Source organism: Symphalangus syndactylus, chromosome 8 (genome assembly GCF_028878055.3).
Source record: "Symphalangus syndactylus isolate Jambi chromosome 8, NHGRI_mSymSyn1-v2.1_pri, whole genome shotgun sequence".
NCBI lineage: Eukaryota > Metazoa > Chordata > Mammalia > Primates > Hylobatidae > Symphalangus > Symphalangus syndactylus.
The window spans coordinates 63,760,338-63,904,516 of NC_072430.2; the positions used below are offsets into that span (position 1 = coordinate 63,760,338).

At 38.9% G+C, this 144,179-nt stretch overlaps 1 long non-coding RNA gene across 1 annotated transcript; it reads right to left on the reverse strand.

Moving 5' to 3' along the window:
- Positions 1-12,721: 12,721 nt before the first annotated feature.
- Positions 12,722-65,536, reverse strand: LOC129487886 (uncharacterized). Its single transcript, XR_008659507.2, has 4 exons — positions 65,330-65,536; positions 44,404-44,558; positions 13,586-13,656; positions 12,722-12,798 (listed from the first exon to the last, which is right to left on the reverse strand). It is a non-coding gene; the product is annotated as an uncharacterized lncRNA (long non-coding RNA).
- Between the last annotated feature and the right edge of the window lie 78,643 nt (positions 65,537-144,179).

Here is a 144,179-nt window from a genome sequence, read left to right on the forward strand (position 1 = left end):
AGGAATACTTTTCCATTTTCCTTTACATTGGACATATTTGCAATTTGAGAACAAGAACCAGTGTTGGTTTTCAGACAGAATCCATTTAATTAATCATACTATTTGAACAGCTGGGGAGGCCATATATTTATGTAAGAGCTTAACATTCTTTCGAAAAATTGTCAAGTATGAATTAAAATAATATTATTTCACTTTTTAATGATATGCTATTTATCTTTAGATTTTATTCACACCTAACTTTATAAATCAATAGTTCCAGTCTTTGAGACACATTATTACCTATGCTTTAAAAGCGCTATCATATGCAGTGCGGTAAAAAAGGACTAAGGTTCTATTTACCATATGGACTCATTTGCAAAGTGTGAGATATTCCCATTTTTGTTTCTAAATTTGGCAAGCAATGGATAGAAAAGAGAAGAAATTGCTTGATAAAATCATGTTTTCCACTTACTCGTCACCAGCAGTGAGATGAATTTTTCTTATTCAAAAAGATTAAGTTCGTCTCATTCAATACAGCAGTAAAAGCTCTACACAGACAAATGTAGGTAGAAGACACAGTAAAATGGAATTATTGTATTAAATTGCCCAAGAACACAGTTTTAAAGAAAAATACTCATGAAAGCACAACAGATGATAGTGAAAATAAGTGAGAAAATTGTATAAAACTTGTTTTAATACTGGATTCTAGCTTCTGTTTCCAGAATAAAGGCCAACTTGAAAGAGAAACTTTGGATTCAGCCAGAGCTAATCCAACAGGAAACTCCTGGGATTTGGGCAATTATTTAAATGGGAGTCACTTACGGGCACCATCAACAGCTGTCCTTTGGGCCAGCCAGCGTGGTTGGGCCTTAGAACTGTGGAGTGACTCCAAGCACTTACAATGGGGAAGAGGCACCATATGAATAAGTTTGGGACGATAAAGGGAAGGATGGGTAACTGGAACACGGCACGGTAACATTTACTTTTCTGATTTATATTCTTGCAGAACACACTGCCTATGCTCAGCAATTTGCATAGCTAATGCCATATGACTTTGACAGTTATGATTCCAGTGCAGACAGGATACATGGTCTCCCTTACGGTGATAACACATGAAGCTTGCCACTGCAGACTGGTGCTCAGAGAAACCCAAAGGCCTTTTATGCATCAACTCAGCCTTGAAATTCATATGAGCCATCAACCAAGGTCCACACACCACACACCTTTCCTATGTACCTCCCCCACCATCTTTGCTTTAGGGGGCCATCTCTGCTTCTTCTCCAGTTCTTTAATTTAAATAAATTCCAGCTGTACAGGAAGAAGATGGAAATGTGTTATTATGTTCTCCGTTCTGTTTTGCAACCTCATAGATGTGGCCCTGTCTCTGATTTCTGTCTGAAACTGCTGAGGACTAGACAAGACAAACATAGAAAGCTAATCTTTACCCTCTAGAAATTTAACAATCCAAGAGAAGAGATGCAGATGCACCTGAAAGTATGGACTTAAGAATAAAAACATCAACCTGATACACAAAAGTTTTGGGTACAGGTCAAGTGAACCTTACGTTATACATTCATTCATTCACTCATGCATTCATTCATTCTACAGATATTTACTGGACACTTAATACCAGGCAAGTTCTTCAGTACTGCAGATACATAAATGATCAAAACCCAACCCTATCTCTGACCTCATGGACCTCTCTAAGTAGTGGAGTAGAAAGCCAATCAAATAAAAGATAAATAAATGTAAAATTGAGACAGTGGTGTGAAGAACATGGTACTATGACAGCTGATCATAACCGAAGTGACACCATCAGGAAAAACACTTGTTTTCCTGAGAAGGCAGGAATGGAGCAGGAGTAGTCCATGAGGCCATCAGGGAACGGTTTTCCATCAAGGAGGAGGAAGCATGTGAGGCACTGGAAAAAAGGCCAGTGTGCCAGGAAAAGAAAGCATGGGGGATCTGATGGGAAATGAGGATAGACAGGGAGAGGGGCTCAGACCCTGCACAATTTGCAGTCCTCCCTAATGAGTTTCGTTTTGAGTAGAAAGCAGTAGCAGCACATATTTTGAGGTAATTACACAAAAGGGTCATGTCCAGTTTGGAGAGAGAAGAGATAGACCCACAGTCTAGAATCCAGTATGGTTGAGTATAATAAGGGCACACCCACCCTCTCTGTGTACGTTAATTGCTGAGGACAGCAATATTAAGAGATGGCTTCTTGAATAGGAGCCAAACCACCACTTGGTTAAAACAGGGAAGTTTTGACTAGCTCTACTAATAAATAATGAACCTAATATCCTTTGCCTGGCCTCCACTCTTCCACATAAATTCAATATGTTAATGCATCTGTAACAAATTAAGTGTCTCTTAAAAGTCCCTTAAAAGTCTCCAAATCTTTGAAAATTTAGAGTGCCTATGGAAAACAAATAAGCAAAATCCTTGACCTTTTCTCTATTCATAAGTAAGATCAATGGAATATGCCAAGAACCCAGAAACCTCTCTATTCCCAGAAATTTTTTAAAGGAATTTGCTTGTATGAATCCAAAGCAAAATTGGAGGTCTCTTTCAAACTAGCTTGTTTGGTTAGCTTTTTTGATAATGAAGTCAAGAGAATACTAATATATACCAGTCATAATGCAGAATAACCCAATCTCCAAACTCACACTGATATTTGACATATGTAGCCTAGACAACTCTTGGAATCTAAGAGTAGCAATTTAAGTTGTTTATTCTTACATAATGGGAACAGAGGGAGGAAAAGAATTTCTATTTCCCATTAGTCGGCGTCACATGTCCCTTCTGTTTTGCAGTGAGCATTTTCTATAACAACCCACTAAGCTGATCTGTAGCAACCAATAAAATACCTGAGATCATGTATGAAAACCAAATGGAATCTGAGAATAGAGAGATAACAAGGAGATAATCTTTTGACTGGACATGCTAAGTAACAGATTTTATTTTATTTTGAAAAAGAAAGAAGGAAAGAATCATGAGGGAAATGCTATTAAAAAACTACCCCAAGGAGTCAGCAATTTCTGAGTTTTTCAATTAAGTTGCCAATTTTAAGGCTATTACACTGCTCCCTGAATCAGAAGGATTAACAATTTTCCTCTTAGCAATTAGAAAGGTAGAATTTTACCATGGAAGCACATGGGGAAAGACTGTACAAGAAGTTAGAATTAACTAAATCTCCACTGAGGACCACCCAAGAGGAGCTAAATGAAGGGTTACTTTCAAGTGGGGTTGGGATCAAAGATTGAGGGAGATTAGAACCAATGGGAGGTTAAAGGAAAACATCTGGTCTTTTGCAGTAATCACCAATAGAAAGGTGGATCTTCCTCGGGGAAAGAGCAGCCCATCTGACCGCAGACCCTCCAACGTGCCATACAGTGCTGACTCCATAGAGAAGACACCTCTGACATTCTGCAGAAAATGCAAAAACATTCTGAAAAATTGATAAGGAAGTTACTTCATCAGGCAGAATGCAGATGTACAATTCAGCATTGAGATTCAAAGACCTTTTTTTTCCTGTTTGGGCAACATGGTCATGCTACCCATTGAGTGTAACCCCTTGATAGTCTTGACTTGATGAAATCCATTGCTGTGGATGGCGGAGGAGGAGCACACTGCTCTCTTTGGACAGAAGCTTACAGCTGAAGCTTTCAGAAAAGGAGGCAATGCATGTTAATATCATTTTTATTTAGCCTTAAAGCTTTGGCTTATATCATAAATTCCTACGTCTGCTTAGGCAAAAGATGTTAAAGTCCTGGGAAGAAAGTGGAAATATTTAGGAGAAGTAAGACAGAGGGGGAAGTTCCAATATTTTCCTAATAAAATATTCTTTGTTTTAGAACGTTCTTGCTTTTTGTAGTTTGCATCTTTTAAGAGGAGCTTTCAATTATTTCTATACAAAGTCTAATTCTATATTATTTCCTATTCTTCAGATTATCCTGGACGATTAATCACCTGGAAGAATGACAAAACAGCCCCAGAATGGCATCTTCACACGTGCCAGTTTTATCTGTTATCTCGTCACATCACATTTCCTTAGGAATCCAAGGAGGAATTTTTTAAAGGATTAGAGCAAGTGTGTTTGCTTGACTCCTCTATCTAACAGGAAGGCAACTGGGACGGAGCTCCTGTGCACTTTGCCCCGGGTCACGGTGGGCAGCTGGCTGTTTCCTCAGTCAGGCCACACGTGAAAAGAGGTTACTGCTTTCTGAGCACCATTTTTCCACACAACACTTTCTTCGGCAATGAGCTTCTAAGAGGAGAGTCACAGATGAAGGGCCTGGAATGGAGCTTTGATTAGACCATCTCACTTTTGTAATGAGTACACTGAGGACCAAAAGAGTCACAAATGGCAAAACTAGAGCCACTTCCTCCTGGTTTTCATCTAGAGGCCTGATTACAGCCCAGGACTTACCTCATTTCACCCATATCTCATCATCACTATTTCTTTCTTTCCTTTTTTTTTTTTTTTTTTTTTTTTGAGATGCAATCTCGCTCTGTCTCCCAGGCTGGAGTGCAGTGGCACGAACTCAGCTCACTGCAACCTCTGCCTCCCAGGTTCACGCCATTCTCCTGCCTCAGCCTCCCGAGGAGCTGGGACTACAGGCGCCCGCCACCACGCCCGACTAATTTTTTGTATTTTTAGTGGAGATGGGGGTTTCACTGTGTTAGCCAGGATGGTCTCGATCTCCTGACCTCGTGATCCACCCACCTTGGCCTCCCAAAGTGCTGGGATTACAGGCGTGAGCCACCGCGCCCAGCCTCATCATCACTATTTCAGTGGGCCTCCATTTTTCTTCCTCTCTATCTCAAACACCTGAAAGCTAGGCTAACAAGAACCAGGGAACCTTTGTCCCAGAGGATTCAGCATCAGACTAAGAGGTGGGCACAAAGAGGAAAAGTAACTTAGAGCCTGGGGTCACTGGCTTTTACCTTTTCCCCCAATCATAAGTGGGCTTTCCTATTAACCCAGCTAAACATTTCCCCCTTCTACTTTTCTCATTGTCTTCTTGGATCTCAGGTGTAGAATGCTGAGAATTATATTACTCAGTTTTGACTCAATATTATCATCTGGCTCTGCCAAGCCTGCTCTCTTTTTTAAAATTTTATTTGATTATTTTCTCTCTTCATCTTTCATCCTCACTCCCACTACCCTCCCTCCCATAGGCTGCCCCTTTAATTGTTACTATATGTCCTCGAATATCCATGTGTGCTTGAAGTATTTAGTGTGTTGTTTTGTGCAGTACCTGTTTCTAATTTACATAAGTAATATTGCACTAAGCTCTCCTTCTGTTACTTTTTCCCTCAATACTCTTAGTAAGATCTAGCCATGCTTCTTTATGTGAATCCAGTTTATTACTTTAAGCTACTGCCTCTGATTATGTAGTAGAATGCATCACAACATTTTTCTTATCTATCACTTCCAGTGATGGACATCTAGCCATCACCAGTCCCAGCTACCAGAAGTCACGCTGCACTGAACATTTTCATATATAAATTCATTAGTCAATGGAAGAATTTCTCTTGGGTCTAATTCTGGGAGTTAGACTACTGGGTCATGGGGAAGACCCAGGAATACTTATTTTACTACATATTCACATACTTATTTTTCAATACATATTCACATTTTGTTCTCTAGAATGTCTGAACTAGCCCCTCCTGCCCATCTTGCAGTCCAGGAGAATTCTCACATCCTCATTAGTACTTGGTATTATGTGACTTTTTAATTGTTGTCAAGCAGGGTTCCCTCCTCTTTAATTGACTTGGCAATTAAAATTATTATTCTTATGTTCTGTTTTTTTATTTTGTGAAGTTATATGCAATGACCAAATGCAGGAAAATCTCATTTGCAGTTTGAATAGGTACTGAGGAATAATTCAATGTTCTGATTAGTAGAAAGTTATCTGTATGGCATACCCAGGTTATCATTTTCGAAGAAGCAGAAAACAAACCAGATTTAATTATAAAAACTCCCATGACCATAGTTTATGAGAATTCAGAAATCACTTCTGTATTAAGTGTGACCAACAAACAAACAAGAAAACCGGCACTCATTGAATTTTCCCTGTGGATATACCAGTTAAGAAATCACTTTGCTTTATAACATGGGACTATTTTGGATAATGTAGCCAATATATTTATTATTTCCATGCTCTTTCCTTGAAATTGCTCTCCCCACAAAGCCCCTGCCGAAGGAGTGGTCCTAGGTTCATGTTAGGACCACATGATTCTGCCCTCTGGCCACAGCTTGCAGGATGAGGGAAGTTCATTGATCTAACATTGAACTCATCTATAACCTGAGATGGACCAATAACAGACTTAGTGACTTTGAATTAAATAAAATGAAGTCACTTGGTCATGATAAACACCTGAGCTGTCAGGTCATGGAAAGCCTGGCCTAGGGGCAGCCCAGGGCAAGACAGAGCTGAAGTCATGAGAAGACAGAAACTAAGAAGCTGCAGAGGATCTTAGCCTGCAGAGTGGAGACAAGAGCAAATGTGCAGAGAGAAGCAGAGATTACAACCACTCCAACAGCTGTAAGTACTTCAGTCAGCGAAGCAGGAGCCCTACTGGGAAGAATCCTTACCAAAATCCTTCGTCTAATTTCACTCCCATTTTACAGGAAATAAACCTGATGAGACATTCTATCCCAAAGACAAGCCTCATCTACCCCAGGCAAGAGGACGGATTTTCAGGCCTGTTTTCTCTAGTTCCCCAGAGGGTTCTTCAACAAAGCGCCATCCACCATTGTGAATGGAAAATAGAACACCTGAGCCTTCACCACTCCATACCTGTTAGAAGTAAACTTTGATAAATTATCTTCAAGGAGATGGGTAAGGAACTGGAGGGATAAAAGATAGATGTGGCATTTATCAGGGAATCAACTCATGCATCCAATACACAAATATATCCCCAAACTGTTGGAATGTCAAAGCTAGAAGCTACTTAAATATAATAACTCAGATTATGATTTCACATTTTTAAACATCCACCAAGTGTTCTCCTTTGAGTATGCTGAAGATACTCTAAAAATTGTTCGTTAATAGAACAAATTGACTTGATAGAAGTCATCTTGTGAGAGATGTGGGAGGAAACTATAAAAGAAGAAGCTATGATTGTGAGAAATCACTTTCTCAGAAGCCAGGAAGCAACTTCTGGGACAGAGTCTCAGAGAAAACCCACCCTGGCAATGCTCAGACCACAGGTGAACCAGTAACTCTCCATTTGCCATCATGAGTTAGATGCTACCAGACCATTGGCCCTGTAGCAATCTCTTATCTCGTCACATCACATTTCCTGAGGAATCCAAGGAGGAATTTTTTAAACGATTAGAGCAAGTGAACATCCACGTTTTTCTTTACCCCCAAACTCCTTTTCAGGTAGCAGAGTGTAGTGGTTAAGGGAATGGGCGGGCAGTGGGACTGTGAATGTTTCCGTTCTAGCTCTATCTTCCCAGCTATGTGATTTTTAGCAAATTACTTAGCCTCTGTATACTCCAGCGTACTCACGTATAAAATAAAGATAATAACAGTGCTTCCCTTAAACAGTTTCTGAGGGTATTGCCTTTTGAATAGTGTCTGGGAAATAAGTGTTTAATTGTCAGCTATTATTATAATTATTATTTTCGGAACAGCAATAAGATTCTCTTTCAGAGAATCACCATCTCTCCCAGTCTCAGTCCAATTGACTGAGGTGAATCTGACCTCCTGCCTTGGCTCCTCAGACATTGCCAAAGTAGTTTCTGTGAGAGTCAAAGTTAGGAGTTTCTATTTGAACTACTGGGAAAGAGCCACTTTTATTTTCTCTGGGGTTTGCTGAGCTAATGACTGTAAGCCTGGAGACACTTGGCAAATTGAGAGAAACTGCCTGAGGATACTGTCAACTCAGAAAAAAAAAATCAGTCGAACAATGGCAAGACACCAAATCATTATGACATTATTCAAGCTCCTGGATCTAGCTGTGCCTGAAGCCAGTACCCTTGGAATTTCTAGTTGTGTATGCCAAAACATTATCTTCTTTGCTTAACTAATATAAATTGAAGTCATACTACTTATAATTGAATAAGTCCCAAGGATTACAGTAAATTATGGCCAAGAAATATTTAGGAACTACATAATTTATTTATTTAATTCATCGAAAACTTGTGAGTACCCACTTTGCTAGACACTGTAATGGATACCGTGATACAGCTTTGAACAAAATAATATCTGCATTCTAGTTGGGGAAGACAGACAATAAATAAATAAAAATTATTAAATGGAATGACATGAAGTTATCATTTTTGGAAGTCAAATACAGTTGAATACTGGCAATTTCACATGATTCAGCCTAAGACCTATAGGCCATTCATACAACAGTTGCTCTTTACCATAAGAGTTTAGATGCCCTGAAGGGGAAACACTTTTCTGGCTTCTAAGCAAAAATCACCACAAGGGGCTGCTGATTTAATATCTTCACCCCAGAGGTCATCACCGCTCTTGCCAATCATTTCTTCTGTCATTAATTCATCCTGATTAATATTGCAAGTTCTGTTCCATCATGGCAAAGGGATACAACCACCACCTTAGAAATCATTTTCTTATTAGGTCCCTCATACCTATAAAAGCTCATTGCTTACCGATATTGTTGCTGTATTTTCTTTCACATGTTTTTAGTAACAATCTGGCTCCCCACCTCCTTTTCCTAACCTTCATGCCTTACTTGATCCCAAGAGTTCCCCTTTATAAGTGATATCACCTGGTACTTTCCTTGCCTGCTGCTGGTCTGAGTTTCTGATTCCTGCTTGGTTGCTCATTCCATGCCTCTCTAACCTAGAACATCTGGCAGGCCCCCATCTGTAGTTTAGGGGAAGGTTACATCTTGGCTGGCTAGAGGGAATTCAGCAGGCCTGAATCTGGTAGAATGACTATTCATATTGGGAGCGACAGTAACATGGGGTGGAGCAGGGAGCCAAGGTGGTAGCTGGGGGAAGTGGACTCTGAGACACAGGGTAGCATGCAAGAGATTATTAAGGAGTACTATTGAGAGTAAACAAATGCAGAAGAGAAGAGGAGGGAAGGAAGCAAGATTGAGTAGAAGGAGAAGTTGAGCTGCAATGCAGTCCCAATGGAAGCCTTAGAACCCTACAGGGAGTTCTGAAGACGAATTAATGCTTAAGATTTGTCCTGAATTGTGGTAAGAGAAATGAGGCCTTTATATTCCTGCATCAATCATCAGGTAGGGGTCATTCTGGGAAGAGATACGACAATAGTTTAAGAGGACTCACAACTGAGGGTGCCTGCTTAAGACACTCTCAGCATCCAGGATGATAAGTCCTTTACTCCTGAAGGGAGACCTGAGCAGTACGGCACGGCATCCACCACAGTGGGTATGCAAGAGAAAGGAGTTCCAACAGCCACCAAGGTACAGAGTAAGGCCAGAAGCAATTAGCAAAAGCCAGAGCATGGTACAGCATGGGACCTGCTTCACTTCTTTGTTAATATATTATGAAAAATATTCATGTTATTTAGAGTGTGTTTTATCACCTTAATTTTTTTTTTTTTAATTATAGTTTAGGGTTTTAGGGTACATGTGCACAATGTGCAGGTTTGTTACATATGTATCCATGTGCCATGTTGATTTCCTGCACCCATTAACTCGTCATTTAGCATTAGGTGTATCTCCTAATGCTGTCCCTCCCCCCTCCCCCCACCCCACAACAGTCCCCGGAGCGTGATGTTCCCCTTCCTGTGTCCATGAGTTCTCATTGTTCAATTCCCACCTATGAGTGAGAACATGCGGTGTTTGGTTTTTTGTCCTTGCGATAGTTTACTGAGAATGATGTTTTCCAGTTTCATCCATGTCCCTACAAAGGACACGAACTCATCATTTTTTATGGCTGCATAGTATTCCACGGTGTATATGTGCCACATTTTCTTAATCCAGTCTATCGTTGTTGGACATTTGGGTTGGTTCCAACTCTTTGCTATTGTGAATAGTGCCGCAATAAACATACGTGTGCATGTGTCTTTATAGCAGCATGATTTATAGTCCTTTGGGTATATACCCAGTAATGGGATGGCTGGGTCAAATGGTATTTCTAGTTCTAGATCCCTGAGGAATCGCCACACTGACTTCCACAATGGTTGAACTAGTTTACAGTCCCACCAACAGTGTAAAAGTGTTCCTATTTCTCCACATCCTCTCCAGCACCTGTTGTTTCCTGATTTTTTAATGATGGCCATTCTAACTGGTGTGAAAACTGGAAGCATTCCCTCTGAAAACTGGCACAAGACAGGGATGCCCTCTCTCACCGCTCCTATTCAACATAGTGCTGGAAGTTCTGGCCAGAGCAATCAGGCAGGAGAAGGAAATAAAGGGTATTCAATTAGGAAAAGAGGAAGTCAAATTGTCCCTGTTTGCAGATGACATGATTGTATATCTAGAAAACCCCATTGTCTCAGCCCAAAATCTCCTTAAGCTGATTAGCAACTTCAGCAAAGTCTCAGGATACAAAATTAATGTACAAAAATCACAAGCATTCTTGTACACCAATAACAGACAAACAGAGAGCCAAATCATGAGTGAACTCCCATTCACAATTGCTTCAAAGAGAATAAAATACCTAGGAATCCAACTTACAAGGGATGTGAAGGACCTCTTCAAGGAGAACTACAAACCACTGCTCAATGAAATAAAAGAGGATACAAACAAATGGAAGAACATTCCATGCTCATGGGTTGGAAGAATCAATATCGTGAAAATGGCCATACTGCCCAAGGTAATTTATAGATTCAATGCCATCCCCATCAAGCTACCAATGACTTTCTTCACAGAATTGGAAAAAACTACTTTCAAGTTCATATGGAACCAAAAAAGAGCCCGCATCGCCAAGTCAATCCTAAGCCAAAAGAACAAAGCTGGAGGCATCACGCTACCTGACTTTAAACTATACTACAAGGCTACAGTAACCAAAACAGCATGGTACTGGTACCACAACAGAGACATAGATCAATGGAACAGAACAGAGCCCTCAGAAATGATGCCGCATAGCTACAACTATCTGATCTTTGACAAACCTGACAAAAACAAGAAATGGGGAAAGGATTCCCTATTTAATAAATGGTGCTGGGAAAACTGGCTAGCCATATGTAGAAAGCTGCAACTGGATCCCTTCCTTACACCTTATACAAAAATTAATTCAAGATGGATTAAAGACTTATATGTTAGACCTAAAACCATTAAAATCCTACAAGAAAACCTAGGCAATACCATTCAGGACATAGGCGTGGGCAAGGACTTCATGTCTAAAACACCAAAAGCAATGGCAACAAAAGCCAAAATCGACAAATGGGATCTCATTAAACTAAAGAGCTTCTGCACAGCAAAAGAAACTATCATCAGAGTGAACAGGCAACCTACACAATGGGAGAAAATTTTTGCAACCTACTCATCTGACAAAGGGCTAATATCCAGAATCTACAATGAACCCAAACAAATTTACAAGAAAAAAACAAACAACCCCATCAAAAAGTGGGCAGAGGACATGAACAGACACTTCTCAAAAGAAGACATTTATGCAACCAAAAAACACATGAAGAAATGCTCCTCATCACTGGCCATCAGAGAAATGCAAATCAAAACCACAGTGAGATACTATTATCACCTTAATTTTAATTGTAGTCTTTTCCTACTTATTGTCAAGCCCTTTGGCCCCTAAGTGCTGTCCTTAAAAGTCAATCGAATGCTTATTAAAAGCATGAGTAAACAAATGAAGACTCAGTGATTAAAGGGAGCAAAACAAGACAACAGTTCATGTTCTCTACAGGACTGCTTACGTTTAAGGAATAAATCTGATCATTTTATTCCCAACATTTACATTAAGAGAAACCTAAAGACTCCACCAAAAAGCTGTTAGAACTGATAATGTTAGTAAAGTTGCAGCATTCAAAACCAATGTACAAAAATCAGTACCATTTCTATATGCTGAGTGAACAATCTAAAAAGAAACCAATAAAATAAAATAATTTCAAGTTTTAATCTCTCAACAAATGTTGGCTGAGAAATCCGTACTCAATTTTGTAGAGATACAAACACAAATGAGAAATGGTCCTTAGTGTCAAGAAACTTGCCTTCTGGTTGTAAGTCAGACAAACAAGTAATTCCTATGCAAAGCAGATTGTGTCACTACCATTGGAATCATCCAAAGTGCCCCAAGAGTTGGGAGGCTTGAGTCTTTCTTAGACCTGGGTTGGGGCAGAAGGCTTTGGGGAGGTGGTACATTTTAACTAGTCTCCAAAGGATGAGTTGGCTCGAATAAAGTTAATAAACATGTTCAAAACTGAGGGAATGACGCTGAACAAAGGAAGTGCAAGCTGTGCGAATTGTCTGGATGATGGAGTAAATTTGCAGAATGGCAGGAGGTAACACCAAAATACAGGTTTTGGGTCAGCTTCTGAAAAAGTCCTAGCAAGTCTTAGCAGTCCAGACACCTGAGCCCTAAGGGAAAAACACTTTAGTATTCTTTACTGCAATTCTTAATTTTATCTTATTTTCTCCAGAAGTGGGCGTATACCAGGCCACTAATTCATTTGTGGATATCAGTGTTTTTTATTTGATTCTGACATTTTCAAAAGATAGGAGATTATTCATGAGCACATGTGAAAATCATCTCAGCAATTGTATTGGTTGATAAGACCAAGGTGATTCTGAAACGTCCTAAACCCACCAAAAGGCTTAAAGATTACCTATGTACTTGTGAGAGGTCCTTAATTTTGTTTCTTTTTGTGTTGACAGGGGAGAGGTCATGTTCTGAATACCCACCTGAGAAAAGGAAAATATTCAGAAAAGTTTGTTGGACAGCTAATAATTAAACTTCTACTACTCTTTAAAAGTGTCAAACCAATTGACAGTAGGGAAAGTGATGAAATAAAGGTGAAAGGGAAACATATTTCACCTCTAAGGTTGATCAGGACTAAATTAACCATGTGTTACTTCTCTAAGATCGTTCTATTTTGAGATAATTTTAAAAGACAATGGGTCTAATTATAAACAGTGACAGAAATAATTTGAGATTTTGGATAAACTTAGGAAAATAATAATAAACAATATATTTACTCCCATATTTCCATTGCTATCAGTTTTGTCCTTCAGAAGGAAAGCCAACCATGGCCAAACCCTATTTCTGAGGATGAAAAATTGTACTTTTGTTTTTACCATAGCCTTAGTTTTCAGCTAGATCCATGCCTAAGTTATCTGCCAGCGTTTTTGTGATAGTATTGAGGCTCACATTGAGCTGGACCTGTTGAATTAGAGCAGGATAGCCCCACGTTTCTTTTGAAGAAATCCATGATTAATGTGTTCTTGCATCTCCCTCAGCAGGTTACACATTGGAAAGGTCTTTCCAGAAGGCTCTCTTAAAAAAAAAATTCACAGCATCAGCCAGATGCATGAATGTCTTCTCGCTACAGGAAAACCATCCAGGCTGGAGATTTGCCAAAGGGCATACTTTGGCTTCCTGCCAGTATTTTGTAGTGGGGAAACATTATGTTGAGGGACTTCCTTTGCTCTAGTGAAAGCTTACTAAAGGTCAGAAAATTATCCATTTTACCCACACACGGTGTCTGACATTCACAGATTTATTGCAGTTCAGGAATTCATGACATGTCCTTTGAGTTTACCCTGGATGACAAAGAGAGTAGAAATATGATAATGAAATCATTATACATAAACATTAGTCTTTTCCACACATTTTCCTTACACTGCCCCCTCCACCAAAAAGCGTAAGTAATGGCTTGATTTGCTACATTCTATAATGCTTTAAATAACTTTAAAAAATGTTTTCCCAACAGAAACATAATAGCATTTGGTACATAATAACTAAACCTGATGTACTGGAACATAAATATAATCCTTCTTTAAATTTTTTAATTAGATCATTACATTTACAGTTGCATTTTTAAACTATACTTTTTAAACAAAACATTTGATGTTAAAGAGGAAATATCACAAGGACAGATGGGTTGTTTCTATCCCTTTATACTCCACTCTATTTTCTTTTTTATATTAAATACTAACATTAAGGAAAATTCGTGTCTTTTTGTTGTTCTTTGTGAAATAAATACAAAAAATCATGTGCGCAAACTGCTAAACTTTAACAAAGCAATGCATAGAGTTTTATTCTTTTTACAAATTAAAATTTATTTCAAGTCTTTTTCATTCAGTGCCAGGCCTAAGACCACCAACCTAGAAATAATCTCTAGATTTTAATAGCCCCCATTAATATCTATGAAAGCACAGTAAATGCATAATTTTCACATCAGGATATGGAACCACAAGAAGTGAATTATTTATATGGACTACATAAAAGTAATCTAGCAATACCAACACTTGCCAAACAAAAGTATCCTTTATAATTTTCATTCATTCAACAAAGATTCAGTGAACTCCCACCAAATGCTTTGCACCAAGGCAGAAGTTTTCAGGGATTTGAGATGTATAACATGAAACTCCTGTCCTAGGGAAACTAGGCTTTTTGTGTGCTGAGAGGGGAGTTTAGCAGACACAGAAGTATGTGTGCACACGCTTACACCTACACAAGATACCCAGTCATATTATGTGATTACAGATGCAATAGCAGTCATAGTAGACAAAGGGCATAGTGGCTCAGAAAGAATTGTGCTCACTACTATTTTTTAACTGTCTAATAAGTTGTCATGGAAATGGTGGGGCATTATTCCAAAGGATAAACCAATGGCCAAGGAGTCCACTCCTCACAGATGTATATATCTAATTGAAAGGAATTCTGTTGATGCTCTGTTACCCTGGATAAGTATTTTTATACCTTAACATCCCTCTTCCCTCTTTCTCTTCTCCCACTCCACACCCATCAGCTGCTTGTGCTTGTAGTGCCTGTTGCTATGATTCCTACATGTTCTGCCAGAAATCCTAAGCAAAAGTGAACCTTAATCTTTGAGCACCAGAGAAAACAATGTTACATTAATGACCTATCCTTATACACAAATGAGAATTGGGAAGGGGGCATATATATGAATGCATGGACCTCCTGAAGAACTTTCACGAAGAGTTTTAAGCCATCTCCTTATCATCTTTTATGGAACCAAACCAGCCTCCTCCTGAATTTTTAATCTCTGTGAATGGATGACTAAGCTAGATGGCAACTAAGTGTTCATACTTTGTAGTTAAGTTTTCTAAATGTTTTTGAATCTGCAAATTTATCCTCTCTTTTTTCTTAACATTATAGTTTTAATCATTAGACTCAGCACTAGAAGAAGGATCATTAAGAAACTTAATGTATGTACACTTAAAGGTAAGGAAATTAAAATCAGATATAAACTGCAGGATGTTCACAACAGAGGAATTGCTTTTGTTTCTAACCCTCCTGGGTCCAGCCTCCAGCCATGAGGTATCATGACATCATCATGTGATGGTGGTCCATGATCTGAGACGGGTGGAACACAGAAGACATTAAGGTGTTAACAATGCATCCTGGCCAACATGGTGAAACCCCATCTCTACTAAAAACACAAAAATTAGCTAGGCATGGTGGTGCACACCTGTAATCCCAGCTACTCAGGAGACTGAGGCAGGAGAATCACTTGAGCCAGGGAGGCGGAGGCTGAAGTGAACTGAGATCGTGCCACTGCACTCCAGCCTAGGTGACAGAGCAAGACTCCATCTCAAAAATAAAATAAAATAAAAATAAAAAGTAAAAGTTACAGTGTCACAAAGGTTCTCCAGAAGGTAGAAAACTTTCTGTTTTTCTTTAAAGCCTTTTTCTGCTTTGTTTTCTTCAGAACTTGACTACATATAAGATATTTCACACACGTTATGCCTTATTTGGAGAAGTCAAGCCATGCATCTTTTTTTTTTTTTTTTTTTTTAACAAACTGCCTGCTCTCTGCACCAACAACATGGATGCTGTTTTCACATATCAAGCCAAAAAAGAAATCAATTTACAGCCTGCTATTCAAATTAGGCCATCTGTGAATTCCTCACTGTACAGGGAGTTTTTATGGCCAGCTATTCTTAAAAGTTCACAGGTGTTCAAGACATATGTGTTAATTTTACAAATTGAAATTTTATTTATTAAGAAATTCCACGCACTCAGAAAGAGATGTGACTTGAATAGGCTAGCTTTGTTGAAAATGAGCAATCCAAATCTTTGGGAGATACAAGGACCAACTTTCCAGGCCAAGATGCCCCTTTAAGTAATGAAACAGTAGGATTTATTTTACTACTGAGCGGTTAGGGATAGCCAAAATCTTATTCTGGGCCACAAGTCTATGACCTATTAAAAAGCTGAGAGACTTTGTACGTTTCTGAGGTTAAATGAAGGGGCCTATGGTTCAAAAAAACAGATAGCCACGAAGCCCAGAGGCAAGGCCTGAGCGGTTGGGAACAGGCTGCAGGAATCCAGTTCTTCCCAACTTTGCTCATCTCTGTTGCTATTTTATTTAGTGAAGTTATCCGTAGTGACTAACCCAGAATCAACAGATCTTATGCAAGTGAATTCCTATCTGGGCTAACAGGAGCCAGGGAGGTGGTACAAAAGAACTCTGAAATCCTAGAGAAAAGGTCTATGGAAACATCAGGGATCTTTAATTCACTTTTCTCTTCCTCTAAGAACCTGCTTTTGTATTTCCCTTTCTCTCCTTTTCTGATTCCCCTTCATCAGTCATTCTTTTCTGTAGTCAATTGGGTTACCACCCAAACCCACAGTGACACCTGCTGGCCAATTTGCAATGGCGAGCCTGAGTCCTGCAAGGCCTTGCTTGGCCCACAGTAAGCAAGAGTCCATTGAGGCAAACATTAAATACTACAAAATTCTCTTAGAAACTTAAGACAGTGAGAAAAAAATTAAGTGAGCACTGCCAGGGAAGATCAGGAATGGAGAATTTTGCAGAGAAACCTGCCTGAACCATTACAAATGTAAAATGTATGTATTATAGGTGTTTTTACCTCATAAAAATTAGCCAAAAATATATCCGGTGCTATGAGCCAATTGTGAAGACTTAAGAAAATAGTTATGGTAATCACTCATGGAATTTCACTTTTTACGTTGGTTTTCAGCAACTACACTTATAGTCCAAAAGATTTTATATTAGCATTAACTTAATAAAGTCCCAAAAAGAAATGCAGGAGAATATGTTACACAAACATTTATTTCCTTTAAAAATATTGATTAGACCTCCAACACAAAGGGTTAAAAATTTAGGTTTAAGACACTTTTTTCCGTTATTTCCCAAGGACTTCCAATTCTTGGTCAAGTTTCTTCACTGAAGAATATTCATACTTTGTTAATCCTAAGTATTTATACATTGGTTATTTTGGCTGGGTACATTTTTGAGGACGTTTGCTTTGTTTCAAGCAAATCCGTTCCTGACTTGAAAGTACAAATTCCAGCAAAAACAAAGACAACAGAAATATTTTTTAACATTAGTACATTTTCTTAAAATATTTACACTTTTCATTTGAAGGTTAAATCCTAGGACTAATTCTCCATACACATGTTCATATTTGAAACAGGAGGTTGTCCCCAAGGACTTGTAGCAACAAATGTGTATTGGACAAAAATGTTGGCCTTCTTCATCCTTACTCTGTGTTCTAAAAGCCAAAACTTCATTTTAGTATGACCTTAGAAGAATAGTGATACTTTTAGAATTTCCTGGTATTTGGTGGAAGGAATGTTTTTATTTGACTGCAGATGTCACTTGGTTTACAGGAAGGATTTGGTAACGCGTTCATGCCAGTACTGCACTTACCCCAGATTTCTTGCTATGTAGGAAGAACACATGTCAAAGCTCACTGTTTGTTAAATGGAAAAGATTCAGTACACCAGAAGCTTCTATTATAAACATTGTGACTTTGTGCAATTTACAAAATGTTCTATCTCCATTAAACAATAAACCCTTGACCCCAGAGCTCAGTTTTGGGATTCTGCGATTTGAGAAGGTAGACATAATGGATGGCAATAATAAATGAAAAGTTCAAGAGGTTAAGAAAAACTGTTTAATTATTTCTGTAGAGCGTGGGCTGCAGAAAGCTTGCATGTCTGCCTTCTTCCTCATAGAAACACTGCATGGAAGGGATCCACCAGGGCAGCCCAGGCAGGGCATAAAAGCTGTGTTTATGAACAAATGATTTCTAGATACCCTTCCATCTCTGAACCTTTGCAGTTCCTGCCAGGGAAGATCCAGTGCCAGTCCCAGCGCTCAGCATCTGTTTTCCAAAGAGTTTGGATTTGTTAGCATGAGAAATTCATTGCTCATAGTTGCTCCCCAGCTGTGGCACTAGTGAGTGTAGCCTCTTTGCCTTATTTATTTGTAGAAAACCATGTCCTGTCCTCTCTTGGAGGTTCTCTTATATAACTAGTCCTGGACACAGGCCGCTGTGCTTTTAATCCCAGGCCCATTAAGCTGCCTCGTTAGCGAAAGAACTCCACATTTGAATTTCACAAGGTTGGGATGTCCACATGAGGGCAGAACTTGGCGATTCCCAAGGCACCAAGCTCTAAACCAGATGTCTAAGAAATAAGGGAAGTCTATCAACTTGGGCCTTAATTGGAGAGATAATCTAGGGACAGGTCTCAGTGGAGCTTTGGAGGCCAGGTGAAAAGCCTTCCCAGAAGGAAATGACCGGAGCAGAGCTGCTAGGAATTCCTCACAGGGTCCACACTGCATTCAGAGCAGGGGCCAGCAGAGAATGCTTTGTAGGTCTAAACGCTGGATCTTAAGGATAGCAGACAAGCATTCCTGTTGTTGCCAGATGAATGTGAATTCTTTAGAGCTTCCTATCTCTCCACCTATCCCAAAAAATTTACAATAAATTGCTATCTGTCTTATTCCATCTAGACTTGCAGAAACCAGATAGGGGCAGCCGCTTAGATGAACCTTGGCTTCTGAACTGTGGAAGAAAAGCATTGTGATAGCTGTGACATGGGAAAGAAAAAGAATTGGCTTTGCTTTAATTTAGACACTGAGGATTTTTTCATTAAAATCTGGGGAAAAAACCATAGAAATCAAAACTTTAATGAAAGAATTATAGCATTTATTCAGTGTCTTAATACGGAAAACACTGTGACCAGCATTCCCCACAAAAGAGGGGAAACTGCCTTTTTTCCCAATGTCTGGATTACATGACAGGAGGTGGGCAGAACAATGAATAAGAACCAGAGCTTTGAGTGAGAAAGTTCTGGATTCCACTATTACCTAGGTGGGTAATGTTGGGGAAGTTAGTTACATTCTCTAAACCCCAGTTTTCTCATCTGTAAAATAGGGATAATAATACTTCTGACCTCAGATTGTTGTAAGGATTAAATGACACAGTGCAGCTAAGAAGACACAGAACCTAGGATCTGGCACTCTTCAGTCATTGCTGGCAGTGTCTTTTACAATTAAGCCATCAACTGTGACTAGAAAGGCCTCGAATTTAAAGCCAATCTTGACAAGACTCTGTGTGACCTAGAACAAATTTTTCCCATTCCTTTGGTTCACTGGGATGAATAATAGAGTGGATGAAATGTTCCTTGTTTCCAATCTGTATGAGATTAAAGTAATCATTTCGATGGGAAAAGGCTATGCCCTAGAAACAGGTGCCTTTATTCTATTCTTATTCTGCACTATACAGACAACCTCCTGACAAAAGAAAAATTGCAAACTCCATGGCCTCAGCATTAATTGAGACATATGGGAGAGGGGGCACGTGAGTAGACACACTGGGTACAGGCCATCTGGTCCCCAAGCAGAGAAAGCCCGGTTGAACCAAACTCAGAAGTAGGCTTGAGCAGAGTTTCTCAACTGCCATGCTCCTCCCATACTGCACACTGGTATGCCTCAGATGGAGTGAGCCACAGCAGGAAGAAGAGAGGGCTGCCCAGGTGCAAAGCCAATGAGGCATGGACCTCAGGCACAAAACTTAAGAGGGCACCAAAAAACTCAGTAATCAAATAATATTTCAATACCGTACTTCAAAGGAAAATTTAATGTATAAAACCCCAGGATGAGCAAAATATAATTTTAAATAAAGACAAGATTGTAGGGTTCAGAAGCACATCAGAAGACATGGGCTGGAACTAACTTAGGGCTGTTGTTGCAACAGAAAAGATCTAAGTCTGACTGAGCTAAATGGGGTGCTAGAAGTCCTCAATGGAAAAGCCCATAAATGTCCAAGGCCTGTTTCTGAAGGCCTTGCCCCCAGAAAGCCTTGTTCCCATCATTGCTTTGTAGTAGACACATGGAAAGCTCCCCACTCTGTCTGGGAGATAATCTGAGAAGTATGCTCTGTACTTCTCTGCGTTCATTCAAAGAGAATTTTTACTTCCGGGTTCAAAGAAAAAAATTGCTTATCAAAGAGCTCAAGAGATTTCTTGAACCCAGATCTAGTATTTACCATGCAATATTTTGATGCATGAGAGTTAAATGATTCCAAAATACACAGATTAAATTTCCCTAGAATATACACGGTTTTGGAAAATGAAAGGAAAATGGGACTTTGAGCAAAATACATTTTGGGCTCTGCTGAACCCCAAATATTAAAAAAATGAATATAAAGTTTGCCAAACCCCAAGTGCTTCTGGGCTCACATATTCTGGCTCTCTCCTTGAGAACACCTTTCTACCATCGTTTTCCCCAGGCAGCTCTACTCACAACAGGAAGTCTGTAACTCAATTTCCCTTTTGTAAATAAAGGCATCTTTAAATGGTATAGACCTGACATCCACACCAGAAGGCAAGAAAAATATGGCAAATACAGTTCTTTGGGATGTTGTCATCCACACCAGAAGGCAAGAAAAATATGGCAAATACAGTTCTTTGGGATCTTGTCATCCACACAGGATCATTATACAGTTAGGCAGTAGGATGGCAGGTGCTAACCTTGGGGGGATTCTGATTAAACAAACAGCACCGATTTTCATGTAATGTTACACTCCAGCACAAGGCCTTGGGAAAAGAGCAATGGCATCACCAGGATTCTGAGTTCTTACTGAAATCTAAATATACAGATGAACTAGTGAGCATTAGTCTATCCAAATTTAAATATATGCACAAAATGCTCTTTTGCATAGGGGTATAGTCCATCTCTGGAGTTGCAATGCTGTGGCTGGGGGACCAAAGCAAATGAACTAAGTTTTGATGAAGACCATAAAGTTACGTTTGGGAAAAATGTCTCGTTACATATACGTGACCATGTTTTCCTAATTCTCCTAGAGCAGGATTTGGAACAGGTATACAACAGACAGAAATTTTGTTTCCGAGTCAGAGAACGCAAGGCAGCCAACAAGAGCTGAAGACTCGCAGTGTTCTCAGGTTTACAAATGGGTTAGCAGGGCACAGTTGAGGTGTTTCCGTTTGTGGGTTTGTTTGCTTCACTCATTGGCGTGAGAAGCCAGGCACATTTCTTCAACTTTGGAAGCCACGAAGGAGTCCTATTCATTGGGGCTTGTGAATCAACAAAGAGGAATGGCGTTTAATATTTATATATGTCTCATGTAGCCATTAAAAATCTTTTATGAGGGTGAAGCCATTATTAAAGCAAGATGGGTTCTGGGTCATGGACCCTTTCATGGCATTCCCATAGTGCTAATGAGACAAATAATATCTCCTCACAGTACAATGGCTGCCTCTAGCACTGAATTCAGTGTGCCTACTGTAGTTAAAAATCCTAAAGGAAAAAAATTTACCATAAGAATTACCCTACCCTAAGAACTTTTTCCTTTTTATTGCCTGAACAAACAACGCAGTTTCTCACTCAATTAAAACTAGGTTGGGGTGTGTGTGTGTGTGTGTGTGTGTGTTAGAGGGGCTGAGTAGAGACTATAGACTAAAGATGGCCAAATACATGGATATTAATAACACACATGAATGAATGTCTGTTATCCACTGGACCACATGTAGTGTATCCCCAGGAGATATTTGCCTTCTTATATTTACAGATGACATTATGTTGCACCCCGATCTAAGTCACCCACTACTTCTAGGACAGCTGAAGAGAAGACAGAAGAAGGAAAGAACAACAATGACAAAAGCATGGAAAGCTAACAAAAGAGGATAAACATAGTGCATAAGAGAAATATGTGAATGAACACTGATGCTTTAAATTTTATATAGCAACTTGTTTGGGAAGATCTGCCTTACTTATGAGTGATATCTTACACTTGCCAAAAATACAAGTTTTACTATACCCCCTTGCCAAACCATATTCTACCGAGAGAAGCAACCACACAAATGAAGAGTAAGATATACATGTAAATGCTCTCAAACACACTTCTTCCCCTTTACCACAAAGAAGATAGAATTCTACATTCAGCTGCCATCAGAACATGGCATTCCCTACCAAGAGTAATTTAATGGCAACCAGCATGCTATGCGAATGAAACACAAATGTCTAGTGGTTTCCAGACCATATATTCAGCACAAAACTTCATTATAGTTTATTTATATATCACACATAACAACTTTTTAGTTCTGTATTCATTAAAATGAATTAATAGTAAAGGACTATATAATAAGGACTTCTGAGTTCTGATATTAGTGGTATCTGATTTTTTTATGGACATTGGTAACAAGGAAGAAAACAATTTCCAGTGGTTTTTCAACTACAGACATTCAGTTTTTCAACTACAGACATGTAGTCAAGGCATTCAGAAGACATTTTTATGATTAGGAAATGGTAGCGGGAGGGTAACAATTACATTGGATATCCTCTAGTTAACTTATCTTGGTTTCTGTAATACTATTATCCATAGTGTCACAATATTCAACAAAAGTTCATCAGGCTTCACTGATGTTGTCAAGGCGCATTTGGCCATAAGGGGCAGAGACAGTTCATTCAAGGTGCCCCAAGATAAGAGACATGAGTAAACCAAAATTGGAAGCAAAAGCAGTCAGGAACTGAGGTGGCTTTTGTGTGAGTCTGTGCATCAACTTGTATGCATGTGTGTGTGTATGTATGTATGTCTGTCTGTCTTTCTCCCTTTCTCTCACGAACTGCATGGAGCACTACTCACACCTTCTCAGTGCATCACTGCTTTGTTCTCCCCGTTCCCTTGATCTTCATCCTCATAATTTCAGCCTGTCATTGCTGTCCTAGTCCCAAGTCTACTTTGTGGCCTTTCAAATCAGTTTCCAAAGCTAACCTGCCCAGTCTCTGAATTTCCCCAATTCTACATTTCAACAGGAGAGCTAAGAGACAGAGAGAGAGTGTGTGTGTGTGTCTCATCTTTCCCACCCAGACACCACTGCTGGTGGCCATCAGGAAGCCTAGGCTATCCTAGAATCACACGTGTCCCATCAATCTACCCAGGTCTCACCAGGCCATGGAGAGACTGATTTCGTAGGGGTTGTGAGGGGAGAGAACCAAGCCAGCTCACAACACAGCATGAAAATGGCTAAACATTATACCAGTAAGCCACTCCCATCAGTGAGGACACAGGAGCAGACACAGGACATGTGGCAGCAGCTGTGCTTCCACCAATGGGGGACTCCGTTTTCACTTCAATCTGGAAACAATTCAGAGGTAAAATTCTTCTCTTCTATATATATTTTTTTATTACAAGAAAAAAAAATCTCGCACTATGAGAGTGCACAGAAAAAAAAGACAGAAGGCACTCCCTGCTAACAGTAGCTACAGGAAGCATTTTTCAGACTGAATAGATAAAGCAAGGTATCGTTGGAAATAAAATTAGTTAAAACTAAATAGCAACAATGACAACAAAACCATACCTCAAATAAACTTGGAGCAAATGCTGTCAGGGCCCTAATATGTGGAAAGGACCATGCCAGAATAGTTCATGAAAGAATAAGTTCACTCAGAAGAGAAGCAAAAGCCACTAAAGGACCTAAAAGAAGAAATTGAATTTCAAGAAGATGCTGCTGTTAGGATCTGTCACCATTTTCAGTACCAGTTTTAGTGGATTTTATTAGCTACTCTGGGGTTTTCAACAACCCTTAGTGAGAAGGGATTTAGAAAAGAAAGTCCAAACCCAGCTGTGTGCTTGCTGATCATTTGTTACCCATGATTATGCATACATTAACTAGATGTATAATAAACTGTGCACGATTTTCAACCCATAGCAGAACTTACACACACATCTCTCTTGTTCATTTAATCTGAAAATAGATACTTCTGTGGCTGCTTATCCGAAGAGCTTTGAGCAAATAGGGAAACTGCACAGCAAGTCCGTTCATAGATTTTTCTTTCAAAATGTTGTTTTAAGCAATTCCTAGTCCCTATTATCTTCTCATCCATCTCCCCACACAGCTCAAACAAAGAAACAAAAATGACCAGAAATCTTCTTGTTCCCAATTCTGCTCCCAAACCACCATAGAACGAGAAGAAAGTGGGTTACCCAACTGATTCTAGCAGAATATATGTCAATCCATTGTTGCTGTTTTTCTCATGACTTTAAAGATTGTGTTCAGTATAAATTCATTCAATAACATCTGAAATCTTCCTTGATAGCACTGGAACTACAATGCTAAAGCTCTACAATGGTGGTGAGATAGCATGCCTGGATTATTTCCCCAGAGCCTAGTACAATGTTTGACACAAGGTTATGACGCAATCAATATTTTTTGAATGGAGAAAAGGACAAAGGGAGGTAAGGGTCACTAATCACATTTATGTAGGATTTTCTTCCAATCCTGTTAAGTATTATACTAGCAGGATCCAACCTGGGATGCTTTACTAAACACAGCTATTATGTCATGCTAAATGACAGACAGATAACTTCTAAGCTATTTCAATCTAAAAGCAAGACACAAAAATGGCAGTACTTCTTGTCCTCATTGTAGGCAGTGAGTAGTTCTGAGGCTCTAGAATCATTCTCAAACATGTCAGCCTTTACCAGTTGAAGTTTTGGAAATTACTCAGGTAACACTAAAATGTGACTTGATACAGAATCAGAGATTTTAGAACTAAAAAATGGTGGTGTTAATTAGGATTGATGACCCTCACCCTTTGATTACTGTTTGTAATTTCATCATTTGAGTTGTAATTCACTGCCTATTAGCTCATATCAATGTCTGGTTATAAAAGTGTTCATAATGTTTACAATGAGAGACCTTGGTGATTACAGTCCCATAAATGTGTGAATAATTGGGAGGTTATGCTGCAGTACACGCCTCATCAAGCTTCCTTTTCAAGTCTCAAGTACATATTTAAAGCTCAACACTAGAATTCAATTATACTTGAATTGCCAGCAAGAAAAAAAAAGAGCCAAATTAACAAAGCTGTCAAAAACACCCTCTGCTTTAAAACTTACTTGGACAACTGGACAATGGAAATAGCTCACTCATTTAAGGGTTGATTTCATTTGGTAAAGATTTATTGAGTTTCTTTCTTGGTCCCCAAGAAGATAGATGGAAAGTCAATCTTGATAAAATAGTTTGAAAAATTGACTGGATTGCTAGATGTATATAGCAGATTTGGTACAATCAATATAGAGAGAAGTGAACAGTTTATGTATGATCCAACAAGATCATGTTACAGTGGTCTCAATCAATTACAATGGACCCAGCAATAAAATAATTTGGTACAGTGTGCACTATTCAAAGAGTACAATTAAGTACCTACCATCTTTGCTTTGACTCCACAAGGTAAGGGTCTGTAGTTTGGAAATGAAACTAACCCAACACGTGTGAAAGAGTTCTATTCTTTTCCACTAATAAAAATATATTTCATGTAATACTCTTTTAAAGGATAATTCAAGTTTCTGGGATAACTCCAAACTGTCTTAAATGAAAATGTCTTAGAAAAAAAGTGTGATGAGATTTCAAAAATAATTACCACCAAAATTCAGACTTAATTAAAATTCTAATTTGTATTTATTTTTAATATGACATATTTTGTAATCTGTAAAATGGGCCAAGTGAAGATAATCTTGGACTACTCCTTTTATGTTAGGTTTTTTTTAACTTAACTTTTTTTTTCTTTTGAGACAGAGTCTCACTCTGTTGCCCAGGCTGGAGTACAGTGGTATGGTCTTGGCTCCCTCCAACCTCCACCTACCAGATTCAAGGGATCCTCCTGCCTCAGCCCCCAGAGTAGCCAGGACTACAGGAGCATGCCACCACACCCAGTTAATTTTTGTATTTTTGTAGAGATCGGGTTTCTCCATGTTGGCAAGGCTGGTCTCAAACTCCTGGGGTCAAGTGATCTGCCTGCCTCAGCCTCCCAAAGTGCTGGGATTACAGGCATGAGCCACTGCACCTGGCCAATTTAAATCATATTTGAAACACCATCCACAGACACACTTGATAAATACCTTATTCTGAATCCCATAGTTATGTAAAATAATCCTGCCACTCAAAATAGAATAGACTTCTTTTGCCCTGGAATCACCCACTTACGTGGTTCCCATTTTAAAACATCTAGAGGCCAGAAAGGGGGTTGGGGGGCTGAAAAGAAAAAAATAAAAGAATATAAATGTATTTTTACTACTGAATTGTACACTTAAAAATGGTAAAGATGGTAAATTTTATATGTATATTTTACCTCTATAATAAAGAAATAAAAATTTTTAAAAAATTTAACACATTCCTTGATTTACCTGAAGTTGTTCTCAGCACGTTACCTTAGATGTTAGAATCTTAGTGCTGTTAAGAAGCATAATGTCAAACTCATCCCATTCTCTCATTACAAAGAGGAGGGAACAAAGGCTTGGAGAGTTTAGTGACTCATCCAAGGCACATAGAGCCATGCAGTGGCAAAGCTTGTACGGCAGTCCAGCTCTCTGATCTTTGCTCTGATTTTTTTCTGTGACATCATCTATTAACACCAGATGCCCTTCAGAAGCCACCACCATTTTTTTCCTCCCATGTATAGTCTACTGAAGAAAAACAGTAATTCAGTTTAAAAAGCATTTCTGTGTACCTACATGCATGGCACTCTACAAGGTAAGGTGGGCAGGCCCAAAGCCAACTAAGACTAGGCCCCTGTCTGCAGGGGAAGACAGACATGCTCCCAGATGACCATCATCCATAGTCGCTAACCTCCCATAAGAGCTGACGCAGACATGACCCGCGCTAGGAAGGCACAGGAGTTAATAGAGTCATTACAGTTTAGAAGACCTAAGAATGCTTTGAGAAGTAAGTGACAGGGTGGATGAGGAAGATTTTGGCAGGTGGCGTGGTGTTCATTCTGGGAAATTAGCTTATTCTCCCAGACTTGTTCAATTTTAATTCATTAAAAAATGGAATCTAAAAATATAGTAGACCATATCCAGTTGATGGATGGTGGCTCGGAATGTTACTACTGACTTAACAGGTAAGCCGGCAGACCACTAAATGCACATTTATTTATATAGCTTTGTCCAAGTTATTTGTATAAATAAATCTGTCCCCAACACAATACTTTAATTTTATAATGGAGCATTAAGGGCAGACATTTTATCCATTTTATGGATTTTTAACATGAGGATCAAAGAGATTGAAGACTTACCCACAGACACATGGCTGGCAAGTGGCAGAACTAAAGTCAAAGCCCGTTTCTCCTCTGCCTTTTCCCTGCATTTACATACCACCATGTTGTCTTTACAATTTTACTGCTTTTAAATCCTTTTTTATGTGCATTGAATAAGGTCATGAACTTTCAGAATACCACTACAAAACCAATTTTGATAAATCAGATATAGCTGTTACACACTGTGGACTCACCCACAACCCACCATCACAACTGTGATCAGCAACCTAATGTGATCGGGCAGTATCCTCTATACATGGCCCATCAGACATGACATACATACTCGCCTTCTTTCCTAAGAAAACTGGAAACACCTGGATCATGTTAGGTCACTTCTTGGTTTCTACAGCTGGATTTTATGCTTCTCCCCTCTTAAGGAGTTGACAATCTGGAAAAAATCTTGATATTCAGCCAAGAAAACAAGAGCCCTTTGAACACAGACATTTCTATATGTTCTGGCAAAGGAGTGGGGAGAGTGAGATGGAAATTATTCCTTATGGTGTATAAATAAAAGTGTGGGCAGTAAGAAAGATCGGTCATGACCTTCCAGTAAGGATACGTGAAGCAAGAAAAACCAGCCCATTTTCCTTCCAAACAATCCTCTTCAGCATAACAAGTGGCTGCGTTATGCAAGGGCCTTGGTCAGTAGTGCCCAGTGAACAGTAACTTCCAGCCTCCTGTGTTTCAGCTGAACCATCTGCTGTGTGGGTCCACACAGCTGGGCTCTGCTCAGTGGTTCCTCCACCCTCTCTCAAAGAGACACTTGAGAATCTCCTCTCTCCAGGCAGAGGGCAGGAGATCAGGGGTGGGGCGGCCCTGCTTACTCTTGTAGCATACTGTTTCTCTGGTTGAAAAAGCTTCTGATGTAAAATTAGTCATCAATTTAGCTATTTTTTTCCATGAGCGTCAACTCTGGCTTTCTCAATATAATGTGTAGATGTAAATATCCAAACCATGGGGAAAGCTGCAGTTTCCAGGACATGAATATTAAAGCCAGCAACATTCAGAGCAAATTTGGCATTAACCAAATATCACATCCCTACCCAGGCTATAAGCTGAAAAGTCACCATATTAAAAACAAGGAGAGGCAGTTTCCTACCCAAGGGAACACAAAATACTCCAAAACCGAGTGTGAAATAAGGACTCTTTGGCCTTTTGCTTATGGCAAGAACAGGCTAAGGTGTATGTGTGTGTGGAGTGGGAAATGCTGCTTTGCATTTACCAATTGTGAAACACATGCATCAGCCAGCAGAGAGAAAGCCCAGGTGTGAGGGCAAATTCCACCTGCTGCTGACTGATTTCCTTAATCAAATTGGTTATCTACATATGTTTATTTCCCATCGATGTGTAGTTCAGTGCTTGTGAGCAGCTAGATACAAAGATGGGTGTGTCCCTTGTTAAAAGTCTCTTTCCACATGTGCAGTCCTGGTCATACATCTGATCTACCCCGATGCTGTGCTTTTCATCTATTTCACTACACCTGGCTGATGGCCATTAAAGGCAGGTCCCAAGCTCCGGCTTCATTCTGGCAGTTATCCAAAACATTCTCCTATTGCTCCTGATCTCACATTCTGCTGGTTTCATCCAGCTCCTAACTCTTGACTTTGCCTCTCATCAGCCAACCTGAAGGTGGCCCCTTCAATTTAATGGCAGTATTTGCATATGCTGGTTTTAAGCCTCCATGTTCCCTAAAGACAGTGGATCAAAATAATCCTTTGACTTTTTCCATGCTGGGACACTCATATGGTAAATTCCCCCCCTCCCTACCCAGCTGTGGTCCCCAAAACCCAAACTTCAACCCTGACCTATCGAGCCTCAGTCCCCATGGAACTGGGGTGGGGAAGAGTGAGGCATTTCATTTCTCTATTGCAGGGCAGCTTGTTGCCTTATTAAGGAGACTCAAGCCATAGAATTAAGCAGAAAGACTACCCCCGTTGTGAGACAATCAGAGGAAATAAGGGGATGTTAATGAACAATAGCAAAAAGAAAGAAGAAAAATAGTAGCAACCAGCAGTATTCCTACCTTCTCACTCTCTACAGCCAAAAGTTGTGGTATCTCCCATGTAGAGAAGTTGGCTGCCTTTTTTAAGTGATACTTTAACCATTCTTTGCCCTCAATGAGATCTCAGTAGCCACAGTATTTACAAAGAGCATTCCAAATACAGTCATTGCCAGGACCAAAAACAAATAAAGCTGTTAGAGCCTAAATAACATGCTCATAAATTTTATTTGGAAGGTGAGGAATATGCCAGAATAATGCCCATTCAGCCAGAGAAATCTTCATACAAGAGGACGGATTTTTAAGATCCTTGAAAACTAGCAGTAAGACAACTTAGAAAGCCCGGCAAAGGAGGCAATTCCAAGGGTAAGAGACCCCAAGCACATGGGCTTAGAGCTGCGCCTGCTACACAGCTGGAAAGAGAGGATGTTGTGGACGAAAGCCTGGAATGGCAAAGAAGAGGAAATAGCAATTGCTACTGCTCATTATTCATAAAGAAGCCAAGACCTAGAAAGGATGGATAATGCACTGGACCCAGCTTATGCCCTGTCCCCACCCTGGATTCACTCAGCCATGGTCTCCAGGTGCTGATGACTCTTCAGGAAGCTTGCCCAGCACCAAGCAGTCATATAGGCCACAAAGCTTTGCTCTTCACTGGAGGAAGGGTCATCTCTGTCTTCATGGTGACAATCTGCAGGCTGGGCTAGCTGGGTCTGCTGCAGCAGCTGCTCCTGGAATCTGAGGTAATGTGTGGCTATGACGGAAAACACCTCATGCCTAGAGCCTCCTGCCTCTTGCCAACGGCTCTGTTTTAGTCTCTATGGTGGGCAGTACCATGGGACCCTCTCGGTGTTCACCACCTGCCCTGGTTCATGCTGGTTCTGCAATGTGCCAGAGGTCTAGCCCACAGGGCCCTTGGCTTGCTCCTACTTGCTGCATGCCCCGTAAGCTGCAGCTCATGCTGAGGAGGTGGCTACTAACATGGGTTCACATTTCCACAGTGGCTGTAGCAGGACAGGTCATGCAACCCAGAAGTGTGGAGGAGTTGCAGGGCAAGCTTTCACCAATGGGAGATGGAAGCTAATGGATGAATCCTCTTCTCCTCATTCCTCTACGTGGACTGTTCTGAAACATAGCAATTCATGCCAGCTCCTAAAGATGACCTAAAAGATTGAGCAATCAATGGTATTGTCACAAAGCAGAGGCCAGCTTGGGAACGTGCTCCTCGGTAGCTGCTCTTCCTCCTATCTCCTGTGCTGCCTCCCTCTCTTTTTTCTTCACTATTGTTTCTCTAGAATGACACTTCCCATGAAAGTGATAACATATACAGTTTTGCTTCAGGCTTTATTTCTAAGGTGACAGTGGGTTAAGGTAAGTGATGTCCCTGATGCTACACAACTTGAAAGAGACAAAGCTGGGATTTGAAGCCAAGCCTATTCAACGATGATATATAGATGAACAGAGACCCCAGGGAGCCATATAGACAAAGGAAAGGGTAGTGACTCTAATGAAAAAACTAGGACAGGCCTGTCTGATCTCTGGAAGAAAAAATGAGGTAAACAAATACAGGGACAAGCACCATGCTCTGCAATTTTGGCTGTCTACATCCAGAGGAAAATCAAAGCTACCAGATCTGCCTTCCATCTTCCATCGCAAGCTGTCTTGCAATTATCAAAAAGGTGTGGGCAACAGATGAGTTTATTGTGTTTACTTTGTTTTGTTTGTTTTGTGGGATTATTCCAGGAGAGGGAATTGCCTAGTGATAACAGTAAGTTTGTTTCTCTGTAATTTTCACTCTGTTTTAGGTGCCCTTCAAGTGCACTATCTCTAAAATGGGCACAAAACATTATTGGCTACTTACTTCACAAAAGACTTTTTGCTCTATTTCTGTGATATTAAGAGAAAGGCTGAGATTTAAGGATCTTGACACAGAACACCAATAACCACAATTCTTGCATTTTTTTATTACCTTCGTTGTCTTCTCTCTATATATCAATTCTTCAGTTCTTCAAGAACATTTAAGTTAAAAAAAAAAAAAAAAAACTCTACTTGGGAAATAACAATAGCATCGTTTCCTGGAAAAGTCCATCATCTTTAGCAAAGAGATGTAATTTATAAGATGTGTGATTTCTTGTACTATCTTTAGGAGCTTTTGGTTTTCACATTGCACACTGACATCTCAGCAAAGAAAAAAAGATCTCCAGCATCTATTTGCCAGCTCTACCTCATAGATCTAGAGATAACTTTCTCCAGTTGTAAGGAAGGTGGGTCACATATTACCAAATAAATCTTCTCTGGTTTCTCTTCTAATGAGTTATGCATCTTCTCCCTGTAGTACTATTAACTCGATGACACAATAATTCCCTTGGACTCTAATAATCCTCCTAGCTCATCTCCTTGAACTCTCATTTCAGTCTCTACAACATGTCTGGCTTCAAGCAACATCACTGTTATCTCATTTATCCTCTTACATACACCCCTCCCCATTTCCTTCATTTGATCAAGGACAATACATGAGTAATGATCACAGAGGAGTTTCCTTATCAACCTAAAAACACCATCGCTATCAGAGAAAACTAAAAATATTGAAGCTATCCTTCTGGAACCCTTAACAGGATTCCAGAAATGTCTAAAAATCAAGTATAAGCCTGGTATTAAAATCTTTCTTTTACTGCAAATGTGTCCCAGTGAATAACCCTAAAGGTAAAAAATTTTTTAAAAGATTAAAAAAAAAAAATCTTGAGCTGAATCCATTTGGAATTTCTAGCTAGTGATGGCTGGATTCCAACCCACCATCAGATCTTCAAGGAAGCACGAGGAGAGCTTCATGTGGCCTATTAGTAAAACTAGTTAAATTACATGTTCAGAATCATCACATGGGTAAATCTCTCTCTCTGTCTCTGAATATTTAGCAATATTCAGTGTCTCTGTGTCTCACTCTTTCTCTCTCTCTCTCACACACACAAACACACACACACACACACACACATGCAGCTTCTATCTGCCATCCCTATTGCAGTAGAATTTTATATGATTGAAACAGAGATTAAGGGCAGCTTTGAATGGGAAAAGAAATTACTTCTCTAAGTCCATGAGGCTGGCAAGGGCACATGTGTGGAAATACAGAGCACTGTCCAACTCCATGCCTTAATTACGAGGTTGACAGTGAGTATTTCAATGACTACAATATACATCCTTGGGCATGGTGGCCTTTTTAGACTTGTGACAACACTCTCTTTTTCCTTACCCAACTGCCAACGCCGGAGGAGTCCCCAAAGGGCCTTCATAAGATCAATCGCCATGTCCACATAAAACGTCAATCATAAGATCAATTGGGACAATACTGCTTGCAAAAGACCACTTGTTCATTGAAAACCTCCATCTTCTCAAAAAACAATCACTACAACTCAAAATGATAGAATCAGACGGATTTTAGTTTAGTTTTTAAAAAACTGCAAACTTTGGCCTACTTTTTAATTGTGTTTTAAGTGTTTTGTTTACTTTGTTTTGTTCTGCTTACTTTGACTTCAACGGCTTATTGGCACCCATGTAAGGCATTTCAACAGGCCAAGTGATTCACATGCCATCCAAAGTGCACAGACAAAAATACTTTCAGAGAAGTCCAAAGAGAGAAGATTATCCATCTGGTCAACTTTCTGCTTGAATGAGAGCCACCACTGTGTTCCTACTGTGAGTCCGGCCTTTGTATTCTGGTTGTTACTGAAGTTGAGAGGAAACCAGGAAGAAAAGAACGGTGGCCTTTTTTTTGGCAATATTCAGTGTTGGAAAAATAATCTGTATTTGTTGAGATTTCAGGCTGAAGATGCAACAAAATTGTACAAAGAGTCAAGGAAGCCTATTCTCTCAGAGAGAATTCTATTTGACTGAGGGTCCAAGGGGAAGTCACATCTGCAAAGCCCATCTATCTCCATCGGCAGTATGAAGGGAGAAATCTGGTGACCTTCTTATGATTTCTTTTTCTCAAGTCTATATGTAAGGACACACCAATATAGTTAAAAGAAACAACACCGTGAAAAAAGAAGTTTTTTTTTTTTTTTTTATTTTACTTTAAGTTCTGGGATACATGTGCCGAACATGCAGGTTTGTTACATAGGTATACATGTGCCATGGTGGTTTGCTGCACCTATCAGCCAGTCATCTAGGTTTTAAGCCCTGCATGCATTAGGTATTTGTCCTACTGCTCTCCCTCTTCTTGTCCCCTACCCCCTGACAGGCCCCGGTGTGTGATGTTTCCCTCCCTGTGTCTCTGTGTTCTCATTGTTCAACTCCCACTTATGAGTGAGAACAGAGTGTTTGGTTTTCTGTTCCTGTATTAGTTTGCTGAGGATGATAGTTTCCAGCTTCATCCATGTTCCTGCAAAGGACATGAACTCATCCTTTTTTATGGCTGCATAGTATTCCATTTGGAACCAACCCAAATGCCCAGCAAAAGAAGTCTTATTGATAGTAATGATCATGCTTTCTTAGGGAACTCCCACAATTCTCAAGTTCTAGTTTTTCTGACTCCTGATTTTTTTCTATACTCACATGGCTTTATACTGTTTTCCACCGTGGGTGACAAGATTTAATGAGAATATTGTCAAAGAAAAATGTGTTCAGGAAGGAGAAGGAAGCAAACACCTTTTAAAAAATATTACAAAAACAAAAGATCTGGTAAGAGGGTCATGTAAGGAATCATTGAGCTTACAGAAGACATTTAGTAAACAGAAAACCATCTGAGAAGAAATCATGATAGCATTTCTGTGTGAAAGAGAAAGAAGACTTATCTGTGTAACCCTTCAAGACAGAACTATGCCTAAGATTTGGCATAATCCAAAGAGACTTTGGTTTATTAAACAACAGAGTTGTCTAACATTAGAATATGTTGGATAAGTAAGGAGTGAGATTTTCAACATTGGGAATATTTTAATAAAGGCTAGATGAGTCTTTGTCAGGGCTGTTGGCTAAGGGAATGTCTGCTTGGACTGATCATTGAACAATTTTTCCAACTAAAAGCTTCTATGATTCTCTAAGTAGCAATCAGCACTGACAGTTATGATTAAGTTTTTTCAAAATAAAAAAGCTGGAAGCAAAAAATTAAATTTACCCCAAATTGCCTTTAAGTAAAATTGTTCATCTACTCATCCACTTATCGAATAATTCTTCGAGTCTCTGGAACATGCCTATGTGTTTTTAGGTGCTGTGGTACAGTGATGGAAAAGACAGATGAGGACACTCTCATGGCACCTGCATTCCCCCGGGGTACCACACAATAAATGTTTTTACAAACATACATGAGTTAAATTCAGACAGTGATACATTCTATGAATAAAAGATAGAGGAATAGGATAGAGAGTAGAGGGGGAAGCTGCTTCAGCCAGGGCATGCAGGGAGGTCCACTTAAGAGTAGAAATATCATTTGAGCTTAAGACCTGAATGAATAGAAAAAGTTGGCTATGCCAAGACCTAAGGGAAGAGAGGTTCAGCCAGGGGAAAGAGCAAGTGGAAAGACTCCTGAGGCAGACAGGATCTTAACCTAGAAGTAGAATGAGATGGAGTCCGAGAGAAAGGCAAAATACAGGTCATGTAGGACAGGGTGGACCCTTGTGAGACATCTGAATGACACTCCCATTGCAGTGGAAAGCCACCAGAAAGTGATAGCAGGGGACTGGTGTGGTCGGATTTACTTTTTTAGAGCCACTCTGGCTATTGTGTAGAACATGGCCATCAGGAGTTAAGGGGAGAAGCGAAGCAGGAGGGCTGGTTAGGAATCTGTCACAGTGGTCTAGCTGAGAATGACCAAGGGCTCAGGATGTAGCACAATTCACATGGCATGCTGACTATTTTTTAAACATTTAGACGCACCACCAATCGGAATGCTGTTCAAAGTATAAATTATTGAACAGTGTATGTACATGTGTCTACATCTATATGTATATGTGTATGTGCTTGTACACCTTGAACAGTGTACACACAGTATTTTTAAAGCTGAGAACAGGAGTTAACTAGAAAGCAATATTTGATACCCTAGTACGGATCAAATTGAAGGAGAATTCAATTAAAAAAAAGAAAACAGGCAAGTTTTCATTTTATTTGCCCCCAAAACTGCCTCAATCAGTTTTCCAAAGGAAAGTCAAAAGCCCATTATGTCTAGTTATGTAGTTATATTTAAATTATAATGAAATTGATATTTATGACACCTGCTGACGTGAGAAGACAAAAGGGGAATAAGCCACAGCCTAAGTCTGGTGACCTTCTTGTGGCCTGCCACAGAGCCACAAATAACAATTACCATCACATATGAGAGACTCCTCCAGGCTTATCAAACAGGAGAGAAATAAGCTAACTTACAAGTGTTCATTCTTATTTCTTGTATTCTTATTTTGGGAGAAAATATTCAGTTGTTTAGAAACTACAGGTGACATGACCATTCAAGCCAGGATTTAAACACTGGTTTTATGTGCAGATGGATAAGCCATCAATCACTTGGCCGTAGGTGGAAAATCTTTGCTGAAGTCATCAACACTCCCAAGTGTAATCCTACCTGTGTTAAGCAGGGGGATTTCTGTTTTTCTACTGTGATTTGATATTGAGAAATAACATGAGCAGATAAGCTTTATAACAGCACAAGAAAACCCTGTCATTTCTAACAAATGAAAACCACTGGGCTGCAGGAGTTGAACTCTGGCTCCTGGTCAGTGTGCATGATGACCAGGCAATGTGGCAGAACCCGATCACGCAGAAAGCTGAGCAAGAAAGGAGAGCAGCTGAAATCAACGAGGGACAGAGAGGGTGGGGAAAATTGAACCAATGAGATAAAGAGATTAGCTGGCTCCTAAATCTTCAAAATTATTCCTTTACTATGTGTTTTCAATTTATTTAAAGTTGACAGCTAACTCACTCACAGCCTGGGTGACAGAGTGAGAGACTCTGTCTCAAAATAAATAAATAAAATGAAGTTGACAGCTAACTTAGGGGAGTTAAGTCATTCCTGAAGGCTTTGTGCTCAGGCAGATCATATCCAGAGTGGTCTTGACCCCCATGTTGAAAATTTGGTCACTGTCATTTCCATTGTGAAAACTCTGAGAAGGACTGTTATTATTTAACGCCTACTGAATGCTTTAGACTTGGGAGCCATTCAAAATACCCCTCTCTTTCTTCTCGTTCTTCCCACTCTTGTTTCACCAAGCCTCAATGTGGCTCCATTCACTCTTTTCCTGTTCACATTTGCTATAGTTTGGTTTCCTTGACCCATCCAAATGTCATGATGAAATTTGATCCCCATTGTTGGAGGTGGGGCCTACTAGGAAGTGTTTGGGTCACGGAGGTGGATCCTACATGAATAACTTGGTGCCATCCTTGCAGTAATGAGTGAGGTCCTCACAGTAATGAGCAAGTTCTTGCCCTATTAGTTCCTGTGAGAGCTGGTTGTTAAAGAGAGTCTGCGCTTTCCTCCATGCCCCCTTCTTGCTTCCTCTCTTACCATGTGATATTTGCATATACCAGCTTCCCTCCCCTTCCACCATAGTTGGAAGCTGCCTAAAGCCCTCACCAGAAGCAGATGCTGGTGCCATGCTTCTTGTACAGCCTGCAGAACTGTGAGCCAAATAATTTATAAATTACTCAGCCTCAGGCATTCTTTTGTAGTAACCCTAGAAGGACTAAGACAACATTTCTCACCTTCATCCAAAAAGCAGTTGGGCATCCAGTCAATAGTAAGAATAGCAGTTGCAGCCACAGGAGAGGGAGGCTCCTGTACTTAGAGACATTCACCTTTTTTATGGCTAATGCCTGTTATTATTATCCAGTGTTTGGGAAAGAGATTTGTCATTGGAGTAAGCATGTGTATGTATATATACATGCCTATGTGTATGCATGTATAGACATGTCTAATACATATGTTCTAAAAGAGAATTGGGATGAAATAGCCACAAATTGGTGATGGCTATTAACATATTTATCACTTACTATATCGCTATAAGTGATATAATAATCCAGTATAATCCAGGCCAATTATGAACAATAATCACAGGATAGCAATACAATGTAGGGGTGATGAGCAAGTCTTTAGACCCAGACTGCCTGGATTCATACCTTGCTTCACTACTAACTTACTGGGTGACCTTAGGTAAGTTAGTTAAACTCTTTGTGACTGAGTTTCTTCATTTGGGATAACAATATTTCTTGCTCATTTTTTTGTGACGATTAAGTTCACCCAGTAAGTTACAATGTGGTAAGCACTGTTTATGTACTAGATGCTAGGGACTACCATAAGCAAGACAGATGTGGTCTCTGGTCTCATGCGGCTTACATTCTAGTGGGTTGGGCACTATATGTGGTTCATCTGTGCCATGAACTATTTCAAAAAAGTTTGAAAAAAGAATCAGTCTTAAAGAGAGAAAAAAACCCACAATTTTATCTGTCCACAGGCAAGAAACTAATGTGTTAATGTCCTTTAGATCTATATCCTGATCATGTCATTTCTATGTAAATATATCACCTCTGTTTTATGAGCGACCTAATATTTTATATTAATTTTCCTCATACCGGTCTGCTTCTGCCTCATCAGAAGGAAAGTACACACTATGAAGCTCCCTTACCTCAAACAGTAACACATTTGACTATAAAAGACAAGGAAATGTGAACAGCATGAGTGAATCTTGAAGCACATACTAAAAAAATTCATCAGCAAGTTATTTTCAAACTCAAGGAGAAGAAAATGTCAAGTTGAGCTCCATTATAATTTCATTCTCATTGAGAAATCACAGCTTACACTATCCACAGAGAAGGCTTGCCTCCAGCAAAGAAATTCAACACTCACTTACATATGCTTGGGTTTGAAAAATAATAATATTGAATCTCAGAATAAGTGTAATTGAAGTCCAGTGGTCTAGATCCTAATCCTGAGAAATCTGCTAACAAGTAATCAAAGCTCACAGGCCTTAGTTTCCTCTTCTGTGAAATGGGAGAAGAGTTTCTACCTTGTTTATCTCACAGGTAATAATCATGTGAGAGAGCATGATAGAAAATAGAGCATGGTACCACAAGTAGTGGTAAAGAGAGCCTGCACTTCTTTCCCTGCCCCCTGGGAAGGAAGGACTGTCCCAGTCTTGATGCTGGGGCATGGACCATGTAGAGATGGTAGAGATGACTTTCAGATGACCAACTATATTGGTCAGAGTTCAACCAGAGAAACAGAAACTGTAGAGATTTGCTCCAGGGAATTGGCCTCGTGGGAGCTGAATAAGCAGTCTCTGTGAGGCTGTTGTCTCCATGTCTGAGTCTGGAGCTGGATGTCCATAGGACAAGCAATCAGGCAGAGAAGATGGATGCAAAAATTATCCAAGGCAGGCTGGAAGCCATAGGCACAGGTAGACTGATCTTGGTGATACATAGAAGTCAAGGCCCTTTGCCATAGAACTAAACACACACCTTGCCCAGGAGTTGGAGAAACAGAGCAGAGTTTATAAATGCTTCTTCACACCAACCACAAGTTGACTCAGCAGACCAGCAACAACATATGAGCTACAAGATGGCCATTCATCTTCTTTAGGCCAGGAATTGGCTCCTATAAACTCTGGTCCATCCACACTAAGCAGGAAGCAGAAAAGCAAGCAAGGAAAAATTGATCTCCACCCAAGGATGATTATTCGACTTTCTAACATGTGCACTCTGACTTATTATTACCTACATGCTCCTTTTTGCCTCAGTAGCCTCCTCTAGACTTAACTCCTCACCTGTCCAGACCTGGGGAATCCATCCATTCTTCATACGTAGCTGAATTTTAAGAACTTCTTCCTGGCCACTTGTGGCCAGGTTAGCGACAGTCCATTAGAAAAAAACTTCTGTGACACCCTTATGCCTAAAAAGAATTGGTGAAATCGTTTTCCATTACTTGTTTGAACAAACCAAAATAGCGGACTATTGCACAGTCTCATTGTCCTGAAGAGAATGCAATTCTCAAGCTCTTTGCTCACCCATGGGAAAGTATCAGATCATTGCAAATTGCAAATTGAGCCTTGCTGCTCTGTAAAGAAAGGGCATGGCTTTTCTCAAATGTTTGCTTTTCCACACTTGCACCTGCACATCACCACAATAGTACAGATTAATGGAGTTTAAATAGAGATGTGTCTAATTCAGAACACAGCAGCTTAAGGAAAGATCTCTGTTTTTAAAAGAGATTTCTGTAAATGATTTAGCAAAGTTGAGCATATATAATCTGTCCAAAGTGCTAGCACACTTGCTTCAAGCAGCCAATTTTGTAAGCAAAGCTGTGGTTTTCTTGTTCCTTCTGTGAGCTGTGGCTGCCATTTCCTCACGGCCCAGCCCTCAGTGATGCACGAACTGGGGATGTATTTCTCATTTGTGCATAAAAGTGGTTTCCTTGAATTATGAGCCCCGAAGTTCCAAGACACTTACAGTCTGGGTGGCCACACAGGAATAAGTGTATAAAAGTCTGTTCTTAGCATGGCTCAAGGAGTGAACGTATTCACTTCAAACAGCTTGTCTCTCTGGGAACACACTAACAGCCCTCCACCAGAGAGAGGCATATTTGTGGTTGTGATGTACTACAGCAATGGTACAAGGAGACACACACTAAGAGAAATTAGAACACCAAAGAGAAAAACAAGTCCAGCTTCTCATAGGAAAGGATCCTTTAGCTCCCTTTCTTCTCCACTCTCTACCAAAACATCTTAGCTCCTTGGAATTCAACAGCAATGCCAAAGGGAGGTTGTGTTCATGAATCCAGTGGTAAGCCCAACAGTAGCAGAAGTTATTAATAAAATCTACACTTTCAAAAGGAATTATATATATATACGTATATATATATACAGAATTATTTTGAGAAAAGGCCTCCTAATTTTTTATTAATTACACAAAATAGAAACTCCTTTAGAGGAGAAAGGTGCCATCCTTTTTGGAATTGGAGAAGGAAGGCTCTTGTTGGCCATGCAGGGTTGCTTGAGTGGTGTGTATGCATCAGGACCTGAGCCTGGTAGAGAGTGAGCTGGCGCAGCCCATAGCGAGCCTCAGTCTGCCCCAGAGACTGAGGATCGTTGTCACCAAATGTCTCACCTCTGTTCTACTGGAACAGGGGAGAAAAGAGGGGAATTTTGTCACCTGGAATAAATGCAAGTTCTTTACATTCAGGAGATCTATTTTCTTTTCTGAGTGGTCCTGAGGCCCCAGAAACTTGTTCTTCTAGAAGCCAAGAGATCTCTTAAATGATTATAACTATCTGCCTGGACATTGACTCAAATTGGAAGTACTCATCTTCCTCTGCTCCTTCTTTGCCTCTATGCACCTAGTAATAGAATTACTATTGATTATAAAGTACATATTTGCCTATTAAAATAAAACTGCCAAACTAAGCAACATCATGATAAGCCATTATGAATGCATGAATTTGATTCTGTTTGGTTGTATGTGCACTTGAACTAAAATTGTCTACAGATGTATTTCTGACTATAGAATAGATACACCCCTTAAAAGCTGCCAGGAAATCTTTGAAAATAGAAATGTATCTTTAGAGTGCTAAGGGAGCTCATTATTTCCAAGAACCCTGAGGTGAATTATTTAGTAGAGAAACAATGTGTATTTATGGAGGGCTTAATGGGCAAAGGATATGAAAGAAATATAAGACACGATCTTTGCCCTCAATCAGATTTCAATTGAGTGAATCATTTCAAAAATTTAGATTTCCATGTATCGAATTTTCTTCAAATGAGGCCACCTGTACAGCATCCAAGAAGTCTGAATTTCACCTTGTATCAGGGAAGCAGCCTGTGATAAGGCCCTGTGGTCAGATAATGCCACTTCCTCATAGCTGAAACAATCCTGAACTTCTTAGATATCTTGGGCCATCCAACCTGCAAAGGTGATTATATAAGATGGAGCAACCTCCAAGGCAAGTTGAGCAGTCTCTCCTCCTCCTTCCATTGCCTTCTCATGCCATACTGCCTTTGTTCACACATCACACGTACACAGACATCTGGAAACATGCACACACACACACACACACACACACACACACACACACTCACACAGCTTCTGGTGTCTTGGGTCATACTTCTTGGTAACCTCAGCCCTTCCACAGTGAGATCTTATTAGAATGAGTTAAATATCACCAGCCTGTTCTCCAGGCCCTCAATGACTTCATCCTTCCTTCTTATCTCTCCCAATCAGAGAATAATCAGAGGCAAGATATAGAGGCCTCTCTGAGCCCCTCAAATCACACCATGTCAGTAGCCCTAGTCTATCTGTGCCTAGACTCTGCTCTGTCCTCAATAAAATGGGAACAAACTCATTGTGGCATAGCTATAGAGACTCCTCACTCTGTTGGTTCAGTTATACCTAAGAATGCACCCAGATGGCTGAAAGGACCCTGGTGGTCTCCTAAATCTGCTTCAAACAACAAAGATCTATTGGTGGTTTAATGGCAGCAAGTAAAGCCACAGAGCAGGTCATGCTCACTAGCCTGGGGACACAATGGCAATAAGGAGATGTTTCTCCTCAGAGCCCCCTATGGTGTTCCATAGGTGTCCTACACAGGGGTGACTGACTAAACTGGCACCCCGTAAACCTTTCTACCAGCATACCACTCTATGAATGGTTGCATGTTTCTAATGCAACATGTCTTCACTTTCTATGGCATTCATTTGGCCACCTCCTCCTTGACACACACTCTGTTATCTTGGTTTCTGTGTCACCATGCTCTCCTAGTTTTATCTCTGTGTCTATTAACAACAACAATGGTAATGAGAACTTACATTTATTGAGTGCTTTCCCCTGTATCAGACATGGTACTAAGTATATTCCATGTATTATTCCAGCCCTAAGCCCTGACTTCTCACTTCATCCTCCCTCTTCAGTCTCTCCCATGGATTTAGAGACCATCTATAAACTAACCATTCCCAATTGCTATCTTCAGCCTAGACTTCTTTTTTGCATTCCGGACCTACTGTCTAACTGCTTAGTTGGAAACTCTTTTTGAATATTCTTGAGGCATTTCAAAGTGAATTGTTCATCTTTCCTCCCCCAGCAGCCTCTCCTCCAATGTTTCCTGGCTCAGTAAATGCACTGTAATGACAGGGATATAGATGTCATTCTTGACCTTTCCCTTCCCTCATGTCCAATAATCAATCACAACCCTGTCAATACAGTCCCCACAATGTATACCAAACCAGCCACTTCCCTCCCTTTCCACTGCCACCTTTCTCACCTGAACCAATGTCATTGTCTCATCATCAGCCTTCCTACTTTCATTCTTGCCTGTGGCCAACCTGTTCTCCACAAAGCAGTCAGGGTAAACTTTTCAAAATAAAATGATCTCTTCCCTACTCAAAGCCTTTGCTGTGACTTCACATGGCACTTAGGATAAAATCGAGAATTTTCCTATGGCCTCTGCCCACATCTCCAACCCCACCTCTCACTGTCTACCTCTCCCTCACTCTATTTCAGCCACCATTACTCATTCCCCAAACACTCCAATGTGGTCCCCACCTCAGAGCTCCCCCACAAGCTTCTCTCTTTGCCTTCTTAATGTTGACTTCCTTCCCTAGACTATACCCTTTATGAGGGGAAGAACTGTGCCTACTAGCTCAGCACTCTATAGCAGAGCTTGCACAATGCCTGGACATATAGGCAGGTATTCAGCAAATATTTGCTTAATTAAAATATTCAAAAATATCTTTTGAAGGTCTATTATATGTCAGGTATGGTGATAGACATGTGGACTTCTCCAAGGCTAGCTCACAATGGGCACCTGACTTTCCCGAGAGCAAGCAAATGAGAAAGCAAAAGAGGACAAGCAAAACAGAAGCCATCTTTTTGTTGAGATAGATGACATCTCCAAAGTGTTGTTCTATTACTTTTGCCATATCTATTCATTAAAAGCAAGTCACTAGGTCTAGCCCACACACAAGCAGAGGGGATGCCGCTATGGCATGAATACTAGGAAGCAGGGATGACTGGCGACCATCTTAGAGGCTACCTACCTCTAATGTGGCTACCATGTCCATAATATACAGAAATCTAGCTCTTCATTACTATACACTCTCCAATACTATGTACTTCATATATAGTATTCTAAGGTAGAAATGAAATAATTTGTTATTTGCACAATTTCCAGTGGTTGATTATTTATGATATTTACAATTTCCCAGTAATTTTGCAATAAACATCCTTGAACACATACATTTTCACACTTACCCATTATTTCTAGAAGATCAATTTCTAGAAGTGAAATGGTTGGGCCAAAGAATCTGCACAATTTAATTATTCATTTATGTTGCTAAATCACCTTCTAAAAAGGTTGTACCAATTTGTCTCTTGAAAATGTCTGACAATATTTTAAATACCAAATATTAAAATGTTTTAATATTCCACTTCACCACAGAAGAAGTATAGGAACAGTGCCCACCCCCCACCCACCTTTTTTTTTTTGAGATGGAGTCTCACTCTGTCTCCAGTCTGAAGTGCAGTGGCACAGTCTCAGCTCATTGCAACCTCTGCCTCCCAGGTTCAAGTAATTCTCCTGCCTCAGCCTCCCGAGTAGCTGTGACTACAGGTGTGCGCCACCACACCCAACTAATTTTTGTATTTTTAGTAGAGGCGGGGTATCGCCATATTGGCCAGGATTGTCTCAATCTCCTGAGCTCGTGATCCATCCACCTCAGCCTCCCAAAGTGCTGGGATTACAGGCATGAGCCACCACACCCGGCCACCACTTTTCTTCTTCATGGCCTCTTCCTCAGTGTTGCCTTCACTAACTCCTCAGTCAGGTATTTGATGATCTGAATATGTGACCTCTATATCTGCATATTTTACTTAATTCCTCTTTCTTGCACAGCTTTTCTTCTTCATCTGAGAGATGTTGGTGCAGAAAGTATTAGGTAGGATAGACTAGCTAATGCTGCAGTAACAAAAAGCTAGAAATCAAAGGCTTACATTTGAAAATTGATTTCTTGCTTATGCAGAGTCCAATTTAGGTTTTGAAGGGCTCTCCAGAACAGCTATTCTTCCAGTGGTGATACAGGTGCTTCTATCAGGTGGTTCCACCATGTCAACATGTGGTCTCTTGAATTGGAGTATGGGAGGGAGAGCTGAAGGATTAGGTAACAGCTTTTAACTGTCTCAGCCAGGAAGTGACATACATCATTTCACTCAAAATGCATTGACCAGAACTATTCATGAAGCCCCACCCAGGGATTTTGGCGAACATTCAATTTCTGATTGCATTTTAACTTTACTAAATATTGAATAATATCATTAAAATTTAATATTAATACATTTTAATAACTGATATTATATAGACATATTATAATATGGACATATAATAGACATATTACAATATAGACATAAAATAGACATGTAATATAATATATAGATACAATATGGTGATAAATATTTTGATAAATAATTTAATATTTATTAAATTATATCTCTGTCACAAAACACAATAGGTAAAAAAATATACTTTTATGGCTAACAGGGGCTTCTGTCCATAAGCCCAGAGATTGTCAGCAAATCTGTAGCCATGCGTTGACTTTGGTCTTCTTGGTAAAGTCATACAAAAATACAAAAGTGAGATTGTACATCTCTGGCCTTGCCTTGCTTCGTACAGCCAGACATGTGCCACTTTGCTCCACATGTTGAAACAGCCATTGCCAGATGATGTATTTTTGCAGTGGACACGACTTGGCACAGGACTTTTCCACCTCTCCTGTTTCCAATCACGCATTGCCTGGGCATGTCAGGGTCAGGCTTAAAGACTTGCTAGAACTGGATTCAAGATTTATGAGAACGAGATGTAACCAGGCCTCTCCCAGAGGTTTGGGAAGAACAGCTGGAGTCAGGCCCTTTGCATCATGACAAGAACTATTAAAAACTAAAGCAGTGTGTGTGTGTTTTTTTAAAAGATGAGTGTAGAAAAGCAAAAAGTAATCCAAAGGAGTATCAAAGGCACCCTCACAAGGGATACCTTTAAAGCAAAAGATCCTAAGGGCTCTGACGCTCTACCTCACTCACATTTCAAACTTGTAAACAAGAAGCAAAAATCATTAGGTTTGAGCTGTGGATTTTCTCCCTTGACCCACTCCTGAATGGAGTTGAATCATCCCCACTCCAAGCAGTGAGGGGCTGCTGTGTTCTCCAGGCCCCACCCTGTGCTGATGTAATGCACCACGGCTGTGTTTTTCTGATGAGTGTGCTAGGGAGGGTCCTTGCCAGGAGGAGGGAAGCTGTTGCCTAGCACTTCTGGAATAGCAGGGAGAGAGGGGAGGCCTAAGAGCACAGATGGCTGTTGTGGAAGGGGCTGATGGCTCACGCTGAGTATTGGAAAGTCTACCTTGTCCCTCCTCCTCTTACGCTACCACAACCACCCCCCGGTCCCACCCACCTCCTTCAAGACCCTTCATTCCTGAGAGCTCATCACTCATCACCAGGGAGCTCCGGTTTCTTTAAAGTGGTTCCTGCAGCCACATCCCCCTTCCTATGCAGCATTAGACAATGATGCCTGCCAGCCTAAGTGTGCCTGCCAGCTCCGCGTGCCCAGGTTCACAGCCCAAGAAGAAGCACTCCCAGGCCCTGAAACACAGATGCCAGGATCTTCTTCCAACCTCTTCGAAGGGACAGGCTTTTTTAACTGTTTGATTTTATGTTAATGTTGAATTTGTGTTTGTGAACATGTCAGAAACACCAGGGCAGAGAGCATGTTTTAAACAAAATAAAAAACGTAAACATTCCATTTATTCAATCCACCCCTACCCCCCACCACAAACACACACACATGAATTCCCTTCGCTCCTGATTCACCTCTCGAATGCCTTTACTTCTCCTGTTGTTTGCTATCTGAGAATCATTTTAAAGAATTAACTCTACAGTTTCTTTTTAAAAAATATGAGAGTGGGCCAGGTGCAGTGGCTCACGCCTGTAATCTCAGCACTTTGGGAGGCCAAGGTGAATGAATCTGAGCCCATGAGTTCAAGACCAGCCTAAGTAACATGGCAAAACCCTGTCTCTGGAAAAAAAAAATGTTTTTAATTAGCCAGGTGTGGTGGTGTGGCACCTGCAGTCCTAGCCACATGGGAGATTAAAGTGGGAGAATCACCTGAGCCCTAGAAGTTGAGGCTGCAGTGAGCAGAGATAGTGCCACTGCACTCCAGCCTGGGTGACAGACAGCCTCTCTCAAAGAAATAAAAATAAATGAATAAAAAATAAAATAAAATAAAATAAAAATATGAGTTATATAGAAAACCTTTTTGCATGCAATTTCTTAAACTCTCCAGAGCACATCATATAAATTGTAACAAACTTATTATATTAAAGCAATTGTCTTTCATATGAAAGCAACTTTAGTGAAAAATCTTTACTAAAGATGATCTATTCCTAATGGATCAGTGGAAGCCACATACGATCCTTAAATTCAAGGAAAATTGTTAAGTAAATCTATATTGCTGCAAACTGTTTCTTTTTCCTACATGGAATTTAAATGTATCCTGATCTATTCAAAGATTTCAAATTGCTCTCTGTTTGGTAATTGATTTTTTTTCTATTCCCCTTGGAAAAGGGAACAAAAGATGGGAAAGCAGCTTTTTACTTTGGAGGAATATAGAAGCTGTGTGTATTTATTGTGCAAAACAGAAAAAACAATGGCCCTCTTTCATCATGAGTGGAGAAGATGTTAAGTATCAAGAAGAACACGCAATTAAAATTTTAAAAGAATACAGTTCATCTAAAGCCATCTTTTAAGCAGAAGAATTTGGTCCCAAAAATGTTAAATCTGACAAGTAACAGTTAACAAAATGCATCCTGAAAAATCCTCTATTATCATTAATCTTAGTTTTGAAAACATTCTAACCTTCCTGGCTCCTAAAATAAAAAATTTTCCTTATTACTAAACAGATGAAGGGAAAAAATAAACCTACTTGAATTTATTAGCCTGAGATCAAAGAAAATTTAGAAATTAATCCTAGTTTGCCTTTGGGGGCACCTGAATGTGTGTCCTCCAACCTGCAATGCTCTGCCTCTGGCTGCTCCCCCAGAATACAAGGTGCAGTGTGAGACTCTGGGGTCTGGTAAGCCTTAATGTTTGGATGTTGCCATATGGCCTAGCTTATGGCATTGGCAGAAATCTGGAAGGTGGAAAGTGAAGTTCTCCTAAAAGAGGACTGTGGAGAAGACAGCAGTGCCACTCAAGGTGAGATACTCCTGCTCTAGGATGAGCAACTGCTGAGCTGACAGCCAATAAAGGGGGCACTTGGCCACCCCAACTCTCTGCTTCCTATTCCGTTCCCTATCACTTCACCTCTCTGATTTTCTTCCTCTTGGACTTTACTCTCCTGTGCCATTTTTTCCCTTTTCTTATTTTCTCTTCCTCCTTTTGTTTCTTATGCCTGCAAGTGGAGGTCATTGACAAGACTTATCCCAGAGGTGACCCCCAAATACGGAAACGGTCATCCCTAAAGTAATGGAGTTTTTCATGGAGCTAAGTATCCTCACCAATCAAACATTTACTTTGGGTATACTATATACCATGCTAGGTATTTGGTATAGAAAGATGATCTGGGCTTTAAAGCACCTATGTTCAGATGGAGACACAGACATCCATGGTCACTGATGATTTCAGTTCTAATGAGTTAGGGATGATCTATCAGTCAGGGTTTGGTCAGGAACCAGTGCACTCTATGCACTTTGAATATCAAATAAATAGATTTTACATAAAGTTAGGGGACCACATGCCTGTTGGGAGAGCAGACATCAGGAAAGATGCTATGGAAGGTCAAGAGGTTGACCATGAAGATTTCACCCTGAGCACCATAGTGTGGGTGCTTTCGCTGGAACTTTCCAGGAAGGCTGCAAAGAGGGAGCCTGCAGAGAAGTTTGTGAAGCCCAGAAGCCATAAAGTGAGAGCTCACATCTAGAAGACTGCCATGTCTGACCCCACACCTCCCTGAGAACAGTGACCTCTACTTCACTTCTGCTCTCAAATGTCACATGGATTTCTCTCATTGGCAAAACTAAATCTAGAGCTATACAAGGGAACTGGTTCTAGGAAATATATTTCCCAGCCTTAGACAGGAGGACGGGAGGGAGAGGCACAATTGAGTACAGAAAACCCACCATAGAAAGGAAAATGGTGCTATGCAACATGGACAAAGGCCATCTAGCCCAGATAAGAGTCTAAGAAGGAGGAGGCTGAAAGCCTTCCTAGAGGAGATTATCTCTTAAAATCGCAAAGGATTAGTCAGAGTTAGCAAAGCTGAGAGAGGAAAAGAGGCCATACCAGGCAGAAGGCACAGGATGAGCAAAGCCTTGGAGGGGGGATATAGCAGGAATGTACCAGGAGTGCATGGATGCTAATGGTAATGATTTTCTCTTCTGACTTTGTTTTTGTTTTTAATCAAAGAATTTTATTAATTGTGCTCATCAAGAGCCTCCAAGTATATGTCAAGTGAACCTGCATAGGACTCAGCAGTGGCAATAAAGGACAATGGTTAAGAATGTGGGCTCTAGAATCCAACTGGAAGCACAGCTCCATCACTTTGTAGGTGTGTGACTTCAGGCAAGTTACCTGACTTCTCTGAGCCTCTTTCTTTTTGCAAAATGCCAATAATCATAGTACCTCCTTTCGCAATTATTGTGAGCAACAATTGAGCTATTCCGCAAAAGTGCTAAAAATATTAGCCTTTATTATCCCTCTCCTTTTGATACTATGAGAAGGTCTTTCTTATATATCAAATGCATAATAAAAATCATAAAAAATAAAACTCTAAAGAGGATAAAGAGATGATATGTAATTTTTGAAGGGGCAAATAAGTCAGAGAAGAAATGCTGCTACAGGCAATGCGGGCTTTTACACAAAGGAATAGAGGATGGATTTAAGACCAAGAAGACAGAGACAAACACTTAAGGGCCTGTTAGAAGAACCCACATGGAAGATGATGAAGGCTGACTTTAGACATGATGATAGGATGAGCCTGGAGAAGAGAGATTTTGGAACAATTTTAGGAGGTAAAATTGGCAGGATTTGTGATGAAGTGATGAAGATTTTCTTAGCAAGAGAAAGGGAGAGAGAAGTTGTGGATTGCTCCCAGTTACTCTGTGGCTGACAGAAGTGATGGTACCACCCACTTTTTTGTGCTGACAATGGAATCATTAGCAGAGAAGACAATGAGCTCCACTTTAGCCAATCAATGAAGCTACATTTTTTTTGTCTTCTTCATTGAGCATGTGTTCCCTTTCCTTCTCCCTTTTTCCTCTTTTCTGTTCCACTTAGCCTCTCTCTCCTTTTATTCCAATGTTAGTGACTTACAAAAACCCAGAATATACCTTGAAATGCTCTGGACTGTGGATAATGTTAAGGCATATTTTATAAAACTAATGGCTGTTCTCAACCTGTAAACTTGGCCTTAGCAGTGCTCAGTAGATCCAAGTTCCAGTCCTAATTCTTCCATGAACAAACTGTATAATCTTAAGCAAGTCACTTAAAACCTCTAGGTCTCCATTTTTTCTTCTGAAAAATGAGGGGTGTGAATTAGACATATTTAGGGCTTCTTCCAACACAGAGATACTGGTTCCACAAAATCAATGAGTTTTCTAAACCCACACCTTGACAGCCTTTAACTAATTCATGCAGCATTGTAATGGTTAATTTTTCATTGACTAAAATCAGTCCTCATTTAATGCTAACTAGCAGGCTGCATCATAATGCCTTGGAGTTTAAGATATATAGATAGTGTTACAGACTGAATTCAACTGTGCACCCCTAAAATTCGTATGTTGAAGCCCTAACCCTCAATGTGACTGTATTTGGAGACAGAGCCTTGAAAGAGGTAATTAAGTTTAAATGAGGTCATAAGAGTGTGGCCTTAATCCAATAGGATTGCTGTACCTATAAGAAGAGGAAGAGACACCAGGTGTGAGCATGCACAGAGGAAAAGTCACGTGAGGACACAGTGAGAAGGTGATCATCTGCAAACCAAGGAGAGAGGCCTCAGGAAAAACCAAACCTGGTGGCACCTTAACCTTGGACTTGCAGCCTCCAGAACTGTGAGTAAATAAATATTTGTTTACACCAGCTAGTCTGTGGTATTTTGTTATGGCAGCCCTAGCATACAGATGATAGACAGATAGATAGATAGATAGATAGATAGATAGATAGATAGATAGATAGATGATACATACATACATACATATATACATACATACATATATATATACATACCTAATGTTACTTCATAGGAGAGAAAAAGAATAAAATCAAGCTCTTCACATTCTATGCTCTGTTTTATTATGAGCAAGTCACTTTCTTTTCTGCCTCAATGTCCTCAATTTTAAAATAGAAAAAAAAATCCTCTACATTCCAAAAGTAGGGAGAGAAGATGAATAATAAAATTAAAGGTTGAGAGGATGAAGAAAAGCATTGTAAATGAGATCTGGTTTGTTCTTGGGTTAAAACACTCCAAAAAATATTTATAATTATCATATTTTCTATTGAAACTTCTAAGAACGCTTGGTTAATTCTATACCAACATTTTGCCTCAGCTTCCTTCTCCCAAATGATAGAATAATATGAAAGTGCTTTAAAAAATATAAGATTTTCCTCCATTAAAATGGAATTTAAAAAATATTTAGTCTTTCCTTAGGCAGGCTTGATGCAAAGTACTAAAATACATTCAAAATCCGCTAGATCTAGGTTCACACTCCAAATCTGACACTCGGCAGATGAGAGATGAAAACATGTGACACAAACCTCTGAACCTCAGTTTCCTCATGCATCATACAGAAATCATAATATCCACTTCATAGAGTTGCTAGGACAATTAACTGCAATCTGTATATTGAAGTCCTTAGCAGTGGTAGCAGTGGACCTGACATATAACACGTATTCAACAAATATTTGTTCTCCTGCCCCTTCTCCTCTCCATTTGTCCACCACACAGCATGATTTTATCACTCCCCTCCTTAAAATTCAGCAGTGGCTTTCCATTACCTTAGAGGTGAAGTTTGAATTTTCTAGCATGGTATTCCTTGCCCAACTCCTATCACACTCGACAAAGCAACCTGTTCTCCTGGCTCATGCAACTACTGGTGGTTTCCGGAGGAAACAGCAGACTTTGGAAGGAGCTATGCTTTTTGTCAAGAACTTTCTTCCCTTGTCTACCTGGTCTACCTGGTCAACTACTATTGCTCCTAAAAGTCTCACTTCAAATGTACCATCTGACCTTCTTAGTTAAATTAGGTGTCCCTCCCATCTGTCTTGTGGATGCACGTATGCTGTTTTAATCACTGATATTCTTGAATGTCTAACACATCAGACTGGGAATTTATCAACTGTAGCTTTGGTTGGCTTCTCTCTGAATTCCTAGTACCTAGCACATGGTAGGGACCTAATATGTATAAAAAGGGAAGAAATGTAAGAATGGTAGGAAAAGGTGAAAAGAAGGGAAATAAAAGAAGGATGAAGGAAAGGTAACAAGAGGAAGAAAAGAGAGGGATGAGAGGAAAATGAAAATATTTTGACACTCTAAAAATCCGTCACTTCAAAGACTATTTCAAGGAAACATTTTCCTTTACCCAAATGAGGCTGATCTGCCTAAATCTCTTCTATGTCAGAAACGCTGTGAAGTTAAGCACTGATGACCTACTAAAACTACAATTTGATGAAAAAGAAAGATTTGAACCAATTTAAGTTAAGTAACTTTAAAAAATAATTTTGCATTGACAATAAAAAAGTAAGAGTATAGGCCAAAAATGCAGTCATAGGTATTAGATTACATGTTAGGGAAAATGCCCTGAAGATGGAAATTCTAAAGGTTGAGAAAAGCATCACTATGGGAACTGTTCAAGTCTCTTTATATAGAGAATGTATAGAAAAGCAAAAGATGGAAGGAAGGGAGGAAAGAAAGAAGGGAGGGAAGGAAGGACGGAAGGAAGGAAGGACGGAAGGAAGGAAGGAAGGAAGGAAGGAAGGAAGGAAGGAAGGAAGGAAGGAAGGCAGGCAGGCAGGCAGGCAGGCAGGCAGGCACAGATGCATAAAATATATAGAAATAAGATAATTCTGGAGATTATTGGAACGAAGACCCGCCCCTGTGTTTTGTTTTTCAGGCAAAATTATTTCTTTGATGATCTTTTTCCCTATGATCAAATAATTATGAATTATATCGTGAACTATGATGATGATTATTAATTAATCCTTTCAAACAAATTTCAAAAATAGAAAACCTTTATACCTCATTCACTGAATGCCCTAGTTTTTTTCAACTCAATACCTAATGAAGTTTGAAGTCATGATACTTCACATTCAGCAACTGTAGAGCATTTCAAAGAATAAGTTCTTCAAAATAAAAGCTGGGACATTAGCGAATCACAACACAAACAATCCTGTTGCAATTTTAGGTTTTCTCTGTGCCTCCATCTCTGGCCATGTCTTTTGAGTAAACCAAATGAAGTGCTTCAGTTACAGGGGGTAAGAGCTGCAAGTTCTTAATAAAACATTACTCAAAGAGAAACAATAAGAAGAATAAAAGGATAAACTAAGCAGGACTTCCTTATGCCAGGGACTCATAATATCTTTTATGGTGAAAATCTTCCAATGTTCTTGGAAAGGATACTCCCCTCTGATGTTCCAGTCAGCCAATCTCTCAGTGCTTTCTAGCATCTGACCTTGCCTCAGGCAAAAGTTTCCTGATACAATTCTCTTGCCCAGCCTTAGAGAGCTCTGCAGAGCCTGGCATTCAGAAATGCCAGAAGCAAGCCTAAGCTTTCTAGTCATCACATCTTTAACTTTAAAGGACATGGAATTACTGCAAAGTTACCAAGAAGCATAATTTCTAAGCAAACTGCTTATAGTGGGGGAGGAAAATCTCAATACACCCTTTTGAAACAATTATTTGCAGCATATTCAGAATTTCTGCTGGTTCTCTCATTATGAAGGTTTTGCCCATTTACATGTGAACTATAAACAGACTGACAGATGGAATTCTTTTGTATAAACAATTTCAGATACACTACTCCTCCATGGCTGTGTCAGTTGTTTACAGTATCAAAAAGCCACAGATATGCCTAACGGTAAAGAAAGCCTGTATTTCTGCCAAACGTTTGCACAACATTCATTTACAGTTTGTACCCGGTGCTCAAAGTGTTACTGATGAAACACAGTTTCTCAAGTGCATTTGTGAGCATTGTGTCAACGAGACTCCCCCAGGAATTTTCTCAGAGCACCCCACTTTCAAAGTAGTTCATATATTTGTGAAGAGGTCACAGAGATAGCAACATCAATGTAGAAGCAAGTGGGGGAATGAGTGGACCTAGGAGAAATCCAATAGTGTAAAAGCAGTGAGTGTTCCATTACACCTTCTCACAGGTTCATTCCCTCGGGCTTAGTACACTTTCTCCAAGGCAAAGGATTCATTTCTCTTCTTTCCTGTGACCCAAACTCAGGAGTCTTGAGAAGCTTATTGCAGACATTTCCATCCATTTTAGAGTTCTCTCCCTCATTCTTTTCAGCCATGTAAGTACTTAATTCATAATTCCTCATAAAAGTGATCCTCTTTCTTGGCTATTTGAGTTTTGGGAATCTTCTTTTCATTCTTCTTTTTGTAATGTCCTACCCTCCCACCCTAAAGTTTAGCTTTTCTGCAGAAATGTTTGGTTTTATAAGCTATGCCTATTGCTCTCTGAATCAGTATAACTGAGACAGTCTACCTTGATATATCCATGTTAGGTATAAAATCTGTTTGTTACAGCTTTATTGAATTACAATTCACATGCAATACAATTCATATATTTAAATGTACAATTCAATGTTTTTAGTAGATATATTCACCACAATCAATTTTATTTATTTATTTATTTATTTGAGACAGGGTATTGCTCTGTCACCAGGCTGGGGTGCAGTGGCATGATCATGACTGACTGCAGCCTCTACCTTCTGGGGTCAAAAGATCCTCCACCTCAGCCTCCTGAGTAGCTGAGACCACACTTATGTGCCAACATGCCTAGCTCATTTTTTAATTTTTTGCAGAGATAGGATCTCACTGTGTTGTCCAAGATGGTCTCAAACTCCTGGCCTCAAGCAATCCTCTTGCCTCTGCCTCCCAAAATACTGGAATTAACAGGCGTGAGCCACCATGCTGAGCCCATAATCAATTTTAGAACATTTTCATTATCCCTTAATGAGACCTTGCCTCCATTAGCAGTCACTTCTTCTTCTGCCCTCTCCCACCCCCAACCAGCCCAGCCCCAGGCAACCACCATTCATCTACTTTCTGTCACTGTAGATTTCCCTGCCCTGGACATTCATATAAATGGAATCATATAGTATGTGGTCTTTTCTGAGTTGCCTCTTTCACTTAACATATTTCCAAGGTTCACCCATGTTATGACACGTGTCATAATTTCCTTTCTGTTTATTGACAAATAATATGTCATTGTATATATATGACATCGTGTTTATCCATTCATCAGTTGATAGACATTTGGGTTGTTCAGACTTTTGGCTATTATAAATAACACTGCTATGAACACATGTGTGCCAGCTTTTGTGTGGATATATGTTTTCATTTATCTTGGGTGCATTGATAAGAGTGTAATTGCTGGATCCTATAGTAGCTCCATGATTACTCTTTTGAAGTACTGCCAAACTGGTTCCCAAAGTGGCTGCACCAATACATATTCCCACTCGCAATACATGAGGGGTTCCAATGTCTCTACATTCTTACCAACACATGGTATTATCTGTGTTTTTTGTACAACCATCCTAGTAAGTGTAAAATGATATCTCATTGTGGTTTTGGTTTGCGTTTTCCTAATGGCTAATGATTTTGAGCATCTTTTTATATATTTATTGGCCATTCATATATCATTCTTGGAGAAATAGCTGTCATATTTTTGCCCATTTTTAAATTGATTTATCTTTTCATCAATATGTTCTTTCACTTAATATAATGTTTTCAAGGTTCACCTATATTATACATCTGTCAGAATTTCCTTCCCTTTATAATGTAAGTTTTCACATTATGAAGTCTTGTATTAGTTCTTATATTAGAACTGAGTTGTATTCTAATTGAGTTCTTATATTAAAAAGAATCGAGTTGTAAGAGTTGTCTTTTCACTTTCTTGATAGTGTCATTTATAGCACAAAAGTTTTAATTTTGATGACGTCAAAGACTGTATCTACTTAATCCAACCAAGATCATGAAAATTTACTCCAATATTTTTATCTAAGAGTTTTATAGGTTTTTTTGTTTTTTTTTTAATTTTTTATTTTTTTTTTTATTATACTTTAGGGTTTTAGGGTACATGTGCACAATGTGCAGGTTTGTTACATATGTATCCATGTGCCATGTTGATTTCCTGCACCCATTAACTCGTCATTTAGCATTAGGTGTATCTCCTAATGCTGTCCCTCCCCCCTCCCCCCACCCCACAACAGTCCCCGGAGTGTGATGTTCCCCTTCCTGTGTCCATGCGTTCTCATTGTTCAATTCCCACCTATGAGTGAGAACATGTGGTGTTTGGTTTTTTGTCCTTGCGATAGTTTACTGAGAATGATGTTTTCCAGTTTCATCCATGTCCCTACAAAGGACACGAACTCATCATTTTTTATGGCTGCATAGTATTCCATGGTGTATATGTGCCACATTTTCTTAATCCAGTCTATCGTTGTTGGACATTTGGGTTGGTTCCAACTCTTTGCTATTGTGAATAGTGCCGCAATAAACATACGTGTGCATGTGTCTTTATAGCAGCATGATTTATAGTCCTTTGGGTATATACCCAGTAATGGGATGGCTGGGTCAAATGGTATTTCTAGTTCGAGATCCCTGAGGAATCGCCACACTGACTTCCACAATGGTTGAACTAGTTTACAGTCCCACCAACAGTGTAAAAGTGTTCCTATTTCTCCACATCCTCTCCAGCACCTGTTGTTTCCTGATTTTTTAATGATGGCCATTCTAACTGGTGTGAGATGGTATCTCACTGTGGTTTTGATTTGCATTTCTCTGATGGCCAGTGATGAGGAGCATTTCTTCATGTGTTTTTTGGCTGCATAAATGTCTTCTTTTGAGAAGTGTCTGTTCATGTCCTCTGCCCACTTTTTGATGGGGTTGTTTGTTTTTTTCTTGTAAATTTGTTTGGGTTCATTGTAGATTCTGGATATTAGCCCTTTGTCAGATGAGTAGGTTGCAAAAATTTTCTCCCATTGTGTAGGTTGCCTGTTCACTCTGATGATAGTTTCTTTTGCTGTGCAGAAGCTCTTTAGTTTAATGAGATCCCATTTGTCGATTTTGGCTTTTGTTGCCATTGCTTTTGGTGTTTTAGACATGAAGTCCTTGCCCACGCCTATGTCCTGAATGGTATTGCCTAGGTTTTCTTGTAGGATTTTAATGGTTTTAGGTCCTACATGTAAGTCTTTAATCCATCTTGAATTAATTTTTGTATAAGGTGTAAGGAAGGGATCCAGTTGCAGCTTTCTACATATGGCTAGCCAGTTTTCCCAGCACCATTTATTAAATAGGGAATCCTTTCCCCATTTCTTGTTTTTGTCAGGTTTGTCAAAGATCAGATAGTTGTAGCTATGCGGCATCATTTCTGAGGGCTCTGTTCTGTTCCATTGATCTATGTCTCTGTTGTGGTACCAGTACCATGCTGTTTTGGTTACTGTAGCCTTGTAGTATAGTTTAAAGTCAGGTAGCGTGATGCCTCCAGCTTTGTTCTTTTGGCTTAGGATTGACTTGGCGATGCGGGCTCTTTTTTGATTCCATATGAACTTGAAAGTAGTTTTTTCCAATTCTGTGAAGAAAGTCATTGGTAGCTTGATGGGGATGGCATTGAATCTATAAATTACCTTGGGCAGTGTGGCCATTTTCACGATATTGATTCTTCCAACCCATGAGCATGGAATGTTCTTCCATTTGTTTGTATCCTCTTTTATTTCATTGAGCAGTGGTTTGTAGTTCTCCTTGAAGAGGTCCTTCACATCCCTTGTAAGTTGGATTCCTAGGTATTTTATTCTCTTTGAAGCAATTGTGAATGGGAGTTCACTCATGATTTGGCTCTCTGTTTGTCTGTGATTGGTGTACAAGAATGCTTGTGATTTTTGTACATTAATTTTGTATCCTGAGACTTTGCTGAAGTTGCTAATCAGCTTAAGGAGATTTTGGGCTGAGACAATGGGGTTTTCTAGATATACAATCATGTCATCTGCAAACAGGGACAATTTGACTTCCTCTTTTCCTAATTGAATACCCTTTATTTCCTTCTCCTGCCTGATTGCTCTGGCCAGAACTTCCAGCACTATGTTGAATAGGAGCGGTGAGAGAGGGCATCCCTGTCTTGTGCCAGTTTTCAGAGGGAATGCTTCCAGTTTTTGCCCATTCAGTGTGATATTGGCTGTGGGTTTGTTGTAGATAGCTCTTATTATTTTGAGATACGTCCCATCAATACCTAATTTATTGAGAGTTTTTAGCATGAAGGGTTGTTGAATTTTGTCAAAGGCCTTTTCTGCATCTATTGAGATAATCATGTGGTTTTTGTCTTTGGTTCTGTTTATATGCTGGATTACATTTATTGATTTGCGTATGTTGAACCAGCCTTGCATCCCAGGGATGAAGCCCACTTGATCATGGTGGATAAGCTTTTTGATGTGCTGCTGGATTCGGTTTGCCAGTATTTTATTGAGGATTTTTGCATCAATGTTCATCAAGGATATTGGTCTGAAATTCTCTTTTTTGGTTATGTCTCTGCCAGGTTTTGGTATCAGGACGATGCTGGCTTCGTAAAATGTGTTAGGGAGGATTCCCTCTTTTTCTATCGATTGGAATAGTTTCACAAGGAATGGTACCAGTTCCTCCTTGTACCTCTGGTAGAATTCAGCTGTGAATCCATCAGGTCCTGGACTCTTTTTGGTTGGTAAGCTATTGATTATTGCCACAATTTCAGAACCTGTTATTGGTCTATTCAGAGATTCAACTTCTTCCTGGTTTAGTCTTGGGAGGGTGTATTTGTCGAGGAATTTATCCATTTCTTCTAGATTTTCTAGTTTATTTGCATAGAGGTGTTTGTAGTATTCTCTGATGGTAGATTGTATTTCTGTGGGATCGGTGGTGATATCCCCTTTTTCGTTCTTTATTGCATCTATTTGATTCTTCTCTCTTTTCTTCTTTATTAGTCTTGCTAGCGGTCCATCAATTTTGTTGATCTTTTCAAAAAACCAGCTCCTGGATTCATTAATTTTTTGAAGGGTTTTTTGTGTCTCTATTTCCTTCAGTTCTGCTCTGATTTTAGTTATTTCTAGCCTTCTGCTAGCTTTTGAATGTGTTTGCTCTTGCTTTTCTAGTTCTTTTAATTGTGATGTTAGGGTGTCAATTTTGGATCTTTCCTGCTTTCTCTTGTGGGCATTTAGTGCTATAAATTTCCCTCTACACACTGCTTTGAACGTGTCCCAGAGATTCTGGTATGTTGTGTCTTTGTTCTCGTTGGTTTCAAAGAACATCTTTATTTCTGCCTTCATTTCATTATGTACCCAATAGTCATTCAGGAGCAGGTTGTTCAGTTTCCATGTACTTGAGCGGTTTTGACTGAGTTTCTTAATCCTGAGTTCTAGTTTGATTGCATTGTGGTCTGAGAGACAGTTTGTTATAATCTCTGTTCTTTTACATTTGCTGAGAAGAGCTTTACTTCCAACTATGTGGTCAATTTTGGAATAGGTGTGGTGTGGTGCTGAAAAAAATGTATATTCTGTTGATTTGGGGTGGAGAGTTCTGTAGATGTCTATTAGGTCCACTTTATGTAGAGCTGAGTTCAATTCCTGGATATCCTTGTTAACTTTCTGTCTCGTTGATCTGTCTAATGCTGACAGTGGGGTGTTAAAATCTCCCATTATTATTGTGTGGGAGTTTAAGTCCCTTTGTAGGTCACTGAGGACTTGCTTTATGAATCTGGGTGCTCCTGTGTTGGGTGCATATATATTTAGGATAGTTAGCTCTTCTTGTTGAATTGATCCCTTTACCATTATGTAATGGCCTTCTTTGTCTCTTTTGATCTTTGTTGGTTTAAAGTCTATTTTATCAGAGACTAGGATTGCAACCCCTGCCTTTTTTTGTTTTCCAGTTGCTTGATAGATCTTCCTCCATCCCTTTATTTTGAGTCTATGTGTATCTCTGCACGTGAGATGGGTTTCCTGAATACAGCACACTGATGGATCCTGACTCCTTATCCAGTTTGCCAGTCTGTGTCTTTTGGTTGGAGCATTTAGCCCATTTACATTTAACGTTAATATTGTTATGTGTGAATCTGATCCTGTCATTATGATGTTAGTTGGTTATTTTGCTCGTTAGTTGCTATAGTTTCTTCCTAGCCTTGACGGTCTTTACAATTTGGCATGTTTTTGCAGTGGCTGGTACCGGTTGTTCCTTTCCATGTTTAGTGCTTCCTTCAGGAGCGCTTTTAGGGCAGGCCTGGCGGTGACAAAATCACTCAGCGTTTGCTTGTCTGTAAAGTATTTTATTTCTCCTTGACTTATGAAGCTTAGTTTGGCGGGATAGGAAATTCTGGGTTGAAAATTCTTTTCTTTAAGAATGGTGAATATCGGCCCCCACTCTCTTCTGGCTTGTAGAGTTTCTGCTGAGAGATCAGCTGTTAGTCTGATGGGCTTCCCTTTGTGGGTAACCCGACCTTTCTCTCTGGCTGCCCTTAACATTTTTTCCTTCATTTCAACTTTGGTGAATCTGACAATTATGTGCCTTGGAGTTGCCCTTCTCGAGGAGTATCTTTGTGGCGTTCTCTGTATTTCCTGAATCTGAATGCTGGCCTGCCTTGCTAGATTGGGGAAGTTCTCCTGGATAATATCTTGCAGAGTGTTTTCCAACTTGGTTCCATTCTCCCCATCATTTTCAGGTACACCAATCAGACGTAGGTTTGGTCTTTTCACATAGTCCCAAATTTCTTGGAGGCTTTGTTCATTTCTTTTTATTCTTTTTTCTCTAAACTTCCCTTCTCTCTTCATTTCATTCATTTCATCTTCTATCAGCGATACCCTTTCTTCCAGTTGATCGCATCTGCTACTGAGGCTTCTGCATTCTTCGCGTAGTTCTCGAAACTTGGCTTTCAGCTCCATCATCTCCTTTAAGCCCTTCTCTCCATTGGTTATTCTAGTTATCCGTCCTTCTAATTTTTTTTCAAAGTTTTTAACTTCTTTGCTATTGTTTTGAATTTCCTCTCGTAGCTCTGAGTAGTTTGATCGTCTGAAGCCTTCTTCTCTCAACTCATCAAAGTCATCCTGAATCCAGCTTTGTTCCGTTGCTGGTGAGGAACTGCGTTCCTTTGGAGGAGGAGAGGTGCTCTGTTTTTTAGAGTTTCCAGTTTTTTTGGTCTGTTTTTTCCCCATCTTTGTGGTTTTGTCTACTTTTTGTCTTCAATGATGGTGATGTACAGATGGGTTTTTGGTGTGGATGTCCTTTCTGTTTGTTAATTTTCCTTCTACCAGACAAGACCCTCAGCTGCAGGTCTGTTGGAGTTTACTAGAGGTCCACTCCAGACCCTGTTTGGCTGGGTGTCAGCACCGGTGGCTGCAGAACAGCGGATTTTCGTGAGACCACAAATTCACCTGTCTGATAGTTCCTCTGAAAGTTTTGTCTCAGAGGAGTACCCGGTTGAATGAGGTGTCAGTCTGTCCCTACTGGGGGGGTGCCTCCCAGTTAGGCTGCTCAGGGGTGAGGGACCCACCTTAGGAGGCAGTCTGTCCGTTCTCAGATCTCCAGCTGCGTGCTGGGAGAACCACTACTCTCTTCAAAGCTGTCAGTCAGACAGGGACATTTAAGGCTGTGGAGGTTCTTGCTGAGTTTTTGGTTGTCTGTGCCCTGCCCCCAGAGGTGGAGCCTACAGAGGCAGGCAGGCCTCCTTGAGCTGTGGTGGGCTCCACCCAGTTCGAGCTTCCTGGCTGCTTTGTTTACCTAAGCAAGTCTGGGCAATGGCGGGCGCCCCTCCCCTAGCCTCGTTGCCGCCTTGCAGCTTGATCTCAGACTGCTGTGCTAGCAATCAGCAAGACTCTGTGGGCATAGGACCCTCCGAGCCAGGTGCGGGACACAATCTCCCAGTGTGCCGTTTTCCAGGCCCGTTGGAAAAGCGCAGTATTAGGACGGGACTGACCCGATATTCCAGGTGCCGTCTGTTTCCCCTTTGACTAGGAAAGGGAACTCCCTGACCCCTTGCGCTTCCTGAGTGAGGCAATGCCTCGCCCTGCTTCGGCTCGCGCACAGTGCGCTTCACCGACTGTCCTGAACCCACTGTTAGGCACTCCCTAGTGAGATGAAACCGGTACCTCAAGCAGAAATGCAGAAATCACCTGTCTTCTGTGTCGCTGGGGCTGGGAGCTGGAGACGGGAGCTGTTCCTATTCGGCCATCTTGGCTCCACCCCCCCAGAGTTTTATAGGTTTAGTGCTTACATCTAAATTTATGATTCACTTTAGTTAATTTTTGTATATGATGGGATCCAACTTCATTCTTTTGCATGTGGATATCAAGTTGCCCCAACACTATTTGTTGAAAAGATGATTCTTTATCCTGTTGAATAGTTTTGGCACCCTAGTCAAAAATCATAAATGTAAGGGTTTAGTTCTAGATTCTCAATTCTATTCCATTGATCTGGATGTCTATTTTTATGTCAATACCACACTGCCTTGATTACTGTAGCTTTCTAGGAGGTAAAGCAATAAGAATGGGTTCTCTAACTTTGTTTTAGCTATCCTAGGTCTCTTGCATTTCTATATAAATTTTAGGATCAGCTTGTCAATTTCTGAAAAAAAAAAAAAAAAGCTAGCCAGAATTTTAATAGGCATTAATTTCATCTGTACTTCAATATGGGGAATATTGCTATTGTCAGGGCTCAGAACATGATACTCCAAAGTATGTGCCTTGGTATGCCAAGTGCTTTGAACTGAAAAATATTGGAAGAGCCTCAGAAGTAAAACGTCTGTGACCTTCTCCCATCCTTCTGTCTCTTGCCCCTCTTTCTTCCCTGAAGCCACTCACAGAAACCAGAATTTCTCTTCCCCAAGGCAAGTCACAGAAAATAGAACTCTCCTCCAAAGCAAGCCATAAAACCTAGAAAGGTCATTCTTTCCCTTCTCCCTTGAAAACCCTCATTTCACAGGAGTCCTGTCCCATACCCAGGAGTAAGGAATACTACACAGAGCAAACATGAGGGATTTGAACAGACAGTTCTTGCTGAGTTTCCCCTCAGTCTATTGCCATTAGATATGCTCTTCTGTCCAATCACATTTCTACATTGCTGTCCATTCATTCATTATCAAACCTAAGCATAAAAGTAGTTTTCCCTGTGTCTTTGACTCTTCATATCTGAAGCCTCCTGTGTCATGTAAAATTTTTAGTAAGTAAATTAGTTATGCTTTTCTCTTTTTAATCCATCTTTTGTTATATAAATGTTGGCTGTGACCCTTCTGAACTGTCCTTACACAATATTAAATATTTCAATCCATAAACATAAGATGTCTTTCCATTTATTTAGACATTTGATTTCTTTCAACAATGTTTTGTAGTTACTAGAATACAAGTTTTGCACTTCTTTTATTAAATTTCTACCTAAGTATTTTATTCTTTTTGCTGATATTATAAATGAAATTTTTTTCTAATATCATTTTCAGAATGTTTATTGCTAGTATACTGAAATATAATTGATTTTTAAATAGTAATCTTGTACCTTGCAGCCTTGTTGATTTTTTTTATTAGTTTCATTAGATTGTTCTTTTTAATTCCTTAGGATGCTCTTTACATAAGAACATGTTCTCTGCAAATAAAGATCATCTTACTTCTCCCTTTTCAATTTAAATGCCTTTTATGTATTTTCTTTTTAAATCATCTTTGCTAGATCTTCCAGTACTATTGAATAGAAATGACAAGAGCAGATATCCTTGTCACATTCCTGATATTAGGGGTGAAAGCATGCAACCTTTCACCATTAAGTATGATGTTAACTGTGGGCTTTTTGTAGATGCCCTTTACCAGGTTTAGGAATTTCCCTTCAATTCCTAGTTCGCTAAGTGTTTTATCATGAATAGGTGTTGGGTATATACTTATTCTTTAAGCTTCATTGGCGTTTCTATGAAAAAGTTAAAAAAGAACATTTATATTTCAGTATAAAGCCATGACATAGCAACTATTTTCAAGCCTACACATCTTATAGGTCTTTTTTTTTCTGATTTCCAAGATTTTTTTCATGATAATGTATGAATTTTCATGATGATGTATGTATGGTAAAAACCATACCACTGTAGCATCTTAACATCTAAGAACTTACATTACAAAACCTTCAACAAAGTGGATGCCTCATCAAAATTCAAAGGGGAAAATAAAAATAATGAACCCCCTACACACACAAGAAAAGTTTATATGATCAAGAATCCAAAAGGTAAGATTCATTTGGGGGAAATAGAAGCTAAATTATATGTGAGATGGAAGCACTTAGAATTATTATAGATTTAGAGTTGCACTGTACAAAATGGTAGCCACTAGCCACATTTGAACCCTTAAAATGTGGCTAGTGCAACTCAGGAACTAAATTTTAACTTAATTTCACTTCAGTTAGTTAAAATTTAAATTTAAAAACAAACATTCCAATTTACTGGAGAGCTTTTAAATATGTTCTGAACAACTTGGCATGTAAATCTACTTCAGCATTAAAGTTTACAAAATCCAAATACAGATCAAGTACTATATTTCTGATTAATATACAGTGTCTGAACTGAGATGTACTGTAAGTATAAAACACACCAGATTTTCAAGGTTTCATAGAAAAAAAGAATTTAACTACACCATTAATAATGTTTAATATTGATTACATGTTGAACTGAAAATTTGGATATATTAAATATTATTAACATTACGTGTGTCTTTTTACTTTTTTAATGTGGCTACTAGAAAACTTGAAAGAACATGTGTCACTCACATTTAATTTCTATTGAACAGTGCTAATTTAGAGGGTAGTACGTTCCCAGGCACAGGTGAAAGTTTATAAATAATTAAATAAGAATTCTCTCCATGGCAATCTCATAGCCAACGTAAACTTACATAGTGCTTTTGAAACGCTCTGGCAAAAGTAGCCCATATTAAGAAAGAGAGGTAATACTGGCTTCCTTATCCAGTCTAGGGTGAAACCACTCTCAGTAGAGTCCATTCAGGCTTTGAGGACCTCACAGTGAGAGAGATGCACTGTGTGTAGAGTTCAGAGCAAGTCAAAAGGAATTACTGAATGGCCAGAAGGTTGACTTATGAGGAGAGGAAAAATAAAAGAGTGAAATTCAAGGAAAGACTAAAGACGGTATAATTGTCTACAAAAGGCAGAGGGGAATTAGTTGGCATAATAAAAGGGGTTGTAACTAGAAGTAATGGGATAAAGGTAAGAAAGGAAAATTTACGCTTGAGACACTTCAAGTTGAGCAACAACTAGAAAGGGCACAGAGTGTGGGGAGGCTGATCCAGGTTTGACCCAGGAATGGAAGACTTGACCTAGGGGGCGGTCTTTCCAGCTCTGGTTTCTAAAATCCTTTCCCCGTGGTGTATTAACCTGATGGGGATGGGTGTGGCAGGCAATGGAGGGGTGGGGAGAACAAATTGGAGGGCAATTTCAGTCCCCATCTTACTGACATAGTGATTGACTCCCGGCTCCACTGTCTTCCTTGAGCATTATTTTGGTTCTTTTTTATTCTGAGTTGGTGTGTGCCCCACCTTGGGAACCTCTATGGCAGCCATTTGATACTCATGTATTTCTATACAAAAACTTCACCATGAACAGTGTGTCACAAGGCACATCTGCTAAATGACTGGGAGGGCTTGGGGGAGTGCCACAGGTACCCGCTTGCTACTGCGTTCCTTTCCCACTGCTTTCCTTGTGAAACAGAAGTAGAAAGAGCCAAACTCAGCCCTGAAGATTGAAAACAGATTGACATTCACACGCATGCACCAAACCCATTTCTTTCTCAACAGGCTTCCACATACAGGGCAGTCTCCTCACGATTACTAAAATCATTCTCATCTACAAAGACAAGACATCTCCTCACAATCGCTACATAGGAGACATTATTTGCAAAGACAAGATAGACCACCAAGGTAAAACTATGTTATAAACAAAGACCATCAATCTGCAAACATCACTGTGGCAACCTTTGTGATAATCTCACCTATGCTCCCATAAAAAGTTACAAAAACAAATGTTTCCAAAATTAATAGAAGGGAAATAAACATTTCACTTGCATTAATTCAAGTACACTGTATTAGAAAGAAACTTTTCATTACCAAGAGTATATGTAGGGTGGGAGGAGGATACCACATCCCTTTTTTTCTCACTTCATATAATTTCCTTAAAATCAAGAATAGAAGGTGATGATACTTCACTCCTCTTGTACACACATCTCTAGCAGTTTCCCTTTGGTTCCGGTTTGTTGTAGTTGTTGTTGTTGTTTTGTCCCTTGACCAACCCAAGTACTTAACTTCTGGTGTGAAAATTTCTTAAATGTAAAACGTCAGTAGGTTTGCTCTCATTGTCAAAAATTGTCACACATGTTGGACTCTATTTGTAGTACTTTTATTAAGATCATGGGTTTGAGAATCAAAGTGCCAGGGTTCAAATTCTGGATCTCCCACTTAAGAAGCATATGACTTTGGGCAAATTACTTTCTCCTATGAGCTGCTCCCGTATTATTAAACTGGGTGTGGTATTTTAGAAGAAATTTTTTCTCCTTTCTTGGAGAAGTACATGAGCTAAAATACATAAAACTCTTTGTATAGTACCTGGCACATATTCTTTGTTGTTATTGTAGCTATTGCTGTTGTCATTGTTATGATAAATACCACAGTTACCACTGACATAGCACCAGATAGCTACTGGGGAAATACAGTCATTAAAACAATTGGGGGCAGAAATTCAAAAAGATTCAGTTCTCCATAGGAGAGTAACAGGTTGCCTTACCTGCCAGACACATATTAGAGCACATACTCCATTCTTTATTCAGCAGAATGACTCTTGAACCTTACAATCAAATGGCTTGGATGAATGTATCTGAAACAGCCATTGGATAATTCTGCTAAGGCTAAACTGGAATAAATTATTAGCATGGCCCTGGAACTGTACTTCATTGTGCAATCAAGAAATTCTGTATCGTATTACTTTTCATATGAAAAAAACATCAGAAACTAGAACCAGAAAACATTTGGATTTTTTTTTTTTTTTTAGTCCATGGCCAGATCTTACAACATCAGTGATATAAACCAGGCATAGAATATGAATTCAACTAGGCCTCCAGTATTTCTGCATTACTTGCTTACAGGGAACAATGCAGTCACTGGCTGTTGCTGAAACTCTGTAGCATGTGAAGGCTAAAGGGCTGTGCTAGACAACTGGAGTCTCACTTTCACAAAATTTCTCTGGCCTCCTGAATGTTGGAATAACTTAGTACTACAGTGCTTGAGTCTTCCGCGCCAAAAGTAAAAAATAAAATGTTAAATTTAATAAGTTCAGAGACTAAAATCAAAGCCACATTTACTGCCAAAGAAACCAACTAACAACAATATGAAGCAAGAAGAGAGAAATGTATATTCACCCTGGTTTAAATTTCCAAGAAAATGATAGCAGAAGAAAGAATTATGTATATATGTATACTGTGAGCTGGAGCCTTCTTTCCAAAAGTCGGGAAGAAAGTACACACAGGACTTCATAAGTCCATTATGAACTGATTTTCTAAATGGCTGCAATTCCAGCAGCACTGCCTTCCCTGAAAGAGGAAGCTGTTGATTTGCATCTCCTGTGCTGCCTTTTCTAAAGAGTCATTAAGTGATGCAATGCAGCTACAAACAAGTACCTGGAAAGGATGGGATCAAGGCAGTGGTACAAAGCTTTGTCCCAGCAATCTGAATGCAGGTGTGAGAGACACAAACCAGGTGGCTAAAAGGCTTCTTTGTTTGAAGCTGTCAGTAGGAGGACCTGATTAATCTCATGCCCCATCCCTAAACTCCCTTTTAACTATGTCAAGACATCTCCTCACATCAGGAAGTCTACAATGACATGGCTATGTGCTAAGCTCAGTTAATGTGGTCCTAGGTTTAAACACTTCAAGTTGAAAGTGGGTAATTGGTGGTAGTGGATTTTAAAAGCTCACACAGGTGCCTTTGAAAAGAGGTCAAAAGTCAAGTGCATCTCTCCTGAGAGCACTGACGAGCCCTTCCTAAGGAGATCAAAATTCTTTTACACAAACCCCTAGGGTCTTGTAAGAACTGTTATTAATTTAGTTCTGTATGTTCCAAATAAGGGAAAAACGATACCACATGTTATATTACCAGTAACTGGGCATATTTGTTCCAGAGAGGTAGATGTTAGATAGATTTTCACCTGGCACTTCTGGATCGCTAATGAAGTAATCCACTTTCTACCAGGGCAAAACTGGGGAGTTCAGGTCAGGGTAATGAACCTTGAAAACAGTGAAAAGCCTGAGGGAAAAAGGAGTATAAACATAGGAATGTTTTGTCATATACTGAATGTGTTTGTAAAACCAAGGCTGTGGAGTTTTAACTAGAGCACATAAAAAACAGACATTGCTGTGTACATTTGGATATTTAAAAAAGTGTGTTGTTAAGCAAGTTGTCACCTTTTTATTAATATAAATGATAAAGTTTCATCATCATAACATGTTTTGGATGTTTTCAAAAGCACTCAAACACCCCAACCATTAATTGGTACATGTCAAGTATCACTTGGGAAGAATTCTCTAGTTCAATTTGGAGGTCTTCTACTGTTCCTCTTTTCTTAATCTTTTCCTCCACTTGTTAGACATTTTTATTCATTGTGTCTACTATTCTATTATACTGAAGATGTATTATTTAAACAGGAACATAATTAAGAAATTCTATGTTTTTGCATATATCCAATGAAAACATTTAATTTTGTATCTTTTGTATCTGCATATAAGAAGTTACAATAACATACTAGTAATTTAGAAAAAAAACCTTAGTAAACTCTCATTAGGAGGTCTATCATGAGAAAAAAAACAAACAGAAAATAACAAGCGTCTGTGAGGATGTGAGGAAATGGAAACCCTTCTGCACTGCTATTCAGAATGTTAAAAAATGGTGTAGTCACTACAGAAAATGGTATGGTGGTGCCTCAAAAATTAAAAAAAGAATTACCATATGATCCCGCAATTCTCCTCTGGGTGAATACCCAAAAGAACTGAAAGCAGGGACTGGAACAGATATTTGTACACCCATGTTTATAACAGCATTATTCACAATAGCCAAAAGGTGGAAGCAAGCAAGCGTCCATCAACAGATGAATAGATAAAATGTGGTATATACATACAACACAATATTATTATAAAAATAATATTATTATAAAAAGGAAAGAAATTCTGACTTATGTTACTGGATTACCTTTAAAGGCATTAAGCTAAGTGAAATAAGCCAGACACCAAAGGACAAATACTGTATGATTCCACTTATATGAAGTACCTAGAGGAGTTATATTTATAGAGACAGAAAGTAGAATACTGGTTGTCACGGGCTGTAGGGAGATGGGGGAATGAGGAGTTATTGCTTAAGGGGTACAAAGTTTCAGTTCAAGAAGATGAAAAAGTTCTGGAGGTGGATGGTGGTGATGGTTGCACAACAGTGTGAATGTGCTTAATGACACTGAACTGTACACCTTAAAATGATTAAGATGGTGAATTTTACATTATGTATATTTTACTACGGTAATTTTTTTAATAAAAAATCCTTCATATGTTCATTTGTGCTCCGGAATTGGGGTCTGGATTAGGCACGCTTGCTTGATTGCACTTAACAAGTCTGATGCACTGTTACTAATGAAAAGAAAATGTGTTTCTTTCAAGATCTCAAAGAATCCAACTGGCTTGAGCAAACAGATAAAAACAAGGGTGTAGCTGACATTTTTTAATTGGTACACAAATTCTTGGACTCGCCCACTCTGTACTTATAATTAGAAAAGAATGTCGCTGAAATTTTTAATGAAAATCACAGGTTTGTTATAGTAGTTTTGCCACAAAATCATGGTCTCCCTTAAGAAATGGGGAGAGAAGAGGAAAATATTCTTTCAGAAATAACACTTTAATTCAAATTTAATGTTAAACACACATGGGCATAGCACGTAGGAAAACAAACTTAATAGCATAAAAAGTAATATGACATTTGATTAACTGGTGTTAAACTGAACGTGTTAATTGCAGAGAAGAAAGACTTGCCAAGGCATGTTAGAAGCTAAGCTTCCAATTGGAACTCAGAATACAAAGGAAATGGCTCTAAGATCTGAGTAACTGCTTTAACATTTACACATGTCAAAAAAATTCCAAGCTCAAATCCCAAGAACATACGTCTATTTATTCTATTTAAAGTGTTAACAGAGGACAGATCAATTAACAGCATGTAACATTTTTTGAGAAGACCTCAAAATCCCTTAACTTGCCAATAATAGTTTAAAGACTTAGTGGTGTTTAAAGTTAGCAAAAGGATTCAGTCTCTACCAAAAGGGAGATTGCCCTTGGAGAGCCCACTAAAGACTTTGGTTAACCAAGGAGCTATAAAACCCAATGTTCTTATTATTACTCACATATCTTTCACTGTTGATAGATCACAGTGGTTCACTTGGATTGTTTACAATTAGTAGCATCCTCTGGTAGAACTTCATCAACAGGGAGAAAGTCACAGAATCCATTCCTCTCTGTCCTCACTTTTCCAGCCAATTTTCACCTACTAGTAAAATCATCATCATCTTCATCATAGAGATTGGGTAGTCATGCTTCATTTCTACTGTCTTTTAATCAGTTCTATGGTTGAAAACTTTCTTAAAGAGAGACACGCACACATACATACACACACACGCACACACACAAAACCTTAGTAAAATTAGGGACCACAGAGGTTGAAGTTTTTAGTAGTGCTAGTCATTATCCTTAATAAGCATTATTGGGGCATACGTTGCTAACTGAGATACTAACAATTGTTTTTCCCTAGTTGTGACATTGGCTGCATAAAAACCCACTGGATTATAAACCTCGTGAAGTTAGCGACCACATCTTCAATGTTCACAAATAAATCCTCAGCCCTTAGCACAGTGTTGGTCCACGTTAGGCACTCAATACAAATATGTGTTGAATGAATGAATAAATGGAAAAATAAAAGCAAGTGACATATTGACAGCCATTGGAAACAACACCATTTTAATGCCCAACAACATTCCAAGTGATTTACATAGAATAAGTCATTCAATCTTCAAAACAGTCATATGGAGTAGTCCTATTATTACTGTATTCCCATTGTACAGATTTAAAAAGTGAGGCACAGAAAGACATACAGCTTAAGTGATGGAGTTGAGAACCAGGAAGTCCAGCTTCAGTCTACACTCTTACCGTTATCCATTACACAAAAATAAACTAGGATTGATGATGTAAAAAGTAACAGGAACTCTAACTCTCTCATCTGTAAACATAGACCTTGAATTTATAACATTTTTAAAGTACTAAGGTGGGTCATTTCAATCAGAAATGCTCATATAATAAGCATGACAATGAAATTACCAGCAGAAGAAAAAAAATGGCTGTTTCTTAATGTGTTGGTCAAAGCGATGTTTTTTTAAAATTACTTCCTCAGAACTACGAAATATTAGAAAGAGAAGCCAAGAGGGCCATCTCTTTCTGCTCCTTAACCTTTGCAAGTATTTATAACAGTAACTGGCTAGGAGTAAGTGTTAAATAAATGTTGTTGCTGTTACACAAAGCTCTTCTTTGTGATACCAATATCTGGTCACGGTGTTTAATACTTCAACTCCCTCAAACATTCAAGGGATGGCCAAGTCCATTGCAAGCAACCATAATATCAGAAAACTACTTGTCATATTGAAATAAAACACTAATTGATATTATCCCTGCCCACTGGTGGCAATTTAGAACAACTTTTCTATAAAATTCTCTTTGGTAAAACAGCATTCAGGTATTTGAACATAGAATCGTGTTCCCTTAAGTATTCATCTAACATTCTCAACTTCATTAACTACTCATTTGGTGCCACGAATTCCAACTGTCTTTACCAGTTCCCTCACCCATTATTCTCTAAGCTTTTATTTTTTCCTCCAGCTATAATAAGGTCTACTTGGCAAATAAAAATTTCATGTATTTAAAAATTACATATATCAGCCAGGCACAGTGGCTCATGCCTGTAATCTTAGCACTTTAGGAGTCTGAGGAGGGTGGATCACTTGAGGTCAGGAGTTCGAGACCAGCCTGGCCAACATGGTGAAACCCCATCTCTACTATATATATTTTTATATATATATATTATATATATATAAATTAGCTGGGCATGGTGGCCTGTAGGCCCAGCTACTTGGGAGGCTGAGGCAGGAGAATGGCTTGAACCCAGGAGGCAGAGGTTGCAGTGACCCGACATCATGCCACTGCACTCCAGCCTGGGAGAAAGTGCTGGAGACTAATCTCAAAAAAAAAATTAGTTGTGCATTGTGATGGGCACCTGTAATCCCAGCTGCTCGGGAGGCTGAGGCAGGAAAATCACTTCAACCTAGGAGGTGGAGGTTGCAGTGAGCCAAGATCACGCCACTGCACTCCAGCCTGGGCAACATAATGAGACTCCATCTCAAAATAAATAAAATAAATAAATATTGCATATATCAATGTGATGTTTTGATGTATGTATACATATATACATAATTACCATAATTAACCTAATTAACATATCCACCACCTCATATTATTACTGTGTGTGTGTGTGTGTGTGTGTGTGTGATGAAAACACTTAAGATCTACTCCTTTAGCAAATTCCAGGCATACAATACAATATTATTAACTCTAGTTATCATGCTGTACATTTGATCTTCAGAACTTATTTGACTTATAACTGAAAATGTGTATCCTTTGACCAAAATCCTCCCATTTTCCTTATCACTTATCCCCTGGAAACCACCTTTCTACTTTTGGTTTCTATGAGTCCTGCTTCTTTAGATTCCACATATAATTGAGATAATGCAGTATTTGCCTTTCTGCCTCTGGTTTAATTCACTTAGCATAATGTCCTCTAGGTTCATCCATGCTGTTGCAAATTGTAAGATTTCCTTCTTTTCAAAGGCTGAATAATATTCCATTGTATATATCTATATATACCATATTTTTTAATTCATCCATGCATTAATTACCAATACTTAGGTTGTTTTCATATTGTGACTATTGTGAATAATGCTGCAATGAACATATATCTATTGGAGATACTGAATTCATTTCCTTTGGATATATATCCAGAAATGGGATTACTAGATCATATGGTAGCTCTATTTTTAGTTCTTTGAGAAACCTCCATACTGCTTTCTATAATGGCTATACCAGTATACAATCCTACCAACAGCGTATAAAGGTTCCCTTTGCTCCACAACTTCACCAAAACTTATCATTTAGTTTTTTGGTAATAGCCATCTTAAAAGGTATGAGGCAGTATCTCATGGAATGTCTTGTATGTCTTCTTTGAGAAAATGTCTATTCAGGTCCTTTGTCTACTGTAAAACAGGATTATTCATATTTTTAGTATTGAGTTATATGAGTTCCTTATATTGGAATATCCTTATTTTAGATATTAGCCCACTATCAAATATGTGACTTAGCAAATGTTTTTCCCATTCCATGGGTTGCCTTTTCATTTTGTTGATTGTTTCCCTTGCTGTGCAGAAAAATTTTAGTTTTATGTAGTCTCACTTGCTTATTTTTGCTTTTGTTGCCTGTCCTTTTAGAGTCGTATTCATAAAATCATTATCAAGACAAACGTCAAGGAGCTCTTCTTCTGTGATTTTTTCTGGGTCTTACATTTAGGTCTTTAAACTATTTTGAGTTGATTTTTGTTTATGGTGTAAGAGAAAATGCAGTTTCATTCTTTTACATGTGGATATCTAGTTTTCCCAACACCATTTATTGAAGAGAATATCTTTTCCCCATTGTGTGTTCTTGGCATCTTTGTCAAAGATTACTTGACTGTATATGTGTGAGTTTACTTCTGGGCTCTCTATTCTGTTTCATTGCTCTATATATCTGTTTTTAATGCCAGTACCATATTGGTTTGGCTATATTAGCTTTGTTGTATATTTTGAAGTTAGGTAATGTAATGCTTCCAGGTTTGTTCTTTTTCAAGATTGCTTTGGCTATCTAGGGTTTTTTGTGGTTCTATACAAATTTAGGAATTTTTTTCTATTTCTGTGAAAAATGTCATTGGAATTTTGATAAAGGTTGCATTAAATTTGTAGGCCACTTTGGGTAGTATGGATATTTTAACAATTTTAATTCTTCCAATCCATGAACACAGGATATCTTTCCACTTATATGTGTCTTATTCAGTATATTTCATCAATGCTTTATAATTTTCAGTGTATATAAGTTTTCCACCTCTTTGGCTAAATAAACTCCTAAGTATTTTATTTTTTGCTGCTATTATAAATTGAATTGTTTTTCACATTTCTTTTTCAGATAGTCTGTTAGTGTATAGAAATACAACTAATTTTTGTGTATTTATTTTGTATCCTGCAACTTTACTGAATTTGTTTATTGGCTCTAACCGTTTTTTGGTGGAGTCTTTAGGGTTTCCTATATACAAAATTATGTCTTCTCCAAATAGAGACAACTTTACTTCTTCCTTTCTGATTTGGATTTTATTCTTATATTTCTTTTATTTCTTCTTGCCTAATTGCTGTGGCTAGAACTTCCAGTACTATGTTAAATAGAAATGGCAAAAGTGGTCATTCTTGTCTTGTTCTTCATCTTGGAAGAAAAGCTTTTAGCTTCCCACCTGTTGAGTATGATGTTAGTTGTGGGCTTGTCATATATGGCCTTTATTATGTTGAGGTATGTTTCTTCTATACCTAATTTGTTGAGAGTTTTTATCATTAAGGGATATTGAATATAGTCAAGTGGTGGGGGTTTTTTGCAACTATCAAGATGATCGTATGGTTTTTATCTTTCATTGTGTTAAATGTAGTATATCACATTTATTGGTTTACATATATTGAGTCATCCTTGCATTCCAGGAATAAATCTTACTTGATCATGGTGCTTGATCCTTTTAATGTGCTGTTGAATTCGGTTTACTATTTTATTGAGGATTTTCTAATCTATGTTCATGAGACATATCGGCCTATAGTTTTCTTTTTTTGTAGTGTCCTTGTCTGGCTTTGGTATTAGGATAATGATGGTCTCACAAAATGAGCTTGGAAGTGTTCCCTGCTCAATTTGTTTAAAGGGTTTGAGAAGGATTGGTATGTTTTTACCAGTTTAAATGGCCTATTCTGGATACAATATAATTGGTCACAATACCTCCTAAATTATGGAGTCTAAATTGGACATATTATTGCAGCTGTGATCTGACTAAGACAGCTTTTTGAGGAATTATTAGGTCCCATGATCTGGAAACTATTTCTATTAATGTGGCCCATTATTGTGCTATCCATTTCTATGTTTGCATCATACTGTTGATTCATGATAAAATGGAAGTCATCTAATGTCTTAATTCATCATGTGCCCTTTAACATGTGCTTGTGAAATTCATACTTTGACCTTGCTTTATTTTACTTTTATTAAGTTAAATTTCATCTGTCTATTTCAGTCTGAAGTTTGAGATAATTTTGTATTTTAATTCTATTGTTAAATGTGGATTTACAATAAAGAGAATAAAAGTTAAGCTTTCAGGGCCCCTCACTTACACTGACACCTTCTAAGACCCTGGAAGGGGCTCTAACAATGTGTCTACATGGTCATAAGTTTTTGTAGAATTAGCATAAGTCAGATATTTTAACTATAATCAGTTCTTGATCTTCTACTTCATCTTCCCCTCGATCGCATGTGTCCTATAGCATCCAGCACACAGGTATGTGGGACTGAAGGAAAAACAAGATGTGAAATACATAAAACCAAAAGTTAATCTGAGGAAAATTCTTTCAAATCTCACAGCTTTCATATGAAAGAAACTCATAGATATTTTTCCAAATTTGACAACTATTCTAAAAAGTCACATGGCATTACCAAAACAAATTTTAATTAACCATTCTAGAGATAGGACAATTATCTTTACATTCTCTCTGACATTTCAAAACTATTCTCATATAAAGAGACCATCAAAGAGTACGCATCCAAAAAAACAAATGAAAAAAAGGTGTTACAAAGATATGTACAAAAATTACAAATTGTTATTTTCATAGCTATTATAGCGTTTGTGTCAGCTTTTTAGATTTGCAATTTGCTATATGTTTTCTTTTTCTAAATAAATAGATTACAGATCTTAAATACTGATAAACGCTCCAGACATCATGCCTTTACGACATTCTGTAATACGTAAATAAGTGTGTGGTTTGTTAGTGTTAAAAGAATGGAATAATTACTGCAAAGAATGCTGAAATAGATCACTTTTATTTTCTATACAGGTGCCAACTTTGTTCATTGAGATAACAATAAAACACATAATTATATTACCAAATGATATTAGACCATTATATCTCTTATAATATACAAGTGGCACCCATGAAGGTATGTAAGAGATGTGCACTTAGAGTGCAAGTACAGTTACTTTTTAGCTGAACAACTCAACTTGGTGTCAACCTGGTGAGAGTCTCCAGGAGTGTGCCTCAGGCTCTTTCAATAACATAGTGAATAAAATATATGATCATAGGCAGGAATGAATCTAGGTTGCATAGGGCCTGAAGCTTGCACAATTGGAGGGTAAGGGAAGCGATTTCTTTATAGAAATAACACAAAATTACAGTTATAAAATTTGCTATAAATATATACTTAGAATGAAAAAGAAATCACAACAACTTATAAATTTTAAAAAGTTGACATTCCACAAATGTCACAAAATTCAGAAAAAAATAACACATTTTTATCAGTTCCCTTCTGGGACCACCTTTATGTCTTTTCTTTTTTTTTCCTGTTTGGCTTCATCCTCTTTGAGGGCATATTTATGTTCTTTGTGTCTACATAAAATTTTCTTCATATAGTAATTGATTGATTAGGAAATATGTAATAAAACCTCATTAAACTGTAATAAGGGGCAGACTAGTCCAAGTCAAAAATTTGAATTAACAGAATTCTTAAAATTATATGATTTCAAATACTCATCAATTCATATTACTGCCTATGGCAGAGATAAAAAATAAATGTATAACTTGTAAGCAAAATTAGAATTTATAACAAGGCTACATCGTATTATAATGTATATAAGTATAAAATTCCTTTAACATACAAAATTAATAATAAACTCAGAAACTGAGTTTGCTGAGCCATTTACTTTGATTAAAAAAGAAAACTGAAACTGAAATTATTTTTGAATGTTTTAATGATATATTTTATGCTAGAAATATTGCTAATATTAAAATGAATTATGGTTTTCAATTAGTAGGAGTTTGTTGCATATCTGGATGGGTCAATTACATTTTCTAGAGATCTGATTTAGAAAAAAACTCATTTAATGTGTGATTTCAACAATATAGGTTTTAATGGGAAACCATTTATTAGCATATACTAATTGATTTGATGTACCACTGGATTCATGTAGTAACCTAAAATGAAAGTAATTATTCTGAAATTATCTCTCCATAATAGTATATATAAATCATGAAAATTATCACCCATTCACAAACAAATAATTTCAAAAAAAATCTTGATTGCACACAGCAGTAAAATAGCCAAAATTCATGTATAAAATCTGTAACCTGAATATAACTTGAATTATTTGGAGAGCTGATGATTTATAGGAAAACTATTGTGAATTCTTCTGTAAAGCTTCCTCTAAGTATCAAATTTATGTATTTGGGCTGTGCATGGTGGCTGATGCCTGTAATCCCAGCACTTTGGGAAGCCAAGGCAGGCAGATCACCTGAGGTCAGGAGTTTGAGACCAACCCGGCCAACATGGTGAAACCCCATCTCTACTAAAAATACAAAAATTAGCCAGGTGTAGTGGTGTACACCTGTATGCCCAGATACTTGGGGGGTAGGGTGGCTAAGGCATGAGAATTGCTTGAACCCAGAAGGTGGAGGTTGCAGTGAGCTGAGATCACACCACTGCAGTCCAGCATGGATGACAGAGTGAGACTGTCTCAAAAGAAGAAAAAGAAAGAAAGAAAAGAAATTTATGTATTTGTACATTGTATAAAATGAGGCTCATGCCCAGAGCAAGGCAACCAAATTTCGTTGGCACCATCAGCTACGCTTTATTCTAATGCTAATCAAAGACAAGCCAAAATGTCTTGAGAAAGCTGGAGGACCTTGATGCAGTTTTGAAGGCTGTTCTAGGAGAGTGGGAATGCAGGGCTCCATCTTATCTCTTAGAGCTCCTCTGCCCATTCTTCAATCTGGCTATTTCTGGTGATATGTATACGCTTTTTTTTTTTCATTTGCTTACACACTAGAATTTTTCATTATTTTGGTTTAGTAAATGATAGCATTTGGATATGTGTCCCATCTAAATCTCATGTTGAAATGCAATCCCCAGTGTTGGAGGTAGGGCCTGGTGGGAAATGATTGGATCATGGAGGTGGATCCCTCATGGCTTGGTGCTGTCCTTGCAATAGTGAGTTCTTGCAAGATCTGGTTGTTGGAAAATGTGTGGCACCTCTTCCCACCCTTCCTCCTGCTCTGGCCATGTGATATGACTGCTCCCACTTTTCCTTCTGCTATGAATCAAAACTTCCTGAGTCCTCACCAGAGGCTTAGCCAATGTCAGTACCATGCTTCCTGTAGAGCCTACAAAACCATGAGTCAATTAAATTTCTGTGCCTTATAAATTACCCAGCCTCAAGTATTTCCATATAGCAATGCAAGAACAGCCTAATAAAGAAAATTGGTACCAAGGAGGGAGACATTGCTATAGAGATACCCGAAAATGTGGAAGCAACTTTGGGACTGGGTAATGGGCAGAGGTTGAAAGTGTTTGGAGGGCTCAGAAGAAGACAGGAAAATGAGGGAAAGTTTGGAACTTCTTAGAGACTGGTTAAACAATTGTGACCAAAATGCTCATAGTAATGTGGACAGTGAAGCCTGAGTTGAGGAGGTCTCAGACAGAAATGAGGAACTTTTGGGAACTGCAAAGGTCACCTGTGTTATGTCTTAGCAGAGAACTTGGCTTCATTGTGTTCATGCCCTAGAGCTCTGTGGAAATTTTAACTTAAGAGTGATGATTTAGTATATCTGATGGAAGTAAGGACCAAACTCTGATTTTTTTATTTTGCCCAAATTCCTATCTAAGGGGTCTGGGGAGTCATGCCCTACAAATCATAATTTCTTATCAGATGGGTTTTATTTAACCCCGTATATCATGATTTACTTTCCAACCTGACTCTGGCATAACATTACGAGACAAGGAAGAAAATCAAAATATTTTACCCCAAAACATGTTTCTTCACCATATTTTGAAATGGCCCTACAAAGCTATTCTTTGTGGGGGGGGAAATTTGCATATGTAAAGAATCTCTATTAACATAGCTAGATCTTTTTCTTACAAATCCTCCCAATCCTAAAGAGATTAACTAAGAACTGAATAGGAAACATTTGTCATCTATTGTCTCTAAGGGCAGCCACTATAAGACTTCAAAAGAACTTTGGTCTCCACAGTCTTTGTCTTAACCTGAACATCCCCTTCCTATCAATCCTAGATCTTTAGACAAACTCAACCAATTGCCAACAAGAAAATGTTTAAATTTACCCATAGCCTGGAAGCACCCCTGCTTTGAATTGTTCCACCTTCCTGGACCAAACCAATGTATTTCTTAAATGTATTTGATTGATGTCTCATGCCTCTGTAAAATGTATAAAACCAAGCTGAGTCCTGACCACATTTGGCACGTGTTCTTAGGACCTCCTGAGGGTTGTGTCATGGGCCATGGTCACTCATATTTGGCTTAGAATTAATCTCTTCAAATATTTTACAGAGTTCGACTCTTTTTGTCAACAGAAGAAATTTCTAAGCAGCAAAGCATTCAGGATGTAGCCTGGCTGCCTCTAACAGCCTACACTCAAATGTGAGAGTGAATAAATAACTTAAAGTTGGAATTTATCATTAAAAGAGAAGCAGAGCATAAAAGTTTGGAAAATTTGCAGCCTGGCTATGTGGCAAAGAAAGAAAAAGCTTTTTCAGGGGAATAATCCAAGCAGGCTGGAGAGTAACCGCTTGTTAGAGAGATTTGTGTGACTAAAAAAAGAGCAAGGTGCTGATAGCCAAGACAATGGTATCTTCAAGTTAGCCCCTCCCATCACAGGCCCAGACACCCAGGAGGACTGAATGGCTTCATGGGCCAGCCCTGAGGCATCTCTGCCCTGTGCCACTTCAGAGGCTGTTTCTCCTGTCCTGGCCACTCAGGTCCAGCTGTGGCTCAAAGGGCCCTAGGTATAGTTCAAGCCACTGCTCTGGAGGGCACAAGCCATAAGCTTTGGTGGCTTCATGTGGTGTTAAGCCTGCAGGCATGCAGAGTGCCAGAATGAAGGAGGCTTCGTAGCCTCCAACTAGATATTAGAAAGCCTGGCTGTCCAGACAGAAGTCTGCTGTGGGGGTAGAGCCCTCAAAAAGAACCTCTACTCAGGCAGTGTGGAAGGAAAATATAGAGTTCAAGGCCCCATACAGAGTTTTGAGGCACTGTCTAGTGGTCTGTGGGGAGGGGGCCACCATCCTCCAGACCCCAAAATGGTAGCTCCACCAGGAGCTTTCATCCTGCACCTGGAAAAGCTGTAGGCACTCAACTCCAGCCCATGAAGGCAGCTCCAGAGGTTGAAACCTGTGAAGCCACAGAAGCAGAACTGCCCAAGACCTTGAGAGCCCACCCTTCACACCAATGTGCCTTGGATGTGGAACATGGTGTCAATGGAGATTATTTTGGAGCTTTAAGATTTAATGACTCCCCTACTGGGTTTCAGACTTACATGAGGCCTGTAGCCCCTTTCTTTTGGCCAATTTATCCCTTTTGGAACAAGAATGTTGACCCAGTGCCTGTACTCCCATTGTATCTTGGGAGTAAATAACTTGTTTTGATTTTACAGGCTCATAGGTGGAAGGAATTTATCTCCAGATGAGTCTTTGGACTTGGGACTTGGGACTTGGGACTTTTGAGTTAATGTTGGAACAAGTTAAGACTTTGGGAGACTATCAGCAAGGGATGATTGTACTTTGTAATGTGAGAGGAACACGTGATTTAAGGGACCAGGGGCAGAATGATATAGTTTGAATATGTGTTTCCTCTACATCTCATGTTGAAATTTAATCCCCAACAGTGGAGGTGGGGCATGGTGGCAGTGTTTGAGTCATGGGGATGGATCCCCCATGGCTTGGTGCTATTCTCACAATAGTGAGTGAGTTCTCATGAGATCTGGTGTTTAAAACTGTGTGGCACCTCCCCCCAACCCTCTCTTGCTCCTGCTGTAGCCACTGAGGTGTCTGCTCCCACTTTGCCTTCTGCAATGAGTAAAAGCTTCCTGGGGCCTCACCAAAGGGCAAGTAGATGCTAGCACCATGCTTCCTGTATGGCCTACAGAACAGTGAGCCAATTAAGCTTCTTTTATTCATTAATTACCGATCTTTAAGCTTTTCTTTACAACAATGTGAGAACAGCCCAATACAGTAAATTAGTCAAATCTCTAATTTTGGGTCCCAGCATTATATAAAGTTGCCACATGACTCAAACATGAGTCCAGGATTGAGAACCAGGCAGTGGAATAATGAATAAACCTGCCCAGATCATGCAAGAATGGTAAAGCAGTAGTAAACCAAGGAGAGGGTGCAAGTTCCATCTAAAATGAACAGCTGTGGCTCAGCTCTTAATTATTACCACATAGAATGTGAGTTAATGTTGCTGCGTATTTTAATTTTTCAAGAGAAACCAGGTAGGGGTGTGTGTGTGTGTGTGTGTGTGTGTGTGTGAAGTCTCTTGACTATTAAATGATAGTTCCAAAAATTTTATCAAGTTGTAAAACCAAAAAAAAAAAAATGCTTAGGGACTGAACTGGGACCTTTGCTATGCACAACATGAGGCTACATCCCAAGTGTTTGAGCTATAGGACCAATGATCATGCCCTGTAGTGGCTGTGGGGTCCTGAGCTTCCTGCCTGAATGGCAGTCATTTACCAAGGACCAAAAATGAACAAATTAGACATTGAACGTGTGACACACAACAAAAGTAAACATTTCTCCACATTGTCATTTATCCCTTAAAAATATTACCTCATACTACCATTAAAAAAGAAAATCAAGGGTGGAGCCAAGATGGCCGAATAGGAACAGCTCCGGTCTCCAGCTCCCAGCCCCAGCGACACAGAAGACGGGTGATTTCTGCATTTCTGCTTGAGGTACCGGTTTCATCTCACTAGGGAGTGCCTAACAGTGGGTGCAGGACAGTCGGTGAAGCGCACTGTGCGCGAGCCGAAGCAGGGCGAGGCATTGCCTCACTCGGAAGCGCAAGGGGTCAGGGAGCTCCCTTTCCTAGTCAAAGAAAGGGGAAACAGACAGCACCTGGAATATCGGGTCAGTCCCATCCTAATACTGCGCTTTTCCAATGGGCCTGGAAAACGGCACACTAGGAGATTGTGTCCCGCACCTGGCTCGGAGGGTCCTATGCCCACGGAGTCTCCCTGATTGCTAGCACAGCAGTCTGAGATCAAGCTGCAAGGTGGCAGCGAGGCTGGGGGAGGGGCGCCCGCCATTGCCCAGGCTTGCTTAGGTAAACAAAGCAGCCAGGAAGCTCGAACTGGGTGGAGCCCACCACAGCTCAAGGAGGCCTGCCTGCCTCTGTAGGCTCCACCTCTGGGGGCAGGACACAGACAAACAAAAACTCAGCAAGAACCTCCACAGACTTAAATGTCCCTGTCTGACTGACAGCTTTGAAGAGAGTAGTGGTTCTCCCAGCACGCAGCTGGAGATCTGAGAACGGACAGACTGCCTCCTAAAGTGGGTCCCTCACCCCTGAGCAGCCTAACTGGGAGGCACCCCCCGAGTAGGGACAGACTGACACCTCATTCAACCGGGTACCCCTCTGAGACAAAACTTTCAGAGGAACTATCAGACAGCTGAATTTGTGGTCTCACGAAAATCCACTGTTCTGCAGCCACCGCTGCTGACACCCAGCCAAACAGGGTCTGGAGTGGACCTCTAGTAAACTCCAACAGACCTGCAGCTGAGGGGCCTGTCTGGTAGAAGGAAAACTAACAAACAGAAAGGACATCCACACCAAAAACCCATCTTACATCACCATCATCAAAGACAAAAAGTAGATAAAACCACAAAGATGGGGAAAAAACAGAGCACAAAAACTGGAAACTCTAAAAAACAGAGCACCTCTCCTCCTCCAAAGGAACGCAGTTCCTCACCAGCAACGGAACAAAGCTGGATTCAGGATGACTTTGATGAGTTGAGAGAAGAAGGCTTCAGACGATCAAACTACTCTGAGCTACGAGAGGAAATTCAAAACAATAGCAAAGAAGTTAAAAACTTTGAAAAAAAATTAGAAGAATGGATAACTAGAATAACCAATGGAGAGAAGGGCTTAAAGGAGCTGATGGAGCTGAAAGCCAAGTTTTGAGAACTACGCGAAGATTGCAGAAGCCTCAGTAGCAGATGCGATCAACTGGAAGAAAGGGTATCGCTGATGGAAGATGAAATGAGTGAAATGAAGAGAGAAGGGAAGTTTAGAGAAAAAAGAATAAAAAGAAATGAACAAAGCCTCCAAGAAATTTGGGACTATGTGAAAAGACCAAACCTACGTCTGATTGGTGTACCTGAAAATGATGGGGAGAATGGAACCAAGTTGGAAAACACTCTGCAAGACATTATCCAGGAGAACTTCCCCAATCTAGCAAGGCAGGCCAGCATTCAGATTCAGGAAATACAGAGAACGCCACAAAGATACTCCTCGAGAAGGGCAACTCCAAGACACATAATTGTCAGATTCACCAAAGTTGAAATGAAGGAAAAAATGTTAAGGGCAGCCAGGGAGAAAGGTCGGGTTACCCACAAAGGGAAGCCCATCAGACTAACAGCTGATCTCTCGGCAGAAACTCTACAAGCCAGAAGAGAGTGGGGGCCGATGTTCACCATTCTTAAAGAAAAGAATTTTCAACCCAGAATTTCCTATCCCGCCAAACTAAGCTTCATAAGTGAAGGAGAAATAAAATACTTTACAGATAAGCAAACGCTGAGTGATTTTGTCACTGCCAGGCCTGCCCTAAAAGAGTTCCTGAAGGAAGCACTAAACATGGAAAGGAACAACCGGCACCAGCCACTGCAAAAACATGCCAAATTGTAAAGACCATCGAGGCTAGGAAGAAACTATAGCAACTAACGAGCAAAATAACCAACTAACATCATAATGACAGGATCAGATTCACACATAACGATATTAACGTTAAATGTAAATGGGCTAAATGCTCCAACCAAAAGACACAGACTGGCAAACTGGATAAGGAGTCAGGACCCATCAGTGTGCTGTATTCAGGAAACCCATCTCACATGCAGAGACACACATAGACTCAAAATAAAGGGATGGAGGAAGATCTATCAAGCAACTGGAAATCAAAAAAAGGCAGGGGTTGCAATCCTAGTCTCTGATAAAATAGACTTTAAACCAACAAAGATCAAAAGAGACAAAGAAGGCCATTACATAATGGTAAAGGGATCAATTCAACAAGAAGAGCTAACTATCCTAAATATATATGCACCCAACACAGGAGCACCCAGATTCATAAAGCAAGTCCTCAGTGACCTACAAAGAGACTTAAACTCCCACACAATAATAATGGGAGATTTTAACACCCCACTGTCAGCATTAGACAGATCAACGAGACAGAAAGTTAACAAGGATATTCAGGAATTGAACTCAGCTCTACATAAAGTGGACCTAATAGACATCTACAGAACTCTCCACCCCAAATCAACAGAATATACATTTTTTTCAGCACCACACCACACCTATTCCAAAATTGACCACATAGTTGGAAGTAAAGCTCTCCTCAGCAAATGTAAAAGAACAGAAATTATAACAAACTGTCTCTCAGACCACAGTGCAATCAAACTAGAACTCAGGATTAAGAAACTCACTCAAAACCGCTCAACTACATGGAAACTGAACAACCTGCTCCTGAATGACTATTGGGTACATAATGAAATGAAGGCAGAAATAAAGATGTTCTTTGAAACCAACGAGAACAAAGACACAACATACCAGAATCTCTGGGACACGTTCAAAGCAGTGTGTAGAGGGAAATTTATAGCACTAAATGCCCACAAGAGAAAGCAGGAAAGATCCAAAATTGACACCCTAACATCACAATTAAAAGAACTAGAAAAGCAAGAGCAAACACATTCAAAAGCTAGCAGAAGGCTAGAAATAACTAAAATCAGAGCAGAACTGAAGGAAATAGAGACACAAAAAACCCTTCAAAAAATTAATGAATCCAGGAGCTGGTTTTTTGAAAAGATCAACAAAATTGATGGACCGCTAGCAAGACTAATAAAGAAGAAAAGAGAGAAGAATCAAATAGATGCAATAAAAAATGAAAAAGGGGATATCACCACCGATCCCACAGAAATACAATCTACCATCAGAGAATACTACAAACACCTCTATGCAAATAAACTAGAAAATCTAGAAGAAATGGATAAATTCCTCAACAAATACACCCTCCCAAGACTAAACCAGGAAGAAGTTGAATCTCTGAATAGACCAATAACAGGTTCTGAAATTGTGGCAATAATCAATAGCTTACCAACCAAAAAGAGTCCAGGACCTGATGGATTCACAGCTGAATTCTACCAGAGGTACAAGGAGGAACTGGTACCATTCCTTCTGAAACTATTCCAATCGATAGAAAAAGAGGGAATCCTCCCTAACACATTTTACAAAGCCAGCATCGTCCTGATACCAAAACCTGGCAGAGACTTAACCAAAAAAGAGAATTTCAGACCAATATCCTTGATGAACATTGATGCAAAAATCCTCAATAAAATACTGGCAAACCGAATCCAGCAGCACATCAAAAAGCTTATCCACCATGATCAAGTGGGCCTCATCCCTGGGATGCAAGGCTGGTTCAACATACACAAATCAATAAATGTAATCCAGCATATAAACAGAACCAAAGACAAAAACCACATGATTATCTCAATAGATGCAGAAAAGGCCTTTGACAAAATTCAACAACCCTTCATGCTAAAAACTCTCAATAAATTAGGTATTGATGGGACATATCTCAAAATAATAAGAGCTATCTATGACAAACCCACAGCCAATATCATACTGAATGGGCAAAAACTGGAAGCATTCCCTCTGAAAACTGGCACAAGACAGGGATGCCCTCTCTCACCGCTCCTATTCAACACAGTGCTGGAAGTTCTGGCCAGAGCAATCAGGCAGGAGAAGGAAATAACGGGTATTCAATTAGGAAAAGAGGAAGTCAAATTGTCCGTGTCTGCAGATGACATGATTGTATATCTAGAAAACCCCACTGTCTCAGCCCAAAATCTCCTTAAGCTGATTAGCAACTTCAGCAAAGTCTCAGGATACAAAATTAATGTACAAAAATCACAAGCATTCTTGTACACCAATCACAGACAAACAGAGAGCCAAATCATGAGTGAACTCCCATTCACAATTGCTTCAAAGAGAATAAAATACCTAGGAATCCAACTTACCAGGGATGTGAAGGACCTCTTCAAGGAGAACTACAAACCACTGCTCAATGAAATAAAAGAGGATACAAACAAATGGAAGAACATTCCATGCTCATGGGTTGGAAGAATCAATATTGTGACAATGGCCATACTGCCCAAGGTAATTTATAGATTCAATGCCATCCCCATCAAGCTACCAATGACTTTCTTCACAGAATTGGAAAAAACTACTTTAAAGTTCATATGGAACCAAAAAAGAGCCCGCATCGCCAAGTCAATCCTAAGCCAAAAGAACAAAGCTGGAGGCATCACGCTACCTGACTTTAAACTATACTACAAGGCTACAGTAACCAAAACAGCATGGTACTGGTACCACAACAGAGACATAGATCAATGGAACAGAACAGAGCCCTCAGAAATGATGCCGCATAGCTCCAACTATCTGATCTTTGACAAACTTGACAAAAACAAGAAATGGGGAAAGGATTCCCTATTTAATAAATGGTGCTGGGAAAACTGGCTAGTCATATGTAGAAAGCTGCAACTGGATCCCTTCCTTACACCTTATACAAAAATTAATTCAAGATGGATTAAAGACTTATATGTTAGACCTAAAACCATTAAAATCCTACAAGAAAACCTAGGCAATACCATTCAGGACATAGGCGTGGGCAAGGACTTCATGTCTAAAACACCAAAAGCAATGGCAACAAAAGCCAAAATCGACAAATGGGATCTCATTAAAATAAAGAGCTTCTGCACAGCAAAAGAAACTATCATCAGAGTGAACAGGCAACCTACAGAATGGGAGAAAATTTTTGCAACCTACTCATCTGACAAAGGGCTAATATCCAGAATCTACAATGAACCCAAACAAATTTACAAGAAAAAAACAAACAACCCCATCAACAAGTGGGCAAAGGACATGAACAGACACTTCTCAAAAGAAGACATTTATGCAGCCAAAAAACACATGAAGAAATGCTCATCATCACTGGCCATCAGAGAAATGCAAATCAAAACTACAGTGAGATACCATCTCACACCAGTTAGAATGGCCATCATTAAAAAATCAGGAAACAACAGGTGCTGGAGAGGATGTGGAGAAATAGGAACACTTTTACACTGTTGGTGGGACTGTAAACTAGTTCAACCATTGTGGAAGTCAATGTGGCGATTCCTCAGGGATCTAGAACTAGAAATACCATTTGACCCAGCCATCCCATTACTGGGTATATACCCAAAGGACTATAAATCATGCTGCTATAAAGACACATGCACACGTATGTTTATTGCGGCACTATTCACAATAGCAAAGAGTTGGAACCAACCCAAATGTCCAACAACGATAGACTGGATTAAGAAAATGTGGCACATATACACCATGGAATACTATGCAGCCATAAAAAATGATGAGTTCGTATCCTTTGTAGGGACATGGGTGAAACTGGAAAACACCATTCTCAGTAAACTATCGCAAGGACAAAAAACCAAACACCGCATGTTCTCACTCATAGGTGGGAATTGAACAATGAGAACTCATGGACACAGGAAGGGGACCATCACACTCCGGGGACTGTTGTGGGGTGGGGGGAGGGAGGAGGGACAGCATTAGGAGATACACCTAATGCTAAATGACGAGTTAATGGGTGCAGGAAATCAACATGGCACATGGATACATATGTAACAAACCTGCACATTGTGCACATGTACCCTAAAACCCTGAAGTATAATAAAAAATAAAAATAATAAAAAATTTAAAAAAAAATAAAAATAAAAATAAAGAAAAAAAAAATAAAAAAGAAAATCAGTGCTTACTTAAAAACCACATTAAAGTCATTTTGAGAGACATGAGATTACAAAATTCTGTTCTAAGAATGGACACATCAGTGGAACACACTGATGGACACATGAGGGGTGTCCATCAGACTTGATCAAGACTTGCTCTTTTCTTTGATTATCAACAAATAAGAAAACCATTTCACTTTGAAGAGAAAAAAATATTTGATGTAAAAATTATAAAAGTTGCACCAATCAGCTCAAAGACAGTGACTTTCAGCACTATATTTCTTTAATTTCCAAAGATTTTTATAACATTATTGACATGTATATAATGAAATAGCATGGACTAGGCAGTTAGACCATATACCAGAGTGTAACAACACATAGAATTGTTCAGAAAATTAAATTATGTAATACAATTTATAGTGCTTTGCATATAGTAGATATTAAATTAACATTTGGCTTCTTGTTTCAGAAAATAGTACTATATATTCGTTTACATTATATAAAATAGCCACTTATTTTATGAAGGATTCTGAGATTACCACTGTTTATTTTTCACTTCTTTACTCTCGTATAAGATGTATTAATTTAGTCTGTAATATTATTTGAGCTCTGATTATGTTCAAGCTACTGTGTTCAGAACTGTAGAAATTCAAAGAAGATCAGCATAGTTCCTTCTATTAAGGAATACATACTCCATTCATTGTATTAATCCAACAACCATTTAATAAGCACCTACTCTGTTCCAGACACTGTTCTGGATCATGAGGACACATCTCTGAATAAGACAAAAACTATTCTGGCTCCCATGGAGCTTACATTATAGTGAAGCTAGGTAGACAATGGACAAAGAAAATTAAGTAGTAATAGGTGCCATAAAAAATACAATGGGCTCGTGTACAGCAGAGTGATTGGGTGGCAACTTTAGATTAGGTAGCCAGCCTAGAAAGACCTCTCTACGAAAATGAGTTAACCCATAAATGATGAAAAACAGCCAGTCATGCAGAGGTCTGAGGAAGAGTGTTACCCACGATGGGATGAGGCTGGCATGTTTCAGGAGCATCATGAGGGCTCATGGGTGAGTAGATGGCCAAAAGGGAGTGGCATAAATGAATGGAGAAGAATTAAGCAGGCCTATCACACAGAAACTCATAGGCCAGAGTAAGGTATGTGAATTTTATCCTATTAGGGAAAATAAACACCCAGTTATAATACTAAGGAATATGAAATAAGGGCTATAAAAGCAAACTGCTGTGGAAACCCCAACAAAGGCTGTTGCTTCTGTATGCCTAGAGTGGGTTTCCAAAGGCCTCTGCAGAGATGGATTTGAACTGGGGCTTAGCAAACAAGCAGGATTTAAAATGTAAATAGGCAGAGAAGGATAAAAAGGACATTCTAGGCTGGGAAAACTATAAAACAAAGAATGCAGGCATTTAGTGGTATAGGATGGTTGGTATGGGAACCTGGTAAAATGCAGAGGAAGTTAAAGATAAAAACATAAAATCACAATTGGGAAAGAGTCTTTAACACCAGAGTGAAGAATGAGGGCCTTGTCCATAGATGCGGAAAGCCACTTAGGAGATTGCTAGCATGCAAGTTCCTGAAGCAGTAGGGATGTATCTCTTTTTATTTTTATTTCATAGTGATGTGTATATTAGAGACATTTCAAAATACCTGTGGATTGGTTAGACACCAAGAGTGAATGAGTATTGCCTTAATGCTCTGTTATTATTACCTGGGCATCTCTACTCCCCACATGCATTTATGTGTTCTAAAACACGTATGGATGATTTCTAGGAAAGCAATCTGGCAACATAAATTAAAATGTCTAAAGCATATATGCTTTGGTCCAGCATTTACACCTTGAGTAATACACAGCCTATAAAAATACTCACACAAGCATAATACTCAGCAATTATATATGCAGATAGGAGCTATGGGACTGCTATATTCCAACACTCTAAAGTCGTGGGAGCCACTCCCATACACTCAGATGTCAAAAAAAAAAAAAAAAAAAAAAAAAAAAGAAGCAGGGAGGGATTTAGAAATCAGAAACTGAGAAATTATCCAAAAACACAAGCTCCAAAATGAACTGTTTAAATTGGTATTTTTTAAACTGTGGATCACGATCCATTAATCAGTCATAAAGTCAATCCAGGAGGTCACCACTGACATTGTTTTTAATTTTAAAGTCTAGAATAAAATAAGGGGCCAGGTGCAGTGGCTCATGCCTGTAATCCCAGCAATTTCGGAGGCCAAGGTGGGCGGATCATGAGGTCAGGAGTTCAAGACCAGCCTGGCCAAGATGGTGAAACCCTGTCTCTACTAAAAATACAAAAATTAGCCAGGCATGGTGGTGGGTGCCTGTAATCCCAGCTACTCAGAAGGCTGAGGCAGGAGAATCGCTTGAACCCAGGAGGCGGAAGTTGCAGTGAGCCGAGATCATGCCACTGCACTCCAGCCTGGGCAACGAGAGCAAGACTCCGTCTCAGGAAAAAAACAAAACCAAAAAAATTGAATAAAATAAGACATAAAAGGAAAGTATTAGAATGAATTGAACATAGTAAGGGTAAGTATTGTGTTTCATAAACACATCATTTCTGTTTTTTATACTTATATATACACAGGCAATTGTGTACTGGGTGATGATGTAAGATCTGTTTCTTACTGTGGTTCATATTCTTTAAAAGTTGAGAACTGTTATGGGCTGGGCGCGATGGCTCACGCCTCTAATCCCAGCACTTTGGGAGGCTGAGGCAGATGGATCACGAGGTCAGGAGATCAAGACCATCCTGGCTAACATGGTGAAACTCTGTCTCTACTAAAAAATACAAAAAATTAGCCAGGCGTGGTGGTGGGTGCCTGTAGTCCCAGCTACTTGGGAGGCTGAGGCAGGAGAATGGCATGAACCTGGGAGGCAGAGCTTGCAGTGAGCCAAGATCGCGCCACTGCACTCCAGCCTGGGTGAGAGAGGGAGACTCTGTCTCAAAAAAGAAAAAAAAGTTGAGAACTTTAACATTGTTTTTATGGACTAATGTTAAATAAATGCTTTTTAAAAAATTCATTGATAACAGGTGCGGACTTATTAGGAAACCTGCTCAGTTATAGATGTATGTACTCATGTCATCTGCAGGGCTGTGAAGAGGTTCAAGTGTGCCTACCAAACAGCTGTGAATATCTCTGTGGAATATGAAAGATGTTATAAAAGGGGAGAATTTTCATTTCATATTTGATATGCTTTATATACTATATACTTTTATATATTTCTGCATTGTAATTTTAAAATATAAAGAAAAAAAGATGTTTAAGAGGTAACTTGCCTGGGCATCTCTACTCCCCACATGGAGTAGATGCTCCCCTATGGAGCATCCAGTCAATTAACATGAAATGTGACCACATCACATCTTTCAGCCAAAGTCAGTGGGAAAGGAAGGGAAATGAAGCCTTGTTTCACCCATGGAAAGTTGGTGGTAAATTGGCAGCAGTGTGAATGACAGAAGTCATTAATGTCCCACCTGATGTACAAAGTGATTTCAGGCAGGTAGGTGTTTGGACAGTCAGATAACATGGCAAAAGAGAATCTGAGAAAAAAAAAGTCTTAGGGGAAAACTTGGCACTAGAAAGTAGACTTGAAAAGTGGAGAAGGCTGTGACTCAGGTGAAAAGTAGGAGCTGTAGCCAAGCTCTGAGGATGTTCATCTAATGGCCAGATGGCCCAGAACCATTAGCATTATGGCATTATGAAGAAAAGAGCCTCTGCCTAGAGCTCCAAGACATGGAGGACTACTGTGACCACATAACAAAGGCCAGCCACCAGACAATGCCCTCAGTTCACCATCATTGAGACATGCTGGACTGAGGCATCCTCAACCCTAGAGCTGCACCCTATGGATGAGGCATTCGTGTTCATGGGTCAAGCCTCAGGACACTTACCATTTGCCTCTCTCTTCTTTAAGATTCCATGGTTGGAAGCCTTATTTCCTGCTAGCACATGCTTGCAACAGATGTTAACATTTTCAATTAGATCTCATCCAAGAAGCAGGATGCATTATACTGAGTGGCACATAAATGCTTAGCTTTTGCATTAGACCAGCTCTCATGCTTGATGACACCAGGCATTGATACCCTACTAGCTTGCCTTGCCCTTCTGTTCCCAACTGGTTCTGTGGCCTCCCACCTTTCCCAGGGTATACTCATTGAAAAGGAGCCTTTCTGTGGTTTGGTACCTGCTGTCTTGGTGTTGATAGCACAGATTTACTTTTGTTGACAATAACATACACTTGAATGGCAATTATGCTATGTCTATAAAGCTAGATACAGCCCAGTTCCAGGATGCCAAGCTTTATGAAGCCACATTTTCAGCAGGAGCAAGCTTCTGTGTCATGGATTGCAGTCAAAAAGTGCAAAAGTTATGAGGCCACTGAGTAAATGCATCATTACCCACTGGAGTAGACCAACCCCAAAGTTAGGCTTTGCAGTTTTTTGTCAAAGTTAGAAAATCCATTTAACAATGGGAATGAGTAAACTACTTTCCTAACTAAATATAAAACCACAAATCCTCATCATATCACTTTGCACAAGGAATTTCTTGTAAGTAGCAAATATGTGTTAGCCATATTTGACATTTCAGTACTCAGCAGTGGTGCTGCACATAACACATGCTTAATAAACATTCAGTGAGCACACTAATGGGTAGGTTAATTAGGTAAGATAGACATAAGGTCTAATTTCATTGACGACAGTTGCTGATTACCACAGAATTTTTGAATCATAAAGCAAAGGCTGATTCTATTCATGAGACCTTGTGCTTAGGAACACTAATTATCCTTCTTTTCTGGCTTCCCTCCATTCTAGTCATTGGAAAAGCTTCAAAATTTCATAGTTTCAGTTTTTACATCACCTACAATACATAAATCTTCCATCTGCAAATTTCAATAGAGTACTCATTCACCATTCAATATTGGCAGCTTCACTCTGGTAAGTCTCTCCTAAATCCTACAGATGGTGCCTGATTTTTATGAGATTGAAATCTATTAATTCTATTTTCTATTGCTCTTTGGGATTTATAAGTGAAAGAAAGGAGATCTATTCCTTTTATTAATCAGTAGCAGTAACATAACACACCCATAACCAGAACAAATTCTCTCTTTTTCTCTCTCCTCCAACCTTTCTTTTCTTCTTTTGCAAGTTTGACTTAAGACCAAAAATCCAGATTAAAGTCTTAGAATGTATATATTAATGTTGAATGCATTTTTACAGAGGCAAGTGTATATGAAAGAAATTTTGTAGGCACAAATGATCAATTGTATGTTTAAAAGCAACTCCTACACTTACTGCAGGGTAAACTGCCAAAGGCTTCATTGTATTTTCCATACCAAGACTTATGGCTAAGAACACTCAAGAGGTGAGCTATTTTAGATGCTTAGGTTTCACACCTTAAAGCTTCACTGAAAAAAAAAAACTTGAGTGAGATAATGCAAAAGCAACTTTGGAATAATAACTGCTATTCCAATTCTCTTTCCTCGTGTCATAGGGCTGTATTTTTAATCATTTCATTCAAAAGTTAATTATTCATTTGATTAGACAGAAATAAGTATTTTCCAAATCTTTCTTAACAAGCAACACATTCACACTGTTTAGTCATTTCAGCAGTACTTCTTCAATCATGGTCTAGAATTTACATCCTTTATAATTTTTAGACTACAGGCTTCCTGGAGCAATTCACCAACAGTGATGAAACTACCATAATGTCTTCTTTGTGTTTGAGACAATGGTGGCAAATTCTCAGTGGTTGACTATAAGCCTTTTTCTAACCACTTGTTTTCCAGGTTGACCAGTGGCAACACTAACAATCACCAATCCGATGCCAGACAGCCATTAACGCCTCACCTTTTCATTTGATCAATTTCAATTACTAGGAAATGAATGGTCGTATTTACTTACCTATAGAAGATATTTACTTATCTTGCTGAAGAAAGAAACTTCTCTCACAAATCAATTTTTAAATAATTTTATCTTGTTAGATAGTGTATAGTCAAGGGCTGAGCCAAATGAACCCGTTCTCTAGCATGGTTAGCATAAGCTTAGCCAGCAGGGATGCTGTTGTGTATCTGAAGAATCACAGTAAGAGGAAAGAAAACCTATGCCAGTAGATAGGAGTGGTTAGTTACCACAATGTGATTAGTCAGGTCACAATAAACTACTGCTCCTAAGGCAAATGAAGGAGCTATGGGAATTGGGTAAGGAGACAGATTCCTCTCAGGTATCAGTCTAAGTAATTCAAAGGAATTGGGCTTTTCTGCCTACTCTGCAAAGGATTAGTTTTCAATTGAGAGAGCAGACTTGTCATTTTGAGTACGTGTGCACATCACATCATGTCTCATAGTCAGATAGAGAAAAAAGCAGAAACAAAAACAAAGACAAAAACAAGGACATTATGTCTACTTCTAGTCCCCATAATAGAGGAAACCTTGAGCCCTTTCCAATAAGTTACTGTCTTCCTAAAAAAAAACAGCTTTCCCCTGATGCTTTTGCAATGGATACAATGCAGAAAGGACAACCAAGTGAGGAAATAGCTCTTCTTCTTTCCACTGTGAGTAGACAAACTCTGACCTTGATAATAATTTTGAAGGTTTTATGCCTTAAATAGCCATGATCCTTTGAGGAGCCAGTTCCTCTGAAATCTAGTCTTCCTTGCAAAACTTTACAAGTAAACTACTCTTTCTTCTCAAAATATTTTGTCCCTGAGTCTTCTATTTTTTCACACCCCTAAGACTTAGTAACATATAAAGATTAAATAATAATAATAAACTTGGCAAATAAACCCGGCATCCCTCAGGATTCTCCAACAGCATATTAGAAGATGATCACCTTCAAACTGATACAGGCAGAGAAGGATTCAAACAAACAGGACTCAGTAAAATGAAAGGATAATCATTACTCAATTAAAAACATCTCTTCATGGCTTGAACCTGGGAAGCGGAGGTTGCAGTGAGCCGAGAACATACCACTGCACTCTAGCCTGGGTGACAGAGCGAGACTCTGAAGAAGGATTTGCCATACCTGGGATTCCCTGAGCCTCTGTTTTTTGCTTACCTTTCTAACACACACAAGAAAATTCAATCTCTGGCAAGACATAAGATGGGCATTTCCGAGAACTACATTAAAGAAGGCCGTGGTACAGAAGTTAGGCCCAGTTTGGAACTTCAAGAATTTGTTTTCAAATTCAAAACACCAAAGATCAACCAGGACAATGCATTATTTGACTTAATGAGGTCAGTAGATTACTTGCTCATCCTTTCTGGAACCAGAGGTTGCTGAATCAGCCCAGATTCTAAGAACTTCAGAGAATAACAATTTCTTTCAGGGCTTGGGAATCAAGGTGGCTTCCTTCTACTCAAGCATAATTACGTGTTGTGGGGCAAATAAACTTTTACCATGGAGTAGGGGAGTAAGTCATCCATCAAATGCATTAAGTTCAGGAAAATACATTCAATATGTGCTTAATAATGAAGGTCAGGTGTTTTCTCTTACTGCATTTTAAAAAGTGAATCTTTTATTAAACAACTTAAAAATTATAAATTATACAGAAAAGAAGTGCAACTGTAATATCAGCGTGACATGTTGGCCATTTCATTTCTAACTGAAGACTCATACATTATCCCATTTCATTGAAAACAACCTCCTTTATGTTATATCTTTGATTTCGAAGCTGAATAATAAACTGATTTAAAAATAAGAAGTCATGAGGGAACTTAGGAAGGAGGGTTGCTCTTAGAGACAATAATGGTTTGTATTCTGGCACTATTCATGCATTCTCTCTCATCTGTCCAGTGGTTATTCCCTCCTCTATTTAAACTCTATTAATCTCCTTTAGTGAAATTCATCTTTCATTTCAGTTACTCCTTAACTTCTCCCAAGCCACCTCTCATCTCCTCACCCCACACATAATTACCCTAATGAAAAACAAAATAGGATTTAGCAAAGGACTACATTTTTTTCATTTGTTAAATTTTACCATATTTTTTGTTTGTTATGCATTTATTTCCATACTGTCTTAGAAGACAAGAGCCATAAGAGTATTTCAATAATGTAATATACCTAAGGGTGTAATCCACACTTGCTAAGAAATCCAGTTATGTTTGTTAGGTTGACATTATGTGAAATAGCTCCAAAAGACCAGAGCAGATGATGATAAGGCCATATAGTGTTTTATGAATGATTTGAGTTCTAATACTATTCATCCTGATATATTCTAATCAATTCTGAGAAGGGAAAAAAACAGATTCTACACAGAAAGATAAAAAAGGACTATGGGATAAGAGAGTAAATTTTGAAGAAAAATAGCAATACTAGTCATATAATCTGAATCAGAATAATATAGGTTATATTTATATGGCACTTAATATTTTTCAAAGACCTTTCAACTACATTGTCCCCATTTGATTGAAAATCATCAGTAATCTTGAATCCACACTAGCTACCAAGCTATAAGAAAACTGTGTTCAAGGATGGTTCCATTAGATTTCCTAAATATTTTAATGGGGAGAAAATAAATAACCAAGTTAGACATAAGGGAAAACTTCCCAACTATGAAAGTTGTCTGATGCTAACACAGGTGTCAAAAATTTTAGGAAAGAGACAGAGCAAGATGGCCAGATAGTAGCCTCTACTGATCATCCTCCCTACAGAAACACCAAATTTAACAACTATCTACACACAAAAAAGCAATTTCATAAGAACAAAAAAATCAGGTGAGCGATCACAGTACCTGGTTTTAACTTCATATCACTGAAAGAGACAATGAAGAGTTAGGAAAGAGAGTCTTGAAGAGCTGATACCATCCCTCCCCCACCCACCCACCCAGCAACAACTGTGTGGCATGGAGAATCTTCACAACTGGGGGAGAAAGAGCACAGTGATTGTGGGACTTTGCATTGGAACTCATATTGTCACAGCCAAAAGCAACACCTCACCTGGCAGAACTCAGCCAACAACCATGAAGGGAGCATTTAGAGCAGCCCTAGCCAGAGGGGAATTACCCACCCCAGCAGTCAAAATTGAGCTTAGGCAAGCCCTGCTCTCATGGGCCAAAATGCTCTGGAGTACTAAATAAACTTGAAAGGTGATCTAGGACACAAAGGCTGCAATTCCTGGGCAAGTTCTAATAGTGTGCTGGGCTATGAGCCAGTGGAATGGAGGTCATGCAACCTAGTGAGACACCAGCTGGGGCAGCCAAGGGAGTGCTTGCATTACCCTTCCGTCAACCCCAGCAGCTCAGCCCACAGCTTCAGGGGAGGCTTCTTTCTTCTAAGTAAGAAGAGGAGAGGCAAGAATAAAGAGGACTTTGTCTTGCAAGTTGGATACCAGCTAGTAGGATAGGACACTGGGCAGAGTCCTGAGGCACCTCACTCCAGGGCCTAGCTCCCAAATGACATTTCTAGACATACCCAGGGCCAGAAGGGAACCCACTGACTTGAAAGGAAGGACTCAGTCCTGGCAGAACTCATCACCTACTGACTAAAGAGCCCATGGGCCCTGAATAATCAGCAGTGGTAGCCAGGAAGTATTCACCATAAGCCTTGGTTAACACTCTGAGATGTGCTGCCTTCAAGTGAGACCCAGAAAATTCCCAGCTGTAGTGGCTATGAGGAGATATTCCTTTTGCTTGAGAAAAGCAGAGGGAAGAATAAAGGGGACTTTGTCTTGTAGCTTAGGTACCAGCTCAGCCACAGTGGAGTAGAGTACCCAGAGGCCTCCTGGGATCCCTGATTCTAGGCCATGGCTCCTGGATGGCATTTCTGGACTTGCCCTGGGCCAGAGAGGAGCCCAGTTCCCTCCCTGAAGGGTGAGTCCCAGGCCTGGCAGCATTCACCACAAGCTGACTGAAAAGCCCTTGGGCCTTGAGCAAATATCAGCGATAGCCTGGCAGTACTCATCTTGGGCTTGTGGCAGTGGTAGCCATGGGAAGAGACTCCTCCGCTTGCAGAAAGGGAGGGAAGAGTATAAAGGACTTTGTCTTGTGTCTTGGGTACCAGCTTAGCCACAGTAGAATACAGCATCAGGTAGATTTCTGTGGTATCCCACTCCAGGCCTTGCTCCTGGATGGCATCTCTGAACCTGCCCAGGGCCATGGGGAACTTGCTGCACTGAAGGGAAAGACACAAGCCTGGTTTGCTTTGCCACCTGCTTAGGACCTTAGCCTTAGGAGCTTCAGTGCACACAGGTGGTAACCAGGTAGTGGTTACAGCAGATCTAAGGCAAAACCCAGTGCTGTGCTGGCTTTAGGTCTCACCTAGTGCAATCCCAGTGGTGGTGGCTACAGGGGTGCTAGTGTCATGCCTCTCCCAGCTTGGGTCAGCTCAGCACAGAGAGACTCCATTTGTTTGGGAGAAACCAAGGGATGAGAATAAGAGTCTCTGCCTGGTAATCCAGAGAATTCTTCTGGATCTTATCCAAGACCACCAAGACCACCAAGGCAGTACATCTGTGAGTCTGAAGGAGTCACAGCAGCACTGTGGGGTATACAGATACAGCTGTAGTGACTAAAAACTTAGATCATAACACCCAAGTTCCTTCAAATACGGGGAAAATCTTCTCAAGAATGGCAGGTACAAACAAGCCCACACTGGGAAGACTACAATAACTGCCTAACTCTTCAATGCCCAGACACTGACCAACATTCACAAGCATCAAGGCAATCCAGGAAAACATGACCTCATCAAATGAACTAAATAAAGCAGCAGGTATCAATCCCAGAGAAACAGAGATATGTGACCTTTCAGACAGAGAATTCAAAATAATTGTGTTGAAGAAAGTCAATTAAATTCAAGATAAAATAGAAAGAATTCAGAATCTTGTCAGATAAATTTAACAAGGAGATTGAAATAATTAAAAAGACTTAAGCACAAATTCTGGAGTTCAGAAATGCAATTGACATACTGAAGAATGCATTGGAGTCTCTTAATAGCAGAATTGATTAAGCAAAAGAAAGAGTCAGTGAGATTGAAGACAGGCTATTTGAAAATACACAGTCAGAGAAGAAAAAAGAATGAGAAAGAATGAAACCCACCTACAAGATATAGAAGATAGCCTCCAAAGGACAAATTTAAGACTTGTTGGCCTTAAAGAGGAGGTAGAGAAAAAGATAGTGGTAGAAAGTTTACTCAAAGGGATAATAACAGAGAGATTCCCAAACCTAGAGAAAGATATATGGCACACCAAGCAGATTTAACCCAAAGAAGACTACCTCAAGATATTTAATAAGCAAACTCTCAAAGGTTAAGGATTAAAAAAAAAAAGGGTACTAAAAGCAGCAAGAGAAAAGAAACAAATAACATACAATGGAGCTCCAGTACATCTGGCAGTAGACTCTTCAATGAAGACCTTACAGGCCAGGAGAAAGTGGCATGACATATTTAAAGTGCTGACAGAGAGAAAAAAAAAAAAAACATTACCTAGAATAGTATACCTGGTGAAAATATCCTTCAAACATGAAGGCGAAATGAAGACTTTCCTAGACAAGCAAAAGCTGAGGAATTTCATCAACACCAGATCTGTCCTACAAGAAATGCTAATGAGAGTTCTTCAATCTGAAAGATAAAGATGTTAATGAGAAATTATCTGAAGGTACAAAACTCACTGGTATTAGAACACACACAAAAGAACACAGAATATAATAACACTGTTATTGTGGTATGTAAACTAGTCAAATCTTAAGTAGAAAGACTAAACAATGAACCAATGAAAAATAATAACCACAACTTTCCAAGATGCAGACAAAAAAATAAGGTACAAATAGAAACAACAAAAAGTTTAAAAGCAGGGGGATGAAGTTAAAATGTAGAGTTTTTATTAGTTTTCTCTTTGCTTGTTCATTAATTTGTTTATGCAATCAGTGTTAAGTTGTCATCAGATTAAAATAATGGATTGTAAGACGTTATTTGCAAGCTTCACAGTAACCTCAAATCAAAAAAAGCATACAACAGATACACAAAAAGTTAGAAATTAAAACATACCACCAGAAAAAAATTACTTTCACTAAAAGGAAGACAAGAAGGAAGGAAAGAAGGAAGAGAAGACCACAAAACAACCAGAAAACAAATAACAAAACAAAAGGAGTAAGTCCTTACTAATCAATAACATTGAATGTATATGGACTAAAGTCTCCAATGTAAAGACATAGAGTTGCTGAATAAATAAAAAAAAAGACCCCATGACCTGTTGCCTACAAGAAACACACTCCACCTATAAAGACACACACAGATTGAAAATAAAGGGATGAAAAAAGATATTCCTTACAAAGGATAGCCAAAAAAGAGCAGGGTAGGTATGCTTATATCAGACAAAATAGATTTCAAGACAAAAACTATAAAAAGAGACAAAGAAGGTCATTATATAATGATAAAGGGATTGGTTCAGCATGAGAATATAACAACTGTAAATATATGTGCACCCAACACTGGAGCATCCAGATACACAAAGCAAGTATTATTACAGCTAAAGAGATAGGTAGACCCCAACACAATAAAAGGTGGAGACTTCAACACCCCACTTTCAGTATTGGACATATCATCCAGACCGAAAATTAAAAATAAATATTGGACTTAATCTGCACTATAGCCGAAATGAATCTAATAGATGTTTACAGAATATTTCATCCAACAGCTGCAGAATACACATTTTGCACTTTAGCACATGGATCATTCTCAAGGAGAGACCATTTGTTAGGCCCCAAAATGAGGCTTAAAACATTCAAAAATATTGAAATAATATCAAGTATCTTCTCTGACCACAATGGGATAAAACTAGAAAACAATAACAACAGGAATTTTGGAAACTATACAAACACATGGAAATTAAATAATATGCTCCTGAATGACCAGTGGGTCAATGAAAAAATTAAGAATGAAATTGAAAATTTCCTTGAAACAAATGATAATGGAAACACAACATCAAAACCTATGAGATATAGTGAAAGCAGTACTAAGAGGGACGTTTATAGCTGTAAGTGCCTACATCAAAAAAGTTTTAAAAACTTCAAATAAACAACCTAATGATGCATCCTAAAGAATGAGAAAAGCAAGAACAAACCAAACCCCAAATTAGTAGAAGAAAAGAAATAATGAGGATCAGAGCAGAAATATATGAAATCAAAATGAAGAAAACAATACAAAATATCAATAAAACAAAAAGTTGGCTCTTTGCAAAGATAACAAAATCAACAAACCTTTAGCTAGGCTGACTAAGAAATAAAGACAGAAGGCTGGGCACGGTGGCTCACGCCTGTAATCCCAGCACTTTGGGAGGCCGAGGCAGGCGGATCACAAGGTCAGGAGATCGAGACCATCCTGGCTAACACGGTGAAACCCCGTATCTACTAAAAATACAAAAAAATTAGCCAGGCATGGTGGCAGATGCCTGTAGTCCCAGCTACTCAGGAGGCTGAGGCAGGAGAATGGCGTGAACCCGGGAGGCAGAGCTTGCAGTGAGCAGAGATCGCAGCGCTGCACTCCAGCCTGGGCAACAGAGCGAGACTCTGTCTCAGAAAGAAAAGAAAAGAAAAGAAAAGAAAAGAAAAGAAAAGAAAAGAAAAGAAAAGAAAAGAAAAGAAAAGAAAAGAAAGAAGGAAGGAAGGAAGGAAGGAAGGAAGGAAAGAAAAGAAATAAAGAAAGAAAGAAAGAAAGAAAGAAAGAAAGAAAGAAAGAAAGAAAGAAAGAAGATCCAAGTAAATAAAAAAGGAGACACTACATTCAATAACACAGAAATTCAAATGATTGTTAGTGGCTACTATGAGTGACTATATGGGAATAAATTGGAAAAACTTAGAGGAAATGGATAAATTCCTAGACATATACAGCCTACCAAGATTGAACCACGAAGACATCCAAAACCTGAACAAACCAATAACAAGTAATAAGTTTGAAGCCATAATAAAAAAGTCTCTCAGCAAAGAAAAGCCCAGGACCTGATGGCATCACTGCTGAATTTTACCAAACATTTAAAAAAAGAACCAATACCTACTCAAACTATTCTGAAAAATACAGGAAGTAGAAATACTTAGAAATTCATTCTATGAGCCCAGTATTCCCTGGTACAAAAAAAAAAAAAAGACACAACAAAAAAAGAAAACTACAGGCCAAAATCTCTGATGGACACTGATGCAAAAATCTTCAACAAAACACTAGCAAACAGTATTTAACAACACTAAAAAGATTATTCATCATGACCGAGTGGAATTAATCCCAGAGATGTAAGGATGGTTCAACATGCATAAATCAATCAATGTGATACATCATATCAACAGAATGAAGGACAAAAGCCATATGATTATTTCAACTGATGCTGAAAACACATTTGATAAAATTCAGCATCTCTTCACAATAAAACCCTCAAAAACCTGAGTGTAGAAGGAACATACCTCAAGGATATAGGACAGGATCCTTAATTCTTCCTGCACAAGATACCTTCATATCTTTTATTCCCTTCACATCCACCCTAAACATTTTCTGGTTATCCAGTAACCTCCGATTCTTAATTTATCAACTTTGAACACACTTTAGCTTGCCTTTGTCCTCTTCTAAGTGTCATGTCCAATACTAACTACAATATTCCATGTATCCACGTACAGATTGATCAGAGCAAAATAGAATAGGATTACCACTTTCCCCAGAGTGGGCATAATACATCTACTAATACAGTCTAAGACATTAACTATGTTGGCAGCCATGCCACTCAGTTGACATACATAGCATTACCAGAACTCCTAATCTTCTTCTACATTGTATATGCTAAGGATCCAGTCCTATATCTTTTAAAAGAACCCAGAAATTCACTTTATAATCTCCAAGTTTTCATTCATGTCCTTATTTCCATGTAATTAAATTTGCTAGTATCCAAGGACCAACATTAAAAGTTAATATTATTAAATATCTTGTTGGCATTACATATTTTCTATATTATTTAATTAATGTCTTTACAGTAATCTTCCTTGTATTTGTTTATGTTAATGAATATGCCTTCTATCTATATTTTTTACTCAAATAGATTGGTATAAACCTAACCACATCTTAGAAATCTTAGAATTTCCTATCTTTAGGAAATATATCCCATATTCCAAAAAAGAAACCAAACATGATTTTGCAAGCACACCTTATTTTGAATTGATGGTTTACTATAGGCTTAAGTGGAGCATCTTTATTTTCACTAATATTGTGTTCTGTTTAGAATCACAACATTAATTTAACTCTGTTTTCCTGCCTTCACTCTCCATCCCCAGTTACTTAGTTTTAGTCTTAACCAACATCTGTGTTTACACAGCCATAAACTATAGATAAGCACAATTTTGCAAACGATGTTTCAGGACCCCTTTTCTAGCTTGGTGATATGTGGATACGCTGTGTAACTTAGAAAGTCTTTACAGAACAGCTAGCTAAAATCCACAGTTTCAACAACAAGTTCTATAAATCTTATTTCTTTATCTCTCAAATCATCTACTCCTTTCCATCCCCATTACCATTTCCTTAGTGGAGGGCATCATCATCTCTCAGGGAGATTCTGGCAACATTCTACGATTTCCCTGACTCTAATACAATCCCCTTCCAGTGTGTGCTTCCAGTGCAGACAGAGTGATCTTTCCAAATATAAAATCTGATCCTGTCAAACTTGTTTAAAATCCTTCAGAGCCTCCACGTTGTCTTCAGAATTACAGGGAGTTGCATCTTACATAGGAATTAGGTTCCATAAGCAACTAAAACCTAAATCATATATAGTCAAACTTATCCTGGAATGGTCCTTGATTGTTCACAAGAGATATTTTTGTATCTATAGTAATGTATAGGAGAAATGATATATAAATGTATATAATAAGGTACTTTATATAATATGAGCAAAATATGCACAATACAATTTCATAGCATTAGAATTTATTTTTGTTTTGCTTCATGTGCAAAGTTAAATTCTTAAGTCACATGTGCCAATTACCCAACTCTACCAGAAGTATAAGTGTATTAGAATGTATTTAAAAATATTTATCAAGTGCCTATTACATAATCAGAAACTGTTCTAGGCACTGGGACTACCTCAAGGAACAAAACAGACTAAAATCTCTCCCTTCAGAGAGCTTACATTTAATAAACAAATAAATCAAATACATAGAAAGTCTAATGGCAATAAGAGCTACTGGGGAAAATTGAGGCAGAGAAAGGGGATAGGGAAAATGTTGGGGACAGGATGGTGAAGGAAGGGGATTGCCATTTTCAGTAAGGTGTTCAGAGAAAGCCTAACTGTGAAGGTAGCATTTGAGCAAAGTGGAAGAAGGTAAGTGAGTGAGCCAAACAGACCTGTAGATGAGGAGTGTCCTAAAGGAACAAGGAGTGCTTAAACCCTGGAGGGTTTGAGAAATGAATGACAAAGAGCAGATAGGAGCTGGAGTGGAGTTAGAGATCAGAGAGGTGGCAGGGAGCCAACTGTGTAGGGCCTTTTAGGCTTCTGCTCCTTGAGTGATGTGGGAAGCCACTTGAGAGTTTCACGCGGTTGTGTCATGGTCTGACTACAAAGCTCGGATGGGCAGGCGAGGCTGGCCCTGTCCTCCATCCCCTGCTACCCTTCTCCTCCCTCTCCCTGAACTCCACAGCTAACTTGTTCTTGTGCTTTTTCTCCTAGACTCCAGAAGGGCAGGTGTGTTTCATGCAGGATGCCTTCCCTGATTTCCCCCAGCCTGAGCTGATGGACTTTGTTCATTTTCCCAGTGTGTCTAGTCCACACTGCCGAGCACTGGTAGCCAACTACCCCCATCTCTAGAAGGCAAACTCTTTGAGAGTAGTGCCCACGTCTTTTTTGTAACTCCAGCTTGCAGCACAACACCTACATGCAGATAAGCACTCAGGAAATGTTTGCTGAATGAATGGCTAAGCAACAGTGAAATTGGCTGCAGCAGACTAGTCTGCAGGAGGATTCTCACTTGTGTGAGGCATTTTGAATTATCTAGAATCCCTATATCTGGGTTTCTGATCTCTTTTTGGAGAATTGTATTTTAACATACTTCCTTTTTATCCTTCAAATTTGGTTTTGACTGCATTCTTCTGAGCTTTAAATTTATTGCCCATCAAAAGGAAAAAGAAAAGCTATGAAAAGTCTTTCCTCTGGCAAACTCTAAGCAAAGGTAAACTTTTATGTTTGTGAGAAAGGAGATATCCCAATCCAACTGGCAATTTTTTTAAGTTTAAATATTTTTTAAATTTTTGTGTTATTAATAAATCATTCTAACAGATACCAACCCCAAATGCAACTTACTTGTAAATTGAGGCATACTGGCTATTTCAATGGAAAAAAAACTGTGGACAAGCTGTGCTTTTACCTACACTTTGAAATCCACATTCTACAGTGTGAAGATAGAAATAAGAGATCACCAAGAAGAGTATTCAATTTGAGTTTAGATGTGATCAGCTCCTGAAAAGAAAAGATTATTAATGTTTACCTTCTACAGATATAATTTGAGCTTTCGGGGTGGGAGAGAAAGAACCAAGCATGGAAAAACAAGAGTATTTTGTGTGATATAACCTGGTCAAAATGTTAGCCTGTAAGGGTGGGTACAAAGTCCTTTATCACATTTGGAAAAAAAAAAATTCCCCTTCCTCCCTTGAGGAGAACATGGGGTTTAGCATCAGTTTTAAAAGGCCTCTCGCCCTTTCAACATGCATCGGAGCCCCACCCTCACACAGAGGTAAGATAACGTGCTCTTCAGTAAGAAGTCAAGTATCCCCTGTCTTCTGAAACTGCCTGACGAGAATTAACGGCCTTTGCCATCCTCTTTTAAACAACTTTGGCCGGTATTTATAAGCACCTCGTTTATCTTGAGGGTCTTTCATCTATTATCTGACTGTAAGCGTGTTCATGGCTCATCAGCTGAATTCACTTTGACAGAGAAGTCTTATGACGAGTAGCCAACAGCCTAATGTCAGGTCTGTGAGTATCTCTGGAATTAAGGTGATGGGAAAAGGGTAACCTTCTGCTGCTTCTAACAGCATTTGCTGAACAACAGAAATAGAGCCTTAAATCATCCTCCCTTTAGGAAAGCAGGTCCCCTTTGCTAATATTAGAGCACATTGCAGCTGGGTTCTCACTTAGATCAAAAACACCACTTGAGGCCACCTCTGGATTTAGACTTATATGTGGTAATAGACGTGAACCATGAAATTTCCTGTTATGTAGATGAAAGTTACCATCCAAATGGTTTTTACTTGACCATTAACAAGTCCATTTGCAGATATTTTTAACACTAACAAGGGGAAAAAAAAGACCATCATTCTCTATCTTTATAGTTTAACCACCAAGGCCCTGGAGGTCTATAATTGTTGCTTCTCTTCTTCTGAAGAATTAGGAATGGGCTTTTTGATGAAAAAAAAAAATACCTGGCTGCAAACGTAATATGCTTATTTTAAACAGCTCCAGTTTGGTTTATGATAATCTGAAAGTGCATGATGCCTCAAACAAAGATTTCTGTCTATAATAACTTATAAGAATTATATTTCAAAACAGTTTAAAGCTGGCTATACACATTCATAAATATTTTGAGTAACCAAAGTAAACTTTTGAGAAATCTCGCCACCACAGAATTCAATGTTTATACTTTCTACGAATAAAACAGGAGCTTTTTGAAAGTAGCATTAATACTAAATTGACAGAGAGGTACCTGTTGCTCTAAATTTATCATCACCCAATCAGCATGGCCTATATCTGCCAAGCTGAGGAGTAAATCAATTGATTGGAATGTGTTTAGCTTCACTAATCACCTGATCATTATTCAGAATTATAAAAACAGAACTTTTCAGTCCCAAAGGTAAAACTGTGTTATGAACAATGGCTTTCAATTGTTCAACACTTAGTCAACACTTCTCTTCAGTCCTAAAAGAGTAACTTCATTAAAATGCAAGGTATCAGTGTGAACATACTTGAAATAATACTAATAAAGGAGCAGTTGGTATTGTACAGATAAGTCTGTTTCTATCTTCAAAGTTCTTTCAAAAGAGCTTTAGTCAGGTGTTACAATAACTGGAATTAAATGGGTATCTGTATACTATAGCCCTCCCATACTTGTCTTAATGTAGTTCCATTGACATCCTTTTGTGGGTCACTTGGAAAATAATGTACTCAAATTTCTATAGATAGAAACAACAAAATAAAAAGCCTACCCTTTGTTGAACTGTCACTCCTGTATTCTTGAGAAATCATGAGGTTAATGTACGGGGGGGTGATAACCTTATGGAGCAGACGATCCAGCAAGAGGCATTTGTTGCTAGATGTATTTTTTTAAAAAAAGTTAGGCTTTGTCTTTATGAGTTGTTAAGAGTGAAAAGCAAGTTTCTATAAAAGTATTCGCAACAGTCATGATTCTCTAGCTATGCCCAAGCCAAAGTAAAATAGCTCATTGGAATATTGTGATGAGCAAATTGAGGTTTTAAGAGTTGCTATTATTTTAGTCTCTGTCTGAAATGAAAGAGGAATCTGTCGGAAAGTGTAGGCTAATTTAGAAATAAGAACCCCTGTAGCCCTCTACCCTCCCATGCCACGAACCCCCTTCTACACAGATTCAGAAACTTCTGCAAATTATCAAAAGACCCTAAATGCCCATTACAACGGGGTTTACACAAGCTCCCTCCTCACCTCTGTTTCCCTCTCCTTTGCAGGAGCTTCCCCCAGGAGCTTTCTTCCACATCTGAATCTGCACCTGAGCCAATTCCAAATCTCAGACTGACTACCATGTCTATCCACTTGGGTAATTGCCAAAATCAAGTTGACACCTATGAGAAAACTTATGCATGTCTGCATCTCCCCTTGCTCCCTTTTTCTTCCTTCTCTTCTTCAAAAATACCCATAATGTGACTCCTTCGCGTGGCTTTCCTGACTCTGTCAGTGATACCAACAATCTCCCCACCACCCAGATGATGGTCCTGGGGTTATGTTAGACTCCTCCTTCTCTTTCATTCTCTTCATCTGCCTTTCACAGTCTTGTTTATGTTTCATGAAAATGCCTTTCAAATACAAGCTTCCTCTTCGTTCCCACCTCCACCATCTTAGGAGAGAATCTATCATGTCACACATGGGTTACAGTAGCTGCCAGGCAACATCCCTTATGACAAGTTCTCCTGTGCTCCAAACCTTTGTATACCTTGGCAAAATGTACACTAAAAACTATTAACACATTGCTATTTTATCATAAGCCTTCAATGGTTACAAGCTGTCCACCTCATCCTTGTGTACTTGTAAAAGCATGAAGACCCTTCCCAGGTCAACTCAAAACTATTTCCTATATAAAGTTAATTACCTTCCTATAATGCATATCCATTTGTTGCGCATGAAAAGAAAAAATTATTCTTTCTTCTACTAGGCAGTCCATCAGATATTTGAAAACAGCTCTCATGCAGCTGCTTAATATTCTTTCCTTCCATTTAATTCCTTCCCTTTCTCTTCAGATGACTTTGTTTTCAGATTCCTCATCATTGTTTAGACTTACTGTCATAGCCCCACCTAAAATATACAACACTCTTGAAATAAATATTGTAATTGTACTTTTTCCCACTTTCAAATTCCTTGGGCCAGGCACGGTGGCTCATGCCAGTAATCCCAACTCTTTGGAAGGTCAAGGCAGGTGGATCACTTGAGGTCAGAAGTTCGAGACCAGCCTGGCCAACATGGTGAAACCCCATCTCTACTAAAATATAAAAATTAGCAGGGCGTGGTGGTGGGCACCTATAATCCCAGCTACTCAGGAGACTGAGTCAGGAGAATTGCTTGAACCCAGGAGGGAAAGGTTGCAGTGAGCCGAGATTGTGCCAGTGCACTTCAACCGGGACAACAGAGCAAGACTCCATCTCCAAAAAAAAAAAAAATCAAATTCCTCCATGTCTACCCAGAGTAATAGGAAATCCCCCCATACATATTCTTAATGAATCAGTACTAGCCTGAATGTATTTGAAAGTTTAAGCTAATATAAAAAAAGTTTACATTGTACTTTTATCTTCAGCATGACACATCATTTATATTTAATAAATGTTTAGTAATTAGATAAAGAGGAAAACAAATATAGGCTCTTTGGATATAATATAACTTTGGTGGAAAACCAGGAGAGCTCACTTTACAAAGACATGTATCTTTAGCTCCCTGATATTGTTGAAAACAAAACAAAATCAAACAAAAAAAAACCTGTAGCTACCTTCAGACAAGAGTTAAGAGCCTTTAAACAAATACTTGGCAGGAAACAGTCACTCCACTTTCATTCCTCCAACCCTCACATCAGTGACCTCCCTTGATCTCTGAGATGACAGTTTGCCAAGTTCCATGAAGATGGCATTCACAAATGACCCCATTAGACTTCCTAAAAACCTTAATTGCCCAATTCCTTTCACCCAGGTTTCTGAGGTTCAAGGAATGCTATCCTTCAGTTACTCTCTGGCATAGGTTCCAACTATTGTTATCTAATCCTTTCTGAATCCCTGAGAATGCAAAGAACTGAAGCTGACTTTGATTCTCTACTGAATTACAAAATACTTTACATACTTTTGTCACATAGTCATTCTCCTGTGTTTACTGTTCAACAGTGACATTCACTTTCATGTCTAAACATAGAAGGGAAGCACCATTGCAATAAATATAATCGTAAAGATTCAAAAGCTGATCCCCTTCAAAGGACCATGTTAAATACCTAAGAAAATTAATCACTTCCTGCTGTCCTAACCCCATAGTTACACCTTATCTGAATGAACACCATAGGCTAAGGGGCCAAGTGTCCACTCTGCATATGCATTTGAAAAATACCTTGGCTTTTTCTTGCATATCAAATCAACATTTATTTATTGAGTATCCACTATTTGGATCACACTATCTTGGAGCAAATCTATTGAAAAAAAAGTAATTTCATTTAAACTTTAGCTTTTCTTTCAGGATTTGTTGTGATCTTAAAGGAAAGTATTATGCTGTATACATGTAGATCTACTTTTCTGAAACCAAAATGGGTATATGATGTGGATGGGGGGAGGACAGGTTGCACCACAAGAAGTAAAAATAGATTAGTAAGTTAAAAAAAACTCCTATATTTACGTCATTCCAGAATCATATGCTTTAATTTTCTTGTCTAAAATTCTTAACATTATATTGCAATCAATTGAATCAAGTTTCCCAATTCCATAAAAGTTTGCTGTATCAAGTGGAACAACTATGGATACTAATGTTTCCTTTGTTTCCAGTGGTAAATGAAAGCACATGAAGGGCCATGGTGTTACATTATGCTGTCATCCCACCAAGATCATCACCCTGCACAGCACACATGCATGCACACCCTCTCTCACAGTATTCAGAAGGTTGAGCAATCTTCTGCTAGGAGAAAAACAGGATAAATGGAGGAAGCTTTACTCAGAGGCACACCCAAGAGAGAATCATCACCTTACAGACACATTAAGGGCTTCCAGCACCTCCAAGAGATTGAGACATCATGTTTAAAGGCTCTTAACTCTTGTCTGAAGGTAGCTACAGGTTTTTTTTTGTTTAATTTTGTTTTGTTTTCAACAATATCAGGGAGCTAAAGATACACGTCTTTGTAAAGTGAGCTCTCCTGGTTTTCCACCAAAGTTATATTATATCCAAATGCTAATTTTGTAATGATAAATATGCAGCTAAATTACCCAAGTGATCTGTGGAATCAATCAATAACTTCATCCCTCAAAACATAGTTTTTGAAACCATATTCTATCACTTGAAGAGAAATTGGGCCAAAAAATTTCCAAGAATATTAAATTTCTGAGTTCACAAGAATTATCTTGGAGGGGAGATGGATAAAAATAGATTAAACTAAAACAGTATCTGTTGAAGAATAGGCTAATGACACTCTTTCATGATACATATAGCATATTTCAAAAATACCATGACCTATACTTCTCTGCATTTATGTTTTATATCAATAAACATGTCCAAAACCATGTCATAGCAAGCTGATAATTTATCTAGGAAGTCTACTACTGGGGACCAAATATCACAGAGGAAACAGTATAGGGGAGAGCCAAAAAATAAAGAGGAGTCTGGCCAAGGAAAAAAGATAAACTGGATTGGGCAAGAGGAAGAGATTAAGATGTTGCTTCTTTGCCCTCCACAAATGCTGGGTCTGCAATGTGACCCCAGAAGATGAAATGAGATGGAGGCAAGAATATTATACATTTTTTTCTAGTTTGCTTTTTTAAAAAAATTGATATATAATAGTTGCATATATTTTGGAGGTACATATGATATTTTGATCCCTGTATACAATATACACTGAGATCAGTCAAGGAAAGTCAGCACCCAGCTAAGGATATGCCAGAGGAGAGAAAACATCCTATAAGGGTATGAGGTCCTGCACTGAATTGTAATCCTACTGGACTGGCATATCAGGATCCCAAATGTTTTGGAGTAGGTGGCAGATGCAGTGAAACTCAAACACATCTCCAGCAAATATGAACAAAATAAACCAAAAGAAGAGCCCCCAAGGTCTGGGGAGCTTGAGAGAGGAAAGGTTGATCATCTTCATATTTCACCTAGGAATGTTCTTATTTATTGTTTTTTTTTTTTTTTTTTTTTTTTTTTTTTGCTTTATAAACTGCTTGATATATTCTTTCCAAGAGTGCTCTCGAGATGTGGTCAGTGAAGAACAAGAAAATCGCCCCACGCAGTCTGTCAATATTCCCAGGTTCACTAGAGATGCCAAAAGTAAGAGAATATCATAAGCATCATCATCTGGGCCCCCCCAAACAATATTGTATGGTCAGCAAGAGGTCACCAGAGCTGTTCCCTTTTCTTTTAAACATTAAGCTCTTCCTGCCTCTAGGAAACCCAATGAAAATCTCATTTCTAGGCTCTCTGAGCTATAGAAATTTCTCTATTATCTGGGGAGTCCTAGACCAGTGCAGTCCTTGGTACTCAAAATCCATATATTTGCATGGTCTGTTTATGCCAGAAAACCTGTACGTGATCTTTACCCACAATTGACATTACCTAATTTGATTTATCCCAATCAGCCTGAAAATTCTTTAAGTTCCAAATTGAGGGAAAGTAAAACAAGAGTATTTTTTATTTGACCGTGTCATCTGAGTATATATATTTGAAATCTGAGATATGGAGCTGCTTGAAAGATGAAAAGAGATGGGGGCAAAAACATTATACATTTTTTTCTAGTGTACTTTTTAAAATTTTTAATTGAAATAGAGTAGTTGCACATATTTTGGGAGGGCATGTGATATTTTGATAACTGTGTTCAATGTTTAATGATTATACATTTTTTAAAGTAGTTACAACTCTCATAAGAGAAAATGTAGCATCATGAGTAAGGTTGTAGACTCTGGAGCTGACTGCCTGAGTTCAAATCTGAGCTTCACCACTTCCTTATGTAACTTTTATGGCCTTGAGCTTGCTACATACACTGTCCATGTTTTGGTTTAAGTGCATTAATATATGTACAAAATATAGAATAGTGCCTTCTTTATGGTAAATGCTAAATAAGTATTAATTATAAGCAGATGCTAACTTTCCTTCTATCACAAATGGAAACATGATAATTATGAATAAATATTCCTCATCAGAGCCCCTTACGTCACCTCAATGCTCACAAGGTGAGGGTCCATAAACCACAGTCCACCAGCCAAATCCAGCCCCTGTCCTGTTTTTGTCCAGCCCACAAGGTAAGAATAATTTTTACTTTTTTTAAATTAATTTTTTAAAATTTCAGTAGCTTTAGGGGTATAAGCAGATTGTAGTTGCATGGATGAACTGCACAGTGAAGCCTGGGCTTTTAGTGTACCCATCACCTAAATAGTATACACTGTATCCAACAAGTAATTTTTCATGCATCAGCCCCACAACCCTCACTCTTTCTGAGTCTCCAATATCCATTATACCACTTTGTATGCCTTTGCATACTGATAGCTTAGCTCCAACTTATAAGTGACAACATGTGGTGTTTGGTTTTTCATCCCTAAGTTACTTCACTTAGGATAATGGCCTCCAGTTCCATCCAAGCTGCTGCAAAAGGCATTATTTTGCTGTTTTTATGGCTGAGTAGTATTCCATGGTGTGTGTATGTGTGTGTGTATGTGTGTGCGTATCACATTTATTTTATCTATACATCAATTGATAGGCACTTAAGTTGATTCCATATCTTTGCAGTTGTGAGTTGTGGTGCAATAAACATGTAGGTGTCTTTTTGATATAATGACTTCTTTTCCTTTGGGTAGACACCCAGTGCTGGGATTGCTGAATCGAATGGTAGATCCATTTTTTGTTCTTTGCGAAATTTCCATAGCATTTTCCATAGAGGTTGTACTACTTTACATTCCTACATTTTTAAGTGATGGTTTAAAAAAAAAAGAGGAGAAGGAGAAGAATATATGACAGAAACCAAAAATGCCCCCCAAAGTCTAAAATATTTACTATCTGGCCCTCTACAGAAAACATTTGCTGATCTTTGTACTGGATTATAAGAATATCATTACAATATGAGAACAAGGTAGTTTTCTAGAATATTTTGTGTACCTATTAATTATTTTGAATACCACATATTTTTTATTAACTGGTGATATAAAATGCCAGGGTTTGTTTTCAGGAAGGTATTTAGCAACATTACAAATGTCACCTTTGCAATTTATGCTGCTCCATTGTCTTTAAAGAGGAGTAGCCCTTTACGCTTCTTCAGCTCACACCTACAAGCACACTCCAGAAATGACCACACTGAGACATGCTTACCAAAGGTCAAGGGCACACACAAATCCCCTCTGCTCCAAAATGGGTAGGGTTGCTTCATCTGGCAAATAAAAATACAAGATGCCCAGTTACTTCTGAATTTTAGGTAAACAATGATTGATTGATTGATTTAGTATAAGTATGTCTCATGCATACTTAGTTGAGACATACTTATACTAAAATATTTCTCATTGTTTATCTGAAATTCAAATTTAAATGGAGCATTTTATATTTTACTTGTCAATCTTAAAATGGTGGCTCATAGAAATGAAGGGAATTATGAACTATATATATTCAAAGCATACTTAAAGTAGTAAGAGATTTCTTTATTTTCTTTTCTAAATTAGTAACAATAGTAACAGTAACAACAGCTTATGTGTATTGAGAGTTTTCTGTGTTCCAGACGCTGTTCTAAACACTTTCTATATAATAACCCATTTAATCTTCACAGGCACTGTATTAGTCCATTTTCACACTGCTATATAGAACTACCTGAGACTGGGTAATTTATAAAGAAAAGCAGTTTAATTGACTCACAGTTTCACATAGCTGGGGAGGCCTCTGGAAGGCAAAGGGGAAAGCAAGGCACGTCTTACATGGAAGCAGGAGAGAGACAGAGAGAGCAAAGAAAGCCACACACTTTTAAACCATCAGATCCTGTGAGAACTTACTCACCATCACAAGAACAGCATGGAGGAAACTGCCACCATGATCCAATCACTTCTCACCAGATCCCTCCCCTGACACATGGGGATTATAATTTGAGATGAGATTTCGGTAGGGACACAGAGCCAAACCATATTAGGAACACCCAAGAATGATAAGTTAGTGTTATTCGTTTATTCATTTGATATGTGAGAAAACTCTGGAAAAGAAAGGTTAAGTACCTTATGCAAAACCACACAATTAGTATATCATGGAAGAAGCATAATTTGGGTATCTAATTCTCTCTCCCCACTGTGCTTAGCCACTAATTAAGAATTCCATTTAAACACAGGCACACAGAATGCTAGAGAGGTGAATTTACTTTGGTTGGGTTTGGATCTTGGAGCTACACACTAAGATGCTGGCCAGCCAGGTTGTCTTAGAGCAGGGTTTCTCAGTCTCACCACTGCTGATATTTAGGGCTGCATTCTTGACCTGTATGCACTAAATGCCAGCAGTATCTCCTTCCCAGTCATGATCATCAAAAATGTCTCCAGACCTTGCCCATCCCCTGGGCCTAGGATTCCCAGATTTAGCAAACGAAAGTACAAGACACCTGGTTGATTTTGAACTTCAGATGAGCAATGAATAATTTTTCAGTATAAATATGTACCATGAAATATTTGGCACATATTTATACTAAAAATTATTTGTTGTTTACCTAAAATGCTAATTTAGCTGTGCATCCTGTATTTTATCTGGCAACCCTACCTGGAGGACAAAATCTCCCCCAGTTGAGTACCAGTGTTAGAGCTCTGGTGAGAGAAGAGGCCAGAGAGTCAAAGTTTCTCACCCTCCTCTCTGTTGAACCTGAATATAATGCTCTAACCATACAGCAACAGAAAGGAGGAGACTCATCTGGCACCAAACTGAACCAACATATCTCTTCTCCCCTTACTGCTACACACACCCCTAGTTAGCCTGGAAATCTTCTTTCAGGGACACAAAAACCTCTTGGCCTTTCTCCTGGGTGCTAGTGAGCATGGACCTCCTATTCCTTACTCTCCATTCAATCTGCCTTGTTAATAAAATTCATTTTTAATAAGAATTCTGACTAATCCTTCTCCAACCCCCACATCTTAATATTCTCCAATACCTCCCCCAGTTGCTGAGATCAGCTAGACCACCCTCATGCCTAGGTCCCTGTGTTAGATGACCAACCTCCAATCCTTTTGCTACAACTAGGACTGGGATGTAACAGGCCAGGGGTGAGGCACAGGTGCAGCTCTCCCTCCCCAACCCTCACTCCTGTACAGGACTCATTGTGAAACTGGACTTTGGTCTCATCCTCCTTCTGAATTCTGAGCTCTTTCTGCCTGGTACTTCTGCCTTCTTCTCCTTAAGCTCAGAGTTTAGCCACAACTTCCAATCTGAGATATGGGTCCTAATACCCAGCCTGGTCATTGTCAGATATAGGAGCACATATTGCCCTTGTATGGAATGACATGAAAGCAGCCTTATGTGTGAAAATCACTTGGGACCACAAAAATGCCTGGGCACCTCCAGAGTACTCTGCTGCCACCGGCATAGCATGCTGCTTGCCCTGGTGATAGCAAGTGCAGCAAGATACAGCTGAACAAGCGGCACGCATGCAGCAAGTCGGTATCTGTCACAGATAAGGTACATGGAAATGCAAGCTCATTCCTATGTCACTCATAAAGGGCCCCCAACAAATCAGAAAAAGAAAATAAGAAGAAAAAAAGACACAAGGAAGGAAAGGAGGAAGGGTGGGGAAAGACAGGGAAGACTTTTTTCAGATTTTGACCCTGTCACCACCTTGAACAAGTTAGGAAAATAATCTGAGCCTCCATTCGTTTGTAAATGGAACAATAATACATACCTTAAAGAATTAGATGAATGAACATATGCTAGATCTGGGTCATCCAGTGGGCTGGGGGCAGTCGCTCATGCTTGTAATCCCAGCACTTTGGGAGGCCAAGGCAGGCGGATCACCTCAGGTCAGAGGTTCGCAACCAGCCTGGCCAACATGGCGAAACCCTGTCTCTACTAAAAATACAAAAATTAGTCAGGCATGGTGGCGCATGCTTGTAATCCCAGCTACTCAGAAGGCTGAGGCAGGAGAATCACTTGAACCCAGGAAACAGAGGTTGCAGTGAGCTGAGATGGTGCCATTGCACTCCAGCCTGGGCGACAGAGTAAGACTCCCTCAAAAAACAAACAAACAAAAAACCCATTTAGTGAATATTAGATCCCTCTCTCTTCTTTTGTTCCCTTTTTTCCCTTTTCTCCCTGAAATGCAGTAAAGAGTATTGTAACCTCCAAGAGTAGGCAGAGATTATTTCTTCCCCATTAGCCCTCACCCCCACCCCACTCTTTCCAATCTTCCCCCTTCTCTGCCCCTGCTAGTCTAATTTTGTCATGTTTTTCCTTTGCATCTGTAAGGCAGTCTAAATTTTATAACAGTTCAATCAAGTTCAATTAATGGAATTTTAAAGGGGCCTGGAAAATCAATGCTATATTAAATTATAAATGCAAAAATTAGAGCAAAACAAACCTCATGCCTCAGAGCAAAATTTTATGCTTTTAATGTGTAAGGAAGCCATTTGCCCTTGGCCCCAGCCCAACCCTCTCTCTAAGCAGCTATATCCGCCTTACCCAAACACTTTGATTCATTATGTAAATATGGCTGCCTTCCTCCATATTGGAACAGCTATTGGTTACTACCAGGAGTTAAATGCTAACCCTGACAAAGCCATGTTCTAGCCCAGCACTTTATGGTCTGCTTTAATGGCTGGGCAAGAGTTGTAATTGCAGTCCTCTTAGCTATCCTGTACCACCTTAATCAACACACCAGCTCTGGAGGTCCTGAGGAAATGATCTTATCAACACCTCATTATTAATGTACATCTTGTTTAAAGGGATTTGCTAAGCTATTAAAGGGATATGATTCCCAGCCCTTTGTCACTATAAAATTCCTTTAGGACTATGAATTGAATAAATCAGCAGGTTATCACACCTGGCATTATTAAAATACATTAAGGTATAAAAATAAGACTTACCACTAACTTCTGTGATGGAGAAAAAAATAAATAAATAAGTGTCTGTTTTCTGACCATAACCTCATAGCCTCTTCTACAGTTTGGTCTGCTTAGCTAGTTTCAATGGCACCATTTCTGTGGATGAATTCACTGGGCCTTTACATTTATAAGAGAGTAGTTCTCAATTGTTTTTATTTTTTTCTTAATGCTTGAGTCCCTAGTGTATGGTTTATCCCAGTAAGCAATACTCCCTCATCATGTCCTCTCTCTCATAACTTTCAAGAACTATCTTTTAAAAATAATCTTAGTAACATTATGCTGATAATCTCCATAACATTATGATGAATGAGAAGTTCTCATTTATTTCGTCTGTGTTGACTAGCCTTATAAACTTCCCAAATTGATCAATATTATTTTTTTAGGTAGAAAAGGAAGGCACTGAGAATCTTCTTTGCCTCCCCCAAATTACTCAGCTTATACCAGTGATTCTTGGCTCTTTTAAGGGCAAATGGCCTTTGCTTCCTTCTAAATGATGTCTGTAAAATGATGGAAACATCCAATTGCCTAATCTTTCTTCATAGCTTTTCCAACTTCTGTGAGCCTTTTTATGGGTCTCCATCCATCTCCTCTTTGCCCTGGGCCATAAGAACCATACTCTGTCGATGGCTTCCTCTCTCATCATTTCTTTCCTGAACCTCCTGTGAGTGCATTTCCCTCTCTTTTCCTTCTTTCCTCCAGCAAGGCTCAGTTTGGGGCCATGGGCTTTGTTCCCTCACAGCACACTCCTCATGGAAGCTCCAGTCAGATGGCTTTAATTACCACCTGAATGCATATGACTCCCCATCTCCAGCCCCAGCCGTGACCTCTCACCCTCTCTTCAGTCCCATATTTCTTTCTGTCTGCAGAATATCTCTACTTGGGTGTCCCACCACCTCCTAAAACTAAACATGTCAGACGCAGAGCTCATTATCTCTCCACTCTCCCTTCGTTGTCTCCCTGTTTCTCCAGGCTGTCAATAGCACCCTTTCCTCAGGCCCCAGTCCCTGGAACTCCCAGAGGGGCCCGGAGCAGTCCCTCACCCACATTCCTCAGAAAGACAGGTTTCTGCCTCTACATTCCCTCACAGCTGAACACTGTGACAACACTGTGATCGCAACTGATTTTACTTCAGTGGTGGTGTTATTTTAAAAATTCTACTTTCCCATTCATCCAGCTGTTGACAAATATTTCAGAGTTCTGCTGCACTCCATTCCCTAAGATATCCTGAAGACCTGGAGCCCTCTGAATTGACAAGCAAATCACGTATCTCCTTCTGATTCATGATTCTAAATTATACAATATGTAAGACTGCATATTTATAAACCTTTTTATTTCCTAACATAATTAATAGCTGTAGTTACCAATTAAATAGTAAACTAATTAGTAATTAGCTGGAGAGACTGATGAAATAGAAGGTTTAAGTGATTGCTTCTATTCTTAATTCCTATCCTCTGCACCAGAAATCACCACCACCCTATTCCCAGGGCTTGGTTACATGTCATTATCTGTAGCCTCCCACCTCTCCCCAACTATGTGACAGTAATTGTATTGCCACGATGGAGACTGTCTTATATCACACCAGGCACTCTAAGAACTTTACACACACAGTCTCATTTAATCCTCACTACCATTCTAGAAGTAAGCATACGAATTGTTATGCTTTATGTGGCAAATAACTCAAACTGGCTTAACAAGTAAGGGAGACTTATTGCTCATATAACCAAAAATTCCATCAGTACTGTGGGCTTCAGACACGACTTGATGAGTGCTTAGATCAATTTATCTGCAGTTCCCTCAGCTCTGTTCTCCATGTGTTAGATTTGTCATCAAGTTGATTCCCCTCACCATCATAAAATGTTGCCAGCAATAGTCAGGCCTACATGCTTTCTCATTTGCATTCAAGAGAGTGGATATCATCTCAGAACCAATGAACAAAACTGGCTTTTTATACAGAGCTTCAGACAGAGGCATGAGTTATCTGCACATCCCTGGTATCAACATTGGGACAAAGGGTGGGAATACAATGATTGGCTGAGACTAATAGGGACCCACTTCTGAAGCTGTGGATGGGGTCAGTTTCACCCAAAGCACATTCTGCAGAGTTGTAGGGAGGTGGGATGACTATTGGGAGGCAACTGTAATGTCATAATCTCTATTGTTTAAATGAGAAAAGTGACCAACACAAAGCTAGTAAGTGATAAAGCTTGGATTCAAATTTGAGCTGTCTGACTTCATAGTTTGCTCTTAAGCACTAGACACTTGTTCCTTCTTATAATCATATGGGTTCTTTAAAAAGAGAAAGTGAGGCTGGGCACGTTGGCTCACACCTGTAATCCCAACACTTTGGGAGGCCAATAGGGGTGGATTACGAGGTCAGGAGTTTAAGACCAGCCTGACCAACACGGTGAAACTCCATCTCTACTAAAACTACAAAAATTAGCTAGGCGTGGTGGCGTGTGCCTGTAGTCCCAGCTACCTGGGAGGCTGAGGCAGGAGAATCACTTGAACCCGGGAGGCAGAGGTTGCAGTGAGCCAAGATGGTGACACTGCACTCCAGCGTGGGTGACAGAGTGAGACTTTTTCTCAGAAAAAAAAAAAAAAAAAAGAAGGTGAGAATTCAGAATGCACATGTCTTGGCTCTTGACAACCTGTCATGGGAAAGTCTTCATTTGCTCCCATTTATCTTTTACACCTAACATTTGAAACACACTGAATTTATCTTGCTCTTTTACGGACCTGAGGATGTTCAAAAGGACTTTCCTTTCAAGGTGAAAATGTGCCACTCATACTTCAACCAAACATTTCATACGTGGAGCAATTATGCTTATTCACATAAGATTGTCAAATCCTCAAGGCTTGGGCAGTGGCTGAAAAGTGCTCCCAGCTACTGTAACTTTACAGGTCACTGAGGCAGGCATATCACGAAGTCAAGAGATCAAGACCATTCTGGCCAATGTGGTGAAATCCCGTCTCTACTAAAAGTACAAAAATTAGCTGGGCATGGTGCTGCGAGCCTGTAATCCCAGCTACTCGGGAGGCTGAGGCAACAGAATCACTTGAACCCAGGAGGCGGAGGTTGCAGTGAGCCGAGGTCGTGCCACTGCACTCCAGCCTGGTGTCAGAGCAAGACACAGTCTCAAAAAAAAAAAAAAAAAAAGTCAGTGACAATGTCCTTGTCCTAGAGCACTGGGCAGTATCTGCCTTACGTGGAGCAACAGTTTTTGGCTCACTGACAAGTTCCTATGGAAGAGCTACTAAGAACATGAAAACTTCTGGGTGCAAGTGAAGGCAATGTTGAGAAGATGGAAAAGCTTGCTTTTCATGTCTTACATTTCCATATTTTTCTCTCCTTTTGACTTTGTTATCCAGCCCCCAGTGTGGTGTAAAACAAAGAACATGGACTTTGGAGAGAAGTGGTATAAATATTGGATCTTTCCTCTCCTCAAGAAAATTATTTAATTTCTGTGAGCCCTAGTTTCCTCTTGGTAAATGAGACCACTTGGTAATAAACTCTAAATAAAATAGTTTATTTATATAACCAAGGCTTTTATAGAGAGCATACCTTTTGCTAGTCTTTATTACTAGCAGTTTGCAAACACTAACTCCTCTTCAAAACCCTACGAGGTAGACACTATTATTATCTCTATTTTTTGGATAAGGAAACTGAGGCACAGAGGAATGATGGAATTGCCCAAGATCACAGAAGTGCTAAATGGTAAAGGGAGGATTCAACCTAGGCAGTCTAGCTCCAGAGTCTATGTTCTTAACTACCAAACCATCTCGAGTTATTGAGAGAGTTGAACCAAACAACTTTCCTAAAAGCTCCCTCGCATATTAGAGATGCACAGTACACAGCGGAGCACCTCGTCTTTCATGCCCTGTAGAGAGTCCTTCCCTTTTAGCAAAACACAAAGGACCAGATTTGTAACCATATAAACAAGCATTATTAGTTTATTAGGTATTTTAAGACTTTCTTACTTAATACACATAATACTATGTGCTATTAAAGGAACTCCATGCATCCTTGAGTAGGTAAAAAAATTTCAAGGACAGTGGAAGATTCTCATTCCTGGAAAATCACACGGTTCCTACCCATGTAGTTGCTCCTTAAGAATCACCAGTAACCTATTGCATAATGCATAGGTATCTTAGGAAGGATGTTTCTAGCGCTCTTACTTCTGGGCAAATAGTAGAAGTGTACTTCTCTGCCACCTTGAAGAATGGCATTATCATGTGTGTGACTTGCTTTAACCAATGATGTGTGAATGAAATGACTTATGCATTTCTGGGTAGAACCTTTAAGAGTCAGTGTGTGATTTGCCCTTTCCTTCCCCTTGACTGAGAAATCAGTGATGTTCCCAGATAGTGGAGGTTCTGTCAGCTTGCATCCTGAGTGAGGATGACACAGAGCAAAGCACCTAGCCATCCTATGATGGATGCGCAAACTAAGGGGGATATATATCTTTATAATGCTGCACCACTAAGACCTGAAGGTTGTTTATCACAGCAACATTATTTAACCTATCTGGACTGACTCACAAGGGGCCAAAAGAAGGGGGCAATGTTCTTCAGCATCTCTCTCCAATATGTTTTTCTGTCTTATTTGGGAGAACAGGTTAGAGACTATGCCAGCTTCTGTTATTCAGGGCCCCTCCCCTATAGTTGCTGGGTGATAGTTTCTTCGGGAGGGAAACCGTCCTACTCAAGCACGTGTCCTATCCTAGTCAGCTCCCAGCTATTTTCCCAACCCTAACATAGGCTCTTCCTCCTAACCTTTACCTCTCCCTTCTGTAAGACAGTCCATTTCTATGGAGGAAAAGCCCCTTCTTCCTGTGTTTCTCTACTGCCTATGCCATCCAATCTACCGTGTGTCTATTATTCCAACATCACGAACCCGAGTTCTCTTGTGTCAAGACACCTACTCTCCAGAAAAGTTAGAATGGGAAATGCTGGTGGAGAACCCCTCAATGTCTCACAGAGGGCTGGAAGAAGGCAGGCATGGGAAGAGTAAGGCTGTCAACTGAAGAAAGAAATTATATCAGAGGAAGTCATACTTTTACTCAAGGAGAATGCAGAGTACAGGATACAGGACCATTATGCAGAAACGTGTGGATCACTCAGGAGCATACATGTGACTCAGATTTAAGTGCACACATAAACTCAACTTTTCGCAATTCTGTTCATATTTTTATGCCCCAGAGCCCAGCACAATACCTGGAAAATAATAACAACTCAATACATGTTTGACAGATGGATTTTAACTGATGGTACATGATATCAATGAAAACTGCTGAGAGATCCATTTTAGATAAAGTTAAAAAATAGAAAGTATAAAAGGTTGGTTTGACTTTCATCAATATAAATTACAATAGTTTACAAGAACTGCTTAGCACCTGTGCCTAATTACAATGTAGCACAATAATAACTGTGAATATTATCAAACATGTGTTGGATGAGCTTTGCTGTGTGTTTTATTTGATGACAACAAGCTTCATAGTCTTCTGCTCATGTAAAGTGGCTGTTTACGTAGCTTGCTCATCTGCTTCCATCATAAAAAAATTAAAGGCAACATTGTTCATTGACACTCCATTTGATTGGCTCACCCAGAAGTGAAGTTTGCTTATGCAAGCAATAACTCAAGAATCTCAAATAATCACTAATACCTTCTTCTAGTTAAAATAGTGGTCCTGTAGTTCCTATTCTTCCTAACCTGTACAGGTTATTAAAAAGAAGGTTATCTGTGTTTGTTATGGGCAGGAGGCCACATGCTGGACTTAAGACTAAGCTCCTTTCTGCAAGTTACCTGGCAACTGCTGTTCCATCCTCACATCCTCAGGGAACTAAGCCACTGTCTCCATGCTCACCGTTGAGGTCATCTCTCCAGTTCTCCCTTGAATTTCAGTTCCACTTTACCGCATGCCTTTAAAATATCTCCACTTGTATGTCCCTTATCTGAACTTATTTCTTTTCCCAACTTTCCCAGTATTCTAAAGCAATATCATTTTCCCAACCACCAGGATGGAAACTTCACCTATTCTACTGCCCTCTGTCTTTACTCCCTGTTTCTAATCATCAAATCCTATTGGTTCCTTCCCACCTGATATTTGTCAAATGTACCTCTTCCCCTATATTCTCACCATCCCCACATAATGAAGGCCTCAGTGTCATTCCTGAATGACATAGAAACTCATGAGTTTCCCCTTTACTCTCCATCTTGGGAGAGCCTGTGTCAGTCAGGGTCTGGTACAAAGACAGAAATAGGGTACCATAAAGAACTGTTAACTAGATATTGAAGAGCAGAACATTCGAAAGGGAAACATTAAGATATCACAGAGGTTACAATTACAGGAAGCAACTACCAACCTTAAGGCTCTGGAAGCAAAGAGAAGAGACTAGATGTATTACAACTTAGAAAGTGGGCCTGCAGGGAGCTGAAAAACTCAAACCTCTGAGCAAGGGAGCATCTCAGCTGTGGGGCTGGTGTTTCAGGAGTTGGAGATGAGAGAAAGCAGATTCTGTGAGTGTTGGAAAAACTGCTGGTTGGAGTCCATGGCTGCACCTGGAATCAAGTACTGGTTCCAGGTTTGGGAAAGAAGTGAGGCTGGGTGATGGTCACAGAAACAGGAAACCCAGAGGAAACAGGAAGGAGCACGTCTTCTCCATTTAGCATCCCCCAATGGCAAAGCCTCATAGGGAGCCAGTTGGCAAAGCCTCATAGGGAGCCAGGTGGTAAAGCCAACTTGTTTGCAAGGGCCCAGTCTCAGCATCAGTTAAAGAATATAGAAGCGGGGGCTAGAAGCTGAAAGACAATAAATGGCACATGGTGACATAATTAATGAAGGTCATTTCATTTTATCAGGACTCTCTTCTTAATTTATTCTGGCTCAGATCCAAAAGTCAAATACCAAAAGCACTGTTGCATCGTCAGGTTTTCAACCTCATTGTTCAACATTAGAGATATTCTGCTTACATCAATTTGTCTTTTGACTCTATCACACCCACTAACTCTCAGCTTCCCACCAATGCCATCTTCAATGGCCTGGCGATTATCTTGCCAATCAGGTTTCTCTCAAGTTCCCCCCAGCAGCCAAATCTCTCTATAACTATTTTCAAATCAGCTTACAAAGTTCAGTCAAGGGTCTGCTCTGGACACTTCTCTGCCAAACTGAGGGAGATCCATCTTTTCCCTTAGGAAGAAACTCCTTTTGAGGAAGAGAAATAAACATTCCAGCAGGGATATGGAAGCATGCCAAATGGGAAGCCCATTAAAATGTAGAACTGGGCTGGGCTTGGTGTAATCCTAGCACTTTGGGAGGCCAAGGCAGGTGGATCACATGAAGTCAGGAGTTTGAGACCAGCCTGGCCAACATGGTGAAATTCCGTCTCTACTAAAAATACAAAAATTAGCCTGGTGTGGTGGTGCACGCCTATAATCCCAGGTACTCAGGAGGCTGAGGCATGAGAATCACTTGAACTCAGGAGGCGGAGGTTGCAGTGAGCTGAGATTTTGCCACTGTACTCCAGCCTGGGTGACAGAGCGAGACTCTGTCTCAAAAATAAAATATACATGTATAACTGAATGTAGCCCTTAGTGAGAGCATAGTGGAAAAAACATGGATCAGGTTAGCCTTGAAGATAGCTCCAGATAGTTTGGACCAAGAAAACAGGAAGGCACTCAGGTTTCTATGGCTTTGCATAGAGAAAAAAGCTCCCTTACGTGGAATTTCCTTTCTTTTTTCCATAATGAAGGCAAGCCCCAAGTTTTCCTCAGGGTCAGCTTTCAGATTCACTTCCTCTTAATGCCATGTTTAGCCAGAAAAAAAGCCTCCCAACTTTTGCTAGTATGAACAAGGAAGCAGAGAGTGAAGAATTAAGTTTGAAGAAAATAGTTTGAATGCATCTAGTCCCCACCCAGAGAAAATCCTATACCCAGGGATACCACCTTTCACTGATTAGGCTGGACAAATTTTTAAAGATTGATAATACGTTATGATATTCTAAGGAAAAGATAATGGCAGAATGTTATGATAGAATTTGTTCATAGTATGTTATGATAAAATTTATTCATAGTTACACAGACATACAACATGCAAATTAATGCATTTTACAAAAGATCTGGAAAGATATACATCAAACTGTTGAAAGAGGTTACCTCTGGGGAGGGGAGTTTTGAGGAAAGAGTAAAGGAGGACTTGTACTGTTAGTTCTATATCTTTCTGTGCTGCGTGAATTTTATTACAATGTTGATATATACCTTTATAATTTATTAATGGAAAAAATTAATTATAGACCCCAAATTAAAGGTGATAAGATTGTGGAGGTCAGATTACACATCAGAAATAGTCCAGTGAAAATACCAGAAATGTGACTTGCTCTTTTCGAATTATACAAATTTAAACTATTTGTTTACAAGAAAAAATAAATTTAGAAGATCTGTTTGTACAAATGGCCAACTGCTCTTTATCTAATTACGTATATGAAAGTATATGTTTCTTTGTAGATTTTAAAGGAGACCTGCCATCCTTAAAACTTTGTTTTTGAGCTTGTCTGCAGCTAAAAATTTTTGGAATCGACACAATGCAGGCTGCAAGGTACATTTTGGCACACACAGTTGAACATTTGAGCAGAGCGAAGATCAATAGGAAGCCCGTTATCCTTGGGTTTGGCAAAGTGTTTAAACCTGTTTGGGTTTAAGTATTCAGGATGATGAAATGTTAGCCCGTCTGAGACTACTTCAGCCTTTTTTCAGGTGCAATTTCGACAGCTGTGTAAAGGATTTACGCAAGTTTGGATGAATTCAAACACAGGTGTAAGAGATAAAAGGCAACTGGAACAAATGCTCTACCTATGATCATTTTTCCATGTTTGGCCATCTTATTTTGTGCCTGTTGATTCCAGTGCCCTTTCATGCAACATCTATCTTATGACTCATCGAAAAAAATCCACCTTATTTTAATTTATTGCTAATAAAGAATGAAATTTTGAACAAAATCATGTCTGGTTCTTCTCTCTAAACTCAACTCGTATTTATTCCCTTGTGTTTCGTCCATCTTTTCTCCACAGCTTTCATAGATTATTCCCCCTCCCCCAATCTTTGACCTGTAGATGTATTTAGCAGATCTTATAGTAGTGTCTCAAAATCTTGCACATAATCATTCCATCATATTCTAATGGAAAGGTCTAATATTTTGTGACCACGGTAGAATATAAGGTCTGGAGGGTGGTTCAAAGTCATGTTATTTGTTCTTCATCACTCTAAACATCACGTTTACTGACTGACAGTAAGCCAAAGTTAATCAGATACTAGAAATCATATTGTTAAAATTTGATACTCCATGAAAAAAATGTTTTTAAAAGTGTCTGTTCTTAGTTTTACATTGCCACAATATGTTTAAATGAACTCAAAATGAGATGTACCATTCCTGCTAGGTTTTTCTAAAAAGAAGGGAAACATCCAACACATCCAACACAGGTCTCCCTCTGGCCATGGGTAAGAGTGGCCCACAAGAGTGACGGATGTGCCAGACAGACATGCAGGACACCAAGGAGCAGGGACGCAGCAGAAGGGATGCAAGTGACAGAATCACTATAGCTGCCCAAACTTATTTATAAACTCGTGTGCCACACATCAGCCTCAAAGCCTTCTGGAAAATTCTTGGAAGTAGTTTGGAATCCTGAAAAAAAAAAAAAAAAACCCAAAATACAGAAGAGAAACCTAGGTTAGGTGTGTACCCATTTTTAGAAGTAGAAGCTCTAGACAGGAGCAGGATCCTAGATTCAAGCTTAAGTTACCAGCTATGCAACTCCAGAGAAATTCTAACTCTTGAGCCTCTTATCTAAAGCAGGAATAATAAATTCTGTCCAATTTAATTCCAAAGCAGTTGTAAGGATTAAATGAAATAAAATTGTTTTGAAAAGTGTTAAGCACTACAGAAGGTAATGCTGTTAGTGCCATTTTGTTAGTTTGTAGACAAAAATATGCATAATCTCACTTGCTCATAAAATTGTGTTTGGGATATTATTGTTGAAGAAAATTCTTAATTCTTTGTGAAGAGCTTGGGATATTAGAGTATAAATCATTTTCTAAATTTACTTATTGAATATATTTTTAACAGTTCAATTTTTGTTGCAAAAGGAATGTTTAACTTTAAGAACTTTAAGACATTTCACATCTATTCACTTCTGGAAGTTTGTGAAAGCAGGGAAAACTCAAAAGTAAAGAAATTACAAACATAGTAGTAATGATTACTTTTCTAATGTTTTGAAAACTCTTTACTGTAGGTTTTTAAAAAGACTCCCATTTTCTAAAAAAGACATAAAGAATTTTTAAAACTCATTATAAAAGTACCAATGATATCTAACTTTTGAACCCAACTCTCTACCTAATTATCCTAAATTTTCAAGCTACTAATATAAGCACTTTTTAGGTTTTTGCAGCTTTCTTTTCACAGATTTATGAAAACAAAGGGTTTACAATAATTGAATCATGCTTTATATTCTTCCTAGAAGCATCTCACTTTTCTTTTTTTCCAACCAAAGTATAATGAGACTGCATGACTAACCCAGCAAGGTAGTGGAAGATCCAGGACCAACCAGGTCTCCCAACATGGTCCTCAGTCCTTTCCAGAGCACCAGTCAACCACCCTAATTTGATGATTCCAAACATAATCCACTTTCCTTTGTACACAGTAGATGATGGAGGAATCTAAATTAAGAAGAAATAATTGGATACCACATTGGAAGGATATGCTAGAATCCTGATGTGGTTTGGCTGTGTCCCCACCCAAATTTCATCTAGAATTGTAATTCCCATAATTCCCATGTGTTGTAGGAGGGACCCAGTGGGAAATAATTGAATTATGGGGGCAGTTTCCCCCATACTGTTCTTGTGGTAGTGAATAAGTCCAGATCTGATGATTTTATAAGGGGTTTCCCCTTTTGCTTGATTCTCTTCTCTCTTGCCTGCCACTATGTAAGATGTGCCTTTCACCTTCCACCACGATTGTGAGGCCTCCTCAGTCACGTGGAACTGTAAGTTCATTAAACCTCTTTTTCTTTATAAATTACCCAATCTCAGGTATGTCTTTATCAGCAGCATGAAAATGGACTAATACGAATCCCAAGCTGTATCCCATACCAACTGAAAGCCTTATTACAACAAAGTTGTTTTCTAACATTGTCTTACACTGTCTCACACCTAGGGGCCTTACCAGCTTAAAGCCACCTCCTGGAGAGGGCTTTCTAGTCACTCCATCAAAGTCTCTGTCTCATCATTTTAGTTCTCTGCATTTATAATTGTTTTTTGGTGTGCTCTTGTGTTCCTCCACCAAAATGTAAGCTCCATGAGAATAGAGACCCAATCTGTACTGCTCATTTCCCATTGCCCAGAACAGTGCCTCAAACTTAGAGTACACTCAATAAATATGTGCTGAATAAAATGCTGGTTGCTTTATAACAGAAGCAAATGCAGCAACAGGGCTATCATCATTTACATTTCTGCCTTGGAATTTTTGTTCCAGCAGATTTTCAGCAGCATGAATTTAACCAACAAGAAGATTCTTCCTATTTCTCATATTATCTGAATTGATAATATTAATAAAATATTTCATTTTGCTCTCTTCTATATTTATAAGAGAAAATACACTTCTGTTCTTGGTAAAAGAAAGTTATCTTTGACCTTTAACTTGACATATGTACTAATTGTATCAATTTTTCAAATATTTGGAAAACAAAAATTTGTCTAGCACTCAGAGAAGAGATTGTCTTCTTTGCCAGTTCCTTCCAGGCCTTAATGTATCCAGATTCTCTACTCACTATTTTACCAGAAATCCTTTCTCAAAATGTTCCTCTTTAAAAGTTTTCAAGAACACACCAATGCTCTTTAGTGTAGAAAGTTATTTTTAAAATAGTGGGTGGCAGGGAAGAGGGAGCTAAACAAAACAAAACAAAATGAAAAGCTTGAAACCTCTTGCCTATTTGACTTGTCCACTGGTGCTGTTAAAACAATGGCTTTTTAATCTTGTTTCTCATAGGATAGACACACTAAATGGTCCCTATACACTAAATATTCCTCACAAGGAATTAAGAGTTTTCTGTAAAAATAACCGCATCTGGTTAATCTGGATCTTTAAAATTCTATGCAGAGCAGAGATTTCTGAAACAAACTAGCTAAATGCTTCTTGTCGAATACGGTAATGGATAGTGCTGGGATGCAAGAGAGAAAAGATGAAGTTCTACTGGCACCTTTTCTTTTGAAGTGGCCCCAAACCTTAAAGCCTGCATTTCATTTGGGAAAATCTTTTGCTGAAACCATTTCCCATATGTAACCCATCTGGAGGACTATAATCTAGTCTTGCCTGCAGCAAACCAACAATAATGATGCTTGCCTTTCATCACAGATCCCTGAGCACTAGACAAACATTAATTAATGCCCCCAACACACCTGTGAGGTAGGAAGTATTATTATCCCTGGCTCACAGATGAGGAAATTCAGACACCAAGAGGTTAAATGGCTTGCCTTAGGCCACAGAGTGAGCTAACAACAACAGCAAACTTTCCACTAACTCTTGGCCCTCTGTACAGGCTTGAGCTCTGAGAAACTTTGAGCAGAACCATTGCTACATGAGGTAGGCTACAATCAATTTATTTGTCTTTTTCACAGGGAGGTTGGACTCTACTCCAGAACATAAATGAACTCAGGGCCTAAAGGTCTTAAAAATGTGGAAACAGTAACAGAATATGGAATATTTATATCTTCCAGGGACCTTCCCAAAGTATCCTTTAATTGTCATCTCTGGTGACACCCAGACTTCAGGTAGCATTTATTGAGCACCTACTATGTGCCTGGTACTGCAATTTCAGTACTTGTTCCCATGTCTTTCCAGAGAACCAAGTATGACTCCAGTAAAACAACTGTTGCAAAGTTTGGGTCAAGTGGAAATTAGAAACTATTGTAACCAAGACTGGTTTCTCTCTCTTCCCTAAAGGTTGGCATGAGAGGTGTAAAAATTACCAAGAGAATCCCAACGGTGAATAATCATGTGATCATTGTACACCAGGACGCTTTCCAGCTAAAGTTGCAAAATCATGCAGCTCACTCATCTTTTAAATAGCCCAAGAGTTCTATCACCAGGCACAGTCCTAGTTCTATTAATAACAAATAATAATAACTGTTCTTCCTTAATTGATTTTTTCTATGTTCCAGACTTTACATAAAAGTATCACGTTACTATTTGCAACAGTCCTCAAAGAAGGTGTCAGTATTTTTCTCTTATTTTTACAAATGGAAATAAGGTTCAACTTGTCAGATAACTTGCTGGAAAATAGCAGAGCCAGAATTTAAAACCAAGTGTGACTACAAAGTCCATACTCTTTTCAAATTTTACTACTTCTTTTCTGAGGATAATTGAGGATTCTTAATTATCTCTCTTTATTTTTATTTTTATTATTTTTTGGATATCCCTTTACTCTCTTAGCACCTTCTAGGAAGGCCTTTGACTAGTAGCCAGGTATCTCTAGCATGAGAGGGAACATAGTTGTCAGACTGTCCTAGGGAAATCTCTTCTCCCCACTGGCTTTCTCAGTAGTTTACAACACAGCCACATTTTGAACCTTCAGACCTTGCTGACCAAGCCCTGAGAATACTATCTCTTGATTCTGTTACATCAACATTCCAATCTGAAGTAGAGCTTCTTATTCAAGAAGCACTGTGACTATTTCCATGCCCTGGATTTCATATCTAGTTTGAGCCCCTAATTTCAACCTGACCTCAAGCTTCTATGTAGCGACTAGTTCATTTCTCCATTCGCTCACGCATCACGTAGGCTGCAAGGACAGATCAACCAAGCCAAACTGACAATAAAAATAATTTACTTGTTGACTAAGGGAATAGATCAGCAGTAACATGGGCTTCAGGTATGGTTTGATCAGAACCCTGGCTCTGCTTCTCTCAGATTTATTCTCCTTTGTATGTAAAATTGTTCCTTAGACTGATTCTTCTCCTATTGAAAAATGGATGTCGGTAGAAATTCTGTTTCCAGCTTCCTTGTTCATTTCCAAAACACAGTGACGAGGGATAGCAGGAAGGAGAATCTGTCTCAGTGGGCACTTGAATGCTTTCTGATGAAAAAAATAATAATGCATTTGTTCACTAATTTGAAAGAGTGTATAACAATAACTATGCCATTTACTGAATGCTTACTATGTTGCAGGTATAATACTAACCACATTAAATTACCTTAGCACACATAAACACATGATGACCCTACACAAAGGAGCTGTTATCACCTACACTTTATTGAAACCAAAGCACAGAAGAAGTTTACAAATTACCAAGGATGACACAGCTACTAAGTGGTAGAGTTGGGAATTGACCATAAATCTGGATGACACCAAAACTCTCTATGCCCACAAAGGGAACAGAAATTTTCCAGGTATACCTTAACTGTGGTAACAAAGATAGCCTGCCCTGAGCTACACAGTCAATGCTTGTTTGGATAGGAAAGGAGGGAAAGACAGGCATGAGAAAAATAAGGTCAATTCAGAACTCCATTTTTTGGCCTTTGGAAAATAGAGCCACTCACACAATTTCTCTATTATCTGCCAAGAGTTAATCTCTAGAATCCAAGCAGAGACTCAGAGAGACCTCTCTACTGAATAATTAGTAAGCCAGAAAATCAACGTGCTCAGAAAATTACAGCATTTGGCACAGCACTGTACACATATGTATAGTAGGTGTGATCTTTAGTAAAGACTTTTACTTTTTTGCAATTACAGCACTTATTTCTAAATCTGGAAGCAGTCTTTAAAGGTAAGTTCCCTGACATCCATACAGAAGCCAAGATACCTGACTTCACCTCATTAACTGTTGCAAATCTTCTGATTGTCGTCCAAAGTTAGAATATAAGCAGGGTCTACTTTGCTAACGACAGCCCTGGTTCTAAGGGCTGTTAATAGAGTAGGTGATAGCAAAGGGTGTTTGTCTTAGCCATGTACAGTTTTACAACTTAAGGAGACTGGAATAAACAGCCATGCTCCTGCTGTGCCACCACCCATAGCAGGGCCCAGAAACCTCCACAAACACCTGAAATACATAAAAGAGGTCTTGTAATTTAGCAGAAGCAAGGAGATAAGCCTGGGAATCAGTGTGACCCCTAACGCAATAGCACAAAGTCAAGAGTCAATTTTGTCAGGGATGGAGGAGAAACAAAATCTACCATGCATCACCTATGGCTTCTGAGGACTGCTACCAGAGGAACACATCTGTATTTGAGCCTTCCATGTTTTAAGATTCTAAAATATTCCATTGTGAAACATTTAAGGTCAATGTAATTGGCATATTCTACTTGTGGGAGAAAACGGAAACTGTTTTAACCTTTCTTCAATTCTCACTCCATCCAAGAGGCAGCTTTCATTAGCTGTAACTGGCTTCACCAACCCATTGATCATTTACAGCATTCAGTTTCTTTGCTTAAAATGTAGCTCAAATGAAGAAAAACTGTTGAGTATGTTGAGTACGTGCCAAACTCTCAGAATCAGAGCTACAAGCCACATGTAACTACTTAAGTTTAAATTAATTAAAACAAATAAAATTTAAAATTTATTTCCTTAGTTACAAAAACCACATTTCAAGTGCTCAGTAGCCATGTGTGACTAGTGGCTTTTCCAGGAATAACCAGGACATAAACATTTCCATCACCATAAAAGTTCTATTGAATAGCACTGGTCTCTACAGCATCAGAATAGAAGATTCCACTGCTAACAGATTAAGGCCATGTATTACAGATACTAATTGCAAAAAAATGTCACCTAATTGTCTTAGTGAATTTGAATTAAACTTTTCTTGTATTGAGAATTATCCATGAGCAGGTTATTTAATTCATCTATGACTTTCTTTTCCTTTTTTTTTTTTTTTTTTTTTTTTCAAGACAGAGTCTTGTACTATCACCCAGGCTGGGGTGGACTGGCATGATCTCAGCTCACTGCAACCTCCGCCTCCCGGAGTCACACAATTCTCCTGCCTCAGCCTCCCGAGTAGCCAGGATTACAGGTGCCTGCCACCACATCTGTCTAATTTTTAGTATTTTTAATAGAGATGGGGTTTCACTATGTTGGCCAGACTGGTCTCCAACTCCTGACCTCGTGATCCACCCACCTCGGCCTCCCAAAGTGCTGGGATTACAGGCATGAGCCACCGCACCTGGCCTCACCTATAACTTTCTATCAGTGACAGGTAGCTTGAATTAAATTCAGCTGTGCGTGACAAAAACACAACAGTGGCTTAAACACACAAAGTTTTCTATTATTTCCAAGTTCCAGAGATGAGCAGTCCAAAGCTGGTACAGTAACTTGATTTGTTCATCATGTAGCCAGGATCATGCCCACTTGCTGTTGTGTCCCCTCTAAGGAATGAACTTCAGTAGCCTGGTCCAAAATGCTGTCTAGAGCTCTAGTCTTTATATCTGCCTTCCAGCCAACTGGAAAGAGAAAGGGGAAGAACTGTAAGCCCTTTCCTGTAAGGATACTTCTTAAGTTGCAAATGACATTCCTGTTTCCATTCTATTGTCCAAAAGGTAAACACAAGGTTACTCTTAGCTGCAAGGGAAGCTGGGGAATGTGGTTTTTATTACGACTGCCATAAAATTAAGGGTTGTGTTACTGTGGAAAGAAAGGAGAATGGCTATGGGAAAGTAACCAGGGGCTTCTGCCACACTAATAGTGTTGAGAAACTGTAAAATAAGAGAGACAAAGCAATTAAAGAGAATTTTTCCAGTTGCAAACAACACTTTCAAAAAGCTTAAGCAAGAATTTTAAATTATTGAGTAAATGAAAATCTCTGAGTTTTGGGGAATTTTCAATGATCTGTATTTCCTTGGTGGCTACCTTAGTGCTGTGATTTAAGGAAAGTCACTCCATTCCTAAGCCTCCTTCAGAGTACCCAAAACTCTTCATTTAAGTTTCTCACATGGCTTGACACACCATCTGCTACAGTTTATCTCAGTTAAAGTCTTTACAAAATGTGAACATTCCTGGGGATGGTAAAAATATTTGTTCATTCTCCATTTATTATTAGTTAGTCAAATCCAGTTTTTGATCTCCAAAAATAGAAGGATTGACTGAGTTGGAGTTCTGTGGGGAATGAGGTGAACAAGAAAGAAGTAACTTTAAAGTTTTGGATTGGGAAGACATGAGAGGAAAAGCATTTCTGGGGTGTTTCTTAGAGTGGTCGAGGGTAGCTGAAGAGCAGATTAAGATCATTAGAAATATTAGGAGAAGAAAAAGGAAGGTTGAGAAGAATGGAGGTGGGGAAGAGAGACTGAAGGGCACAAAGATGGAAGTGAGAGCTGAGAATGCATCAAGGATGAATTTCACCATATTGAAATTTTGCCTAGAGTTGACTATGAATGCTACAATATTTATGTGATCTCTTAGCAAAATATGCAAGAATAGAGCTTTTTTTCTATTAAGAAATTAAAAAGCATATAAGAAGTTAAAATGCAGTGCTCCTCTAAACTGACAGTGTTTTGTGTACAATCAACAAAAGCAAAAGAAATTGCACTATCTGAACTAAAAAACCTGTCTCTTACTGTTCTGGAAATGTATTAATTCATTCATTTTAATTTTAATTTAGCTGTCTTTTTAAAAAAAATTCTACCTAACAATAATAATAACAATAATGACAGCATTAAACAAGTGTGTTTTGAGGAAGGTGCCATACCAAGTGCTTTACATTTATTATTTCATTTAATCTGCACAGCATCTCTTTGAGGTAGATATTGTTATATCCCTTTTACAGAGAAGGGAACTGAGGCTTAGAAAGACTGGGTGACTTGCTTGAGTTAGTCGTGGCAGAGCCAGGTTCCAGACCTATAAAGCCAAGCTCCAGATTCCTTGCTCTTAATCCCTATACTGACACCGCCTCCCTACTTTGTGTTTGGTAGAAATAGAAATGATTCACATTTAGATCAAAAGTGACACCTGAACAGGCTATACACTTTGGACGCCTTTCTCCATAAGGCACTCTCCATGTGACTGACATCACTTCTGACTGCTTCAAATGTCCATTAGCGGATGACCTGCAACTTACTCCTAAAATCTTCTTCACTGTCTCTCCCTGGCTCCCTGCCTCACGCACCACCCCCCACCACCCTCACCACCACCTCCAGACAGCAGCCAAGGTGTTTTCTGTCAATGGTGTCACCTAGTGGTCAGAAGGTAGAACTCCTTTATTTGACTTCCCTTTTCTACACCCTATTCTTTTATTCCTCTTCAAGGACTTTTTGGCAGAATATATCTACCTCTATTAAGTCGTCACTCAGGGTTCATTCAATTCTCCCTTTATCTTTTTCACTTACATACACTCATCTCCTTTAACTCCCTTTCTCCTCAATCCTCTCTCTTTGAAGGAGGATCTCTCTCCCTTCATCATTAATTTCACTAGCCAAAATGTTCACCCAATCATCAGAGAATAGTGAGCTCTGAAGTCAGACAGAACTGAATTTTAATTCCAGAGCCAACGCATTAATTGTGAGATGTTGAGCAAATTGTATGGCCTTTCTAAATCTCAGTTTTCAAATCCATAAAATCGAGATAAATTTGCTACTTCACAGAGTTCTTATAGGAATGACATGACTTAAGAAAAGCCTTGGCTGGGAGCGGTGGCTCACGCTTGTAATCCCAGCACTTTGGGAGGCCGAGGCGGGCGGATCACGAGGTCAGGAGATCGAGACCACGGTGAAACCCCGTCTCTACTAAAAATACAAAAAAAATTAGCCGGGCGTGGTGGCGGGCGCCTGTAGTCCCAGCTACTCAGAGAGGCTGAGGCAGGAGAATGTCGTGAACCCGGGAGGCGGAGCTTGCAGTGAGCCGAGATCGCGCCACTGCACTCCAACCTGGGCAACAGAGCGAGACTCTGTCTCAAAAAAAAAAAAAAAAAGAAAGAAAGAAAGAAAGAAGAAAAGCCTTATCTAATTGCACATAATCAGTATTTAATGAATATCACTCATCTCCACACCATCATGAGTAATGCATAAAATAATCACGCTGCTGTATCAAGAAAAAGGAAAGCCATATTCTTGGGGATTAAATTTGTTCTACTTAAGAACCAGTGTCTATAATACTTAAAATCTTTTCAATAAGTTCCCATCAAAACTTCCACAGGAGTCCATCTACTTGCTGGTTTTCTCCTTGTTATAAATAGTATTTCTTCTTCATGATAGATAAATCAAATATTTATAAGATAGTCTGGGTATGTAATGTTAAATCAAGCTTAGCCTAAAGCTAAACCTCCTTACATATTTTAAGTTCGGCCTAAAGGTTTTGCTGTACATTGTGAACTATAATAAGTGGAAGTGTAAACCAACTGTAGCCTACATTTGTGCCAATCACCAAGTTTTGGCCAATCAACTGTAGACAACTGTTTGAACCGTGTTCAAATAAGGCAAATGCCAAGCTGTAACCAATTTGGCTGTTTCTGTACCTCACTTCCATTTTCTGTACGTCACTTTCCCTTTTCTGTACGTCACTTTCCCTTTTCTGTCCATAAATCTTCTTCCCCTACGTAGCTGCACAGGAGTCTCAGAGCCTGCTCTGGCTCAGGAGGCTGCCTGATGTGAGAATTGTTCATTCCTCAATTAAACTCCTTTAAATTTAATTATGCTGAAGTATTTCTTTTATCAATGACATCATTTACAAACACTACTTCTATGCAAAGTGCATTCTAAATTCCAAAGAGCCATCAATTAGGAATTTATTCTAGTTTTGGTTTTAAAATTATGAAAAGCTTTAAACTAAGCAAACTCAAAAGCAAAGAGTACATTTGGCTTTTTTTCTAACGGAGGTCAGGACTTCTAAATGGGTCAGCTCACAAAATAAAGTGGAATGTGTGCTGATACAACTGGAGAAAAATGTGAAAATTCAACCTGCCCTAAGAAGCACTGATTATCCTCTTCAAGCATAGTTTGTTATCTTAGCTACACATGTGACACAAAACAAATCCAGCCAAAGAAGCATATGAACTAGCATTTGACAATATATGCAGATTACTGGTTTATGTTGTTTATCAAAATATAATATATCAAAGACAATGCAATAAAGAAATTATCATTTTTTAAACAAATGATACTGGAACAAATGGACACCCATATAAAAGAGACTGAATCTTGATTCATACTTCATACCATATGTATATAAATATTCACCTAATATCAACCATAGACTTCAATGTAAAAACTAAGCTATAAATTTCTAAAAGAAAATACAGGAAAAAATCGTGACCTTCGGTTAGGCAATGATTTCTAAGACATGACACAAAAAGCATGATACATAAAAGAAAAAGCTGAAACTGAATTTTATCAAAATTTAAAACTTTTGTTCATCAAAGACACTGTAAAGAAAATGAAAGAACCAGCCACAGACTGGAAAAAATATTTCCAAAACACATATCTGAAAGAGAGCTTGAATCCAAAATATAGGAATTCTCAAAATTTAATAAAAAGTATATAAAAATGGGCAAAAGATTTAAACACTTTACCAAGTGAGATATTAAAATGTCAAATAAGCACATTAAAAGATGTTAAACATCATTAGTCATTGGGTAAATGCAAATTAAAACCATGATGAGATACCAGTATGTATCTATTAAGATTGGCAAGAAACAAAGATGAAAATAGCAAGTGCTGACAAAGATGCTATGCAATTAGAATTTTACACATTGCTCCTAGAAATGAAAAACGATTTAGCCACTTTGGAAAATGATTTAGAAGTTTCTTTTTTTAAATTATACTCTAAGTTCTAGGGTACATGTGGACAACGGGCAGGTATGATACCTAGGCATGCATGTGCCAAGTTGGTTTGCTGCACCCATCAACTCATCACTTACATTGGTTATTTCACCTAATGCTATCCCTCCCCCAGGTCCCCACCCCACAACAGGCCCCAGTGTGTAATGTTCCCCGCCTTGTGTCCAAGTGACCTCATTCTTCAATTCCCACCTATGAGTGAGAACATGTGGTGCCTGGTTTTCTGTCCTCGTGAAAGTTTGCTGAGAATGATGGTTTCCAGCTTCATCCATGTCCCTACAAAGGACATGAACTCATCCTTTTTTATGGCTGCATAGTATTCCATGGTGTATATGTGCCACATTTTCTTAATCCAGTCTATCATTGATGGGCATTTGGGTTGGTTCCAAGTCTTTGCTATTGTGAATGGTGCCATAATAAACATACATGTGCATGTGTCTTTGTAGTAGCATGATTTATAATCCTTTGGGTATATACCCAGTAATGGGATTGCTGGGTCAAATGGCAATTCTAGTTCTAGATCCTTGAGGAATCACCACACTGTCTTCCACAATGGTTGAACTAGTTTGCTGTCCCACCAACAGTGTAAAAGTGTTCCTATTTCTCCACATCCTCTCCAGCATCTGTTGTTTCCTGACTTTTTAATGATTGCCATTCTAACTGGTGTGAGATGGTATCTCGTTGTGGTTTTGATTTGCATTTCTCTGATGACCAGTGATGATGAGCATTTTTTCATGTGTCTGTTGGCTGCATAAATGTCTTCTTTTGAGAAGTGTCTGTTCATATCCTTTGCCCACTTGTTGATGGGGTTGTTTTTTTCTTGCAAATTTGTTTGAGTTCATTGTAGATTCTGGATATTACCCATTGTCAGATGCATAGATTGCAAAAATTTTCTCCCATTCTGTAGGTTGCCTGTTCACTCTGATGGTAGTTTCTTTTGCCATGCAGAAGTTCTTTAATTTAATTAGATCCCATTTGTCTATTTTGGCTTTTGTTGCCATTGCTTTTGGTGTTTTAGTCATGAAGTCCTTGCCCATGCCTATGTCCTGAATGGTATTGCCTAGGTTTTCTTCTAGGGCTTTTATGGTTTTAGGTCTAACATTTAAGTCTTTGATCCATCTTGAATTAATTTTTGTATAAGGTGTAAGGAAGGGATTCAGTTTCAGCTTTCTACATATAGCTAGCCAGTTTTCCCAGCACCATTTATGAAATAGAGAATCCTTTCCCCATTTCTTGTTTTTGTCAGGTTTGTCAAAGATCAGATGGTTGTAGATGTGTGGTGTTATTTCTCAGGCCTCTGTTCTGTTCCATTGGTCTATATCTCTGTTTTGGTACCAGTACCATGCTGTTTTGGTTACTGTAGCCTTGTAGTACAGTTTGAAGTCAGTTAGCATGATGCCTCCGACTTTGTTCTTTTTGCTTAGGGATGTCTTGGCAATGTGGGCTCTTTTTTGGTTCCATATGAACTTTAAAGTAGTTTTTTCCAATTCTATGAAGAAAGTCATTGGTAGCTTGATGGGGATGGCACTGAATCTATAAATTACTTTGGGCAGTATGGCCATTTTCGTGATACTGATTGTTCCTATCCATGAGCATGGAATATTCTTCCATTTGTTTGTGTTCTCTTTTATTTCATTAAGCAGTGGTTTGTAGTTCTCCTTGAAGAGGTACTTCACATCCCATTAAGTTGGATTCCTAGGTATTTTATTCTCTTTGTAGCAATTGTGAATGGGAGTACACTCGTGATTTGGCTGTTTGTCTGTTAATGGTGTATAGGAATCCTTGTGATTTTTGCACATTGATTTTGTATCCTGAGAGTTTGCTGAAGTTGCTTATCAGCTTAAGGAGATTTTGGGCTGAGATGATGGGATTTTCTAAATATACAATCATGTCATCTGCAAACAGCGACAATTTGACTTCCTCATCTCCTAATTGAATACTCTTTATTTCTTTCTCTTGCCCGATTGCCCTGGCCAGAACTTCCAACAGATGTCCAAGAGATGCCCTGGCCATCTCTTATTAACCAGGCATTTCCCCACACTCTTCTTTCTTGGTTTCAGAGAGCAGAGGCATTTAAGCCTGAAGTCTAAAACCTTTTTGACATCTACTCTAGAGATTTACTAATTTCTCTAGATTTTCTCTTATGTATAAAATATCCATGCAAATAAGCTTGTTTTTCTCTTGTTAATCTGATTTTATTAAATGAAGGTCCAGTTAAGAACTATGAAGTGGTAGACAGAAAAATTATTATCCATTTAGCCACTCTCTATTTGGATTGAAGAATTTAGTCCATTTACATTTAAAGTAATTATTGTTAGGTAAGAGCTTACTATTGTCATTTTGTTCATTGTTTTCTGAGTGTTTTGTAGTTCGTTTGTTCCATTCTTCATTTCTTGCTGAGTTCCTCTGTGATTTGATGATTTTATATAGTGGCTTTCATTCCTTTCTCTTTCGTGTATCTACCATAGGTTTATGTTTGTAGTTACCATGGGGGCTTACATAGGACATCTTATAGTTGAAACAGTCTATTTTTAGATGATAACAACTTAATTTAGATCATGTAGAAAAACTCTACACTTTTACTCCCCCAAACATTTTACATTTTTGGTGACACAATTTACATCTTTTTATATTGTGTATCCATTAATAAAGTGTTGTAGCTATTATCATTTTTAATATTTTTTTATTTGAACCTTTATACTAGAGTTAAAAGTGATTTATATGCCATCACTATAGTAACATTAACAATAGTTATTATTGGGTGTTCCGATTATACATCTTTTTTCTGTATCTCTATTTGCTAATTATCCTACAATGGACATATGGAATAAGAACAAAGTTATAAACTCCTTTTTATCAATATCACCAGTTTCGATGTATAAATAAAAGTCTTAGGGCAAGAAGGTATCTTAGATCATCTTAGCCAACAGATTTAACAGATGACTAAAACAAAGCCAATGCATTTACATGACTTCTCCAAGGTACACAGGGAAGCAATTAGAATAATTAAAGGGAATACAAACTTATTATAAAAATACTTTTACATAACAAGGACTAGAAAGAATCAATAAATAAAATAAAAAGATATTAATTTTTAAATTATGTTCATTTTATTTCCAGGCTGATAATAGAGATAAATTTGTAGAAAAGATGTTATCTAGCCATGAGTATACCTTCTGCTTCTTGTCTTCCTCTTCCTACAGTGGTAAATTAGATGGACACGAAGCCATGCCTACACATTACATCTTAGCAAAAAATTATCAGAACAAGAAACCAACATATATTCTGTAGTTGTGTCTACTTGAGAAAGAGAATTTGCATTCTTTTGCAAATGTTAAAATGATGCTAAAACAATTTTGAAAGCATTTTTTTAAAACTTTAATCCATGGCATTCTAATAATTGAGTGTGCATTGAGAAGTAATTTTTAAATGATTTATACTTATCATCCTTAAGTCCCACACAGATGAAGTAAAGAAAATCAAAATCAAACAAGTGTGACTACTTGTATTACAGCATTTACACCAGTAGATGAAAGAGATTTCTTGACCCAAAGAACATTAGATTTGTTAGGAAATCTAAAACATCCACTCATCAATCTCCTATATATTGCTTCATTTAAAAATTTCCAAAGGAAATTAAGTGCTTTGTCCTAAGTCTCATATCACATTAAGGCCACTCAGCAGAAAGCTCCTGATACCCATCTAGGGCTCCTTCTAGTGCACCATGGAAGAGAAAGAAGCCACAAGATAGAATGGAAAAACAGGTTTTGCTGTAGAGGGCCAAATAGTACTCTCTACCTTTGTATGTACTAGTTGAAAACCATGGTTATTTTTGTCAGTGTTAACATCACCCAACTTGACATGTAAAAAAATCACAGCAGATGATGTTTCTTTTTGGTGCGGAGGAGGTGTATGTCTCAGTGTAGGTTTGATAAATTATTTTTTACTACCAAGTAAATACTGTTTTACTTTTGATACATTCTAGATATACTAGTGTTGATAAATGATACTCCTGTGCTTGGAGCCACTCTCTAGCAATATTTGCAGTCAACAACCTGGTTCATATACTAAGTGGAATGGGAGTGGGAAAAGGAGAGACATACTACTAATTCGAACTCCCAAGTGTATCAAGAATCTACTGGAATTTATTAGGGTCAAGAAGTTGCCTGAAAGATCCATTTAAGGTTATTCTGAAGATAGATGGATACCTATCTGTCTTCATAGATACCCATGCCTCAGAGATTGTTCTTGAACTGGATCAGCATAATTCAGTGCCATCTCAAGATATGCAGAATAATTTCTTAATAAAAATAAATTTCTGATGCAGAAGTAATTGGTTCCAACTGCCTTTTAACAAGAAAGGTATTTAGGAAAGTATTTAGAAAGAAGAAAATAAAAATAACCTATAATCTCACCACACCAAGACAACAATGGCTAAAATTTTGGTATTGTTTCCTTCCAGAATTTTTTCTGTGTGTGTGCAGGTATACATTTGTGTGTGAATTTGCAAACATTTACTTAAACACAAAATTAATACATAATCTTATTTTGTAATTACCTTTTTTCATGTCAGCAAACACGGATTTTCATCATTTTTAATGTTGAAAAAACCTCTATAGATGGCTATTTAATCTGATAACAAATTTTTATAAATCAAAAAATTACCTAATAACTGATTTACATTATTAGTTGCTTGATAACTATTTTCTTTACATAAATATCTGAAAGTGAAATAACTAAATAAAAGTATATGTGCCTTTTAAAAATTGTTGTTTATATGAAAAACAACCCTCTAGAAAGATTGTGCCAACCTATGCTATCTTTGGCAATAGAAGAAACTGTCAGCTTCCCTACTCCCTTGTCAAGATTATTATTTTTTTTTTAGAGACGCGGTCTCCCTATATTGCCCAGGCTGAAGTGCAATGGCTATTCCCAGACATGATTATGGCTCACTAAAGCCTTGAACTCCCAGGCTCAAGTGGTCTTCTCACCTTAACCTCCTGCATAGCTGAAACTGCAGGAATGCACCACCATGCCTGGTTTAGATATTATTTTTTAAAATAAATATTTTTCATTCTGAGAGTGAGAAATTGGTATGGTTTTTATTTGTGTTTTTAATTATTAGTGAGATTGAATATTTATTATATATTTATTGGTTACTGGGTTTTTTTTTTCCTTTGAAACTTGACTTTGTCCAATTTTCTATATGGGCATTGTTATTGTATATATAAGAATTTTTCTTCACAGTAAGATATACACAGGAATTCTGATAGGCACCAGAATAATGGCAGTGCTTAAATGTAAATTCGTGCATCCCTCCTCCCAAAAATCACAAGATCAAAAAGAACAGATAAACCATACATGACCCAGGAGACAGAATACTCTAAACTTAAAATACTTAAAAGTAGAGGAAAAAATACTATATTCCAACAGAGGTATTATTAGATTTCCTGCTGCCACTACAAGACGATTGATGTAAGGAATAGTGGGAGGGCAGTCCTAAGATACTCCACGGAAAAGAGAAAAGATAAGTGGAGATCATAGATAAGTCACAGGCAAAATCACTCCCCGAAAGAGAAGGTCCAATGTTGTATTAGTCTGTGCTCATACTGCTATGAAGAAATACCCAAGACTGGGTAATTTAGAAAGAAAACAGGTTTAATTTACTCACATTTCCGCATGGCTGGGGAGGCCTCAGGGAACTTACAATCATTGCAGAAGAGGAAGCAAACACATACTTCTTCGCATAACAGCAGGAGAGAGAAGTGCAGAGCAAAGGGAGGAAAAGCCCCCTATAAAACCATCAGATCTCATGAGAACTTACTCACTATCATAAGAACAGCATGAGAGAACTGCCCTCATGATCTAATCACCTCCCACGAGGTCCCTCTCCCAACACATAGGGATTACAATTCAGATTACAATTCAAGATG